Below are 137,144 nucleotides of genomic sequence, written 5' to 3' on the forward strand. Positions count from 1 at the left end.
AGATGAGGTGTTGAGACAAGGAATACGACTTTATTCGGAAAGCCGGCAGACGGAGGAGATCGTGGACTAAAGTCTCCAAATAACCATCTTATCCGGGGTCTGGATGCCAGTCTGTTTCACAGAACAGAGAGGGGGAGGAGGTGAGGAAGTAAAGTAAAAAGGCCACTTATCTTGCAAAACATCTCCCCTGGCCAGCATCAGGGAGGGGATGTGTTAATTTCTTCCTCTCTGCAGCCATTCACAGGTGGGCAGGGTCAGATTGTCTCCCTGTGAGCTGAACAGAGGCACTTTAGTTTAACATTCAGGCAGAGGGGCAGGGTTCCCCGAGGCAGGCCATTATGGACGATTGGAGTAATAAAAGCAACGAAAAGCAAAGGTTAAAGTAAAAGAAAGAGATCCAAAGAGAAGTCAGATTTTGCCCTTCCCTGTTACAAGTGGGCTCTAAAAAACAAGACAAACGAACAAACCAGAAACAGAGGCATAGATACAGAGAACAAACAGGTGGCAGCCAGAGGGGGTGGGGCGGGGCCGGGAGAGGAATAGGCGGGAGATTAAAAGGCACAAAATAAGTGAGTCGAGGGCAGGGCTTTGTCCCACCTGACAGCAAGTTCACCCTGAAACTGCAAAGGGAGATACCATGTAACAGGTATCTTTTATTTTTATCCAAAGCAGACACCACACACAGCTGGTGTCTTAATATCTGCTGGTTCTATTTGCTGTCTCCCCGACTAGAATGGAGTCGGCACTTTGTTTGAGTTTATTCACTGCTGAATCCCAGAGCCTCAGAGAGCTCACCTAGAAGATGCTGCCAAGTATCACCTTGAATGAGGCATCGTCCCAAACTCCGTTTCATATATGACCTTACTTTTTAATAGAGCTTCTAATACGTCATCCTTACACTCTTGCTTTAAACGTGAGTTGGTCAGGAAAATTTGTCACATGTTTTAGCATGTGATTTGCTAGCATGTTTATTTAGGATTTTTGCATTCAAATACGATTGGCCTGTAATTTCTTCTTCTCGACTGTCATCTGATTTAGGTATTGAAGTTACACTAGTCTCATAAAATAAACTTTAAAACCAACTTACTTTCATAGTCACATGTGTGTAAGGTTGGAACAGTTTGGTCTTTTATTCCCCACCTCTCACCTTCTTAGGGTTAAGTTATAACTTATTCTTTTTTTTTTTTTTTTTTTTTTTTGCGGTACGCGGGCCTCTCACTGCTGTGGCCTCTCCCGTTGCGGAGCACAGGCTCCGGACGCGCAGGCTCAGCGGCCATGGCTCACGGGCCCAGCCGCTCCGCGGCATGTGGGATCTTCCCGGACCGGGGCACAAACCCGCGTCCCCTGCATCGGCAGGCGGACTTTCAACCATTGCGCCACCAGGGAAGCCCATACGTTATAACTTCTGATTTAACTGCTTCAGTGCTGTCAAGACAGATTTTCTTCTTCTTCTTGAGTCAGATTTGAGGCAGGAGATAGATGGGCCCCAGGCTGGGCAGCTGGAGTTTGTCCCCTGTGGACAGATAATGCAAGATGAAGAGGAGGCGGAGCTGAGTCCTGCCCGGATAAGAGATAAAAGACCACATGTTCCTCATTCTCAAGGTCAAGGAGACCTTCCCGACTACACATGTGCAGAGAGGCTCCTCGGAGGTCAAAAAGAGAGTGATGTCAACCCACCCACAGGCCTCTGCGCCAGAATCGTCTTGGCCAGGAGATGTGCACGGACACGTGGGAGGACCCTGAGATAAACCAAATACGGACTCAGAACCAGACAAAGCAAGATGATTGGCCAGAGGAAACCCGGAAGAAATGGCCCATAAGCGTGATTCAAACCACCACAAGGGTGCGACTCTCTCTCTCTGAGCCTGCCCTTGTGTCTATCCACATGCACTCTTTTTAATCCTAATAAACACTTTACTTGTTTCACAACTTTCCGTCTCTCTGTGGAAATTCATTTCTACACCGCTGACGGGCCAGGGCCTTGTCACTGGCCGCTGGTCCCTGGTGGTCTAGTGGCCCGGATTCAGCGATCTCACTGCCGTGGCCTGACTTCAGTCTCTGGCCGGGAAACCGAAACCCTGCTTCAAGCCGCTGCAGGCCGAGGCCACCCGAGATGAGTTTGACGTGATCTTTTGCTATGAACTTGATCATTTCAAATACAATTTCAAATGACTTGGCCTGCAGTCGTTTGTAGCATTCTCACATTATTTCTGAAACTTCGGGTGCATTCGTATTTGTAATTGTAGATTTCATGACCGGTATTGTAGATCTATTCCCTCTTTCTGTCTTCCTCTCTCTGATCTTGTGAGCACTTCTAACACATCTTTGTTTTCAATTTCATTAATTTCTACGGTATTTTTAGAATTTCTTTTCCTTCAAATTTAGGGGAGGGTCACCATGCTCTTCCTCCTGACTTCATAAATTACACGATTACCTCCTGGATTTCAGTCTCGGTTCCTTTCCAATGTAGAGCTTTTGGTTTTCTTATAAGCACTGCTTTAGCAGCAATGCCATCCTCCAACTCTGGCCTGTGGTGTCTTCTGTTTTCATCATTCCTCAGTTCCAAATTCTATCTAATTTCTATTATGACTTATTCTCAGGTCTCCAGCTAGTTTAGAATGTCTTTTATCTTTTAGGCTTAAAAACGCATGTTAGGTTATCTTGGTGGTGTTGTGGTTTTTAACCTACTTGCAATATGGTCAGAGAATGGGGTCAGTATGACACAAATTCATCCTTTACGGACTTAAACGCAGTCAGGTGTCACAGACGTGAGCCTGAGGAAAAGGATGGTTCTCTGACTGTCAGATACAGGGAACTACGTCATTCTGTTGCATCAGACTTCCTAACCTGTCTTTAAATCATCTGCAGTTTGGGTTTCAGAAATTGCACGCAGCTCTCTGCCGAAAGCAATGATAATTCTGGACAAAATATTTAAAAAAAACTCTGTGGAGGGACTTGGGAACAGTCACAAGCAAGCAGAAGCGTGGTGGGGTTCGAGGTATGGGGCAGACACGGCGGCGGGGGGCTTGGTCCCGTGGGTCCGCCAGTCAGTGCCAAGCAGGGAAGCTGGGGTGCGAGGAGGAAGTTCAAATCTTGGTGGATTCAGGTGTCAAAGGCTGGTTTGGGGGTGAAGGGGGAGACCCCAGATAGGAGGGAGCCCCAGAGAGGGGACCCCAAAATTCACACAAAACTCACCCCGACCCCTAAACCGGGCATGTGCAGGAGACAATCCAGGTGACTGGTTGAAGCTGGAAGGTGAGAGTTGAGCAGAGCTTTCAAAGGTTGATCCCAAAGAGATGGCGGAGCTTAGACTTCGAATCTCACTGCAGGAGAGAAGCTAGATACCCCGTGGGGCTTCCATCAAAACCCCAGAAGGACCATGGCTTCAGAGCAGACTGTGCCCCCAGAATAGGGATCTGCCCTAAGATGGAGGCCCGGGATGAAATGAAGAGTTCTAACGAAGTGTGAGGTGAGTCTCTGCAAGTTCAAGGTGGCCACCTAGCAATTAACGGCCCTGCTAGCGGGAAAGTCAATGCCGGGCACGAAGGACACCTTTACACTCACAAATCTGACAAATTGAAAAAAGTGGGCCAGGGCTTCCCTGGTGGCACAGTGGTTAAGAATCCGCCTGCCAATGCAGGGGACGTGGGTTCGAGCCCTGGTCCGGGAAGATCCCACATGCCGCGGAGCAACTAAGCCCGTGCGCCACAACTGCTGAGCCTGTGCTCTAGAGCTTGCGTGCCACAACTACTGAGCCCACATGCTGCAACTACTGAAGCCCTCGCGCCTAGAGCCCGTGCTCCGCAACAAGAGAAGCCACCGCCATGAGAAGCCCGCGCACCACAACGAAGAGTAGCCCCTGCTCGCCACAACTAGAGAAAGCCCGCGCGCAGCAATGAAGACCCAACACAGCCAAAAATATAAATAAATAAATTTATTAAAAAAAAAACAAAAACGTTAAGAAGTGGACCAGCGCCTAAAAGCTAACTCAAACTCAACTGAGCTGACACAGGTCATCCGAAAACCCCCATAACTATTAAAGAAAATGAATTTGCAACTTAAAAGCTCCCAACAAAGAAACCTCCATGCCAGAAGGATTAGCCTCAATGTTACATAATCTCTTCCACAATATTGAAGAGGGCGGGACACTTCCCACTCATTTTGTGAAGCCAGCCCGTCCCAATACAAAAACCAAGGACAGTGCATGTAAGTCCCCAAACTCTCCAAAGATTTGTCTCACAGAGTATATCATCTGAACCCAGGGGAAATTAGAAATCAACTTTTAAAAGATATCCAGAGAAGCCCCCAAAATATTTGGCAAAAAAAAAAAAAAAAAAAAAAAGAAAGAAAGAAAAGAAAAGAAACCACAAGAGAAATTTGAAAACATTTGATCTGAATAAAGATGAAAACTCAGCGCACCAAAAATCTGTGGAAGGCAGTAAATGCTGTGCTTAGAAGGAGATGTGCAGCTTCAAAGGATTATATTAGTAAAGAAGAGCGACTTCCCTGGCGGTCCAGTGGTTAGGACTCCGTGCTTTCACTGCTGAGGGCCCAGGTTCGATCCCTAGTCGGGGAACTAAGATCCCACAAGCTGCACGGCCAAGTCGAAAAAAAAGGAAAAAAAAAAAGAGAGAAAGAAAGGTTTAATATTAGGCATTTAGGGTTCCACCTAACGAAGTTGAAAGAAAGAACCAATGAAGCTAAGTTTAGTAGAAGAACTAAAACTAAGGGCGGAAATCGATAAAATAAAAGGCAGAAAAATAAGAGGGAGTAATTGAGAAATGGATAAAACTGCAGCTAAATTAGTCAAGAAAAGAAAGAGAGAGTACACGTTACCAAGAGCTGGGATCTGGGAGGGGGCGTTGAGAGACCACTCTACATGGGTCTTCCCTCCTTGTGTTTTCCTTTTTCTCCTTCTTATCTTTTGGCTGCACAGCGAGAACGTGGAGTCCTGACCACTGGACCACCAGGGAATTCCCACAGGCCCTCCCTCCTCGGCACACTTGGTTCCAGACCATCTTTCTAAGAGCATCTGTAAAGCAAACAGCCTTGGAAGACAGTGCCTCCCTGTGGGGCAGGCGGCAGATCGTCCAGAATGACACAGATAACGTCTCCCTGGCCACAGCGGGGCTGGGCTTGGTAGCAGCCCCGTATAAAACACTGGGGTTTCCTAAGCTTAGGGGCCTCAGCTGGGACACACACCCTCTGGGTGTATGAAACAGTGGCAGGCAGGAAGGTGAAATCTGCCGGAGGAAATTAAAAACCTAAATGAGTGGAGAGAGAGACCATCTATCATGTTCAGTAGCTAAAAGTGTCGGTGTTGTTCAGATGTTCTCTTCAAACTCATCTACAGATTTAAGACAATTCCAATAAAAATAGCAGCAGGATTCCAAAACACGTGGAGAAAAACAGGAGTTAGAAGAGCCAAAATCACTTTGGAAAAGATCAGAGTCGGAGGAGTCTTACCACCCGGCGCCCAGACCCGCTCTGCGGCCCCAGCGATTGAGGCCATGTGGAGTTAGTTGGTGGACACGCCGGCTCCAGGGTCAGTGGGTTGGGAGGGTACGTCCAGAACAGACCTGCTCGGAGATGGTCGACTGAGTTCTGACAAAGACACAGAGTAAAGTCAGTGGAGAAAGGATCGTCTTTTCAACTAATGGTACTGGAAACACCAGACATCACCTTCTTTTTTTTGGCCACACGGCTTTCGGGATCTTAGATTCCTGACCAGGGATCGAACCCCGGGCCCCCTGAAGTGGAAGCACTGAGTCCTAACCACTGGACCACCAGGGACGTCCCCAGACATCACCTTCAGTCAAAGCAAATCAACAGCCTGGAGCCGCACCTCAACGTACACAACAATTAACTCAAAGTGATCATGGACCGAAATGTAAAATGTGGCAAATGAAACTTTTCAAAGACAGCACAGGAGGGAGACCCGCATGAACTGGAGTTAGGCGGGGCTCTTAGATCTGAGAGTCAAAGCGTACTTTGTAAATGAAAGAATGCTTGTGCTGGACGTCAGTACGATGAAAACTTTGCTCTTCAAAAGACAGGGTTAAGAAAAAGAACCAACCAGCTGTGGACTTGGAGAAACTTTGCAGATCACGTATCCGACAGCGGATTTGTATCTAGAGTCCCCGAAAGCGCTCACGACTAAATAAGAAAAAAACCCTGCTTCACCAAAGATACACGGGCCCGAGGACGCTCAACACCATTCCTGTCCTGAAGACCCAAGTTAAACCCCAGTGAGTTACCCCTGCACGCCTGTGAGAGCAGGTGGAATAAAGCAATTATAAAACAGACGATGCCAAGTGCACTGGGAGCTCTCACATGTTGCCAACGAGCCTGGACGCTCCGAGGCATCTGGAGTGAGATGAAAGCTCAGGTTCCCACAACAACCTGGACGGGAATGTTTACAGCAGCGTTTGTCATGTCATGGCCGTGAAATACTGTAAACCACCCAAATGTCCTTCAACATGTGAACGGATACTGAGATAAGCCCACAATGGGACCATCCACGGCACACAAGGAACCAGCTAGCGATCCGTAGATGAACCTCGGATGCATCGGGCTGAGTGAGCAAACAGACGCAAAAGCCTACATGTGCTGCACGATTCCATGAATAGAACATTCTGGAAGCGACAAACTCTGGGCCCGAAACCAGATCAGTGGTTGCCAGGGGTTAGGGGTGGAGGGTTGATGACACACAGGACGCTGGTGAGAGAGTTGTTCTGTCTCTTGATTTTGGTGGTGGTTAAATAACTCTTGGCAAAACTCATAGAACTGTACACAAAAAAGTGCAATTGGCTGTCTGTAAAGTGTTAAATGCATTAAAATATAATATGTGTTCTTTACAATGTTTCCTGTTAGTCGATCTCTCAACGGCCTTAAACCCCAATCTCTCTCTCCTACATGATGTGTTATCAGCAAATATTCTACTTCTACTTTGTTCATTTATCCCTACAGATTAGTTATTTATTATTTTGAGATTTGCTTAGTTGTACCCCAATGTTCACCAGTTAAGTCACTCACCGTTTCTTCTTGCGTTTCCTCATTCCCGTGCGTCTCCACTGCGTCGCCCTCGTCACCGCGTCCATCTCGCGTGGACATCTGTCTCATTCCTGATCTGGGACCGTTATGAACACTGCCTCAATGGCCATTCACGAACTCAGGTGGTGTGATGCATGTTTACGTGAACCACCCAGGCCCTTGTACTCAGGAGTGGAATTGCTAGATGGCCACGAGAAACATGGAAGTTCACTTTTCCCAGATAACGTCGAACTGGTTCTCAGGTGTCGTACCAGTTTCCATGGGAACAGCAGAGCAGGAGGGCTCTGATCTGCAGCCCCGACAAAGCTGGGTTCAGTCAGGCATCTAAATGCTAATAGCCTCTCCGGGACGTTGAAAGGGCAAGTCGGTGGGATTTTCTAACACAACTTGATCGAGGTATGATCCACATACCATACAATGCGCACTTCAGTGGTGCTTGATATATTGACAGAGTTGGGTGACTGTCACACGGCTCCAGGTACGTCCGGAATGCTGTCATCCCCCAGATCCCTTAGCTGTGACCCCCGTACCCCATCCCGCAGCCCCCGCCAAGCACTAATTTTGGACTCCATACCTTGGCCTATTCTGGACATTTCACATAAATGGACTCACACGAGACAAAGTCCTTGGTGACTGGTTCCTTTCACTGAGCGTGATGTTTCCAAGGTACATCCGCGTTGTTGTGTGTGGCAGTACTTAGTTATTTTGGTTACCATTGTCGGGATATGGCACGTCTTGTTTATACATTCATCAGTTGGTGGACACTTAGGTTGTTTTCACCCTGCGGTTATTACGAGTTACACCTGCTATGAACACTCGTGTGCGCTTTTTATGTGTGGACGCACGTTTTCATGTCTTGGGAATAGACCTAGGAGTAGAATTACTGGGTCATAAGGTCATTCTATGCTTAATCTTTTGAGGAATATTCCCACCAGCAGTCCACGAACATCCCGATTTCTTCACAGCCTCGCTAACGCTTGTTATTGTCTGACTTTTTGATTCTAGGCACCCTCGTAGGTGTGATGTCATATCTCTCTGTGGTTTGGGTTTGTGTTTGCCCGATGGCTGATGGGGTTGACCATCTTTTCATGTGCTTGTTGGCCATGTGTACGTCTTCTTTGGAGAACTGTCTACCCATCCCTGCAGTTTTAATTTGCATTCCTTGGTTATATATGAGGTAGAATATCTTTTTCACGCGTCTACTGGCCATTTGCACGTCCACGCTGGTGAAATGGCTGTTCAAATATTTCGCCAATTTTTCTGTTGCATTGTCTGTTTTATTTTCTCAGTGATTTGCGGGCATGGATCATTTATTCTGTATACAACACGTTGGTATTTCATATGTCTTCCCAACGTATTCTCCCAATTTGCGACTTTTCCTTGAACTTTTTTTGGTGTCTTTTGATGAACAGAACTTCGAGAGTTAACTATTGAACACATTTAAATGTAGTCAAATATGTTGATTCTATTTTCCTTTCAGATATGGTTTAAGATGCCTTTTCCTACCTTAGGTCATGAGAATATTCTCCTAGTGTTTCTTCTAAATGTCTTAGGATCGGTCCACATAACTAACATTGTGTGTTTCTTTTCGTCCACACGGGTGCCCTGTTGCTCCAACATCGAATTCTAAGGGACTGACCTTTGGTGCCAGCATTGCCACGTGCCAGTGGTCCAGACCCATCCGGATTGCTCCCTGGGGTTTGCATTCCATTCTATTCTTACTAGTTATCACTTAGCACACACAGTGAATACCATCCTCTCTCAATTGTTACAGTTCTGTGCTGCCCTGATGGCTGGTTGGGGAACTCTCCCGACTTCTTATTCTTCCAGAGTGTCTTACTCTTCTTGGCCCTTTGCATTTTTGTAACAAATGTTAGTGTCAGTTTATCAATTTCCACAAAACACCAGTGAAAATTTTGATCAAGATTGCATTTAATTTATAGACCATCTGGGGGATGATGGACATCTTTAGAATATTAAGGATGTAAAACAAATAGATGTACCTTCATTCAGTCATTCATTTATTATTGTGAAATATGCAGAAGAATGCATAAGCACATATCTACAGTTTAATAAATTACTGGAAAGCAAACATCCATGTAACCCCTGTGCAGGTCAAGAAACAGAATATTATTCCCTCTCCAGAGAGCTCTCACGTGTCCCTCCTCAATCCTAGTCTCTCCTGCTCACCTAGGAACCACTAGCTATGGATGTGTTATTGATGTCATTCCAACACTGTATTTGCCGAAATCTTGGCAAACATCCAAGTATCCCTCAATAGTAAAATGGATAAATAAATGTGGACATTCGTACAATGGATACAACATGGCAATGAAAATGGATGGATTACAGACGCAAACGGCATTATGGAAGATGCAAACAGGCATGCGTAGGTGCAGGACGTGTGATCTGTGTAGATGATGTATGTACATGCACACACATGTATGCATATGTGCGCATATGACGTGTGCACGCGCATGCCCACGGTTATCTATTCATTGTATACGTGGACCCAGATGTGCACGTGCACATATAGGCATTCATGTATTTTGTACACATGCATGTGCATGTACACACGGGTGTATGTGTGTATATCTGTGCGCAGAGAGGCACATGTGTCTCGTGTGCCTGCATGCACATGTATGTGTGCACGTACACACGCACGTGTGTGCATTCATGTGTGTACACGTGTGTATGTGCACTGCATTGTGTATGTGTCTCTATTGATGGACACGTATGCTTGTGTGAATGTACATGCGTGTATACATGCATGCATGCGTGTGTGCCTAATGCATGTCTGTGCATGCATAGTGTATGCATGTGTGTATTGAAGTATACATGTATGTACACACCCATAAATGCACGTATATATGAAATAATCAATACTTGACAAAGTCTGATGTACACAGATGGTAATTTTTTTAAAAAAAATTATCTGGCCCCAGCCTCCACCTTCTGCGAGTCCAATTACACACATTTTTTTTTAAATTTATTTATTTATTTTGGCTGCGCCGGCTCTTAGTTGTGGCGTGTGGGATGTAGTTTCCCGACCAGGGATTGAACTTGGGCCCCTGCATTGGGAGCGTGGAGTCTTACCCAACGGACCACCAGGGAAGTCCCCCCACAGATGGTAATTTAACAACGCCACCCGGCTTTCCCAAGTGGATGCACAAACTAACACACTCCCAGCCACGTGTGAGCATTTCTGAGGTTCCACATCCTTCCCAACACGTGGCATTTTCAGACTTAAATGATCGCCAGTCTGATGAGTGTGTAATAATTTATTACTGTAGTTGACATTTGCATTTCCCCCACTGTCGATGAGCACCTTTTCACGTGTTTTTTGGGAATCTGGATGTGCTATTTTGTGAAGTCAACAGTCTTTTTCAGAGTTACACGTGTGGAAAATACCTTCTCCAGCTGCATGCATTCTTTTTTCAGTGTCTATGGGAAATTATTGTATCAACTTCATTGAGATAGAATTAAAGACAATAAAATGAACATATTTTAAGTGTACAGTACAATTAGTTTTACAAATGTATACACTCGTTGAACCCTGACTGCATTAGGACATAAAACATTCCCATTTCTCTGTAAAATTCTTCATCTATTCATCTGTTGATGGACACCAAGGTTGCTTCTACGTCTTGGCTATCGTGGTTAGAGCTGCTGTCAACATGGGGTGCAGACGGCCTTTTGATGTCCCATTTTCATTTCCTTTGGATATATACTCAGAAGTGGACTTGCTGGGCCATATGGCCCTTTTATTCTTAATTTTTGGAGGGACATCCGTACTGTTTTTCCTAGTGGCTGCATCCATCTACATTCCCATATACATTGGGAATGTATAACGCTCTTATGTTCCTTTCTTTTAAATATTTGATCTTCCATTTTACTAATTCTCTTTTAAGCTGTGCCTAATGTATATTGCATCCATCTAACTACCACTGAGGTCTTTGTATTTCTAATTCTAGAATTTCCGTTCCATGCTTTTTTGCAATTTTTCTGCCAAATTCCTCTATCTGGTTGTTTGATTTCTTAAAAATCATAATCAAGTTTCTATTAAAGAGATGCCTGACAATTCCGGCATCTGAGTCTTCTGCTGGTCTGTTCCTCTTGTCTATTTTTCGCCCCGTTTTGGTTCTCATGCTTCTCTAGGCTTGCTTGGTCCTGATTTAGGACCAGACCTGTTATATAAAAATCCCAGGAGATGATCAGAAGCTCTGAAGGATGTTATCACCCTCCAGAGAGGGTTTCCTTCATCATCTATCAGGTGATGGGGCTAAGAGGATGGTTGTAATTCACTCTAGAATAGAGTTGACTTAAAGTGGGTCTCAGTCTACGAGGCAGGTGGCTTTCGGCTCCCCTTTCCCCATGCGTGTGGCGCTCCGGGGTCCCAGCTCTGACCCTCGTGGTGCACTCAGTCCCTCCAGCCGTGGGAGACACAAAACTCCCCTCCCTTCCTCCAGCTCTCAGCTGCTGAGATTGCTTTAGGAACGTGTAATCTCCCGAAGATTCTGGCCCCAGCACTCTTATCTTCTCTCTGAATCTTACACAAATAAATCCCGGCAGCCCTGTTAAACCTCCATTGTCTTCAAAAACTCTGTTTTGCTCTTTTGATGTTTTCTCTGGTTGTTGTCATCAGGAGAGGTCAAGCGGTGTAGTCCGTCATTCCCAGAAGCTGGATTCCTCCTCCCTTTTTTATGATCTGGGAACTACTGTTATTTTCTAGAAAGCTCAGCACTGTTTTAAAGGCTCATTGTTGAGCACGTCTGGCTGCTTTTACGGGGCAGATAGCGGGGCTTTCTATTCTCCGTGCTGCTGTAAATTACGTCTCCGCTTACTTTCTTAACCGCTTCCTGGAAGAATGTAGAAAAGATGTTTACACAGTGCCAGATCCTTCAGGAAAAGAGCAGTCACGGAGACGTGCCGTCGCGAGGGGTGTGGGTCTGTCTCGGTGAAGGATGGCATGTGTGCCAGGTGCCCCTGTGGCCATTAAAAGTAAAATTCTCCCTTTTCACGTTGACCAGACTGAGTCTGAACACAGCCCCGCCCTCTGCATGGGGTCTCCGAGAGGACACGTGTCCCCCACCTGGGGATCTTCTCCAGCCTGGAAACTGGGGGACACGAGCCTGCCGGCTGTGAGTGGCACCCGAGTGGGAGGGGCAGGGGTCCCGGGTGCGGAGTGAGGAACCCTGACAGCTGAGCTCAGGGCCTGCAGACCCTGTGGTGCTGACGTGTCAGCTAAGGGCAAACACACGACGTGGAGCTCGTGGGAAGCGTCAGTGGGGACTCACGAGGCAAGCTCCCGGGACCGTGGAGCGAGGCCGTGCTGCCTGCCGCCCAGAGCTACATGCCTTTGGGTCAACAGCTCCTGCACATACCTGGGCCCTGCCCGCCATCCGTGCCCACGATGAGCTCAGTTCTGTGCATAGCAACTTGGAGGTGGTACTCCGAGACCAAGCCCAAGCGGAACCAAGGTGCGCACATACGGTAAGTGACCAGCTAGTCCAGAGCCCCGAGTCCCCGGCCACAGGGCCCTCCCCCGCCGCGCCTATGGCCACAGGAGGGTCCCTTGGGACCAGGTGCAGGAAGGAAGAAGGCTCTGCGCTTAGTGTCCCGACAGGCTGTTCCACACGCGGGTGCGAGTCAAGAAGGATGGTGGCTGCGTCGCACCCGGTCTCAGGCGGCCTTGAAAGATGTCGGAGAAGGAAAGGCACCCCGATGGGTGGGGCTGAGCGCCGTGCACCTGACTGCCCACCTGTGTGGAAGGGGAAGTGGCCCAAGCTGAGAAAATACAGACTTCTGGGCAGGGACCAGTGGCTGGGCTCTCTGGTCGGGGGCCTGTAGGAAACGCACTGAAGGTGGGAGATGGGGAGAGTCTCACGTAGCAGAGCCTCCAGCCGGGGAGCCCCAAGGGGAGGATGCGGGGCAGGGCCCGTGAGCACGGGGTCCACCGGCCATGTCACACACCATGCCACACGGAGCACGGGGATGGTCCTCTGAAGGCATCACGGAAGCACCACATGGAGACGACGTGACGGAGGAAAGGGCTGTCATCCTTCGGCATTAGTGACGCACACCCAGTCCACCTCTACACTGCTCCCCGCAAAGAAGGACACTTGGGTCCAGGAGAAAGGGTGGGAGCGTGGCTTAGTCAGGGGCCTCTAGAGAAGCAGAACCAGTAACTATAGACAGACCCGAGGAGATTTATGATAGGCACTGACTCAGGCCATCGTGGAGCCCCATGTGCAGGATGGGGAGCTAGGGCAGCTGGTGGTGGCACTCGGTCCACGTCCGAAGGCCTGAGAATGAGAAGGGCCAGTGTCCTAGGGCAGAAGACGACGGAGGCTCTCACTCAAGCAAGGAGCACATTCCCTTGTCCTATTCAGGCTCTCCGTGGGCTGGATGATGACCTCCTGCTTCGAGAAGGGCATGTACGAGGCCACCCGTCAAACGCTAATCTGGGAACGCCCTCACAGACCCCCGAAACCCGTGTGGTACCAGCAATCTGGGCCTCCCTCGGCCAGTCGAGCTGACGTGTGAAGCTGACTGTCACAGAGCAGAGGCAGCCACTGGCCGTCACCCCCCAGGACACCCTGGGGGCCGTGTGCTTCCTGGCCCCACTGCCCTGGGCCCAGCACAGATGGAGTTTCCGGTCCCCGAAGGAGGCACGCTCTCCCGGGCACATCATTTGACCTCGCTGTATGACCTTCCCGTGCCGCCCGCCATGCCCAGCCCCACCTCCCACCCTCTGCAGCTGATGTGGTAAGGTGACTCAGTTCTGGCCAGCGGTTGCAAGCCCGTGTCCAGCAGCTTCTGGAACCTTCCCTGAGAGACAGCAGTTGTTTGGCCTTTGTCCTCTTCTTCCTTCCTCCATTCATCTGATGCTCCCTTCATCCAGAGCACGGCAACGGGCATCCTTGCCCACAATGTGAGGGCCACGGGCTGGGGACGATGGAGTGGTGAGCTGAGCGGATGCTGCCGTGTCTTAAGGAGAAACTCACTCCTAGTGCCAGCCAGAGACCCCCCCACTCACACCTGACCCTAACCTGTACCTGTGCCCTGGACTCAGGATGGGTGCCGCAGCCTGCCAGAGGCCCAGTGACATCGGCCAATGGAGCCCGTATCCCGCCTGAATGCTTTCACGCTTGCGTTGGTGAACTCAGGTGGCCAGAACAAAGTCCCACAGCCTGAAGCTTTAACCACATTCACTGTCACCCAGTCCTGGAGCAAAACCTCCTCTTCTTACAAGGACCCCAGTCACACTAGGTTAGGACCCACCCTGGTGACCTCACTTTTACCTTAATAACCTCTTTAAGGGCCCGACTCCAAAGGGTCACGATCTGGGAAGCTGGGGGCCAGGACTGCAGCGTGTGACTGTGGGGGACATAGACCAGCCCATCACATGGCGCGCAGCACACAGGCAGGTCCTCTACAGCCCGGGGCACGTGCAGAAGGACGCAGGGAAGGCTCGGCCAGGCCGGCCTACTGGAGGGCTGCAGCCGGCAGGAGGACGTCAGCGAGGGGTCCGACGCTAAGCCTCGGGCGGCCCCCGCCCCTGTCCACCCCCCAGCACTGGCCCGGCTGCGGGAAGAGGAGACCACAGAGCAGAAAAGGTGCTGCTGTTGAGTGCCGAGTGGAACCAGGGAGGCGTGGAGGTGGCCCGCGGGTGGCAACCATGCGAGGCGGCCAGGGGAGCCTCTGGGCACATGCACTAGCCCCCCGCCCCAGCTTCTGGGAACAGAGACCTCCTTTCCCTGCAAGAAACAACCCCTCCTCCTCCGCTGCAGCCATCTCGGTGGGCCTGCGGAGCTCCCCCTACACGGGCCTTGAAGGAAGGATGGCAGGAAGGCCCCGGCGGGAGTGTCCACTTGTCCCCTGGCCAGGAATCCGCGTCCCCCGTCCAGCCTGGGCCTGGTCCTTCGGCTCCTTCTTGGCTTCTGCCCGCTACCCCTGCTCCTCCCCTGAAAACTCCTCTCCTTTTTCTCGGCTCGGGGTGGCCAGGGACCACCTGTTATTTGTCACTGGAGAGCCTCACCCGATGCCTGGGTCCTGCGATGATTACGCTGGAATTTCCTGAGGGCAGTGGGGCAGGGAAGGCGCTGACGCCTGGGGCTGCGGGCCAGTGGCCAGGCTGGGAGGCGTGGGCACAGGTGGCCTGGGCCTCAGCGAGCCCTGTCACCTCCTGGACGGCCAGCGCTTGGGGCAGCCCAGGACAGCCTTCCTCGTCGTGCGCGGTGCGGTGTCCCAGGAGAGAGGCCCAAACCCCACCGCGTGCGCTGCCTTCGGCGGGAAGGGCCCCGCAGTCCGCAGCAGTGTCTCCATCCGCGAGCGGATCCGGAGTGTGTACCGTCCGGGCGCACTGAGGGCCCGGGGCCTTCCAGAGGATAAGCCATCATCTGAAACGGCTGAGCTGCCCAAGCCGCGAGCGTGTTACTCCGTTATCAGTGACCTTTGTGTGACGCGGCCCTTGTCCCCCTGGGTGGGGACCAGCCACTGATCTCCGGGTCCGGGCACCGAAAGGGAGCAGCTGCAGAGCCACGTGGGTGCTTCCAGGACAGAGCTGCCTGGACGGGAGTTTCAGGAGGCAGCGGAGGACAGCTCCAAACTGCCCGGACATGTACAAGGTGGCGTGTGTCAGCCCACGCTCGACGCCCTCCCTGTGGGAGCAGGAAACTGGAGGTGCCCCACGGGTCCCCAAGTGGGGTCTGGTGGGACAAACCCTGGGGTGGCCGCTGGATGGTACGGGGTCCTGCGCGGGGGAGGAGGGGGCCCACAGGGCGAGGCTGGTCTGCAGGACCGGAGTCGGGGGAAATGCAGGGGCAGACGGGGTGAGGACCTGGGTCGATTTTTTCAGAAAGGGTCTGGACGTGAATAAAGACATTTTAAACAGGTGGGAGAGTAAATCAAAGCTAACAAAAAAGGTAACCCAAGGGCACAGAGGAGACCACCCTGCGGGGCCTCCCGTGCCCTACAGCTGGGACTTCAAAATCACAGAAATGAGCCATGGAGTGTGAAACCCAGTGGGGTCAAAATGAAGGAACCAGCCGAAAGGGGAGAAGATAAAACAGAGAACTGACCGCATGTGCGGAGGCGGTGACTTAGGCACCCGGAGGACTTTATTTCAATCCACTTTAAAGGACAGTCACCTGAAGACAGCTGTCAGATGTGGTGGACTGTGTGTGTGGTTACATTTGTATGCTGTGTGTGTGTAATTGTGTAACATGCCCCTAGGAAACAGATTTTCAACTTGGCAGATATAAATATACAATTGAGGGAGTCAAGAAAAGGGCTTGAAATTCTGCACTGGAATTGGAAATATCGGTCAGGGTATTCTTTATTTTTAAAAATTCCTACTTCCTAAGTCAGACACAGAAGGACAAATCCTGCACCATTTCACCTGAATAAGGTTCCTAGTGTAATTCAATCCATAGAGACAGACAGTAACAGTCAGTAGGATGGTGGGGCCTGGAGCTGGGCGGGGAGGGGGATGAGAGTTTAAGGGGGACAGAGTGTCAGTTTGGGAAACGGAAAGTTCTGGAAGTGGGTGGTGTGATGGTTGCACAACAGTGGGAAGACACTTAATGCCACTGAACTGCGTACTTAAGGATGGCCAAGGCTCTGAATTTTCTATGTATTTTATTACAATAAAAATAATTGAAAAAATATGAATGTCCTCATTCTGTCCACTGAAAAGCCTGGAAGCAATGACCACACCAGCAGCAATGAGCACCCCAGAACCCAAAGTGGGACCCCTGAATACCCACTACAGTCCCTCCAGGAAGGAGCCCAGGATTCCTGGAGAAAAGGCTGGCACGGGGGCTCATATAAGGTGAATGGAGAGCCTCGGGTCCTGCTGAATGCATGGAAACGATCAAATCCTGCCGCATCGTCGCAAAATGACGCACTGGCGAACTTGGTCCAAGATTTGACCCCTTGGGCACTGGTCGGGATGGTAAGTGCAATGAGCTGAAATGCATCTCAGCCCGCACACCTGGTGTGACCCCATGAGTCCTGCTGTGACACAACCGACTCCCTCCCCTCAGCGTGGGTGGGGGTCTGTGACTAGCTTCTGACCTGCAGGCGAGGGCAAAGGTGCAGGGTTTTCGGAAGTGACGGGTCCTCTGAGTTAGTCAAGGGCAGCTTCTCCGGGTGGGTCTGACCTGATCAGGAAGGCCCTTTCTAAGAAGGTGGGGGCCTTCCCTGGAGTTAGAGGCTCAAGGGCGCAGACATGGGAGTGAACCCTGCTACGACCTGAGTGGGGCCTTCTCCAGCCTAGCCTCTGGATAAGCGCACGGCCCAGCACACGCCTCGGCCCGGTGAGGCCCCAGGCAGAGGACCTGGCCCAGTCACGAGTTACGCCAGGACTGCTGACCACAGAAATGCGAGGTCATAACGGCGTGCGATTTAAAACCTTGAAGCTTCTGGTGACTGTCACTCAGCGATAAAAACTACTACATGCGTGAAATGCATTTAAATATGTTCCAACTCATGGGTTCATAGGATATACATGCATGTGTGTATCTGTATGTGTCTGTATATACAATAATCAGTATCTCTGGACCTTTTCTGCCTTCCCTGCTTCAAATATGTGATGTGGGGAAATGTATCTTCATAGAAGAATTCTTACAAATAGTTGCTGGAGAAACGCTGGGCTTAGAAAACGGCCGCTTTGCAGCCCCTGATGAAAGAATGGATCCAGGCCTTCGATACTCAGGCTGGGGAGATTTTATCCTCCAGAGCACAGTTGGCAGCGCCTGGAGACAGTTTTGATCGAGGTGGAGGGGGTACCACTGGCATTTGGGGGGGCGGGGGTACTGATGGACGTCAAGGGAACAGCAAAGATGTGTCTGTGGTGGGCTGACCCTTCCTGCCCCTGCCCCCTGTTGTTCATGCCTTCATGCAACCCCACCACCTCACCTGAAGGGGACCCACGCCTTCTTCTTACGGAGAGTGGCTAAGGGGCGGGGTGTTACTCCTGGGACCGGGCCTCGCCACTGAAGATGCTGGGGTCACTCCCTCCTGCTGGCCTTGCAGAAGCACCATGTGGGAACAGCCCGTGGCGGGGCCCACGTGACGGGGACCCTGGGTGCCCAGAGGAGGTGAGGACCTTCTTCTATAACCACGGAGAAGTGAACTCTGCTCACCTGAGCGAGCTTGGAGGCGCACCCTCCCCAGTCGGATCTTCAGATGAGAGTGCGGAACCCACACCCAGGTCGAGCCGAACCACAGCTCCCGTGAGAGAATAACAACTGTGTGTTCTTTTCAGTCTGTGGTGACTCGTTTCAGCACAGAAAATGCACACACTGGCCCCAAAGGCCAGCACTGCCAAGGCTGAGCAGCTGATCTCAATTATTTTTTTCTGTAAAGGGCCAGGTAGTAAATATTTTTGGCTTTTCTATCATCACACAACAAATGACTATGGACTTAGCAGCCGAAACCATACCCATCGACCAGCTTGTGGTTCGGAAGGACTGAGGTTCGGTTGGGTTCTGCCAGGTTCTCTGCTTAGGGCCTCATAGGCTGAGCTCAAGGAGGGCTCCCTCCTGCGGGCTGTGGGGGTGAATCCACCTCAGGGCGCATCCCAGTGGTTGGCAGAGTTGTTCCTTGTGGCTGCAGGACTGAGGTCCCGTTTTCTGACCGAGTGTCAGCCAGGGGTCCTTTCAGCTTCTTCCACGGAGCCCCCTCTGTCTCAGCCATGGAGAAACCTCCTTCCCGTCAACCTCTTGCTTTGACTTTCTCCGAATTCCCCTCTGATACCAGCTGACACACGTGGGATTAAATTGGGCCCACTTGGGTCATCCCTCTATTTTAAAGTCAAATGATAAGACCCTTAATTACATCCTCAAAAGTCCTTTTTGCCGGTAACATTACACAAGCACAGGAGGGATCTCTTACGTTACTCACAGTTCCTGGAATTAGGGCAGAAAATCTGGCCAGGAGTGGGATTCCTTAGAATCAGGCCCACCATAGCCAACGTGAAAGAAGCCATGGACAGTCTGTGAACAAAGGGTCGTGGCTGTGTTTCAGTAAAACTTTATTTACAAAAACAGATGGCAGACTGGATTCCACCTGTGGCTACCGTTGTTTGCCAACCCCAGTCTAGCAAAGGTCACCAGTGGCTGCTAAGACCATGGGGACAGCTGACGGGGAGATGGACGGAGCTCTGGCTCACCACGCGCCGCCCTCCGATCAGTTTCACAGACGAGACACGCCGGCCACCGCACGCCTCCAGCACCGGTGCAGCAGGATGTCTACCTTCGAAGTGGCCTTGCCCATAGATTTGACCTCAAACGGATCAGGGCTAACAAGAAATACAGAGCGTGGAAAAACACTACGGTGTGATCCATGAAATCCGGAATATTGGAAATTCCCTAAAACAGACGGCCTTGCTCCTTCACAAATAACTGCAAGAATGGAGGGGATACTTCTGGATGAAAGGGGGGCTTTGGAGACACGGCCATAATGCCTGTGTGAGTTCTGTGTGGATTTTGACTTGAAGAAATCACCTGTGAAATCCATTTATGAGACTATTGGGAAAATTTGGACTTGTCCGCAGATTTGATGATATGAAAGAGTTATCGATGTATTTTTAAGTGTGATGACGCTATGGGGCCTTTTTTAGAAAAGAGTTCTTACCTTTCAGAGACATGAGAAGGGATGGGGCCCACAGACATTGAAGGATGAAGTGTTTATGGGTGAAATAAGAGGGTGTCTGAGGTTTGCTTAAAAGTATCTGGAGAGTGAGGTAGGTGGGCGTCAAAGACACAAGACTGGCCGTTGGTGGTCATTGTCAGGTCCGGGCAAGCGTTATAATGTTCTCTATGCTTTCGTACGTGTGTGGAATTCTCCCAACAAAGGCTTCTGATTGCAGCACAAGGTTTCCTAATGGACAGGCTGGTGGGTGGTGGGGAGCTCCTCGGAGCTGTGTGGGAGCCGGGACCCCTCTTGTCAAGGGACCCCAGGGGAAGGGGCCTTGATGCGGGGGTCAAGGGACCCCATGGACTTGCTGCGGGGGCCAGGCGCCAGGCGGCGGCCAGAGCTCCCCAGACACTTGCGGTGTAGCTGAGTGTTTACGAGTGTTTATGAGCGTGTGTCTCGGGACCATCGGTAGCCGTGACATCCTTCCCCTCCGTGTGACCCTGAGGGGCACTGTCCATGTTCCCAGAGGCCCAGTGGGCCTTGAAGCTTGCCACGGGACACGGGGGCTCAGAGCAGGGCTGAGAGCGAGACCATGCCTACACCAGGGGCAGCTTGAGGGAATGAGAGCAGACCGGGCAAGCCAGGACAAGAATTGGTGAGCAGTGCTTACCGTGGGGGCCTGCGGTCAGTGCCTACCTCCCTCACTGGCCTCCACCCGAGTACCATGTAGCAGGACCTGCCTCTGCTTCCGGTGGGGTCAGAGGCGGGGTCGCCCACCGACCACATCCCGGGTTGCAGGTGGCTCCGGCATCCTCTGCTCTCCCAGGGGCTTGCCCGCACACTCAAGAGATCTTGTCAGCTCCCAGCTGGGTCCCCTTTGGTGCAGAGCCCTCACCCAGCTCAGGTTGAGAGCCTGGACTGTGGGCAGAGCTGCCGTGGCCCGTAGATGCCAAGTCCCTCATCCCCTGTCTCGTGCTGTCCCCTCCAGGGACGGGGACTTGGTATTTCCTCTACCTTGTCCCTTGCTGAGCAGGCCAGGGTCCCAGGCTGGTCAGTGGTGCTCCCAAACCTCCTGGCTGGACCTCAGGGCCCCACATCCTGCATTCCCAGCCCTGCACACTCTCTGGAGGCTCTGCCTGCTCCAGCCTCAGTCCTCTAGAGGGACTTGGCGAGTCCTGCAGCTGTGGCTAGGTTGACCTCCGTGTTCCCCAGTGTTGGACACCTTCAGCTGATGAGGCCCAGATATCTTTACCCAACAAACTTGTGGGGGATCTGGGGCTTGAGGGGCCCCATTCCAGGTGTTGGAAGGCTTCTGGGAGAATTGCTTGTCAATGGTTACTTACATATGGACACCCCCACCCCAGACCATCAGAATCCTTGTGCACAAGCTCCCATGCCCCACTCTCAAGATGGACTCAGTGAGAAGGAAGGAGGGAGGGAAGGAGGAAAGGAGGAAAGGGAAGAATGGCAAAATGGATGGATGGATGGATGATGGACAGATGGATGACGGATGGAGGCTGGATGGATGGATGGATGGATAGATGGATGGATGATGGATGGATGGAGGATGGATGGAGGATGGATGGAGGATGGATGGTTGGAGGATGGATGGATGGATGGTTGGAGGATGGATGGATGGATGATGGATGGAGGATGGATGGATGATGGATGGATGGAGGATGGATGGATGGATGGATGGATGGATGGATGGAGGATGGATGGATGGATGGAGGATGGATGGATGGAGGATGGATGGTTGGAGGATGGATGGAAGATGGATGAAGGATGGATGGATGGAGGATGGATGGATGGATGGATGGATGATGGATGGATGGAGGATGGAGGATGGAGGATGGATGGAGGATGGATGAAGGATGGATGGATGGATGATGGATGGAGGATGGATGGATGATGGATGGATGGAGGATGGATGGAGGATGGATGGATGGAGGATGGATGGATGATGGATGGAAGATGGATGGATGGATGGATGATGGATGGATGGATGGATGGATGATGGATGGAGGATGGATGGAGGATGGATGGAAGATGGATGGATGGAGGATAGATGGATGTGTGGATGATGGATGGATGGAGGAATGGGTGAATGCATGGATGGATGGGTGAATGGCGGGATGGGTGGGTGGATGGATGAATAGATAGATGGGAAGGTGGGTAGGTGGGTGGGCGGGTGGATAGATGGAAGATGGTTGGAGGGATAGATACACACATGCATACAGAGAGTGTGGGGTGGGTGACTGATTGTTAAGGACCGACAGAGGATGGAGGAGATAACAGACATGAATACATAGGCAGACACAGCCCAGGGGTGTGGTGAATGTGCACCGGTAGGAACAGCCACTAAAGCTCCCACGACCATTCTCAGTTCTTCCCATGTGGTAACTCGTTCAATTCCCAGCAGCCCTCAGAGGGGGCCTCTGCTATTCTTCCCAGTTAAAGAGGAGGAAAGCGGGATGTGGAATGGCTACCCAGCTAGCTCAGGGTCACAGGCTATGGGGTGAGGAACCCGTACCAAGTGCTTCCAGGCACCGAGCTGAGACCCACAGAAGCACAGGGGTCACGCAGGCCCCCAGAGGTCAGATGGAGCCACAGACACGGGGATGGGGTCAGCCTGGGACAGACCCACAGTGCACAGAAGTAGCCCAACACACGTGGGAGCAGTCGGGGAGCCCACAGAGGGGCCCTCAAAATCAGGGCCCCCGGTGGGGGGCCCACACACGCAGACCATAGACCCCAGGTAGGTCAGTTCCCAGGATCCCAGGGCAGTGACTGAGCGGGTCTGTGGAGGTGCTCATTGGGGAACCTTTCCGGTCCCAGGCCCCTTGTCGTCTAGCTCTGCCCACACCTAGGCCAGTGGGAGGTGGCCGAGAATGACCAGGGCTTCTGGTCCCCAAGAGCCGACTGAGCTGACCAGCAGCAGGTAACAAGTCTCACCTGAAAACCTCTGAAGCTAGCAGCCCCCAGCCCCCACTCCCACCCTCCCAGGTCTAGGAGCCACAGCCCTGGGCCCCTGCAGGGCGGGCGGGGTCTGAGGTCGGCCCCAAGCCCTCTCCGAGGGTCGGGCCTGAGCCTCGGGGCGGGGCGGGGCGGGGCTGGGGGGGGCGCGCCTGTGTTCCTGTACTTAGGTACCCTGTTTCCCAAACCTGCAGCCTCACCAGGAACCATCCCTGCTCCAGCTAATGCCACACCACTCCGTCCTGGGGCCACAGCCCTGCTGGATGTGTACTTCCTGCCTCTGTGCTGAGCATGTGAGGGTCCTTCTGCCAGGAATGCCCACCCCCTTCCCTAGGATGCCCACCAACTCCACCCCCAACTCCTTTCCCCCGGCACAGGGTAGGCCTCTCCTCCCTCCCGTGGGCAATCGGCACCCCTAGCCCAGCGCCCCTGACCCCACCTCTATCTGCGCCCCCAGGAGAGGACAAGCTGCCCTGTGGGGTGGGTCTGCTTAGATCCTGGGAGGCCCTTTCCCCAAGGTCAGGGTCAGTGTGGAGGCCCTTTTCCCTGTCTGGGTCCAGTCTAGGAGAGGGCAGCGAGGAGGGAGAGGCCCAAGGGGCGGGCATGGAAGGCTGCCCTGGAGGGGGCAGCACCCCTCCCCAGGCCAGGGACGCTCCAGGCCCTCAGCCTTCAGTGCAGTGGGCACAGGCCCTGTGGTCACAGGCAGAGAGCTAGGCCGCTGGGCCGGGTGGGGCTGGGCAGAGGGTGCCCGGCGGAGGAGCGTGCCCAGCCTCTGCCCCGCGCTGCTGGGCAAGGCTGGCTCTGGACCAGGGCTGGCCGCATCGGGCCCCACGTGCCCTGCTTGGGGCCCAGGGCCGTGGCCCAGTGGCTGGTTAAGAGCAGAGAGGGAGGCAGCCAGCCCCCAGGCCCCAGCCTGAGCCCTGCAGGGAAATGCTGGGCAGCCCGGCCAGTGTCCACTCGTGCCCAGGGCTGGGGCAGCACCTGCGGAGGACCCTGCGTGTGACAGCCCAGCAGGGCAGTGAGGGTGCTTGGGAGCCAGTGGCCACTGTGGAGCAAGACTCCCTCCCCCATGGCAGGTGTGGCTGAGACAGTGCGGGGGCAGAGGGACACGCGGCCCCAGGCGTGCGGGGTCCCCAGGGGTGCTGACGTGGCCTCCTGAGAGCTCCTGGAGAGAGGGAGCGTGCATGTGTGTGCATGCGTGTGTTACGTGCATGCACGTGTGTACATGCATGTGCATGTGTGCCGGCGTGTGCACTCGCCCGCGCCCGCAGGTGCGGGGAGTCACCCTCGCAGCCCGCCGGGAACCTGCAGGCTCCGAGGGCCCCGCCTGGGTGCGTGACGGCAGCTTCATGACCGGGGGAAGGGGGACCGTTCCGCCCCCCCCAGGCCTGGTCCACAGGCAGCCCAAGGCCCACGCTCCCCTCCCACCTGGCCCCGCAGTTGCCCAGGCGCCCACCCGCACCTTTGTCCTCACAGCTCCTCCAGCCCCACCCATTGCTCTACCTCAGCCCTGACCCCGCGTCCCCAAGGCTGTGGGCTGATGGCCTTTGTACCCTGTTGGAAGGTCCTGGCTGCTCCCCAGCCTGTCCTGGGGCCCAGGTGCCGGGTGATGTCCTTGTGCATCCCCGGTTCCCTTCTCCTCTGTCCCGGCCACACAGCCACTCCACTGGTGGCCTTTGAGGCCTTGGTGTGACCCTCTGAGTGAGCGTCTGGGGTACGATCTGAGGTCAGGGAGCTAAAGCTCTTTCCCAGGTGATTGTGGGTCTCCCGGGGCCTCAGCAAGCCCTGGCCAGAGCTTGTCTGGGGAGGCGGGGGCCCCAGGGTGGAGAGCTGCTCGCAATGGGCCTCAGTTCGGGGGCTTCTGCGCAGACCAGGCCCTCAGGGTGGGGGGCCTTTTAGCCAGTAAGAGGGTCGCATCCTGGCGATTCTGTGGGGAGGGGCCCAGGATGGAGGGCCTTGAGCAGTTGGGGTCCCAGGACTGGCCTCTGGGAGAAGGGGGGTCAGACCTTGGACCGCGCGTGGAGGGGGCCCAACACGAGGCCTGTGTACGGAAGGGGGTGCCCAAACGCCTGTCAGGGCGGCTGGCAAGGGGCTGGGCAGGAGGCAGGCGGGTGGAGCCAGGCGGCGGGAGGGAGCCCGGGGTCCCCGGAGCAGGAGGTCAGGCCTCCTCCAGAAGCGGCCAGCGGACAGCAGGGGGAGCTTGGGACTAGCTGATCTTGGCTCTGCCGGACCACCCGGCCACCTCGGCCCGGGCCTGCCACTCTGGCCTCCCAGGCGAAGTCGCTGATGGGCCGTTCAGTCCTCTCAGGCCACTCGTGGCCCTGGGGGTGACCGCCTAGAAGGCCGAGAAAGGCCCACGAGAGGGCACCTGAAGGGAACGGATCCTAGGTGGTCCAGGGCGTAACTCAGTCACCTGTAGAAGGACAGGGGGCCTGGTCAGGGCCCTGCAGAGACCAGCTGCACTCGGGAAGAGAGGGCAGGGACCTCACAGCAGCCTCACGGGCCCCTCAAACCCAAGTGGGGACGGGAGGGGCGTGCAGCAGGCTTCCGGGTGGCCGCGAGCCCCCAGACCTGGATCGGATGGCCTCTCTGGAGCTGCGGGGGGACTGGGGTGGGAGCAGGGGACCGCTGGGCGGCCCAGCTGTGCCCTAATTCTCTGTTGTGAGTCATCATGACATGGTGGGGTCCCTACAGAGAGATGTCCAGTTACCTCAGGCTCGGGGTCCCCTAGCCGCCGTGCCCATGTGGCAGGTGCCTCCCAGCGGCCCAGGGACCCGAGACGTGACCAAGAAGAGGGCCACTGGCTACAGAGCTGTCCCTGGCAGTGACGCATCCGCACACCCTCCTGGGCCCCATCTGCACTCACAGACCATGGCCCAGGCCCTGGTGTCCGGGCCTGTGGTGCCCACCAGGCCGGGTTCAGTGTGGCCCACCCGCCAGCCAACATGCAGGGAAGCCTCGGATGCCCCCACCAACCCCCCAGGCCTGCTTGAAAGGGGCTCCCGTGCATCTTGCCAGAAAGCCCGGTGGGCCCAGGGCAGCCCTGGGGAGCCTGCGGAGGGGCGGGGTTGGAGGGCTGGCAGCTGGTCCCTGAGCTCCAAGTGAGCGGCCCCACGGAGAGCAGAACTGGCCTGGACTGCAGGGATCGGGGGAGCCAGGGGCCCTTCAACCCGGGGGGACGCCCGGACCTCTGGATCCTGAGAGAGGGGACCCTGCCCGGAAGGCCCTCCCAGAGAATACACCAGCCCCCCACCTGGAGAGCCTGGACAGCCCCCCTCACAGGCGGAGAGCCTGCATGCCTTCCATCCCACCCTCGAGAGCCTGGACTGGGCCCCTCGCACGGGGCCCTAGAGGGCAGGGCTCAGGTCCTGGCACCCACAGGGACTTCTGGGAAGCTGTGGTGCTCCCTGACCCCCAGGAACCCCCTGGGCAGGAAGTGGTCACATTCGCACAACCTCACATCCTGATACGAGGTGGGGGACAGTGGAGCCAGCCCCAGTCAGAGTCTGACGGGGAAGGGGCGCTGGAGCCAGGGGCCCTTCCCCCGGGGCTTTCATAGAACCGAGGTGGCGAGGTAGTCAGCCAGCCCCCGGCGGGGGTCATGGCAGGGGGACAGGGGTCTGCAGCCACCAGAGGTGGCATTCCCCTCTGCCCGCCTCTGCTCCCCACTCTGGCCTGGGACCCTGGGACCCTGCCCCAAGCTGATGTGGACTGTCTCGCAGCCAGGATGCCCCCACCCTTCCTGGCCGGGCAGCCGGCGGGTGGGCTGCAGGGCCGCCTGGGCAGGATCCGCCAGGCGCGGTGGAGGGGTCTGGAATGTGCACTCCGCCGTTGGCAGCCTGTCCGGGACACGCACCGTGTAGGGAAGGCTTTGATCGCCGGCTCCCAAACCGAGGGTCCCCAGTCTCCCCTCTACATGTGCGACCCCACCCCGGGTCATTCCCCAGCCCTGCCCCCACTTGCCGCTAGTGCCAGCAATCCCGGGGTTTGCGTTGGCTTTCAGCCAAACCCCGGAATGTGCCTCCTGGCTGCACGGCAGCTGTTCCTGGAACTGGGGTGACAAAGCGCAGACTGTCTTGGAGACGTGGGCGGACAGGGTTCAGCCTGCACAGAGCCACGCATGAATAGGGCACAGAGACGCCGGGGCGAGGATGGATGGGCTCGCAGAGGCCCAGACACCCGTGAACGGGCACCGGGAGTCCAAAGACGCAGTGGAACTTGGAACTGGCCACGGGGGGCCCGAGACCTGGGCCGCGGGCCTACGTGAGGTGTGGGATGTAAACCACCAAGGGTCTCTGCTGCTAAGATCCCCAATGAATGGAGAACAGAGCCCCAAAACTCAGACTCGAGGGCACACATGACTCAGGCACTCAGGAGTGGGGTGCAGGCTGCAAGGCCCAGAAAACCAGGTGAGCGCTGACATTCACAGTCAAAGGGCATCCCGGGGACTTGGAAGCGGGGGGCACGAGGCATCGGCTGTCCATCGTCACAGGTGTGCAAGGACCCAGAGCCTTCCACGAACGGGGTTCACATCCTTCAGAGGCTCCAGGGATCGGGGAGACTTCAGACGCCCAAGGAAGGGGTCTAGGACCCTTGGAACTTGCATGGCAAGGAGCAGCCTGCCTGGAGTCCCACGTGAGCCCAGTGGAGACGCCGGGGCGAGGACGGAGAGACTCACAGAGGCCCAGACACCCATGAACGGGCACCGCGCATCCAAAGATGCGGTGGAACTGGGAACCGGCCACCAGGGGCCCGAGACCTGCGATGTGGGCCTACGTGAGAGGCAGGCGGTGGGGTTCAGGCAGCTCAAGACCGTGATGAATGGGATTCAGGCCACTAGAGAAGAGAACGTGGGAACCGGAGGGTGCCCGTAGCCCGACACTCTGAAGGGTGGGGTACGCCGATGCCTGGAGGATGGGGGGTGGACCGCACAGAGGCCCTGGAAACTGGGGGGCAGGGTACCCGTCAGGTTGACAGCTGGAGTCCTTGTTACCGTGGTGACCAGAGGAGTGGGGTACAGGCTGCCCAGATACTCAGAAAACCGTGGGCCAGGACCTTACAACGGAGCCACGGGTTCCTGGGGCCTGAGGCTTTACGGGGAAAGGGTACAGACTGCAGCTAGACCCAGAGGGTGGGGGGCGAGCGGTCTGGACTCAAAACAGACGAAAGCGGGGACTCCAGAGCTGAGGGTGGTGGGTGCCTGGCCCCGTCTATTCAGATGAATGAGGTTAGAGTCGTCGGCCTCAGGGGAGCTGGGTGCAGAGACAGGGAGTTACCAGCCCCCCTGAGGATCTGCATACACAGAATTCGGGGGGTGGGGTACCAGCGGCACCAGCTGAGATTCCGAGACTGGGCTCCCAGACCCTCACGTGGAGGAGTGGGACTCAGCTCGTCTCATGGGGCTGGGCTGTCTCGGCCAGGGTTCCAGTGCCTGGGACCCCTGGCCCCCAGAAACTCAGATGCTGTGTCCACGTTGCCCTGACGCCCAGACAAGTGGGGGGCCAGGCCCCCAGTTTCTCAGTCAGATGGGCATAGATCATCAGGGTGACAGAAGGCAAAGACTGGATGACGAGGAAGCCACCCTCATTCTCCAGGGAATGGGGTACACGCCCCAGGGCCCCACGAGCAGAGCCTGCAAGGACTCGATCACTGAGGTGCCCCTAGGCATCTTAAGGGGTTGTGGACTGGGCAATTCAACCCCCGAGCAGAGTGGGGTATGGGGCCTCAGACACTCCACTAGTGGGTCAGAGGACCCCGACACTCCAAATATTGGGGTCCAGGATCCAGACATTCACACTAATGGGTACAGAACCCAGACACTCCAACTATTGGGGTACTGGACCCAGGCACTTAGACTAATGGGGGTACAGGACACAGTCCAATTATTGGGGTATAGGACCCAGACACTTAGACTAATGGGAGGTATAGGACCTAGACACACTAATGGGTATAGGACCCAGACATTGCAATTAATGGGGTACAGGACTCAGACACTCCAACTATTGGGGTACAGGACCCTGACACTCAAACTACTGGGGTACAGGACCCAGACACTCACACTAATGGGTACAGGACCCAGATACTCCAACAATTGGGGTGCTGGACCCAGACACTCCAACTATTGGGGTACAGGACCCAGATACTCCACTAGTGGGGTACAGGACCCACACACCCAGACTCATCGGGTAGGACCCAGACATGTGTTGGGTGGGGGTCCAGCTCTTGGGAAGCATAGGTACAGCCCCAGACACCTGGCCGTAGGGCTGCAGGCGCCCAGCTTGGGAATGAATAGCACATAGAGCCAGAGACAAGGATGAACGGGACACACACGGGGGTGGGGGGGGCCGGGAGGGGTGGATGGGGCACAGGACCTCCAAAACCACAGCAGCGAGGCCGCGGGCCCTGACCTGGCACTCAGGCCTATGTGAGACGTGTCGGGAGGCATTCAGCACCCAGGAGCCCCACAAATGGGTACAGACTTTCCAGGAACCAGGTGACCACAGAACAGAGTCCTGGTGTCCAGACTAGCGGGGAGCATGCCCCCGGCACCTGGGGTACGAGGCGAGAGGCTGCCGGAAGTTCAGATGGTCAGGTGTGTCTCCAGGTATCCGCAGGAGTGGGGAAGAGATGCTCTGACAGCAGGGGTGCCCCGATGAATAGATACCCCAAGAGAAGGTGAATGGGGCCCCAAAGGTGCAGAGGAACCAGGTCCCGGCCAGCAGGGTCCCAGAGGCCCTTGGGAGAGGCAGTCAAAGCGGGGAGGGTGCAAGCGGCCCCAGGAGGGACCCTGAGGCCTGGGTCACGGAGAACCCCAGGTCTCTGACGTGAGTGCTGGTGAATGGATTACACACTACACGTGCAGCCAGACGATGGGGAATGTGTTCCCCCAGTCTCCAGGCGAATGGGGTATAATTCACGCAGATACTCCGAGAAGAGGGAATTGCATCCCATGGAGATCCAGACTCACAGCCGCCAGGCAGACCTTCGGAAGATGGAGAGAAGCTCAGGGAACCAGCACTGCGATGCCGACACTCGGAGGAGGGTGCTCACGCGGGTGACAGGGCGCAGGCTCCTCAGAGGTTCACATGATGCGTACAGGTCCCCCAGCACGCCAACGATGGGGCACAGGTGCTCGGATGAAGAGGGTACGGTGAGCCTGAACCAAGGATGACTGGGGCACGCACAGGCTGGGACCCGGTGAGCGGGCATGGGGTGCCCCAGTCCTCGGAGACTGTGGCAAGCCGAGCGCCCGCTCCCGTCCTTGGCCCGGGCCCCGCTGCACGGGGCACCCCAGCTGAGCGGGATGCAGCAGCCGGGTCAGCGCGGGTAGGGTGCACGCGTGCCGTCCCAGCACGTCTCACGGTTCCTTGCCAGCAGCTCCCGGCTCCCCCAAGCCGGCGACTGCCATGAGTTCCAACCTCAAACATTCCCCAAGCAACCTCAAAGGAAGCATCCCTGTCCAGGAGCCCCGCCAGGGTCTCCATGTGACTCTTGGCTGCCAAGCCGCCGTCTCGGGGGCCGCAGGGCTGGCCTGGGGCTGCCAGCTCTGTTTGGTTTTCCCCTTCCTGCCCTGGAACCTCAGACGCCCGTCTCGCCACGGAGGCGCCCGGATCTGGGGAAAGGCACAAAGGCCCTACACAGTCAGGCTGGGGAGAGCCGCATGCAGGGCAAACGGGCTGCGGGCTGGATCCCGCCACCCGTGCGCCCCCATCACGCCCACCCACGCACCTCGCTCCCGCAGCACGGGAGCCTGCATGCCCGCTGCCCTGCCACAGGCCTCCTCTGCGCCCCAGAACTGTTTAGCTGTCTCTTCTAAACCCCCACCTCTGGGTGGGATGAGCAGAGGGACCCAGGCCCTTTTTAGGGGAACACGTGTCCCCAGAGCCACGCGTGACCAGCATGCACACACGTCCCACCTGTCACGTCCCCAAAGCAGCCTCAACCTGGGCTGAGTCTCCCGGAGTCCTGCCCGACGAGCCCTGCGGGCTGGGTAAGCGTTAACCCTCTCCTCGGCGGGCCGTCCGTTGATAGTGGGTTTGGAGAGACACCCTGACCTGGGTGGGCCACTCAGAGCTGGGCCCCTCCAAACCCAGATGTCCCTGTGGCTCGGAACACCCCGCCTTGGGGTGTAGAACCTTCACGAACCGAGTCCAGCCCCACCTCCCTCCCTCTGCTTCACCCAAAGGTCAGCTCAGATGGGCCGGTACCTCCTCTGCTAAGGCCTCTAGGAGGGCTCCAGACGCCCCAGTCCCAGGGGACCCCTGCAGGGGGCCCCGGGCCGAGACGCCGGGGGCTTCGGTCTCGGGAGGGGCCCTCCTCCCAAGGGAGTTCCCCGACTCCTGATGCCGAAGCCCTGCCCCCCCACCCCCACCAAGGAGAGTTTCTCGGGTCACTAGAGGCCAAGCTCCGAGCACGGGATCCAGTGCCCAGTGTCCGAGAGGAAGGCCTGGAGGCCAGGGTGGGGGCACAGGAAGTGCAGGCATCAGGTGAGAGTGTGTGACACCTGCGGGGGGCTGCCACCCCCAACACTTGGGGGCATCTTGCTCTTTCAGAGGGAGGCCCCAAGAAACTTGGTCCTATCAAAGCATAAAAAATTCCAGTTAGACCAAAGGGGGAAGGGGTCAGTCAGCACAGCTTTGATAGGTGCCCAGCTGACAGGGAAGGCCCTCCCCCTGGGAGAGCTGGCATTCCTGACTCGGGGAGGGTGCAGGGTGGAATCCAGCATAACCCCGGCAGGTCGGTCGGAGGGCCAGGGCCCGGAGTGAGCAGGGAGGGCTTCCTGGAGAGGTGGAGCTCACTCAGGTCTCCAAGGCCAAGTAGGATGGGCAGGGGGTGGGAGGGGGTGAGAAGGAGGCCGTCCTGCCCAAAGCAGAGAGTGGAGCAGCTGGGAGGGAGCCCCGGAGGAGGTGGCTGGGGACTGGGGCTCCATTTAGGAAGGTTGCCTGTCCCCCTTTCCTGGGAAAAGCAGCCTTAGCACCTGGAGGTTTTTCCCCAGCTGGCCCACAGAAAGTAGACCCCAGGAGGGACCTCCTGCCTTCTGAGGGGTGGCCCAGGCCAGGAGAGCTTCCAGAGGCATGGCACGGGGACAGGGAGAACCGGTCAGCCCTCACAGGACCTGGAGGGCTGCCCCTGGGGCACCTGCCTGCCGGGGGCGGGGGCAGGGTGGGGGGCTCCTGCAAGTTTCCCCCCGGAGCCGGGGCCTGGAGGCTGGACGGTATCGTAGCTGGGGCCAGTGGAGCAGACGGCGCCACCTGGTGGCTGTGTGCCTGCTGGAACCCTCACCACCATGGGGACAGGGCAGTCCTGAGGGACCCCGCACCTCCCCAGGCTTCAGGGCCCCCCACTGCTTGTGGCTGGTGTGCCTAGGGATCCAGGGTCCTCTCGGGTCAGCTCCCAGGCACCCCGTGTTTCTGGGGCTCAACCTTCACCAGGCTGGCCTGGGAATCCCGCCAAGCCAGCAGCACCAAATTCCTGTGACCCGATGCCCACCGCACCCCGGCCAAGGCCAAGAACAGGACACTAACCGAGCAGGGGTGCGGGGAGAGGCACACACATGCCCACAGAGGCGTGCGCACGCAGCCGCACGCAGGTGCAGGTGTGCACACGTGCGTGCACACACAGATGGAAGTTCTGTGAAGACAAACGACAACTGACCCCACATTCTCAACCGTAAGAACCTCGACTGAAGCTGTTTTCATTCCAGAGCACACCTAGACTGACATTGCAACAAATGAAGATGGGCTTCCAATCCCACAAGGGCAGCCGGGCCTCTCTGCCCTGACCACTGGGCTGCTCCAGGGACCCCTGCGCACCGTCGGTTCTCAGGCCAGCCCATGCCACCAGCCACCACCAGGGGCGCTCTACCCGCTGACCTGGGAGTGTCCTTGGGAGGAGGGTGGGCAGTGGCCAGAGGGGCGGCTGAGACACCTGTGAGTCCCCTGAGTGCACCCCACCGCACCACAGGGGCCTCGCCCGGTGGCCCCCCAGGCAGAACCCGCTCCATAACTTGTGGGGCCCCGGCAGGAAACGTACAGCCTCTAGTTCCAAATGGTTAGAACTGTAAGTCGGCTGCAGCAGGCAGTAGAGCAGGCCGGGCCCTCCTTCTGAGCCAGGGCCGGTGCACAGGCCGCCTGCCGTCCCTTCACTGCGTGTGTGGACGCCCCCGGCCTGGCCTCTGCCCTGCTGCGAGCCTCAGATGGCTTTTCCTCCAAAGACCTCACGGGGACAAGACACGCGCGTTTGCGAGGGAAGGGGAGGCCAAGCTGGGGCCTGGGCTCCCCGCTTTGAGCTGTGGTCCCTCCTGCAGACAGGTTGGCTTGGTGCTGGCAGTGGGGCATTGATGCTGTGCGCATGGGGGCTGGGGTGGGGTCTCTGAGATCACGGTCCCTCCCCACGCTGGCATGCGGGTGGGCAGGGAGCGCAGAGGGGCAGGAATCGGGCTCCGGTGCCTGGTTATTCCTGGACTGGGGCCCGGGCTTGGTCCTTGTGACCTGGCTGCCCGCGCTCCTGGGAGGAAGGGCGGCTGGGGGAGGCTGAGTCACGGAGACTAGCCGTGGGCCCGGGGTCCCAGCATGCAGGCCGAGCGGGTCCTTGCCAGGCGCGCTCCTCCGGGGGCCCCGGGGTGCAGCGGAGCCGGCCCACCCTCCTTCCCACCCTGAGCAGGCAGGCGGAGCTCTGAAGGGCAGCAGGGCAGGTAGTAGGCAGGAATGTTCTGGCCGCTCCCAGCTACACCCGGCCCTGCCTGCCCCCACCTCACCGTCCTCCCCTGGCGCCAGTAATGCACCTTCAGCCCGGACTGGCTTGCACGGAGTTCCCGCAGGCAGCCGACCCCCACTCCCCAACCCTCCCGTCCCCCATGACCCTAGCAGAGCCCCTACCCCTCAGGGCCTCCATCCCCAGGCTCCCAGTTGCTCCAGGGCCGGGACCCCACATGTAAACACTCTCCACCTATGTCAGTGGCAAACCATGGGGGGCCCGAGGTCGGGGTGGGGGTGCCGGGATGGGACCCCAGCAGCGACCCCCAGGAGGGCCCGGGGCCCAGGGAGAGAGGTCAGGAGGGAGGGGGCTTCCTGGAGGGAGAGGCCCTGCGGGAAGGAGTCGGAGGTCTCCTCCACGAGGCCTGGCCCGCCTGGCTGGGCGCTAGGGGACGTGGTAGGAGGCCAGGCCTGCAGCAGCTCAGCCCGCACCTTGGCCAAGGCCCAGCGCCCCCCTACCGTCGGTGCCGTTCGGAGCCCTCGCCCCGGCCGCCCCGGGCTGCCTCCTTGCCCAGGCAGACTGAGCTGGCCTCTGCTGGGCAGATGGGACGGTAGGCAGGGGCCCAAGGGGCCACCCTCACAAGTGACCTGGCTGCCCCGGCCGTTTGCTCCAGGCCAGCAGTGAGAGGAGATGAGTCGCCCCCCAGGCCCCCACAGCGCCCGGGCCCCAGCGGGCTCCACGGCTCTCCCCGGGCGCATTCCGGACCTGGTCGCCCAGATCCCCTGTGAGTTTTGGGACCTCTGGAAGGGGAGTGGGGATGGCCTGGCTGGGCAGGGGGCAGCCGCTGTCCATGGATGCCCCTCAGGCCCATCTCTGTGCTCCCCCCCCCCCGCCCCCAGGGCTCCGCTGGGCGCTCATAGCCGCTGCGGTCGTGGCTGGCGTCCTCGTTGTTTCCTGCCTGCTCTGTGCCATCTGCTGCTGCTGTCGCGGCCGCCACAGGAAGGAGCCCAGAGACGAGGAGGCCGTGGGCCTGGGCAGTGCCCGCAGCACCATCAACACGCACCTGGTGAGAAGCGGGCACCCAGCTGGGCCAGTGCCGGCAGGCAGCCCAAGGTCCAGGCTCGGGGGCGAGCTCAGCCCCCAGCATGGTCTGGTCTGCCCAGAGCGGAGGCGGGGGGGGGGGGGGGGGGCGCCTGGCTGGCGAGGCGATGCACAAGGTGAGGGAGGGCGTGGGCTGCGAGAGCCACAGCAGTTCTGGAGGAGGGCAGTGGCAGAGAGGTGGACTCGGGGCAGTTTCGGCCGGTCCCGCGGAGCTGAGCTGGGATGTGAGCCCTTCTGGTGCCCTGGCCTGGAAGTTTGACCCTTCATGGACCCGCTGCCTGGGACGCCGGGGCTCTGATGGCGGCGCGGTCCCAGAGCACCTGTTGCCAGCCCTGTGATACCACCCGGGTGCAGCCAGATGTGGATAAGGAGGAGCCTGGCCCTGGGGGGCCCCAGCAGTGGGAGTGCCTGCAGCTGTCCGTGGAGTACGACTTTGGAAGCCAGGAGGTGAGGGGCCCCGAGGACGTGCGGGATTTTGGAGGGGCGATGGGGGAAGGGTTGGCACTGGGTGCTGGGTGGTGCGGGGCTGACCAGGAAGGGGGCCCTGGCTGAAACACCCCCTGGCTCCTAGATCAAGGTGGGCCTCAGGCAGGCAGCGGACCTGAGGCCCCGGGGCCCAGGCGGCACGGCGGACCCCTACGCCCGCGTCAGCCTGTCCCCTGAGGCCGGGTGCAGGCACGAGACGAAGGTGCACCGTGGTACCCTCTGCCCCACGTTCGAAGAGACCTGCTCCTTCCACGTGAGTCGGGGCTGGGTGGCCAGGGGCCTGGGCCGGGCAGTGGGGGCCGCTCACACCCCTCCCCGCAGGTCGCCCCCGTGGAGCTGCCCCGGACCGCCCTGCGGGTGCAGGTTCTAGACTACAAGCTCTTCTCCCAGCACGGGCTGCTGGGCGCGCTCAGCCTGCCGCTGGGCACCGTGGATCCGCAGCCCGTCCTGGAGCTCTGGCACCCTCTGGGCCCGCCCAGCACTGCCGAGGTGAGCCTGCTGACCCCCGGGCTCCAGTCCCGCCCTGCCCGGTGTGCCCGGCAGGGAAGCTGAGGCCCTTCTTGCTGCCCGCAGCCCGAGCAGTTGGGGGAGGTGTGCTTCTCGCTCCAGTACGTGCCCGGCTCGGGCCGGCTGACCGTGGTCGTGCTGGAGGCCCGAGGCCTGAGCCCGGTTCTGGCAGGCAAGAGCCGGACCTGCCCCTCCACATGGATGGAGGGAACCCTGTGCTCAGCCCTCAGACCTGGGACGCCCTATGACTCCTTTCACTTGCCCAGAGCCCTACGTGAAGGTCCAGCTTGTGCTGAGCCAGAGGAAGTGGAAGAAGAGAAAGACATCTGCCAGGAAGGGCATGGCCACCCCTTACTTCAACAAGACTTTCACCTTCCTTGTGCCTTTCAGCCAGATCCAGGTGGGCTGCCTGGAGGAGGGGGCGGGTGGAACCTCGCTCAGGGCCAAACTGACGTCTATCTTTCTCCCCCTCCCACTGCACCTCTGCCTGCCTCTACCCAGAGCATGGCTCTGGTGCTGGCCGTCTGGACCTGGGGCCCTCAGTTCCAGGCCAAGCCCGTGAGCAAGGTTCTGCTGGGCGCCCGGGCCTCTGGTCAACCCCCACAGCACTGGGCAGACATGCTGGCCCATGCCCGTCGTCCCAGCACCGCCTGCAGCCGGCCAGGGAGGTGGACCAGGCCCTGGCCTTGCAGCCCCACCTGCGCCTGCCCTTGCCTGGCTCCTGAAAGCAGCCCCGGCCCTCGGTCTCCCTGGGCTGGGCCACGGGCCCCGTGCAGGCTGCCCTGGGGACCCACCATAATAAACGCCTTCTCCCCCATGGCTGTGCGTCCTTCCCGAGCCCCGTGGACACAGCAGGGTCAGGGGCTCCACCGACATCGCCAAGGACAAGGAGAGGGTCTCCTCTCCAGGCTCAGCCAGGCCCTGAGGGCTCTGACCCATGCCTGACCCCTGAGTGAGGGTGAAGGGGCCCTTCCTGGCCCAAGGGGGACAATACTGGGAGATGCGAAGCCCTCCCCATCGGTAGCAGCTGGAGAGTGAGGGATGGGCCCCTGGGGACACAGTGGGCAAGTGGGAGATATCTGGGGGACGGTGACAGTGGACAGAGGGGAACCCAATCCCAGGGACCGCCCCAGCACCCGAGGGGCCCCAAACCCTCCAGATGGTGACTGCAGGGCGTCCCCTTCGCGAGCAGCAGGGGGCAGTAGATGCCTTCAGAAGCCGCCCCAGGCCTTTGGGGGCTCAGCCTGGCCCGGAAAGCAGCTCTAATCCCCGCACATCTGGATGGCTTTAGCTCTCCCTGACCCTCCCCATGGCCCGAGAAGCCGGTAGGGCTGGGGCCATGCACCCCCAGCTCAGAGGGTGCCAAGTCATGGTTATCCGGATGCCTCTGCTGGGTGGGGGCCCGGGCAGGGGGCGCAGGCCTGGACTGGGGTGAGAAGGGCAGTGCCGGGCCTGCCTGGGGCAGCCAGGCGGGCCCCAGGCCCCCTCGGGTCAGGGAGAGGTTCCCAGGTGGGTGGCGCCGAAATCCTGGGTTTGAAGGATGTGTTCCGAGCTGTGCAGGGAGCTGGCCCGCAGGCAGGGCGGCCCAGGCAAGGCTGCACGTCCGTCCAGGCACCCCCCCATCCTGCTCCTGGGTGGGAAGCTGGGATCACGCCCATGGAGGGAAGCCCTGCCCCAGAGACCCTGGCCACTGCCGCAGGCCCCAGAGGCCGTGTTTGGGGGTCCGGCCTTGCCCCGGGCCAGCTTGGGGACAGGAGGACATGGCCAGCTCATGCCCGAGACGCCTGCTGGGTTGGGGGGGGCAATAAGGAGCAGAGTGCGAGGCTGCTGCTGTTCCCCGGGGGGCCCGGAGCCCTGGGGAAGCCGAGGAAAGCAGTGTGGATCCGGACTCAGAACAGGTGGGGCTGGGCCGGAGTGACGCCTTGGCTGACCCCTGAGCTGTGCGCCACGGCTGGCGAGGCCGTCGTCCTGTCCTCAGCCTCCTTGTAAGATACAAGGGAGGCATCTCGAAGTCATCACTGAGCCCTAAATAGACCAACCCAACCTCAGCACCGCCCCCCCACCCCCAACCAAGACTTCTTGGCCTGGATGGCAGCACGAGGCTGGGCTGGGCCAGGCAGCCTGGGCAGGTGGGGAGGTCCCTGTGCCCCCATTGGTCTGAGGAGGGCTCCATGCCCTTTCTGAGCAGGGGCCCAGCCTGGGGGAGGCCATTTATACCCCTCCCCCTGGGCCCACCAGCCCAACTCGCCGCTGCCGGCCTGACCCCACTCCCAGCGCTGCTGTCCGGACGTGAGGTGAGGCCGGCCGGAGGCCGGGACAGGCACTGCTGGAGCTCGCTTGCAGGAAGACTTCCCGGGGCGGGGGCCTGGGGGCCAGGGCCGCCGCCAGCAGCCTCTCTGGGGGTCTTCCACGGAGCAGGGGGCGAGAGGGAGATGCCTCCGGAGGCAGGCTGGGGTGGCGAAGGGGCCCCGGGCAGCACCCCGACGGCCAGGCCTCACTGCTGGGACACGGGAAGGGGTTTTACGGATTGAGGGACCCCAGGCCCAACTGGCGGGTCGTTTCTTATATGCACTTGGGGCAGAAGCTGAAAGAGCAGAGCTAAAAATAACTGGTCGCTCCCGGGGCACCTGCGATGGCCGGACCGCCCCTCCCTCGGGGACAGCTGCAGCGACTCCAGGCCCGCCTGGGACATTTTGGGAACACTTTCCTCTTACTCCTCCCCTCCCCTGGGGAATTCCAAGAAGCGTCCCCCAAGGAGGTGGGGGTTGGGCGGGGCTGCGGGGGGGTTAGTGTGTGGGGCGAGGCGCTGCACCCCCAGAGCTGGGGTCCTGGGCCGGGGCCCTAACACCCCTCCCCTTTCCCTCCCACAGGCTCTAAGCCCAGGACCTCAAGATGGGCGAGTAAGTGTAGCCCCCAAGCCCAGTGCCCCTGCTGCCCACCCCACTCCCCACTGGGCGAGGGTCTCTGCATCTCTCCGCCAGGCCACCTCCCGCCCGCCCCCATCACACAGCCCCATGGCAGGGCCCTAACCTCTCTTCTCTCTCCCTCCCCCCACCTGCCCCCCTGGGACAGTGAAGAGGTGAGTACCTGCTTGGGGGTGAAACACGGAGGGGGTGGGACCCCCCAACTCAGGAGAGGGCAGAGGTCGGAGTTCCAAGGCCCAGGGAGGCCGCCCAGCCCTCCCCCTTCTGTGAAAATGCCTCACCGCACACCCACCTCCCCCAACTGACAAATAGAGGAAGTGGCTGCCTGGTGCCCCAATGCTCCCCGAGCAGGGGAAGTGCGGCTGTGGCCTGCTCACCGGGGACTCGCTTCTTCTTTCTGATGGCTGCATCCCCTCCCCCGCCTCCTGGGCCCCGCCAGCATCCCCCTGCCTCAGAAGCACAGCCCCTTCTCCCGACCCCAGTCCTCCCAACCCGAAGGGCCACCGGGGCAAAGGGTCACCGTGCAGCGCCGTGTCCTGGGCCCAGCCTCCCCACCAGGCCCAGGCCCAGCCGCCCCTCGGGCAGGACCCCCTGGCTGGACGGCTGAGCCCCGCCGACCCTGACTCTCCCTCCTGCATCTTCTCCCTGCCCTGCAGAAGCGCAACAGAGCCATCACGGCCCGCAGACAGCACCTGAAGGTAGGTGCGGGCCTGGGGAGGGCCGCCCCGGCGTCTGCAGGCTGGCGTGCCGCAGCCCCTCACCACCGCCTACCCCCCGCCCCTCCAAACCCCCCAGAGCATCATGCTCCAGATCGCGGCCACGGAGCTGGAGAAGGAGGAGAGCCGCCGGGAGACGGAGAAGCAGAGCTACCTGACCGAGCACTGCCCGCCGCTGCACATTCCCGGCTCCATGGCCGAGGTGCAGGTACCCAGCCCCCACCCCGCCCACCCGCCCGCCCAGCAGCCCCTGCCCACCGCCCCGTCTCCCCCTCGGTCCAGAGGGCAAGCAGGGTGGTCAGGGCGGGCGGAGGCCACCCACCCACCCACGGCGCCCCCCCCCCCCCCAGGAGCTCTGCCAACAGCTGCACGCCAAGATCAACGTGGCTGAGGAGGAGAAGTACGACATGGAGGTGAAGGTGCAGAAGAGCACCAAGGAGGTGAGAGGCCAGGGAGGCGGGCACGGTGCGGGGGGCGCCCCGACCGCGAGGTCTCGGCCCCCGCCGCCTCCCGCCCAGCCTTGCTGCCCGCCCCGCAGCTGGAGGACATGAACCAGAAGCTGTTCGACCTGCGAGGCAAGTTCAAGCGGCCCCCGCTGAGAAGGGTGCGCATGTCGGCCGACGCCATGCTCAAGGCGCTGCTGGGCTCCAAGCACAAGGTGTGCATGGACCTCAGGGCCAACCTCAAGCAGGTCAAGAAGGAGGAAACCGAGAAGGTAGGAGGGTCCCCACCGCGCGCCCCGCCTGCCGGGCCGGCTCAGACCCCGGACGGGTCTGCCAGGAGGGGACTGGGAGGGGAAGTGAGGCTGGAGGCGGTGGGCCTGAGCCCTCTCCCGGTGCCCCCGCAGGAGCGGGACCTGCGTGACGTGGGAGACTGGAGGAAGAACATCGAGGAAAAGTCGGGCATGGAGGGCCGCAAGAAGATGTTCGAGTCCGAGTCCTAGGCCGCCGCCGCCCGCTCCCTCCCGAGGCCCTCCGAGCCGGGCTCAGCTCCTGTCAATAAAGGATTCCAATCCCCCGACTGCTCTGCTGTGCTCGGGTCCGGCCCTGCCCCAGCCTCTCTGCCCACGGGCCGCCGTGCGAAGGCCTCTGAGACCGGGGAGCCTGGGCTGGGGGTGGAGGAGCCGCACACGGGCTTCGGGGGACTTCGGCTGGACTGGGAGGGCCACTGCCGGGGCAGGGACCCCACCCGCCCGCCTGCCGCCTGCGGCTGCTTGGTGATGTTGGTGTCAGACCCTGTAAGCTTGGACACAGGTGCCCGGGGCCATGGCAGAGCCAGTTCCCTAGATGACCATTGGTCCATTGTCACTGTCACCATGAAGGTCCCCACAGGGCCCAGAGACCCGGTCCCTGTGGCACAAGTCCAGGCAGGGGCCTCGTGGGCCTGTGTCCCGTGCCCTGTGGGCAGCCCCTTCCTCCCAGGCTGCTCCTCCCCAGACCCCCGCCCCCGCCACCAGGGGGCACGTGGGGCAGTCCTGGATCAGCTGGCCCTCCGGGGAGTCTTGAGCTCATGGGGCAGGGGTACGCCGGGTAGGGTCCGTGCTCCCACTGGAGACTGATGACAGGCCCAGCTGGCCTGACACCGGACCCAGTGAGAGGGCTAGCTTCTCCCTTCTGCACAGCCCCCGGCCCTGGCCCACGCCACACATCAAGGGATGATGTGGCCGACAGGCCCAGACACAAATGTCACAGCAAGGCCGCCGTCAGCCTCCTCTGTGAGGGATGGTGCCGTGGCCCGCCAAGGTCCTGCGCTCAGATCCTTGGTGGGGAGCCCGGGGAGGCCAGGCTGCCGCCACTGATGGAGCGGCCGTCCACCCTGCCCTTGCCCTCAGAGGCCCCAGCGATTGATGTGCCGGGGCCGGAGCCTTGAGCCTCAAGGGACAGACGTCAGCCTGCCCCGCCGGCCTTGGCCAGTGTACTGTTCCCCGGCCCCACGGCAGCCCAGGGCTCAGCTCCGTCCTGCGAGCAGCTCCCCACAGGCCCTGGCTGGGCTCGTCAGGCCCTCGGGCCCAGGCCTGGTGCCTTGGCTGCCTTTCCCGCTCGTGGATGCGGGGTAGAGGGGACCCCTCGACGTTCCAGGCTGAGGCTCAGCCCGTGCGGAGTCCAGAGCAGGCAGGGCAGCCAGTGAATTCAAGGAGCGAGTGGGTTTTGGCAGCGAGAGCTGCCGGTGATAGAGGCAGTACCTGCCTCGGACCCGGCAAAGTGAACCGGGCAGCTGCGCAGGGGCCGCGCCCGCTGGGAAAGGGAGCGCGAATCTATGCCCAGGGCCACGGCGGGTGCAGAGATCCCAGGGATGCGGTTCCCACAGGCAGGACCCAACTCGGTCAGATGTGGAAAATGGTCTTCTTTTCAAAAGGCAAGGGAATGTCAAACACAGAAGTCCAGACAGTGATCCCCCGGGGTGGGGGCCAAGCCGGGGACAGGTGGGGTGGAAACACGGAAGCAGAAGTAGGTTTGGGGGATGATGTTGTAATTCTTGGGCAGAACAGTGGATTTATGGGTGCTTGTTCCATTTTCCAATGAATGAGTGAAGTGAAAGAGGGCCGTGAAGAATGAGTGAATGAGTGAAGTGAAAGAGGGCCGTGCAGAGCAAACCAAGGCAGTAAGCACCTGGCCAGCGCCGCTCGGCCTGGCTCCACGCCCCTCTGCGCCCCTCTGCCACTGCCCTTGCTGGGTGACCTCGGTGTCCCTGCAGCCGTGTGGACGTGGGGCTGAATGGAGCAATTCTGGGCAAGTGCATAGTCCAGCACCTTCTAGAAAGATCTCTGCAGGGTGGAGAACGGTGGAGGCTGGCGGTGGGAGAGGGGAGAGGGGCCACTGTCACCTCCTGGGGTGGGTGGAAGGTGGTGGTCGATGGAGAGAGATTCGAGAGGCGGAGCCCCCAGGACTTGGTGGACGAGGGAGAAGGGGCACCCAGGCCTGTGCTGAAGGGGAGAGGGCGGAGGGCTGTTCTCCAGGACAGGAGCCTGGGGCAGGTGAGGGGCTGGCTTTGGGCTGAGACTTTGGGGGGCTGGGGAATGTGGCAGTTCCCAGGCACAAACAGCTGGGTGCAGGGGTCCGGGCTGGAGATGGGGTCTGGGCGTCCTCAGACGTGAGTACTGGGTGACATCCCTGACAATGGACGGAGCGAGACAGCAACCCCTGGAGGGCGCGAGCTGGACGCAGGGCAGCAGAAGGAGGGCAGCAAAGGTGCAGGGGACACGGCCCGCTCCGTGGGTGATGCTGGAGGTCAGGGAGGGAACGCAGACACAGGAAGCCCCGGGGCACGTGGCTCGGCTGGACAGCGGTGGCAGGCGACGCTGGCGGGCATGCTCCTGCGTGGTGCGGGGCATATGCGGGACTGTGCCCTCAGCTCTCCCCCCGGCCTGCCCCTGCGAGTGCGCCCGGGCCCCCGGGCCTTGGTCCCTACACTGTCCTCCAGGAAGGGACCAGGTCTCCGGGAGGAATGGCTGACCACAGGGACAGCCGGTGCACAGAGAGCCTGCACCCTCTCGGTGAGCCAGAAAGGAAGTGGGCAGAACAAACAAAAAACAAAGTCACCGAGGGGAGCCGGTCACAAGGACACAGACTGGCCGGTGAGACGACCGTGGTGTTTCACATCTGCTAGACTGAGGTTGGTGTCTGCACTGTGGTCAGGGGAGAGGGCGGCTCCAGTTTCAGAAAACAGGCCACGAGGGCCTTAGGAGTAGAGGAGGGGAGAGAGTGAGAGGCAGCGACAGCAGGTGACGGAGTTAAAGATGCTCTTTGCGTTCATCTTGAAACTTTTCTGTCAGTTTGAAATCATTTCCCCAGATTAAACTTTTCTTTAAACGTCAAAACAAGAACACTTTTTTAAAAAAATTAATTAAATTTTGGCTGCGTTGGGTCTTTGTTGCTGTGCACGGGCTTTCTCTAGTTGTTTTGAGCGGGGGCTACTCTTCGATGCGGAGCACGGGCTCTAGGCGCACGGGCTTCAGTAGTTGTGGCTCGCGGGCTCTAGAGCGCAGGCTCAGTAGTTGTGGCGCACAGGCTTAGTTGCTCCGCGGCATGTGGGATCTTCCTGGACCAGGCTCGAACCCGTGTCCCCTGCATTGGCAGGCGGATTCTTAACCACTGCGCCACTAGGGAAGCCCCTAAACAAGAACACTCTTAAGCAACCGCAAAATAGATGAAGCAAAATCAACAAAGATGAATCGCCCAGACTTCTGAAGATGGAGATGTGGGCGGACGAGCCCAGAGAGCTTGGGAGACCGGGCGGGGCCCGTGGGCTGATGACAGGGCAGCGGGCTTGATGGACGTGGGAGACCCAGACAGGGGTCTCGGGAGGGCTCTGCACACGCCCTTCTTCAGCAGGTTGGGTGAGTGCAGTGGGTCAGAGAGACGGGGCAGGGTGGGCGGTGCCAGCCTGGGGGGGGGGTTGGGCGGAGCCGAGGGTCCACTTGGAAGTGGGTGGAGCCGTAAGGACTAGTATGGGTTGCGGTCCCCCTGGGTTTCCTGCACCTGTGGGACAGGCCTCCCCTCCCCCTCACCTGTACCCCCACCTGGCCAGGGGGAAGCCAGCGTGGCCTGGAGGACACAGAGCTTCTCCGTGGGCATCCACCTGCAGGGCTTCATGGCGCCCCACCCTCTCTCCAGCTTCGCCCGTGACCACCTGTCCACACCTGTCCCCTTTGGTCCCCAAGCACCAGCTCCATCCAGGCCCAGATCTGCTCCCCCTGCCCCTTAACCAGCAAGCCACAGGCCTCGCTGTCACCATCCTCCTCACAGCAGCTGGACCTCGGTTTACCTGACAATAAAATGGGTGTGCATGTGAGTATACCCGGCTCACAGGATGGACAGGTGAGGAGGGAGCTCTGGCCCCTTCTGGGAGTCCTCCAGCTGCCCCCAACCTCTCTGCCATGCCACACCCGCCTCAGCGCCAGTTCTGGAAGCGTCTCCTGGGCTCTCCCTCGGCTGCCCCCTCCCCACCTCCTCAAAGAAGCCTTCTGTGAGCCCTCAGCCCCGAGAGTCTGGCACATGGTCCAGGCCATGGTAACCCTGTGTAGAGGGCAGGTAGCCCTCAGGCGGGGCAGGAGTTTGCGTGCCCACTGTCCACGTTGGGTCCCAGGGCTCCTCTCACATCTGGCCCTACCTCCTGACCACCCCCATCACCAAAGTCCTTGCTGGACTCCCAGCTTTCATCCTCTGTCGTCCTTGGTGGGGGGGGTGCCCGTAGGAAGACCTTCTGGACAGCTTCTCCCTGCTGTGCCCACGGGGTCATCGTGGACCCTCCACCTGGGCCCCCTCCTCATGGTTTCTCCTGCTTCCGGAGCCCACTCCCTGACTCCCTGGGGAATTTCTGGCAATTCCAGGCTCACTGCAGCTGCCCGCTTCCAGGGAGACCCGGCCCGTGCGGGGGGTCTCAGCCGCGCCCCTCTGCCTGACCCCCAGACCCCATCAGGTGACACGAGTGTGCACAGACACCTTTATCTGCTCCCCTGTCTCTTCCGCTGTCCCCTGTCCCCGGTGGCTCCTGTAACCCACCTGCCGCCCCGGACTCTCACCTTACCTCGTCTCAGTGAATCTGCTCAGCACAGCCACTCCTGGCTGCCTGTCATCGTCCTCCCGGGCCTCCCTCCGACCTGTCTGTCCCCTGCCCACCCCGCAGACTCCCTGCCCTGCCCCTGTCTGTCCCCAGGCACCTCCGGCCCCAGGACCCAGCTTGCCTGATGGGGAGCGTGGAGGGAGCTGCATCAGCAGACCCTGCAGCTCCCCCCCAGGGCACACACGCAGCGTGTGTGCACACGCGCACTGGCTGACCGGCCTGGGAAGCCTGAGCGCAGGAATGAGGGCCAAGCCCCAGCGGGAGACCCTGGGCCTCCCTGCAGCCTGCGGACCCGCTGGCCGTCTCCCTCCCCGCGTCTCTGCTCTCTGCCCACACCCACACGAACGGCCCTGGCCACCTCTGCTTGGGTTTCCACAGCACCTCAGCCCTGGACGTCCGTGTCCACACCCTCTCGTGCCCCTGACCTTCTTCTGCTTCGCACTTGTGCTTAATGATGGCGCCCCGGCTGGACCCCTAGCTCATCTGGGCACCCCATCTTCTCGCTCCCTGGCCTCTGTACCTCGTGGTGGCAGGAGCTGGCTGGCTGCCCACCACACTGCCCACCTTTTCCTACTGGGCACACACTTTGAGGACAGATGAGGCCATAGACCCACCCCCCCAGCCTCCCTCATGGTCTCCCCGCCCCTCCCCTGCCAGCTGGGACTCTGAGGTCCTCGGAGGGAGGAGCCTGGGGTCACAGCACGAATGTGGACCACCTTCCCGCCCACCGTGGCCTGGACTGGGCTGGTGCTAAGCCCCCGAGGTGTAGGATTGTTTGTTACAGCAGCTTCTTCCTTCCCTGACTAGCACATCCCTGTATCAGTGTCCAGGGCACCCATAAAACAGCACCGCAGCCGGGGCGGCTCTAACAGCAGCGTTCACTGTCCCCAGTCCTGGAGGCTGGAATCCCAGACCCAGGTGTGGGCAGGGCTGGTCCTCCTGAGGCCTCTCTCCTCGACGTGTAGACAGCCGTCTTCTCCCTGTGTCCTGTGTCTGTGTCCTGACCTCATCTTCCTATAAGGACCCCAGTCCTATGGGACTAGGGCCCCACCCTGGTGACCTCATGTAACCTGATCATCTGCAAAGTCCTTATTTTGTGATAAGCTCACGGGTCCTGGGGGTCAGGACCGGAACATGTGAAATTTTGGGGGCCACAATTCAGCTCACAGACCTCCCAGGCCCCCTCTCTCTCCAGCCGCACCCCCCACCCTGTTGTCTTCAGAGCCTCAACATTTCTCTCCTGGATCAAGACGCCCTTCTCCTCATCCATCCTGCTTCTCCCACTGTCCCCCCTCCAACCCACGGAGCCCCCAGTGGGCTCCTAAACGGTGCTCCTGTGGCCTCTGCCACCCCTCGGCCCTGGAAGGCCGCTTTCCGACCCTCGGCGACATGCCCTCCTCCCACTGGCAGCCTGCCTCAGACCCGTGCTGGCCGACTTGTGCCTGCAGCGCTCCAGATAGACCAGACTGACCACTTCTCCCATCCCCTCCCAGCATCTAGTCACCCAGTGTCACTTTGTCACTTGAGCGTGTGGTCCTGACACTGGTCTCCCTGGGGACCCGTCCCACCTGGGCCTTGGAGGCCACCTGGTCCATGGACCCAGCCGCCCCTGGACGTTCCTCCTTGATGTCCCACAGGCAAGGCAGAGTCAGTGCGTCCCATGTCTCTCTGTCCCCGTCTGCTTCGCCCAGACCTCCTCGGGGTCTGGGCTCAGCGTCTCCGGGGCCAGAAGCCTGCCTGGCGCCCACCCCACCCTCCTGCAGAGCCTGTTGCGTCCGGGCTTCGGAATAGCTCGCTGTTTGCCTCGGTCATTCACTGTGTCACTGGACACTGCACCGGGCTTGGGAGAGAGAGGGGGGACTACAAGGGGTCTCTGCCCTCCCAACAGCCCCCTAGTTTGAGTGAACGATGCCAATGGAACAGATGATGGCATGTCTGCTTCTTGGGTGGACTCTTAGTTCTTCTGAGGAAGTCCAGCTCTGCTTAACCTGCCAGCAGGGCACAAAGGCCCCCAAACCTGGACACTGGGTCCCCAGGGATGCCTCTTGCTGACCTTGGAGGGAGGAGTGAGAAGGGCGGGTCCAGGGCGCTTTTGTTTGAAGGTGTGAGAGCTTCTAGATACACACACACAAATGGGATCAGTGGGGGCGCAGAGGCTGGAGGGATGGGAAGAGGCCCTGGGATCTGGAGAGGAGCTGAGTGCTGGGGAGAGCAGAGTCTCAGAGCAGGAGCTGGAGCTTGAGAGGGGAGGGGACGGGGCCCAGATGGCAAGACGGGAGATGAGGGCAAGGGGGGGAGGCCTGGATGACCATGGAGGGCCCCCAGATCCCCAGAGCATCCTCGGGCATGGCCGCCATGCGCTCCCACCTCCCACGCGTGGAGAACGGGGTGTCTCCCGCTCTTAGGCCCCAGGAAGTGTCAGATGGGGCGGCTCCAACGTCTCCCAGTCTTGGAGGTGCCACGGGAGCTCCTTTTGGGCTCTGAGGGAGAACCTGCTCTGGGCCCCTCCCCCAGCCTCTGGTGGTTTCCTGGGGACCTTTGGTTTGTAGACGCGCCACCCCCATCTCGCTTTCGTCTTCACATGGCGTCTCCCGGCGGGCAAGCCTGCCTGCAAATTTCCCCTTTTTATAAGGACGCCAGTCACCTTGGATGAGGACCCACCCTAATGACCTCATCCTAACTGATTATATCTGCAATGACCCTATTTCCAAATAAAGTCCCATTCTGAGGTGCTGGCCATGAGGACTCCAACCTATGAATTTGGCGGACACAGTTCAGCCCTTAACAGGAGGGATGAGTCGTTTCTGGGCCTTCGAGGGTGGGGATGGGCAGAGCGGAGAGAGGGCATGTTTTGGAGGACCCCGGGGTCTGGTGAATGCTTGGCAGGCGAGGGCCAGTTCCGAGCCCCCTGAGCGCGGGAGGTGGCAGAGTCCAGGGGCAGCAGAGACACTGGGGACCCCAACAGTTCAGGAAAGTAAAGAAAACGGCAAGAGAAGACGTGGGGCCTGCAGACGGGGCAGCTCATGCTGGGCCCCAGAAATCGCCTGGAGAGCACAGACCAGTGAGGGGTGAGCCAGGCGATGGCCCGAGGCTCTGGGGTAAGTGTCCGAGCTCTGGGCACACACCCAGAGCATCTCCCTCCAGAGAGGTCACCATGCCTAACGTGGAGGCTCGGGGACCAGGACGGCGCCCTGTGCTTGGGGCCACCAGCCACGCACAGGCGGGCTTCGGGGCCAGGGCTGCCGGGGGCCCAGGGAGTCCCAGCCCCTGCACCCCTGCACCCACGTCTGCCTCCACCCGGTCCCTCTGTGCCCTCCAGGCCCCTGCAACTTGCTTAACGTTTCCTGACGGCTGTTTTTTTTTTCTCATCTCCTCTTACAGCAACAGATTAAAAAACAACACCCCAACCCAAGCTCCGATATGCTCCAAACCTCAACCTGCCGCCAGAAGGGGGAAGTGAAACCCGGCTGGGGGTGAGGGGAGGCTCCGGGGCAGCCGCCCCAGGAAGCGCTGAGAGCTGCAGCACACACGCACAGCAGGGACCAGCCAGAAGCCAGCCCCAGCCCATGGCCATGGCGGAAGCTCCCAGCCACCCTGGCTCCGAGGAGCTGCTGGTGGAGGAAGGCACAGGGTAAGGCCCGGGCCGGGCCGCGTGAGCGCTGTGGGCCCAAGAAACCTTGGCCGGTACACGTTGCCGGTGGGGGGGGGGGGGGGATGCTTAACTCGGAGGTCAATGGCACCCTTGGGGCTCAGGGGAGGCACACAGGCTGCAGGGGACCCCATCTCACCCAGGGCAGGAAGACGCCTCTTCTGTCTGCCTCTGCAGCTGGGCCTCACTGGGAGAGTCCGGGTTCCCCACCAGCTAGTGGGATGCTGACCCAGGACCAGGAAGCCTGGACGCCTGGTACAGGTCCAGGATGCGGCCTGGACACCCGGGGAAGAAACCAGGCCGTGGGCGGGCAGTGCCGAAGCCGTGTGGGCAGGAGGTGGGGAGGCCCCAGGCCCGGAAGCCTGGCCTCGGGATCCTCAAAGCCTGTGCCGGAGGCCTGGCCGGGCCCCCTCCCCCAGGCTGCCCCCTCCCGGTTCTGTTGGAGGCCGAGGTTGCCGCAGGTTCTGAGCGCCAGGCAGGCGCCGTTGGTCGGTGGTGGGATGTGAGGGGACACGAGCCGAGGCTGTGCGGCTTGCCAGCGAGAAGGCCCAGACGTGTGGCCGCAGCCAGAGCTGGGCAGAGGAGCTATGTGACACAGGCTCCCTCAGGAGGCGCACTCCCCGCGGCCCCCCACCCCCCCCCGGGCCTGTGCAGGGGCAGAGGAGGAGGGTCCCTGGCTGGGGGAGGGCTGCTGAGGGCAGGCATCCACGCTGAGCCACACCGTGGGGGTCCCACTGCCCCAGGGGGCAGGTGCCAGAGAGATGGAGTGGTCAGGGCTTCGGGAGGGACACGTGTTCTGACAGTCAGGGGTGGGAGCTGTGTGGAGAGAGACCACCAGCCCAGGAGGAAGGGGGCAGGGGCTGCGGCTTCTGCCCCCGCAAGCCGAAGGGAAGGAGCAGGGGCTCCAGGCTGGGGGACACGAGCAGCCACAGCACGGGGCTGGAGCCGCCCAGGGCCGGCCCCCGCTTGCCCCAGAGCTGCTGCTGGCGGAGGGGGTCCCACTAGGACCCCCGCTGAGCCCCCGAAGGCAGGGCTCCCCACAGCCTCAGGGTTGACTTGCAAAGTGGATCCAAGCCCAGCTCTTCTGCGTGATTCTGTGATGCTGCCTCTATCGATAACGAGAGGACAGAAGTGTGTGCAGGGCGTGCGTGCGTGCGTGCGTGTGTGCGTGTGTGCGTGTGTGCGTGTGTGTGGAGGAAGATTGTCTTCTCCATGCTGAATACCACGGGGACCTGGTGTGGGGGCTTCAGGGGGCCGAGCCCTGGGGGAGTGGAGAGGCTGGGCAGCTGGGATCCGGCGGGGGGCTGTTGTTGTGGGGGAAGGGCATGCTAGACGGGACCCATTGCTCGCTTGCCGCCAAGGAGGGGAGGGGGGCACGGCCCAGGCTCTGTGCCCTGAAGACAGCCCCATCCTTCTAGGGAGGCAGGTCGCTCCACACACAGCAGGTGACTGGGGAACAGCTGTGTCCCCGCTCAGAAACGGCTCCGTACGTCAGCGCTGTCCGGCCCTGGGCGCCTCCAGCCACCTCATGCCCATAGAAGGGCAAGGCTTGAGCGGCCTGGCAGGGCCTGGCCCTCCTTGGCCCCCTCCTTGACCCCCTTCCCAGCTGTCGTGCATGCCGAGGAGAGGGAGGCGGCGGTGGAGGGCACGGCCGCCAGCCCAGGTCGCGGCAGCGCGCTGATGCCTGTCCCCGGGCCTCGGGCTGCACCTGTGCGGGGTCCATCGGGGGCTCGGTTGGAGAACCGGCTGGACGCACCCCCAGGCCCTTGGAGCCTGGGCGCCCCAGCGACATCACCCCCACGGGGGTGGGTGTGCCGCTGACATTTCAGAGTGAAACTGAGACCCAGGGTGGGTGGGGTTCTCGTTTCACAAGGTGACTAAGGGAAGCAGGGATTTTCCTGTCCGAGGTGAGGGAGAAAGTCCCCGACGCCTAGGCAGGGGACTGAGGCTGGGAAGCCCCGCCCAGGGGCCCCCAGGACAGCCAGGGTCTGCTGGGGTCGGAGCCGAGCAGGTGAGACCTGCCCCCCTGCCCCCCTGCCCCCCATGTGCTGCCCATGGGGGCTTTCAGGTCTGTGGATCCAGGGCAGGCCGTGCCCCTCCAACTGGCCAACTTGGGCCATCCCCTCAGACTGCCCCAGACCCCTCGGGGGCCCCATGTGCACCCCAACCCTCCCCAAGGCCGGACGGAACCACGCTGGGCCCTTCCCCTGTCTGCACCCAGGCAGGACTCCTGCTGCCGCCTGGAGATAGGCTTGTAAGCCCCCTGGGCCGCCCCCTGCCGCAGCCCAGCCCCTCCCTGGTTGGCCCGGATGACAGGGTGGTCTCCAGGCCCCTGCCCCTGCCACGTGCTCTTTCTCTGAAAAGCCATCAGGCCACGTTTTCCCATGCGTGGAACCACTCACCATGGAGCGCTGAGAATCCGTGCCCCAGGGCGGTCACTGCAGCGCCCGGCCTCGCCTCCCCTCCCCCGCCACCCGGCCTCCCCTCCCCTGCCACCTGGCCTCCCCGCCACCTGGCCTCCCCGCCACCTGGCCTCCCCCGCCACCTGGCCTCCCCACCACCTGGCCTCCCCGCCACCTGGCCTCGCCTCCCCCGCCACCTGGCCTTGCCTCCCCCGCCACCTGGCCTCCCCGCCACCTGGCCTCCCCCGCCACCTGGCCTTCCCAGCTCGACCCAGCTCGACCCAGCTCTGGAAGGTGCCGGCATCATCGCAGACTTTGCACAGGCCCTTCCTCAACCTACCTGGCCGCCCCACCCCCTCTGCAGACTTCCCTCCCCTCCCCCGGGTGGTCGCTACCCCAGGCTCCCTTCGCATCTGCCACTGCCCGTGGTGGGGGCCGGCGTGGAGCATGGTCTGTCCTCTCCAGCACCCGCCCCGGGTAGGCTGGGCTGCTCTGGCCCTGGATGACCCTGAGTGGGGCGGGATGGGGGGAGCAGGTGTCTCCCTGCCCCAATCGCTGCCTGTCGCTGCCTCAATCACTCCTCTGCGTGCTGAACTAAGGGGGCAGGCAGGGTGGGGACAACTTGCAGGGCCACCCTGGGCAGGGTCCCTTTCCCGGCCATCTGTCCCTGCAGACCCTCTCGGCCTTGCCCTCTGGGCTGCAGGGTCTTCAGGAGAGAGGCCACAGGTCCCCACGGGGCTGCGGGCAGCTGGCAGCTGGAGGGAGGGGCTGAGCCAGCCGGGAGGCCTTGCTTGCCTCGGTCCCCCTGAGGGAGCTGGCGGTGGGAGGAGCCTGTGGCATGTGAGGGGCAGAAACCCACGGGTGGGAACCCCCCCACTCAGCCAGGTACCTGGTGGCCCTCCCTCCCTCTTGCCCTCTCCGCAGGACCGGCACCACCTGGTACAGCCGGGCACACGGCCCTGGAGGAGCGGGCAGTGCCAAAAGCCACTCAGGAGGATGGTGGAGCCGGGCGGCGTGAGGCCCCGGCCCCGGCAGCGGGCTGATGGGGTGGAGGGATTGGGGGCCGCACGCTGGGGCTCCTTCCCCAGCCCTGCCCAGGGCCCAGACCCAGAGGCAGCAGTCAGAGCTTGGTCAGGCCTTGGGACCCCTGGGTGGACCTGGTCTCCTCCGCCCCACGTCAGGGGTCTCGGGCGCCTGGAAATTTCCCAGGACGGGGGGAGGCCTAGGTCAGCCCAGATGATGGATGTCTTCCTCCTGCGCCCACCTCCTGCCTCCATCTGGACACTTCCCATTCCCTCCTTGGGTGGGGAAGAGGGAGAGGACCTTGACACACATTTGGGGAAGTCGCTGCACGGCCCACCCTGCTGATCTGGGAAGCCGGAAACCCTTCCCTGCATGCCCGCCCCCTTCCTGGTCCCCAGTTCTCTCCTCATAAACAACCCCGGAGCCACCGGGGCAGAGCCAGGAGGGTCTCCGGTCCAGAACGGGCGGGCCCCCCAGGGTGGCACTGTGGGTTTGGGCATTGCTGCCCTCCCTCCGCGACCCCCCCTCCCCCGCCTGCCTCTGCCTCAGTATCCCTCAGAGGGTGCCAGAGCAATGGGCCAGCCCTCAGTGGGGAAGATGAGGGTCCTGACAGCAGCAAGAGGCCCCTGGAGCTGGCAGGCGTGGGGCCGTGAGTGTTGCCTTTGCTCTCCTGGGCTCTGAGTTCCAGGTGCAGGCGGTAGGAGGCGGGTGGGCACAGAGCCCCAGGGCACACGGCACCGGCTGCTGCACCTGGCCTAGTACTTTCTGGGGCGACTGCGCCTTGGCCCTTAGGCCTCAGTTTCCCCATGTACACGGTCAGAGTCACAGTACTCAGCAGTCACTCAGCCACGCCAGCCTCGCCAAGCTCTGCAAGCCGAGGTCCTCGCTGTACAGCCAGGGAGGCAGGTGCCAGGGCCTCCCTTTCCAGGGGCAGAAGCTGAGGCTTAAGGGTTGAGCCTGCTGCCAGCATATGTTTCCTAACGTGGCTTCCCTGCAGCGGCTCCTTGGGGAGCCCAGGCCCCCTGCGACCCGGCTAGGACTCAGGGTGACCCAGGGGTGTCTGGGCTGCCCCTCGTAGGTGCTCAATAACCCCACCACTGCTGGTCCCTGAGGTTCCCGTGAAGACGAGGGCCACCCCGAATAGGGCACAGCTCAGAAGACACCCCTAGGGACCTCCTCCAAAGCAGAAAGGGGACTTAGCTTGGCCATAATGAGCTGGTCCTCTCCAGAGCCACCTGGAAAGGAGCCCTCAGCTTCTCTCTCAGGCCCCAGCCCTGAGCCCTTTGCATCTGGGGATCCTCTTTCTAGGGGTGCCCTGGGCCATAAGACAACCAGTGAGGGGAGTCCCCAAAACTCCCCAAACCCTGAGTGCAACCGAGGCAGACAGAGTCAGACCCTCTCTGCCGATGATGAATTGAGACTTAGAGGGGAAAGCACAGGCTGGGGGTGCAGGGCCAGGGGATGTTCAGCCAAACGGGAATCCAGGCCCGTGGTTGGGAAGCCAGCCCAGCCCCTGCCCCTTCCCCCATACCCATGAGCCTGAAGGGAGGGGGCTGGGGCCTGTGCGGGTGTGGAGTTTATAGGAGATAAGAGGATTGAGAAAATCAGGCCTCCTAACACTGCCCAGCCAGCACAGCCCTGCAGTGCCAGACACAGGCAGATAAGGGGGGGTGGGGGTGAGCGGTGTCGGTGGCGGGAGAGGAAAGCCCCGGCCCTTTCCCGGGGTCAGGCCAGTCTGTCCAAACTCCATCAGCTAACTGTCTCCAAGCCGGGAACGTGGGAGTTGGTGGGTTAGCAGGGGGAGCACTGTCTGGTCTCACTGGCTGGCAGGGAGGGGCTGTCTGGGAACCTAGGAACTGAGTCCACCTCACCCCGTAGGAGTGGGAGGACCTCGGGGCTCTGGCCTCAGAGCCTGGAGCAGGGCCAGCTCTGGGGGTGGGCATTTGCAGAGGTCAGCAAGGACAGCCGGCAGAGGGTGGGGGTGACAGTAACTGGGGGGTAGTAGTGGTGGGTACAGCCTCGGCTTCCCCACTACCCCAGGAGCTGTTGGTGAGGACAAGAGGCTCACTGCCCTGCTCTATGCCTGGCAGGTGGCATCACAGATGCTGTTCCTTCCTGCTCCCAGGGAAAAGCACAAACCCCTCACTCTGAAGGTGTCTGTACCCCCTCCTCCCTAGGGAGAGGAAACTGCTTTGTTGATGGTTTCCCTTCTGAGGTCCCAAGGCTGCCAGCTCACCCTCTCCTCCTCTCTCAGTTGCCTCCCTTCGAAAGATAAATGGGACATGGGACAGATGCACCTAGCTAGTTGATTCTAGAGGAATCTGGAAAGAAACCTTCAGCCCTTCCCCAAATCCCAGCTTCATCTCTATACCCACCACTACACCACCCTGGCTCCTCTCCCTTTGCTGGACCTAGGCACATATAAGACAGATGAGTACTCAGAAACACCACTCTACTTGGAGTCACCCAGGAGCCACTGAAACCACCAGCCCTGACCCCTCTTCTGCACCCCACCCCCCATGGGCTCTCACTGCTTAATGCACCTTTCTTTGGGATACAGCTCTATAAGCGTGGACTTGTGTGTGTGTGTGTGTGTGTGTGTGTGTGTGTGTGTGTTGAGAACATCTGAACAAGAGGGCAGATCCCTCCCTCTCCAGCCTCTATTTAAGTTCTATTGTGGTACTCAGCCTACTGGGGAGAGGGTATGCTCTCTTATGTTCTTCAGCCACAAGCTTATGAGCCATGTCTTAGTCACAGAAGAAAGAAAAAAGGCTCGACAAGAGAGAAAAGTGTGAATGAAAGAAAAGGTAGATGAAGAAAGGTAGGAAGCAGGAACAACTGGATGATGGATGGATGAATGGATGGATAATAGGTGGATGGAGGGATGGATGGATGGGTGGATTGATGAGTGAGTAGATGGATGGATGATGGGTAGAGGGACAGATGGGTGGATGAATGGGTGGACGGATGGATGGTTGGATAGATGGGTGAATGGATGGGTGGATGGACGGATGGATGGTTGGACAGACTAATAATGGCTGAATTGATGAGTGATTGCATAGATAAATTGTTAGTAGATGGATGGGTGGATGGATGAGTGGGTGGATGGATGAGTGACTGGATGGATAGATGGAAGAGGGAATAGATGCATGGAAGGATGAAGGGTAGAGGGATAGGTGGATGGATGGAGAGGTGGATGGATGGAGAGGTGGATGGGTGGATGAATGGATGAGTGGATGGATGGAAGGATGAAGCGTGGATGGATAGGTAGATGGATGGATGGAGGGATTGATGGATGAGTAAATGGGTGAATGAGTGAATGGATGGAGGGACGGATGGGTGAGTGAATGGATGGGTAGATGGATGGATGAATGAATGGTGGGAAGATGGATGCATGGGTGGGAGGGTGGATGTTTGAACAGATGGGTGGATGGATGGATAGGTGGATGGATGAGTAGATGGAGGGAAGGATGGATGGATGCATGGTGGGCAAATGGATGAATAGGTGGGTGGATAGATGAGTGGATGGATGAATAGGTGGATGGATGAGTGAATGGATGGATGGATGGATGGATGGGTGATGGGACAGATGAGTGGTGGGTAGATGGATGGGTGGATGAATGGATATAGGTTGGTGGATGGATGGATGGATGATGGACGGATGGATAGGTAGATGGATGAGTGAATTAATGGATGGAAGGATGAAGGGTGGATGAATAGATGGATGATGGGTAGATGGTTGGATGAATGAATGGATGGATGGAAGGATGGACGGACAGATGGATGGATGGATGGATGAGTGAATGAACGGGTGAATGGATGGGTGGGTGGATGAGTGGATAGATGAGTGTATAGATGAATGTTGGGTAGAATAATGGGTACAGAATGAAGGGATGGTTGGATGGATAGATGATGGGTGGATGGATGAGAAGACAGGTGAATGGATGGATGAATGAATGGATGGATGGATGGATTATGGATGAATGAATGTGTGGATGGACGGGTGAATATATGGATGATGGATGGATGGATGGATGAGGGGTGGATTAGTGGATGGCTGAATGGGTGGATGAATGGATGAGTGAATGGTTGGATGGATGGATGGGTGGATGGATGGGTGATTGGATAGATGAATTTTGGGTAAATGGATGGGTGGATGGATAGGTGAGTGGATGGATGGATGTATAACGGGCAGATGGATGGATAGACGGATGGGTGATGTATGCATGGATGAGTGAATGAATGGATTGATAAATGTATGAATGGAGGGATGTTTGGATGGATAATGTGTGAATTGATTGGTGGATGGGTTGATGGACGGATGGATGGATTGGTGGTTGGATGGATGAGTGAATGGATGAGTGGATGGATGGGTGGATGGATGGATAATGGGTAGATAGAAGGGTGGATGGGTGGATGGATGGGTAGATGGATGGATGGATGTGTAATGGGTGGATGGATGGATTGATGGATGGATGGGTGGATGAATGAAGGGATGGGTAGATGGAGAATTATGGGTGGATGGATGGGTAGATGAGTGGATAGATGGATGGACGAGTGAACGGTTGGATGGGTGGATGGATGGATAGATGGAGGGATGAGTGAATAGATGGACTGATGAATGATGGGTGGATGAATGGGTGGATCGATGAGTGGATGGATGACTGTATGGGTGGGTGGATGCATGAATGAGTGAATAAAGGAATGAATGGATGGATGGATGATGGATGAGTGGATGAGTGGATGGCTGGATGGGTGGATGGATGGATGGGTGGATGGATGGTTGGGTGGATGGACGGGTGATTGGATAGATGAATTTTGGGTAAATGGATGGGTTGATGGATAGGTGAATGGATGGATGGATGTGTAATGGGCAGATGGGTGGGTGATGTATGTGTGTATGTATGTATGTATGGGTGAATGAATGGATTGATAAATGTATGAATGGAGAGATGTTTGGATGGATAATGTGTGAATTGATTGGTGGATGGGTGGATGGATGGATGGATGGATGGATGGATTGGTGGTTGGATGGACAGATGGATGAGTGAATGGATGGATGGATGGATGGATGGATGGATAATGAGTGGATAGATGGGGGGATGGGTGGTTGGATGGGTGGGTGGGTGGATGGATGGATGGATATGTAGTGGGTGGATGGATGGATGGGTGGATGGATGGATGCATGAATAGTTGGATAGATGGAGGTTGAGTGAATGAACAGATGGATGATGGGTGGATAAATGGGTGGATATATGGGTAGATGAGTGAATAGATGGATAGATGGATGGGTAGATGAATGATGGGCGGATGAATGGGTGGATGGATGCGTGAATGCATGAACGGGTGGATGGATGGATGGGTGGATGAATGGGTGGATGGACACACGGAGTGGAATTATGAATTGGTGGATGGGTAGATGAATGTAATGTTACAGACAAACGACTGGACAGATGAATATAGATGCAATTGGATAATGGGCAGAGTTTTAGATGAACAGATAGGCAAATATAGAAGGAGACAGAAGAATAAGAAGACAGACACTGAGTAAATAGATGTATGGCTTGGTGCTGGATGAACTATTGAAGAGATAAATTGGTGAAGAGTCAGACCTAAATCAGGGGTTTTTCACTCACTGTTCTCTTTTCCTAGAACACTTTCTTCCATCGATGTGTGGAGCTACTCCACTCAAGTGTCTTTACAAGTAAGGAAAGGCTTATTCCTCCCCATGAGGCTTTCTTTGACTCTCATGTATAAAATGTCACCCCCCCTCCATAACTCCATATCCTCTTACCCTGAATTCCATCTTCTATAGCATTTACCGCCATCTGATACATTGCAATATATATTTCCTTGTTTATTTATTTTTTATTCCCACTAAATGTCATTTTGTGAGAACAGGAACTTTGCTAATTCTAAACAACTCCAGCACCTAAAAAGTGAATACAGTCAGCATTCAATAAGTTTGTGGAAAAATATATGGATAAGTGGAAAAATATATAAAGATAAATTTAGAGATGAATGACTAGGTGGTTGTTTGGATGAGATGTGGATGAATGAATAGATGAATGAAAATAACAGTAACTAACATTTATTGGCAATTTACTATGTTCCAACTACTGTTTTAAGTATTAACTCATTTGGATGGCCTTATGGGCAAAATAATGGACAACTATGTATATGGCAGGACAAACATATACGTATTCATGCACAATTGGATGTCTGACTTGCTAGGTGGCAAGACGGTTAGACATATGGATGGATGAATAGGCAGATATACGAATGGATCTATGAAAGGGAAGGATAAATAGTAAAATATTTAGATAAATGGGAGGACAGTAGAATATTTGGAGAGATAGAAGAATGTATTAAAGAATGAACAAATAGTTCACCAGTTGCATATATGGGCAGATAGATATACAAATTGATGAATACATAGATAATAGTAATTAACATATTGAGTAGATATTATGTTCAGGATAGGTGGATGACTAGCTAAATGCTTCTTTTAAGTGTTTTACATGTTTTACATGTATTAAGGCATTTAAATAAATGGATGGATGGATGGGTATGTACATGGATGGATGAATGGAGGGATAGATGAGTGGGTGGGTGGGTGGACACTTGCTCCATGAAGAAATGTAAAGAAATAGGGATGGACGTGAGTTTACACGCATTGGATGGATTGAATGAATTGATGGAAGAATGTATTGCTTACATGGACAATTGAATGGATAGATATATTGAGAAATTGATGGATTCATAGACGATACAAGGAAAAACAGATAGCTGTATAGAGAGGACAGATGGAGAGCATGGATGGATGGATGGATGGAGGATGGATGGACAGATGGAGGATGGACAGATGATGGATGGAGGATGGATGGATGGGTGGATGGATGGATGGATGGACTTACGGAGTATGGATGGATGGACGATGGATAGAGGATGGATCAATAGATGATGGGTGGAGGATGGATGGATGGAGGATGGATGGAGGATGGGTGGATGGTGGATAAATGGATGGATGGACAAATAATGGTACAGTTGACATCAAATACTCTGCCCTATTGTTCGCGTTGGGACATGCCCTAATTGGGAAACTGAGTCCTGACCACCGCATTTAAAGATCTTTTCTTGCTACCTCCCACCCATCAGTCTGATGAATAATCGTGCAACACTATTTAAGTTCTAGTGACAGGAAACCCCTGCCACCCCAAGGCAGCCCTCTACCCTGTGGAAATATTTTTCCTTCTTTTGAACCAAAATATAATTTGGCACATTTCATGCCTGGCTGCCTGTGACTGGGATTCCAGCAGTAAGAGCAGGAGGCAGGGGGAGACGGGCAGGTTGAGATGGAAGGGAAACACACGCTTACTTTCCCTGGGTGATCTGGCTCCGCTCGAGGCCTGGCCCCGTCGCCCTCCCTCCTCCCACCAGAATCCTGAGGTCTCCGCAGCTCCGGCTGGAGGCTGGGGATGGGCAATGGGCACAGCTGTTCTCTGCGGCACACCCCACATTCTCTGGCTCCTCTGGGTTGTGCGGGGGGAGGGGCAGGCTGTGGGCCACGGGACACGGCCTGTTACGTGGGGGGGCGTCTGAGCCGGACGTCCCGACCTCCACAAAGTCTTCACCAGACAGCCACCACCTGAGCCCCTGGGACCTATGTGCCATGTGGAATTCTTCTGACGCCGCTGCCCCCTCCAACACCCAGGGATTCACCCACGTGTCCACCTGCTTGCCGGTCCGAGCCTAACCTGACCCTTTGTCCACTCACACATATGCAGGTGCTCACTGGCCCTGACCGCCTGGCACAGCCAGAGGGCAGACTAGCTGGGGAAGCAAGAGGGCCATTGCTCTGCGTGCGGCCGTGGGGTGGAGGGAGGTGGCCGGGCCAGTGCTGTGGTGGCCAGCTGTCGGTAGACGGGCTTGGTTCCGGCTGTGCCGGGCCCCTGCTCTCCGACCTCGGGTACTAGTCTGAGCCTCGGTTTCCCCATCTGGGACACAGGTACGGTGGTGTCTGCCTGTCAGGGTGGTCGTGGGCGTTGGCGAGCCTGGTGAGCTCCTGGATGTGAGATGGCTCGGCCCGGAGCTGGCCCTCGGCGAGTCCCGGCGAGTCCCAGCGAGCGAGCCCGAGTCTGGTCCCTCCCTGGTCCGGCCACTCGCCTCGCGTGTGCTCCAGTGAGTCACGGCGACTCAGCCCAACCGGAGAAACAGTGGGCTGGGCTGCTCCTCCTGGGGCCTTGGCCAGAGCCCGGGGGCAAGGGGGGCCGCTGGCCAGGCCACCACACCGACCTCGTGCCACTGGCCACTTCTGGGGAGCATGGCTCTCCCATCCCGACGGGAGAGGCTGTGTTGGCCTCTGCCTTGTGGGGTGTCGCTGCTCCGACCTTCCAGTACCGTCTGGCAGGGGACGGGGGAGGGCAGCAGCCTCCCCACTGGGGAGCAGACAGGATTCCTGGGGTGCCCCGGCCTCCCCCGTGAGGTGATAACAGGAGCAGAGGGCTGGAAAGAAACAAAGGGAAAATGGAGAACGGGAGGGAGGGGAGAGGAGGGAGGGGGAGGAGGGAGAAGAGGAAGGGAGGGGAGAGGAAGGGAGGGGGAGGGAAGGAGGGAGACAGAGATAGAGACAGAGAGACACCAGAGGGAAAAGAAAGGAGAGAGGGGCTGAGTGTGGGACCAGGGAGGCCGGGGGGCAACGGAGGAAGGAGCACGGGCCCCGGGCCGGGCTGGGCAGGGCCGTGGAGAGGGCCAGAGGGCAGCTAGGCCAGGGCTGGGCAAGGGGAGAGGCGGGCAGGGATGGGGAAGCAGATGTGGGGGACCAGGCACCAGTGAGCGATGGAGATGGGATGCAGGAGGGAGGAGCCTGCAAGGCAGGGAGCGGCCGCCAAGGTGGCCAGGGCAGGGGAGGGGGGAGGCGGGAGAGGAGGAGGGAGGGAGGCTGCCGCCTGCCCATCACAGGCCTCTGAGGTCCTGCTAAGCCCCCAGGCTGCTGGGCTGCGAGGGTTTTCTCTCTGACATTTTTACTAGTCTCAGAAGGAGGGGGAGGTGGAGGTGGAGAAGACCGAGGGGGGCGGGGGAGGGGGCTGGGGGGAACCAACGGGAAGCAGCTGCTAGGCGTCCTGGAGCGGGAGAGGGGCCGCGAGACCCAGAGTCCGCGAGGCCGCAGAGGCAGGGACAGAGGGGCACTCGGACAGCCCGGGGGCAGCCAGTGGGGAGCTGGCCCAGGGGACCCCCGGGGGCCAGAGGGGCCAGGACAGACAGGCGGAGGGTCACAGACCAACAGACACAGAGAGGAGGCAGGGGAGGGGGTGTCAGAGCCAGAGACCAGCCAGCCAGCCAGAGGGAGAGACAGAGCAAGAAGGAGGGAAAGGGGGAAGGAGAGAGAGAGGGGGGAGAGGGTACCAGTGGCAGGGGGAGTGGAGGGGGCAGGGCAGCCGCAGAGGGCCGCAGGCAGGAGCCTTTGAAGAAGCAGCCGCAGCGTCCAGTCCCCAGGGCTGGGGTCAGGCCAGGTCGCCGGCCAGGCGGGCGGCCGCATCATGAGCAGCTCTGCGCTCCTGAGAAGGAATTCTAGCAAACAGGGCCTGGAGAGCCTCCTGAGGTAGGTCCCTCCGCCCAGGCTGGGGCGCGGAGGGCAGGGCAGGGTGCCCGCGCTGGTGCCACCCACGGAGGACTGGCACCGCGGAGCCTGGGCCGCCTGGGCGTGGGGCTCCCCAGCCTACCCCAGGAGCCTGGCCCCAGCCCGGCAGCTCTGCGGCCCCTGTGCCGCGGGCAGGGTGTGGGGTGCACCAGGCTGTGGGCCTGGCGTGCGCACGTGCGTGTGGGTGCGTGCGCGCGGGCCCGTCCCTTCCTCTGCGCCCCCAACATCGCGTCCTCTTCTCCCAACTGCACCGCCGGGCCTCAGGCAGTGGCCACTCTCTGCTCGAAGACCCTTCCCCGGGCCCTGGGTCTCCGCGCAGGCTGCACTCCCCGGCTGAAGAGCGTGGCCCCAGCGTGGCCTCCGAGGCCTCCTCTGGTCCTGCAGGCCCTCGGGGACTGTCCAGTCACCCCTTACTTTACAGATGATGAAACTGGACTTAGTACCACATTCACCACCCCGGCCCTTCGGGCACCGGCCCAGCGCGGAAGGGGCCGCGGGCCACGTGAGTTCTTGGGCCTCAGAGCCGGATCTTCCCGAGCTGGAATCCTGGCTCCTGCATCCTCGGGCCATGGGCCAGTGCCCAGTCCTCTCTGGGCCTCAGTTTCCTCCTCTGTAAGGTCGGGGTGTGGTGGCCCTGCCTCGCAGAGTCCTGGAAAGAGAGCAGAAGCAAAGTGCCGCAGGTGGGCTCAGAGCCGCTGCGCACTGTGGGCGGCTCCCTGCCTCCCTCTGAGCCGCCTGCAATGCCCTTCCTCCTCCTCCACCCTTCCAGGCATCTAAGGCCCAGCGGAAATGCTGCCTCCTGCGTGCAGCCCGCCTCGGCTTCTCCTGAGCTTGGAGGACTGCCCTCTTCCGCCAGGCCTGCGGGCCTGCTCCCTGCCCCCTTGGACGGCATGGCACAGGCTGGGCAGGCTGCCAGCTCCTGGAGGGCACCGGCATCCCTCAGCATTCCCAGTCCACCCCAGCTCTGACTCTGGGATGAGGGGGTCAAGGTGTGCAGGTGGGCTTAGCAGCCTCTGAGGGGAGTTGAGAACAGCCCCGGGCCCCGTCAGCAGGGTCTCTGCAGTCACGGAGGGATGGCTCTCTCCCTGCCCCACCCTGGCCTGGCCTTAGGGCTGCGACCCCAGGGTGGGGCCCAGAGAGAGGGTTGGAGGGGGCCCTGCTGGGCGTGCTCCCTTGGGGCCCCGCTCTGCCCGTGGAGAAGGCAGGCCCCCCTGGGTCTCCTGGGCTTCACACCTGCCCAATCCACGTGTCTCAGGCGGGACCTCCCGTTCCTGTCAGTTGGGATGTGTCCTCCCAGGAGTCACTGCTGTCCCCCTGTCCCCAGTCTGTGGTCCAGGAACAGAGGAGTGCCTGCTGGGTCAGTCCCCGGGGCTCCCCAGCGCCACGTAACAAATGGGGAAACTGAAGCCATGGGAGCGTGTTGCCCAGCCCACTGTGGGGGGTGGTGGTGCAGGGAGAGCCCCAGGGCCTGGCTGTGTGCACAAGCATCTGTTGTCACAAGCATCCGTCCAGGTATGGCTTTGGCTCAGCTCCCAGACCTGGTGCCAGGTTGCTGACCTGGGTGAGCGGGGGGCGAGCTGGAGGCGCCAGCGGGGCTCAGAGGGTGCAGCTGGACTGAGGGTGGGGGCAGGTGGGCACGAGCCCCGAGGACCCAGGCAGGTGGCCAGCCAGGGCAGGGACGGGAGGAAACCTCCCTCTGAGCTCCCCGGGGACTCCCGCTGTGGAGGGTGGGGCGGGGGGGGGGAGCACGCAAGGGTCCCTCGTGAAGAGTCGTGGAGTGCGTCTGTCCGTCCGGCCACGCTGAGCAAGCCCCCTGCACGTGGTCATGCTCCCGACGACGTGCACAGACCCGCACACGCTCCAGGCCCCTGACCCAGCGGCCGGCGGGGCTACACATCACACACCACACACAGATGTGACTTCCTGCCACCCTCTCTCCCGAATCTAATGGGCCTGCCGGCCGACAGGCCCCTTGTCCCCGATGGGCAACAGAAAACAAGACTCGGAGAGGCTATGAGTCGCCCCGGGTCCCCTTGGGAGTGGGGAAGCTGTCCCCCTCGCCCCCTGCCTCACCCCAGTCCCTTACCTCGAACGCCTGGGCGCAGGGGAAGGGGGCCAGCAGAGGGGGCGCCGTCCCCTCCGTGACAAGCGCCGCGAGGGTTTGCTGACACCAGCAGTGGCTGGGGTGTAGACTGAATCCAGTTTAAGTGGATTAAAAGCGACCCTATGGGCCCGTAGGGAAATCGCCTCCCTGCCCCGCCCGCACCCCTCACCCAAGCGGCTCACGCTGGGCTGCGGCGTGTGGCCACCGGGTGCTGAGCGGAGCCGGTAGGCGGGCAGGGTCGGAGCCCAGGGCTGACCCCTCCCCAGCCCCCGTGCCCCCAAGCCCAGCTCTGGCTGGGAATCACTCCCGGACCCCTCCAGCCACCCTGGGGGATCCAAGCCTCTCCCCAGGCCCCCCCCCAGTGTTAGGGGCCGTCGGAGGGCAGCGAGGGGACCCTGGGTCCATTCACTCCCAGAGGACGCTGGACTCGGGGCCACCTGCCGGGTCACACGGTCCTCAAGGGCCTGGCTTTTTAAGGTAGGGGCTGAGCTGGCACAGTGCAAGGGGCTCCTGGTCCCCCAGGGGAAGCTCTGGGCGCCAGAGGAGCCCCCAGCCCCCGGCTCCCAGCACACATCCACCTCGGACACGTTGGTGATCTCCATGCCTGGCTCTCCCACCCTGGCCAGCCTGTCCCAGGAGGCCTCTAGGGAGCCCAAGTGGCAAGAGGGCGAGGGATGGGGCCGGCTGCGTTCTGGGCTGGCCCACGGGGACTGGGGGAAGCCAGGCCAGAAACTACGGTGTCAGAGGGGCGTGGCTGCTTTGGGCCCACCCAAGGGCCCGCATCCGGGGGTGGGGTGGCTCCTGCCCTGGTCAGGCCGGGCGCCCGGTGGGCGGTGCTGCCACGGGTCCGGGTGGTCTGTCGTTCAGAGCGGGTACTGCCCTGGGAGCCCGGGCGAGCCAGCAGCAGGGGGTACAGGGACCAAGTGGCCCAGCCCCTTGGGCAGGGTGTCAGGGCCGGAGCCCAGAGCGCTGAGGTTCAGGCCAGGCTCCAGCCCCGACCCGCAAACCAGAGTGGGAGAGAGCGGCAAGTGAGTGGCGGCCAGCGCGCACCGGGCACCTGGGGGCTGGCGCCCCTGTCCCTGCCAGAGCCTCGAGACGGCGCCCCACGGCTCCTGGGCCCTGAGGGACAGCTGGACAGGGTGTGGGCCCCAGGAGCGGCTCAGCACAGGTGGGTGGCCAGGGGCTGACCCACTGCAGGTGGGCGCTGGGTGGCACCAGACCCCGGCCCACCCCAGGAGGCGAGGGTGCCGGGCACATGAGGGACGGCTGCTGCCCATGACGGGCGGGGAGGTCCTGAGGCTTGTGGAGGTGAGGCTGCGGCTGGGGTGTGCCCTGTGGACCCTGAGGCTCTCCCGCCGGGATGTGTCCTTCCCGGTGGTGGGTGGAAGAAGTGGGGGGAAGACAGAGTGGAGAGGGCAAGGGGCAGCGGGGCCCCTGTGAAGACAGAAAGGGGACGTGTGGGGACAGGACGGGATGAGGGCAGGGGACAGGACAGTGGTCAAAAGGAGGGAGAGGCAGCAAAGGAGGGGCTGGATGAGGCAGGAGATGGGGATGCTCGAGGGGTCCTGGGATGAAGGAAGGGGCCCCCGGGGGCCGGGTGGAGTGGGCACCCAGTACGGGGGGATGGGGAGGGCAGCAGTGACCACCGCCTGCGGTGACCCTCCCGGGAAGGTGGGTGAGGGCAGGCAGGTGAGAGAAGGGAAGGCGGGGAGAAAAGGGAAGAGAAGGAGAGGAAAACCCAGTGAGGAGAGGGGAGGAGGCAGGGGGGCCCGGAGGCGGCACCCCATTCCTGGGCTGGGCCCTCCTGGATGGTGACCCAGGGGCTGCGGGGTTGGGACCCTGCCTGTGCCTCCTTGGGGTGGGGGGCCCCCAGTGAGACGCTGCATCTCTGAGCCTCAGTTTCCTTGCCCGTGGAGGGTCACTTTGTCCCTTTAATGGGGTCGTTCCGGCCGAGCCCCTAGCTCTTGGCCAAGACTTTGGGGACAGAGGACCGGGGTCTGGTGGGACATCCAGAAGCGTGGCGCCCCACAGAGCCGCTGAGGCTGAGCCCACGCCCCCACCTGTGCGGGCGGGGAGGCCGGGGTGTTGGCCCCGCCCTGGGGGACAGGCAACAGGGTCTGCAGAATCACAAGACACACAGCCAGGGGTGGCATGACAGAGTGAATTAGGGCCGGTCCAATGGCAAAGCCCCTGTACCCCCAGAATGATCGCTCCCAAGGGGTCAGGGATGAAGGAGCACCTTGAAGGAAGGGCTGGGGGCTGCGTGTTGGGGGCTCCGGTGGCACAAATGGTGTGGAGGCATCAGGGAGAGGGTCCCGCTGCTCCGTGCACGTGGGGACCCAGGGATCTCGGGGAGGGCGGAGCCAGGAGCAGACGGACAGGTGGTCAGATGCCAGGCTGCACCTCCTGCCCAGGTGGGCAGACAGGTTTGGACGACGTGCAGACCCCGGGACTCGGCGGAGGAAGAGAACCCCTTTGGTGCCGACCGCGGGGAGAGCCACGTGTGGGGCCTTGGGGAGTGGGAGGTGGACCCGGGGCTCCGCACAGGAGGAGGGGGAGGGGGTGGCAGAGGCTCCAGCCAGTGCCAGCCACCGGTCGCGTGTCCTGGAGCGTGCCAGGGCCTGGCCCCGTGAGCGCTCTGAGGGCTGTGCCAGGCAGTCCCAGCTGGGCTCGGCAGCGTCCGGCTCTCCTGGAGGGCCGTCCGGCGCCAGGAGGAGACTGGGCCGGGCCCGGGGATGCGGCTGGAGCTGGTGCTGTGCGGTCAGCCCCCAGGTCCCATCCCCCGGAGGTCGGCCCGGGTGATGCAGTGTGTAGGCGTAGGGGTGGGCAGGGCGACTCACTGGTGTGAGGATGGGGCGGGGGTGCCTAGGGAGGTCTCCTGGGCTGCCGCGGCATTTGGCCCAGGCCCCCGCGGCGCTGTGGTCAGTGACTCGGAGGGGAAAGGAAAGACCCGTGTGCGTGGGGCACAGGGCAGAGGGGGGAGCGGCAAGCGCAGGGCCAGCGCCGGCCACAGGCATGCCGGCCACCCCCAGCCCAGATGGGCAGGCTGGTCTGAGCAAATGGGGGCAGAGATGTAGAAGAGCCAATGCCAGGAGGCCGACCATGGAGCCCATCACTAGAGGTAGGCCATCCAGGCAGAGGGAGGTGACAGGCTGGGCAGCGGGACATTCAGCTCTGCTGTGGACCCCACGCTGGGGACCGAGCCTTGACGACCCGGGGGAAGCCTGAGGTAGAGGGGCTCAGGGGCCGCGTGCCCACTTTCCAGGCTCGGCGGGGTCTTCGGGGCCCAAGGCGTGGGGCTCTGTAGGGCTGAGCTGTGAGAGGGGGTAAAGCCCCACGAGGAGGGTCACAGACTCCTTAGGCAGGGCCGTTTGCCAGTGCGTGGGCGCCTGGGTGGCAGTGAACTCCGGCTGGGCACCTTTCCCATCTGGCTGTTTGCGGGGGGGGGGTGCTGGGGGGTCCACCCGACCAGCCTGGACGACTTTGGGGCCAGTGGTGTGACGGGCAGGCCTGCCCTGCTGTCGCCCCCACCAGCATCAGAGCCTGGTCCCCCGGGGGCCGCGTGGGTCCCGAGGCGGCCGCTGCGTCCCAGGTCTGGGGAGGAGGCAGCAAGAACCCAGGCGTCCGGCACTGCACAGTGGGCAGCAGCGAATGAAGCAGGGATGGGGGCCCAGCCAGAGGGCAGGGTGGGGTCTTGCATGGGGCGTGCAGCGAGTGGGCCGCACCGGGGAACGGGGCTGGCACAGGTCTGGGACCGGGCAGGTCTGCGGCAGGATGTAGAGCCGGAGTCCATGGGAACAGAGGCCCCTCCCACACCACCCTGTCCTGCAGGTGGGGAGGCAGGAGACGGGCACACCCGTCTGGGAGGTACCGGGACTGTGGGTCACACAGTAGAGGGTGGGCTTCACTTCTGGACCCCGGGGGAGGATGGGAAGAGAGAGGCGGGGCTGTGGTGGGGGTCCCGGCTCTGTGTGCTGTGCCCCGTCCATGCCCGCCTCCCTTGGCCGCGATGCCCCTCGTCGTGTCTTCTAGCGGCCACCTTCCTCTCTCCCAGGGCCTCCTCCCACTGTGGCCCCTTGTCCCTCCAGGCTGGATGCAGGCACAGGGGCCCCCTCACCTGAGAGGGCCTCTTGCCAGTGACTGCCCCCAAAATAAAGCTTGCTATAGGGGTCCTCTTCTGGGGCCCTTGAGCCACAGTGTGGGGTCAGCACTGGTTTTCCTGGCGGCCTCTAAGATCTGTAAGGGCAGAGGAAATGGCACCCATCTCTGGGTCCCTAGCACCTGGCAAAGCAAAGTGCTGGCAAAGAAAGGGAGGGGGAGGGAACGGGGGTGGGGAGAGGGAAGGGCATGGGGAGACAGAGGCCCTGGGGATGGAGGAACGCGAGAACACAGGTCATCCCAGGCAGGCTGAGGGGAGCTGTCTGCGCTGGCTGGGAGGCTGTGGAGCAGGTGTCGGGTGTCGGGGTGTCGTCCGGGGTAGCCCGGCCCAGGGAGGGAGGCTGGGGCGGTGACGGTGGGGGGCTGTGGTCCCCCGTCTCCCCTTACCAGGGGAGACCTCAGGCCCTGCAGCATCATCTCCCGCTTTCTTGTCAGCTCTAAGGTGGGGTGCCAGCCGGCCGAGAACTGGGCGGTGGAACTGCCCCAGCTGAGTGGGGTCTGGAGCCGGCAGACGTGGCCCCCAGGGGCCAGTGGGGTGAAGGCCCAGAGGAGACGGGAACGGGGGCTTGGCCCGAGGGTCCCTGGTGGCTGGAGGGCCGAGGCAGAGGCAGCCTCCCCAGTTTGCCCCGGGGCTGGCTGGAAAGTCGTGCAGGAGGGGGTCGTCGCCTTTGGGGGCTCTGGGCAGGGCAGTTGGGGTTCCCCCGAATGAGACGCCCCCCAAGAATTGCCCCACTGGGAGAAGACGAAGGGGTGTTGGGCACGGAGGCCACACTGTGATGCGCAGATTCGGCCCGTCTGCTGTGAGACGGGGCGGTGCCCCCTAGGGGCGGGAGGCAGTGCCGGCGGCGGGGTGGGGTCTGGGCTGACGCACTGCTGATGAACAGGCCCCACCCACAGGCTGCTCTGGCCGCTGCCCCAGGGCTACCGGCCCAGGTCCCAGAGCCCTCCCCTCCCTCGGGGCTGGGGAGCAGCTGCGGTCCTGGGGGGGCAGGACGCTCTGCCCTTCATCTCTGGGCCGCCCTAGGGTGCTGTAGCCTCGGGGCGCGTGAGCCCCTGTAGGGCTGGCCTCTCTCCTGCTAGCTTCCGGCTCCCAGAGGCCGTGGCGGTGCCACCTCCCCCGAGCTCCGCCCGGTGCCCTGGAGACACAGCCGCCCTGGCCCACGCCCTTCGGGGTGCCGTCCTCTCTGCGGTTGTGGGGAAAGCCAGCTTTGCAGGTAGATGTCCCCTCATCCAGGGAGGCTTCCCGCACGTGACCTGCTCACGTGGCCAAGAGGGACATGGGGCGGGGTGCGGGCCGGGCCTCCCCTGCTGGGACTGCAGCCTCCTTCTTGGGGACACAGGTCTGCCGGCAGTGCCAGCCGTGGGGAAGCGGGAGCTGGGCCCGCCTCGGGGGGTGGTCTCAGTTTTACTCCCTGCCCAGTGGGTCAGCACCCCTTTTAACGGCTGGGGAGCTTGAGGCTGGGCCTGAGGTCTCCCCCTGCAGAGGAGGGTCAGGGAGACAGTACAGAGCCACAGCCTGGCTCGCCCGGCCTCTCCTCCCTGGAGCGCCTGGACTGCTTCCCAGGCCCAGCAGCGGCCCCTCCTCGGGCAGCCTGGGCCCTCCCTCCTGCCGGGGTGACTGACAGCCATCCCTCCTGCCCCTCCACGCCCCGTCCCTGCGGGCCTCATCGGGTCACCCCGAGGATGGCAACGGGCTCCCCACCTCAGGTCCCCTCCAATCACCCTCCCCCCTGCTCGGAAACTTTGGTCTCCCCCAGACCCACAGCTTAGCCTCTGCACCCCATCTTCCCGGGTCCTTCTCTGCCCCTGAGTCCTGCCCCACAGGACTCTGGAAGAGCTGGCACTCCCACACCCCCAGCAGAGGGGGACCCCGAGGCCCCCAGTGGAGGCTGACCCTGTGACCGCACCCCTGGACAGCAGGCCCTGGGGGTGCCCTGCAGGGCGGGGAGGGGCCGGAGCAAGGGAAACCAGAGGGAACCTCTGGCCTAGAGCCCCTAGGGGCTTGGTGCCCCCCAGCCTTTCCCTCTCGGGGTCCCCATGGCTCCCTTAGAGGTTATTCATCCCCAGGTGAGCCGGGCCCCTCCCCACCTGCCGTTCCTTCCTACTGACTATCTCCCCGAGGTCTCCACGCACCCCGCACGTCCAAGCTCAACTCAGTGACCGCCCCCCCACAAGGCGGACCCCTCCCAGGTTCCCACCTCTCCCCTCCTGTCCCTTTGCCCCTGCAGCACCCAGGCTGCAGCTTCCCCCCCTAACTGCCCCCCGCCCCCAGCCGGCATCTCCCCCTTCTCCACGTCCCAGCTGGGCCTCCCTCCCAAATGCTGATCTGACGGCACCTGTGCTGGCATGGGCTCGCCCGGGGACACCCCACGGAGGAGGCGGGGCACCACTGGGAGCTCTCCCGCCCGCTGGCCCTGCCTCTGCTCTTGCCCTCAGCCTCTGAGGCTCATCTTTCAGACTCAAGTTCAAGTTCGATTCCTGAGCTTCCCTGGACAGTGGGGTGGGGCTTGCCCTGTGGGGTGTCTCCCTGGCATAAGACACCCAGTGGGGTACAGACACGCCCAGGAAGGCACTGCTGAAGGGGGGTGGGCCGGGAGGGGGGCTGGACCAGTGCCAGGGCAGTCGGGAGGGCAGGGGGGCGGTGGCCAGGTTCCCAGCAGCCGCGGCTCCCGTGCCCACACCCTCTGCCACCCCGCCCGCTGCCCACCTGCTTGCTCGGGGCCATCTCTGTGCCTGGCTCACCCCTCACAGCTGCCTCACTGCACAGATGAGTGACAGCCAGCATCCCGGTGCCCGCCGTGGACCCTCCCCCGGGCTGCCTGGGCGGGACCCACGCTGCCCACCAGTGAGGGGCACCCCTTGAGTTGTGGGGTGCGGGTGCTGCCCAGGCACCACTGCCCTCTCCTGAGCTCCCGGCGGGGCCCAGTCTCTGCGCTCGGGGGCTGCTCTAAGCTGAGGTGGTGGGGGGTGCGTGCTGTCCCCCAGCCCCGGCAGCCAGGCTGGGTGGCCTCTCTGGGGCTCGGGTCCCCCCACACCCCGTCCCTTCATGCGTGGGCTCTGTGGTCACTTGAGGCGCCGGTTGCTCTGCAGTTGTCCACCTTGGCGTACAAGACCCCAGGGCGGGGGCACGGGAGGGGACTGGACACCTTGATGGTCACAAGGAGACAGGGGCCCCCTGCTCCGGCTGGGTGACCAGCCCAGCTCCCCAGGCCTCCCAGCCAGCTCCTGCCCGTGGTATCCAGGGGACAATGGCCAGGAGGGTGCCCTGCAGGTCTCAAGGGGAAGTTCCCCACTTCTGGCCTGGCCCGCAGGCCGGTCCTCCCTTGGGCTCCGGCCCCCCAGCTGAGCCCCGAAGCTCTTTCCAGAAGGCTGAAAAGCTTTCAGCGTCGAGAAGCAGGTGGGGTGGCCGTGAGCTGCCTGCAGGGGGCAGAGTCGAGACGGGACCGAGGCCTGATGCCCCCTCTGGAACCGCCACAGGGCAGGGGAGGAAGGAGGTTGGGACCGCGGGGAGGGCCAGACCGGGCCCAGGACTGGCACCATCGAAGCCTTGGTGGAGACTGGGGGGCTGCGGAGGAAGGAGAGGAGGGGCCCAGTAGGCGGTAGACGCGTTCAGCAGGGCTAGCCCCTGAGCTTGGGGAGCCCAACTGAGGACAGGGGGCCATAGCCGGCCCGTTGGGGTCTGTGCGCACTCGTGTACCTGGTGGGGCGAGGCGCCACGCTGGAGCGTGACGGGGGGGGGCTGCAGAGCCCATTCAGCAGCCCCTGGGGCTGAACCCTGGGCGCGCCCGGAGCCAGAGCAGACGCAGGAAAGAGATAATTGCATTTGTGCAGGAACACCAAATCCCTCGCAGCTGCGCACGGGCTGAGCCAGGGCCACGGGCGGGCCGGCCAGCCGACGCCAGCATCCTGACAGCTCCACCGAGCGTGCCAAGGGGTCTGGGCCGCCGGCCGGGGGCGCCTTTCCCAGGCCAGAGGCCCCCACCCCACCCCAGGAGAGCCGCCCCCCTCTCAGTTCCCAGAACGAAACCCAGCTGTGGAACAGTGAGGGGGTGAGGTCATGGGAGGGGCCAGGAGGGGCCGCATTACTCACATCCTGGGGCAGGCGGGCGGGAAGGGAGGAGGCCCAGAGGAAAGGGGCTGAGCCGGCTCCGTCCTTGGGCCGCCGGGTCAGGGGCTGGGGGCCAGCGCAGCCTCTCCCAGTGTGGGGCTGTGGCGAGACCCCTACCCTGCTCCCTGCTCCGGCCCCCCTGAGCTCCCTGCCCCGAGGGCTCGGGGGTCACATGCAGACGGCGGGGAGCAGGGGTGGCCCTCGGAGGGGCCAGCTCCTCAGGAGCAATGTTCTCAGAAGACATGCCTTGGCCTCTGGCCAGGCGCGTTGTCAGGACGACGGCAGGAAAACACTAAACAGTGCTGGGGCCCCCTGGACGGCCCGGGGCCTGGGCTGCCACCTTGCCCTCACCTTGCTCCCCTGCCCGACTCTGTCAGCACATGGACGTCCGTGTGCACACGTGTGTGCACACGTGTGCCTGGTGGGGGGCATTGGGACCCGTGCGTGGAGTGTGGGTGTGTGCGCCCACGTGGGCCTGCGTGGGGCTCAGGAGAAAGTGCGTACGTACACGTGTGCATTCCTGCCACGTGTGCGTGTGTGTGTGTGTTGGTGTGTGTGTGCGTGTGTGTGTGTGCCAGGCCCACTGTGCATTGCGCGGTTGAGTGCAGGCCTGCGTGGGGCTTTGCTGGCCGGGACACATCGCCCTACCGGTGGGCTGACCAGGCCGTGTGGCCTCTGCACTCAGCTGTGCCAGGGAAGGGTCCCCGGGGCTTGGGGGAGGGGCCTGGGGGGCAGGAGCTATCGTCCTGAGAGAGGCCCCAACTGGCCCACCACACATCCCACTGGGGCCCGTGTACACACCCCCACATGTTGGCTAAAAAAATCCCAAATGCCCAACACAGCCATCGGCGTGTGCAGCTTGGACATGGCAGTGAAAGGGGTGCAGTGCTGGTCTCACCCCTTGGAGGAATCCCCCCGGGCGCCCCCAGGAGAGGCTGTGGGCACCTTCTGTCCCCCCACTGCCCTGCTAGGCTTCTGCCCTCCGTCTGGAGGGGCTGTTGGTGCTCATGTGGGGAGGAGCCCTGGACCCTAGGTCCCCAACATCCCCGAGATCACCCCAGCCTCTTCCTCCCCAGACAGGACGTGGCCCCCAGCCCCCAGCCGAGGGCCTGGAGCAGGACGCTGATGGGAGCCAGGTGTGGGGGATTAAGTGGCTCCCTGGGGCCCGGGTGGGGAGGGGGTGGGAGTCAAAGTCGCTTCTGAGGAGCGGCACGGGGCGGGGGGCGGACTGGGGGTGCCGAGGGCTGAGCAGGCGGTTCGGTTTGCGTGGCTGGGGTCCCGTGTGGCTGCCGCGGGGGGAGTGGGCCTCGAGCTGGGGCTATGGAGGGGCCTGGCTTTTGTCTGGGAGGCTCCGAGGAGACCTAGGAGAGATTAGATCATGTGCTGGCACGGCTGCCGAGACCACAGAGCCGGCCCACCCTGGCCAGGGGACGGGGGCCCTGAAGGAGCGGGCTGCGGGGTCAGGCGGGGGACACGGCAGGAAGGGGCTGAGACCCCAGCTCGGGGCAGTGAGCGCTGTGGAACGGAGACCCAGGACCCCGCTCCCGGGCTCTGGGGGAGCTGAGGTGGCAGGCCGTGCCAGCTGGCCGAGGCCTGCGGTGCCCACCAGGTGCCAACAGCCTGAGATCTGCTGGGCCGGGGATAGGGTCGTCTGGCCCCGGACCCCCAGTCTCAGGCCGACCTTGTGTGGACCCGAGGGAGGAACCCCAGGAAGTGTGGGAGTGAGGTCCCCTGCGCCTGCCTCTGCGTGGGCCTGTTTCCCCATTGACAGCACAGCCCGGAGAGACGCTGCACGGGGGCCGGGGGCGGGGGCGGTGTTGGGTGAGCTGAGAGCCCTTTTCGGGTCCTCCAGCAGGGCCGCCGTCTCCCACAGCACGGTGCTCCTGTGGGGCAGGAAGGATCGCCCCTGCTGGGATGGTCACGTTAGGGGCGTGGCTGCCTAGCTGGGCCGCCTGGGCCTGACCTCAGCCCAGGCCACCAGCGCCCAAGTGGCCGAGGCTACAGCCGCTTGACTCAGGTAGAACAAACGAGTGACCCCAGCTGTCCAGCGGCCACAGCCAGCTCTCCGCACCTCAGCCGGCTCTTCCTGTAGCCTCCGGGCCCTGCCTGGGGCCAAAGCTACACTAGCCAGTGTCCTGGCTCCCATGAGGTCCAGGGATCCAGCCTGCTGGAAGGGGATGGAGGGTCTGGTCCCATCCTTGGGGTTTCCCCAGGCCTGTCTGACCCAGGGGCCCCCACATCACCGGGAGGCACGTGGGCGCCCAGAGACCAACAGCACCCTGGGACCTCCCCCAACCCGAGCACCCCTTCCCAACCACCCTTCAAGATCTCTGTTCTAAAGATGGGGAAACTGAGGCCTAGAGAGGCCTTGCTGGGGCCTGCTCGGACGGGGGAAGTGGGGTACGGGCCCCGGTGTTGACTCTTTCTCCGTGTCCCTCAGGCTCGCCACTCAGTGGAGCGTGGAAGGAGAGGAGGGTGCCGCCCGGGGGCAGCGCGAGCAGGAGAGGGCCTGGCAGCTTCGGGCCCAGGATGAGGGCGAAGGAGGCCAGTCCCTGGAGCAGCTAGAGCAGGAGAAGCTGTAAGCCGACACTGCCAGCTCACTTGTCCTGCACCCCTGGGCAGAGGGCTGCCGCGGGGTCAGGCCCTGGGCTGGAGGCCCCAGAGCAGCTGAGACAAGGAGGGAGGGGCCCAGCCCTGGAACCTGGGCCGGGGGTGGGGGTGCCCTTAGGGTGTCGGTCGTCACAGCCCCAGGTGCCAGCGGAGTCTGCCGGACACCTGGCCGGAGACGTGTGGAGCCGCCCCCTACCGGCCAGCCTCCCGGGGTCCCGACTCCGGCCCTGGTCACCCTGCGTGGTCCCCCTTGCTTGGACCGACTCCGAGCGCAGCTGTGGGGCCCTGGCCCCCGAGCCCCTTGCCCTAGTCCTTGCCGTCTGTGACTCACTGAGGCCACATCCAACTTGGCGGGCCGAGGGCCGGCTTGTTCCCTCGCGGGGCCCGGGAGGCCTCTGTAGCTGGGCTGGGCTGTTTTTCCAATAACGCTCCCCCTCCCCCAGGCCCTGTTTTGTTCCATTTTCTCCGAGTCAGCAGCTCTGGGTGGAGTGGGGTGCTGTAGCGGTCAAGGCCCCTCGGGCCAGGTCCCCAGCCTAGCAGGCAGGGACTGGGGGCAGGCAGGGACCACCGGAGCACAGGCCCGCCGTGGGGGACAGGGTGCAGGGCTCAGGCGGGACAGCAGAGGGAAACTCGGCACCCACCCGCGGGGGCCGTAGGTAGCAGGGGAGACACAGCCCAGCATTCGGGGAGCCCCAGGCTGAGCGGGGAGACGTGGCCCTGTTCTTGGGGAGCCCTGGCTTAATAGGGCGTGGCCCAGTCTTGGCCTCAGGTAGCTGCAGTCTGTGGGGGAGGCACAGTCCTGCCCTCAGGGATTCTCTGACAATGGGGGGGCCTCGGCCCGGCCGTGGGGTGCTGCCCCTGGGGCAGATGGGGTCTCCCGCACTTGGAGCCCAGGGTGTGAGAGAGGGAGGCGCTGTGGACGGGGTGGGGGTGGGGGGTCGGCCCCCTGCCCCGCATCTGGCCCAGCCCTGAGAACGTGCCTGCTCTTCCAGCCTCAGCCCGAAGCCCTCGGAGGGCCCTGAACTGGACGAGGACGAGGGTTTCGGCGACTGGTCCCAGAAGCCGGAGGAGCGGCGGCAGCACCGCGGGGCTGGGGAGACCGTGGACGGTGGGGCCCCCCCTCAGGGCGAGAGTCCGGAGGGGGGGCAGGAGGAGGACAGGCAAGTGGGGGTCAGAGCGTGGAGGAGGGGTGCTCTGTCCAAGCCCCCAACGTGTGTCCGAGCGACTCCCTCCGCTCCCGCCACCCCAGTGGCCCCCCAAAATGCCCCCGTGGCCGTAGGGGGGGAAGGAGGAAGAGAACGAGACAGGAGGGCGGCGGTGGGGGTGCTGGTGCCGCGGGTGGGACGGGAGGAATCTCGTTGCTGGGCTCCCCAGGGCCCCGGCCCGTCCAGACCAGCTGCGGCCGCCGGGCGGTTACTCCATCAGCACATCTGCAGCCCACTGACGTCAGGGAGGCCCTGCGCCCCCGCCGCCGCCCCTTCCTCCCCCGGGGCAGCGAGCTCCATTCCCACGGAGGGGAGCAGGTATTTCCAGATGTGCGGCCGCCAGTCGGCCTGGGGGGACAAGCTTTCCAGATGTGCAGGCGCTCTGAACCAGGGCAGGCAGGGGGAGGGGCCCTGGGCTGGGGTCTGCTCTGGGGCCTCACCCGCCCCCACCCCGGGGGTCTGAGCCGCTCTCAGCACCCCACAGGCCGGGGTCAGGGGCCCAGCTCCGCTCGGGAGCTCCAGGCTTGGGGCCCTGTGGCTTCGAGGGTCGCCGGAGCCCCTCTTGGCCACCTCCCGTCCCCTCCAAGGCCCCTGAAGCAGCCCCGAGCTCTCGCTAAGACCCCTCCCGTCACTCCACCACCTCTTCCCATCCGCGCTCAGAGCCAGCTGCCTGGCCGGGGCCCTGCTCCTGGCGTGGCCCTCTGCCCACGGCCGCCCTCCAGGCCTCAGTTTCCCCCATTTGTCTCTGGGGGTCAGAGCACACTCTGCGTTTCTGAGCTGGGGGCGGGGGGCGGGGGCAGCAGGGTGGCCCGTCCACTGGCACTGGGATGGCTGCAGCCCTGCCGGTCCTGTTCCCTTTGTCCCCAACTGGCCGCCCAACAGCAGGGGGCACTCTAGCTCTTCTGTGGACCCTCCTGCTCTCGCCAGGCCTCCCTGCCCCCCGCACCTGCCTGGCCTCCTGTAGCCCAGCTGAACGGGCCCTCTGTGAGCCTGCCGCTGGCTCGGACCCCGGCCCACCTTGGGCGGTGGTCTGCGTCTTGGCTGGCACGAACACCGAGGGGCCTGAAATCATGGAAAATGCGAGAATTTCCCATCTTCTTCTCCAGGGTCAGTCCCGCTCCAATGCAGAGTCGCGCAGGCTGCCAGCGGCTGGCCTCCCCCGCCCCGCACAGCCAGACTGGTCTGCCCTGCTCCTCGCGGCTGCGGCCCTCTCTGTGACCCCAGCCCTTGCCTTGTCCCTCAGTTGACCAGCCCCCAGACAAGCCTCAGACCCCACCTAGCTCCCACCTGCCGCCCAGGCCCGCTCGCCCCAACCCGGAGCAGGCCGGGAGCAGGGGGCCCAGGCGGCCCCGGCCCCAGGAGGCCAGCCAGCAGGGACACCAACAGGCGAGACACGGGCCAGGGCTGGTCCTGAGGGCCTGGAGCCCGGGCCTAGCCTCAGTGGGCACTGGTCGCATGGCCCTGGCGACAGAGGGCAGGCTCTGAGGCCTTGGGCTCACCTCCCCAAAGAGGCCGGGGTCTTGAGATTCCTGGGCGCTTAACTGGTCTGACTGCCCATCTTACAGATGGGGAAACTGAGGCTTGGAAACGGGAAGGGACTCGAAGTGATCAAGTGACCTTCGACCTGTTGGATTGCCTCCCCCTCCCCGCCACAGGCCCCGCCAGCACGCCTTTGGGAGCCAGGGTGGCGACGAGCTGACCCCAGCCGGGGTCTGTCTGGAGGAGCTGCGTCTGAGCCCCGACTCAGAGCCCCAGGAGGGGCCGGGAACAGAGGACACAGAGCCCAGCGGCCCCGAGGGAGCCGTCCAGGGAAGCCCAGGGCTGGCAGAGACCGAGGAGGCAGAGGATGAGCAGGTGCCGGTGGCTTCCCAAAGGGTCTGGGCACACCCCGGCCCCCGGGCTGCATCTGTCTCTGCTACCTGCATGCTCTACGGGCTTCGTGGGATGGGCCCGGAGGGAGCCAGCACCCCTGCAGTCTCAGAGGGCGGTGGGGTTGGTAACCCTGCCTGATGGAACGCCAGCTCCTGCTGCCGAGAACTCCAGAACCAGAGAATGGCAGGGCGGGAAAGGACCTGAGGCCCAGGGAGGGGAAGGTGTTTCCTTCAACCAGTCCTGGGTGGGGCAGGAGGGGTGCAAAGGGGGCGATCATTCAGACCCCGTAACCGCAGACGTTCTGTTCCCAGCACAAGAGATGCCAGCAGCGCAGGACGCCCAGCCCCTTGGTCTTGGAGGGGACGGACCCGGGCTCGCCTCCCCTGAGCCCCAGCACCAAAGTAGGTTAAGCCCCAAAGCCTAGTCCTCTGTCCCGGACTCATGACCAATGACAGTCCCAGAGAGGCAGCCACAGGGCAGCTCCAGGACAGGAGCACGGCCTCCTTCTCTGCCAGGCTGGCTCTCAGCAGAGCCTTGTGAAACGCATAAACTGGGCAATGGGACTGGTGGGTGGGAGCAGCTGGGAGGGGTGGGCTGGGGGCCTTGCTCTGGCTTCGGAGGCTCAGTCTCCTCCCGCCCTCCACAGCTCAGCGACAGAACTGAGTCCCTGCACCGCTCCATTCAGAAGAGGTACGTCTGGTTGCTTCCCAGGCAGGACTCGGGGATCTCCAAGGGAGGGTTGAAGAGGGGACCCAGCAGGTGGAGATCTGGGGGCCCGAGAAAGCTCTGGCAGGAGCTCAGGGTGGGCTAGAAGCCGACTGAGGGGGCCTGGGCCATGACCCTTCTCCTCTCCTCCAGTAACAGCATGAAGAAGTCCCAGCCAGCCCTGCCCATCTCCACGATTGAAGAGAGGCTGGAGCAGTACACGCAGGCCATCGAGGTGCGCACAGGCCCCTCCGCTTCTGCAGGGCCTCCTCCATTCATGCACCCATTTCTCCAGCCAACCAGTGTCTCTCCATCCAACCAACTCCTGTCCTTTCACCTGCACTCTTCCATCCAGCCAACACCCCTTTATCCAACCAACCCACTCCATCCAACCAGGGTCCCTCCATTGATCCTACACGCCCCCACATCCAACAACTAACACCCTTTTATTCAACTAACACTCTTCCATCCAATCTACACCCCTCCATCCAGTCAACACTACTCCATCCAACCAACACCCCTCCATCCTAGCAATGTTTTTCCATTCAGTCAATGTCCTTTCATCCAACCACTATTTTTTGTTTGACCAATGTTCCTCTACACAACCAACACCACTCCCTCCAACCAACACCCCTCCATCCACTTTCATCCAATTAGCTCCCCTCCATCCAGCCATCATTCCATCCAACCAACACCCTTCCGTTCAACCCCTGCTCCTCCGACCCTGTGCCAGGGGCAGCACGAGGACAGCCCCACATTTGTCTCGTATCTCACCCATCACCTGTGCTCTGCAGAGCAAGGGCGGTGTTTCACAAGTACACCGAGGGGAGGAAGACACGTTTTTCCAGAGCGCCTTCTTCCAGCCCTGCGTTGGATAAGCAGTCCTGGGGGAATGCAGCCATACAGAGGACGTCATCTGTGTGCCGGAGCGGCTCACACAGGCCTCTCTGATGTGTTCCATGTGGCTGTCCAGTAAAGTGGTCCTGGGCTCTGTCTCCTCTGCAGACCTCTGGCCGGACCCCAAAGCTAGCCCGCCAGCCGTCCATCGAGCTGCCCAGCATGGCCGTGGCGAGCACCAAGAGTCGCTGGGAGACGGGAGAGGTGCAGGCTCAGTCCTCTGCCAAGTCCCCCACCTGTAAGGTAGGCTCCTGTCCTGGGGCACGGCTGGGCTCCCTCTGGAAGGCTAGCGTGAGACTGTCCAGGCTGAAGTGTGGGCAGAGGGCACTGTGGTGCATGGGGGACGGGGTCTCCGCCAGGCTGGCTCCTGTGGAGGGCTGGGTGGGAAGGCTGCTGGGCCAGGTGAAGATGGACCATGTCACCTTCCCTTCCCGGCCTCTTCCCCTGGGCTGTCACCCAAGGAGGCAGGCGTGCGGGCCCCGGGGCCTTGGCCCTGCGAGGCCAGGCAGGAGAAGTGACCTGGGCTCCAAGCCCCCAAGTCAGGGCTCTGCCCCTGTGACGTGGCTGCCTTCTGCCCGCAGGATATTGTCGCTGGAGACCTGAGCAAGAGGAACCTCTGGGAGCAGAAAGGAGGCCCCAAGGCTTCGCCGATGCTCAAGGTAGAGTCGGAATGTGACTGATGCGGGAGGGCGGGTCCAGCGGGCGAGGGGAAGGGGAGCTGCCCTCAGCGCACCTGGGGAGGCTTCCAAGAGGCAGCGCCACCTCCCCCTGTGCCTCTCACCTTCGCTCTCCACCTCCTTCCCCGACAGAGCACCCCGTCTGCCAAGAGGTACAAGTTTGTGGCCACTGGACACGGGAAGTACGAGAAAGTGCTCGTGGACGAGGGCTCGGTGCCCTAGGCCGTCCTTCTCGGTGAGTCGGGGGCGGCGGCCAGAGCGCGACGTGTCGTGGGCAGAATTCGCCGCTCTGGGTGCGCGGTGGCAGGGACTGCGAGGTGACATGTGAGGGCTGAATGCCCGACCTCAGAGCTGGCCACAGCCCGTCTCTGCTGGTCCTCCAGTCCACAGACCCGTGCCCCCTCCCACCCCACCATCCCCTGGCTCCTGCCCTGCTCCTGTAGCCCACAGGGAAGCGCAGGCTCCCTGCTGGGAGGAGGCCCCCATCTCCCAGCCGGGCTCCTCGGGCAGGTGAGCCCGGCCCGGCCACCACAGGGTGAGCGTGGCAGGAGGGGGTTGACACGGATCCCCGGGAGCTCAGGTTCCCACCGGGCAGTGGGCTGTGAGGGTTTCAAAGGAGCCAGAACCTCGTCCTTGCCCTCCTGCCCCAGTGAGGAGCCGCTCCCACCCTGGCACCTGGTGAGGAGTCAGAAAGGTGACCCGCTGCCATGGTTACGGTTACGCACACTTTTATTAGCGGCCTGGGTCCCGGGATCCGTTTACAACATCCATCATGTCCCCTCCTGACGGCTTCCTCCCTTCTGAGTCCTGCTCCGGGGGCTGCGGCTGGAGCTTCCCCCCAGCACCTCCGTGTCTGCCTCGTAGCACGGCTGCCCCGTCTGGGCCCCAGTGCTTGTCCCGAGTCAGACCCCAGCTGAGTGCAGACTGGGGGTCCCCATCGCTGCCCCCTCCGGGCCACCCCCGCCCCTGCCACTTGGCCAGGCTGACTTCGGACCTCCCTCCTCATCCAGCATCTAGGCTGAGACCCCAGCCCTCTGTCTCCCATCAGCGAGTCCCCCTCAAGCTCTGCACCCAGGCGGGGGGAGCAGAGGTGACAGTGAAGGGGCAGGGGTGTGGGGCCAGCTCCCGCCCAGGCCTGGACCTGGCTCCCCGCACCCGTCGGGCCTCTGTCCTTGGGAGGCGCGGCTGCCAAGCCGCCGATGCAGCTAACGGAGCCCACGGTGCCTGCGACTGAGTCACCCCGACCACTCCCACTCTGCACGACAGCATAGCTCGTCCCCCCAACCTTTCTCGGCAGAAGGGCCGGGGCCCCAGAATCCTGCTCATCCTGTCAATCATCAGGGCTCGTCACCCAGAGCATGTGGGGCTCCGCTGGGCCCTGATCCCCGCCTGCAGCTTCCCTGGACCCAGGCAGGGTCTCGCTGGTGACCACCTCCTGCACTCCTGCCCCAAGCCCTGTGCGCACACTCAGGCCGGCCCTGCCCCGCAGGGTCACGCATGCAGCCCCAGCCTCAGAGCAGACTTGTGTACGGTCTGTCTCCCCAGAAGTTCACCCCAGAAGTCCCCACCCCCCACCCCAGTGCAGAGCCCTCCCTGCCCCTCCACACCGTCCAAACCCGCCGCCTCCCTAATCCCAGCTGCTCCCGGCCGCGTCCACCTCCCACCACGGTCCTTTGTGGCTGTGGCTTTCCAGCTGGACCCTCAGCCCCTCTTCTGTCCCCCCACGGTCCTGGGGTCCCCCCCGGCCATTCACTGGGGCCTCCAGCCAGCTGCCGAACGATTGAAGTTCTGGGGCTGGGGGCTCAGGGCCGGGATGGGGTAGCGCATGGGAGGGGGCTGGGCGGCCACCTCCTGCAGTTTCCGGGCGTTGAAGTGAGGCCAGCAAAGGAAGGGCAGGCGGCTGAGGCCAGGCGGGGCGCGCACCCCATCCCGGGGCCCCACCTGGCCGCCACGGGACTCTGCCACTGACATGCGGCACAGCACTGCGTCCCACATCCTGGAGGACCGTGAGGCGGGGGCCGGCCGGGGCGCCGAGTCAGTGGGGGCTGCCCCTCCCAGCCCCGCGTGCCCCGGGCTCGGCTCTGGCCCCGGGAAGGGGGCCTCTTCCAGCAGCTGCTTCTTGAGGCGTGTCCAGCCACTGAGCTGGGGCTTGGGCGCGACTTTGGGGACAGGGCACGGGTGGGTGCCTGACGGTGGGGCAGGGGATGAGGCCTCTCGGGGGCTGGAGACCTGCTCAGCCTCAGCGGCAGGGCCGGCCGGGGCGGGGTCCTCCCGGTGCCCGGCTTCGGGGGCCACAGAGGCCGGCCTGTAAGGCGAGGGTCCTGGTGAGCGGTAGGTGGGGGCAATGGACACCACCACCCGGCTGCTGGCCTCTCTGGGCCCTGAGGCCTGGAAGCCGGGGGCCGGCCTGAGCACAGAGGGCTCGCCGTGCCGAGGGCTGGCAGCCTGGGCCCTGGCGGGCAGTGAGTGGATGCGGACCACAGGCAGCAGGGGCTGAGCCCTGGGAGGGCGGATGGCTGTGCCCTGGGCCCGGTCGCCAGGCCCACCATCTGGGGCCACTGGGGAGGGCGCAGGGGTCCCGGCCTGCGGGGACGGTGCCCGGCGGAAGTGCACCTGGCTGTTGTGGGTGCCCCTCACGGTGGGGCCTGAGACCTGGGCAAAGCCGCAGGGGGACTGGGCGGGTTCTGGCACCGGGGCTGCGAGCCAGGGCCCCGTGGGCTTGGAGCGTGAAGCCAGGCTCCTGAGCTGGGTGAGGCTGATGGAGAACGTGGACCTCTGCAGGGGGGACGCCACGTGGCGGATGACGCGGGTGTGGGGGGAGCAGGGCAGGGTGGCCACCGCCCGCGGCGCCTCCGCGGGCCGCGGGGCCGGGGTCTCCTGGTCATGGCCGGCCTCGCTCACGGGGGATAAGGACGTGCGGAAAGGCCCAGGCGGGGCAGGCGGCCCGGCCCTGCTCGTCCTCTTCCGGGCTGCCTTCCTCAGGAGCTTCTGCAGACGCAGGTTGTCCTTCCCGGGCTTGGGCAGCAGCGGTGGGGGGCGTCCCGGGGGCCCCGGGGGGCGCCGGCCAGCCATCTCAGGGGCCACGGAGGCAGCCGAGGTGAGCATCGCTGCACCCTAGGGCGGGCGGGAGGGACAGCCGTGGGCCCAACCCTCCTCCCCACAGGCCGCCTCCCTGCGGGAGGGCACACAGCCCCTAGTCACGCAGAGGACCCAGGCCCAGAGGGCCTGCAGCCTGACCGTCAGAAGCTCTGCTGCCTCAGCACGTGGCCCCTGCCACGCGCGCTCCAGGCATGAGCGTTTGCACGCCCATGGGGCGGCCCCACCATCATTCCGCTTTAGAAACGAGCCCACGGAGGCCCGAGGTGCTCTGTGGGTGACGGAGGAGGGCTGGGACCTGGCTCCGGGTGCCGCCCGTGTGCACAGTGGGGGCCGGGAGACGCACAGGCGGGCGCCAAGCGGGAGGCACGTGCTGGGCCAGCCGCCTGCGAGGGCAGGAAGAGTGCCCGCCCGCAAGCGTGAGGGCCGCCTTGCTGTCGCCGGCCTGACCACAGGCGCGTCCGCTGCGAGCCAGCGGAGAGGCGGCGGCCAGAGGCTCGGGAGGGCTGCGGCTGCATCATCAGAGGTAGACGGGGTGGGAGGTGGGAGCGGTTTTCGCTGAGCTGCGCTAAACGGGATGTTCCCGCAGACGTCCCGGCGGGGTGGTCCTGGCCAAGCCGCCCGCCCTGGTTTCTGGGCGCCACGTGCTCCCGAGGACGCTGACAAATGGCGGCTGGGCCGAGCCAGGGCCGCCGGCCTGGGGGAGGAGGGAGGCCTGGGGGCCGCTGCCATGAGGCCGGCTCTGTCAGGCAGGAGTGCGTCGTCTGCTCAGGGAGGGGCCCGAGGGGTCTGCTGGGGCTCGCTCTGGGCTGCTGCCCACCTCAGTGAGGGGGGCCGGGACCCCAGGGTTAGCCTGGGGGCTGTCAGGCCAGCTGGCAAACAGGCAGTAGGTAGCGTCCCTCCACCCTGAATCCCGGCAGGGCCCAGGGCACCAGAGCGTGGTATCAGGAAGCAGGCTTCCAGGCCGGAGGTGGACACAGGGTCTCGGGGGCTGTCGCAGGGAGGCTGCTCCTCCAGGGCTGGGGGGAGCGAGGTGGGATGGGCAGGCCAGGGACCCCCAGAGAGAGGCTGCAGGCCCGGACAGGCAGAGCCACGGCCCCTCCTCGGACTGCAGCCTGATGCTCCCCCGACCTGTGTTTCAGCTTTCCCAAGACTGCAGCACCACCGGCGGCACCTCCTGGCTCCCGACCCACGTGCCCAGGGGAGAGGCCGGCCAGATGAACGCCCCCCCGCCCCCCACTGGCCCCGCCAAAGAAGCTGCTTCTCATGGTCTGCCTGGCCCGCGAGCACCCCCGACATCCGTCACCTCTTGCTCCTGGACCCTCCAACCTTTCCCTCTGACCCCCAGCTCTGCCCCTCACAGTTCTGGGAGGAAAGGAACTCTGGCTGTTGGTTGGCAAAAGGACCACCTCCAGAGAAGCTGCGAGCTCCCAGGGAAGGCGCAGCCGGTGCAGAGAGAGGCCACGTGCTGGGGCCTCCGTGTCCAAAGCCACCAACACCCACAACAGCACTGGGCCCCCCCGCCCCGCCCCGCTTGCAGCCCTCCACTTTGTGCAGTAAACTCCCTTTGGTGTCTCCACGTGCTGGCTCTCTGGGGCTCACTGACGGGGGAGGGGCCGGGAGCAGGGCCCATTGGAAAGGCCATCCGCCCTGCACAGTGGTAGGGCCCAGGCCTCTGGCCTTCAGATTTGGACACTGTCCTGTCCAGTGGCCTTCTGCGTGCTAGGCTCTGGGGTCTCTGAGGGTAGTCAGGGTGAATGTGATGGGTGGGGGCTCAGTCGTCCTCTTCCACTGTGGTACTTGCCCTTGACTGGCCCCTTATAAACTCTGCAGCCCCTGAAACACCGTGCACTTCTGGTCTGTGCCCCTAGACTGTGCACCCTTTGAGTACAAGCCCCACCTTGGGGTCATCCCTTCCCAGCACCCAGGAGGTGCTCAGTGAAGACCTGGTGGATGGACGGATGAGTGGATGATGGAGGATGGCTGGATGCAGGGATGGAGGAAAGGATGGATGGGAAGGTGATTGGATGGCTGGCTGGATGGGTGGATGGTCAGGTGGTTGGATAGATGGATGGAAAGATGGATGGATGACGGGATGGAGGCATGGATGGATGGATGGATGGGTGGGTGGATGGTGGGATGGGTGGAAGGATGGATTGGTGTATAAATAGAAAGAGAGGTGTTGAATCCTTGGGTGATGGGTGGATAGTTAAAGAACAGGTGGATGGGTGGGTCTGCAGAAGGGATGAGAGGTCAATGGGCAGAAAAGTAGTTGTGCAGAGAGTAGATAGGAGAAGAGATGGAGAGGCAGTCAGATCAACGCCTGCTTCACGGAACGGTGGGTGGATGGCTGGTGGGCGGGTGGACACTTGGTGGGGGTGGATGGATGGGCGATGGACGGGGGGAAGGCAGGAGGGAAGGAGGGAGGGAGGGAAACAGACAGTGACGGCGAGGATGTACCTGTGAAAATGGAGGTGCAGTGGGTGGATGGACACGCGTGTGAAGGCGGGGACAGGGTGGGGCTCTCTTCCCGAGCCCACCCCCACGCCCGGCCTGTGAACAGGGCTAACATGAGGCCCTGCTGCCCTCGGAGTCAGGGGAGCCCCTTCGAAGAGCTGCCCTCTAGACCTTCGGCATTCGAGGCCTGGGTCTGCTCAGAACCTGTTCTCCAAAGTCTTCGTGGTCAAACTCCTGCTGCCTCCCAAGGGGAGCGTGAACATGGGCAGCCCGGAGGTGTTAGAAATCAGCTATGTCACACCTTTGCTGCCTGTGGCCCACTTCTGAGGGTGCCTCAGGGCTGTGCTCTGCCAGCTGGGGAGCTTCTCCCAGGGGACGCGCCCCTCCTGTCCACCTGGCTGGGTGGGACGTTAGCCGAGGGCAGCAGGCAGAGGCAGCCACGTGGCCCACTGGACGGCCAGAGGGGACCAGAGTGGACGGCACTGAGGGGCGAGTGGCGGGTAGGGTGGGCAGTGCCAGGAGAGCAGCCAGCCACTCAGCCCCTCTCGGGCTCCTTGGCACTCGGCCCCGCCTCGGGGACAAGGACCCAGGGTCTGTCTCCTCTGCGGTGGTGACGACCGGCCCCTGCCTTGCAGAACCTGGGGGTCAGGGCCTGCCCACCACAGAGGCGGAGAGGCTCAGGGGAGCCATTGCCCGGGTGCTGGCCCTCTGCCCTCCGTTCTGACTGCCTGAGAGGCCCCGCCAGGCACCCTTCTGCTCCCCTGCTGCAGGCACTGGGTGCCAGCCCCGCGCAGAGCAAAGCTATTACAACTCCCGCAGAAGCCCCCAGGGCGTGTGGGCGGCAGCAGCGCAGGCTGGGAAAGGGTCATCCCCGAAGTGGTGTGTCAGCGGCTTCTATCTGGGGCCTGGCAGCGCCCGAGCCCGTGGGCCGGGCTTACCGGGAGCTTGGCTGGCACTGGCGCAGGCACCCAGGTCAGCTCAGGGCTACCAGGCGAGGTTCGAGGTTCAGGGTCCCTGGGCCTCGCCACCCTCAACCATGCACACTGCGGGCCAGGACCAAGACTGAGGGACCCCTGCGCTTCCCCACCACCCTGAGGGTGGTTGAGGTGACCCCTGCAGAAACCTAGAGGCAAATCTTTGGGGGGGCCGGGCCCCCACGGCCTCCCCACTGCTCCCTGGCTCAGCTCGGCTTTGCAGAATTGAGAAGCCCACCCCACTCCTACCGTCCCCGGACGGAGGCTCTGCCCCAGGAGCCCTCAAATCCTTCCTGGGGTTGAGACCAGTCCCGTGCCTCCACCCCAGGTCTCCAGCCCCCTCCAGCCCCTCGGGGCGGCCCTGCCCTGCCTTGCCCCCTCTCCTCCCACCCTAGCCCGGCCTGGCCAGGTGGACCGGGGTGTGGATTACCTGTCGCAGGCCCTCGGCGGCCGGCAGCCCGTCCAGCAGTGCCCGCTCAAGGCTGTCCTGCGGCACCACGGGCCTGGCACCCCGAGGGGTACGTTGCCGATACCCGAAATAAGATCTGCCCCATCCCTCTGACCTCAGCGCCCTCGCTCTGGCTCAGCTCGCTCATGGGACAGCGCCGGCCAGAGCCCGAGGCCACTGAGCAGACAGCCACCTTCCTCTGCTGGCCGAGTGGGGCCACTGCAGGGCCATGGAGCGCCCACCTGTGGGTGCAGCCCCCAAGAGCACCCCAGGCCCGTGGGAGGTGTGGCCGGCAGCTCCCAGGAGCGAGACACCCACCGTCGGCGGGGCCGGGTGCACACGGGGCTCCCCAGACTCAGTGCTGCCTGCTGTGCCTTCCCCACGCGCGCACCTGCCCCTCGGGGGGCGGGGGTGGTGTGTGACTCCAGCAGAGTGAGGGGCCCCAGCCTGAGAAGGGCTGTCAGCTCCCACCGTGAGGACGAGCTGGGCCGGGGCGGCCCCAGCAGCCGCTCGGGGGCCTTTTGCAGAAGTGGCTCTACTGCTGACCCCACTGGACAGAAAGTTGGTCAGAGTCAGCTGAGGGCCGGGCACGCGTGTGGCCCGTCAAACGCTCTCCCATCCGAGGACCTGGACAGGAGGAGGAATTCAGAGTTCCGACAGGGGAGGCGGGAGCGGCCCCAGCAGCTCTGGCCTTGGGGGGCTTCCCACCCCCAGGAGCTCTGGGGAGGGGCTCTGTCCTGCCCACTGGGGGCCCAGGGCTCTGGCTCCCCTTGCTGTGGCCGGTGGGCTCACCCTGCCTATCTCGGGTTCCCGTAGCCTTGTCTCCAATGTGTAGAAATTGGATGAGGTGCTGAGAGAAACCTTCCAGAAGGCTCTGGGGACCCAGAGTGGGGTGCAGAGCCAGGGGAAGCCCGGGCTGGGCTGCGAGAGCCAGTCGTCCAGACGCCCCCAAGCCTCCAGAAGGCAGGTGCTTCATCTGAGTCTCCTTGGGGCCAAGCCCTGTCCCGCCCTCCAGCCCACCAGCCATTGCTCCGGATCAGGCCAGCATCCGTGGCCCCCGCCATCCGTGACCGACCAGCCCCTCGCCTGGAGCCTTCCACGTCCGGAAGGAGGCTTGGGGCTGCTCTTTCCTACTCTGTGTCTCAGTTTCCCTGATTCGGCGGGGGGGGCGTGCGTAGGAGCTCGTGGCCTCACTGGCCAGCGTGGGGACCATGGAAAGCCCTGGGTGAGGTGTCTGCCGGTTGGATGGTGCCACCTGGAGTCCCAAGCAAAGAAAGACTGGACTCCACGGGCGAACGGTGGAGCCCGCTGTGGGCAGCACCCTGAGCCTGGCCCGTGGCGAGAGAGAGGCCTGCAGGGTCAGGACCCCCACACGGTGAGCTCCCGGGCAGACCTCAGAGGTGTGGCCCCTAGCGTTGGGAGGCACCAGCCACTGGGGAGATGCCAGACCCTCCAGTCAGACTTGAGTTAGTATTTCTGTTGCCCATTTATGCTGTATGTCCTAACGCCATCACGCAGAGAACCACTCGGTGGGGCTCGGACCTGCCGAGGGCCTGGCCGAAGGCTCACAGGGTCTTCTATCCTTGGGGGTCTCGGGGACCTCCTGCCGCTGCCTCTGATGGGGAGGCGGAGGGGCCTGGGGCCTGCGTAATGCAGCCTGGCCGGGCAGATGCCTTTCCTGGGCAGACACCTCGGAGGGAGGGGCAGCTCCCCCGGGGAAGATGGGGCCCCAGCTCTGGGGACCCCACACCAGCCTGGCCCAAGGAGAGCCCTCAGCTTCCTCCCTAGGGCCACCCAATGCCCTCCTTCACCCTCCTCCGCCCGTGAAGAATGTGCCCACTGTCAGAGAGTAAAAATAGAAGCTGACACTTCCTGGGGGAGGGGGGCGGCCCTCGTCTCCTTCCCCCCCATCCTCGCCTCCTTGCGCCCCCTCCTCTGTTCTTGCTATACTTGGTAAGGGGCCTCAAGGCACAGCCCCTTCCCGCCCGTCCCACGCACCCGGGCCACACAGCCCCTGGCCAATGGGCTGCCGGGAAAGATCGAATGTCACTATAACATGAGAGCATGCGGCGAGCGGGCAGTGCCTGAGCCGGTCCTGTCCGCAGGGAGCTCCTGCCCATCTCTCCAGACCCAGCCGCAGGTCAGTATGTCTGAGAGCAGCCCCGGGACCGGGCCGGCCTGCTGTGTGCCGGTGGGCCTGGGTGCGTCCTGGGGCCCCGGGTGCAGGACGCTGTGCCGCCCTAGCCTTTTGCCACTTTAAGCATGGCGTCCTGGAGACCCAGGAAGCCACCGCAGGGTCCCAACGGCCTGGCGTGCTGGCATCGCGGGGTGACGTTCTCTGAACATCAGAGGCAGAGGAAGCCCTTCCAGACCAGAGTACAGGGGCAGGGGAGGCCCAAGAAGGAGGACGGAGGGGGCTCCCCGGAAGGCCTGGGGGTGAGCGGGTGGTCCCAAGGCAGATGGCTAGACAACGGTGACGATTCGAGGTGAAGAAGCCGGGAAGGGGCGCTGCCCAGGGCTTCGAGGCCACCTGCTGCGGTGCGGCCGCCCTCCCCGCCCTGGCGTTTCCACGGGGCTCTGCTAAGCTGAGGGGCGCCTCGGCCAGCTTCTCCCAGGAGGCTGGAGCCCTCGGCCCAGCGGCCACCGCCTCTAACGCTGCCGTCTGTAAAGACGACAGCTACGACGGTGGCTGGTGGGGTTCACCGCAGGAGTGGGTCTGGGGGAGGGGTGGCGGGGACCCCAGCAGCCCAGAGGCCAAGGCCTGGAGTGGATGGGGCCTGGGCTGGGGGGGGACAGAGGGAGGGGTGGGGAGCTGGGCGTCTGTCCTGTCTGCCCAAGGAAGACGTGTCCCACCTCAGCCTGGACGCGAGGAGCACGAACTCCCAGGAGGCCCCTCCTGTCCTTCCTGTGCCCCCTCGAACCAGGGCTCAGCTGACCCTCCTGACGTCATGGGATGGGGCGCCTTCACCGGGCAGCAGCCTCTCTGGTGCCCTCAATCATTCTGAGAGGAGATGGGATGTCGGGGGGGGGGGGCAAGGGTCAGGGAACAGGGTCAGGGCCCACAGCAAGCAAGCGGCAGGGCCTCCTGCCTCCCCGCCCCCATCTTGTCACTTGGGAAGGAAGGAAGGAGAGGGTGTCCCCAAGGAGCGGTGACCTCAGAGGCTGTTTTCACAATGGCCCCTCTGGGGGCAGGACATTAAATGGACAACTGGTTTCCTTCTCAGCTGTCGAAATGCCACCCTGCCCCCAAGCACACCGCACCCTGGGCCCCTCTCAGGGGGAGGGCGGGTGGGACAGAGCAGCCCGTGGTGTCAGCCCCAGGGCTTTGCTGGGAAGAAAAGGAGCCCAGAGCGGCCTCAGTTTCCCTCTTTAGAGGGTAGGACACCCTGCCTGGGTATGCGGGAGCCCGCCTGCATGGCCCCTGGGACTCTGGCCCAGAAGACAAGAGGCCCAGCCCCGGGGACAGGCGGGGGGTTGGCGGGGGCGGGGACGCAGGCCGAGACCTGAGCGGGGGCTGCCTTCCCAGTCCCCCCTCCCATCGTCTTGGGTTTCTGGGCAGAGGTGTCTTGGCTAATTCGGGTACCTATTTCTGGATGTCTCAGCTGCCACTGGCTCCTTAAAAATAACCCACCCCTGGACTCAGGCCACGACCACCCCTTGTCAAGGCGGCTGACAGGTGTCGGGCCCTGCCAGGGGGAGAGGTGGGCACAGTAGGGCGAGGACAGTGGGCTGGGCGGGGCGGGGGCCCGACACCCAGGGGCAGGGCCCACCAGGAGGGTTTGGGCCGAGGGACCGTGAGACCCCAGCTGTAGACCGAGCGAGAGGCTGTAACCTGAGGGGGCAGCAGAGCCCCGGGAAGGGACCTCAGGATGCGAGAAAACGCCTCGGCTTCCTGGAGGGCTTAGCAGAGACCCATCCGTTGGTTAATTTTGCATGGAGCTTAAATTGCTCTGGGAAAATTAACATTCTTGACAGAGGCTTCGGAAAACTGTTCCCACCTTAGCAATGCGATGTAAACGCATTTTTAGATGATGAACTTGTGTTTTTCTTATACAAATCTCCCGGGGCGGGGGGCCATAACTATTGTCTTCAAGCTGTAGCAAGTTGTCATGAACTCTGTTTTTCGAAACCCGGGGCCAACATTCTGATGCAGCTGCTCCGAGCGTTCCCAGGCCCGGCTGCCTCAGGTCTGTGTGGTGGCCAGCTCACGGATAGACGGTCCCCGAGAGCGCTGGCCCGGCGCCGCCCACACCTGGACACATGCAGCCAGGCCCGGGTACAGGCTTCCCCGCAGACGTTGACACGTTCAAGGGCATCCACAGGGCCTGGGAAAGCAGGCTGAGGGAGGGACGGGGCCGTCCACTCAGTTCTTGGAGGCCATGTGCGCCTGGCACGGGCACCAGGCTGAGGGGCCCCCACAGAGAAATAGCCCAGACCCCGTCCTCACGAGCCGGGGCTCAGTCTGCTGTCTGCTGGGGCAAGGGGGAGACGGGGGTGCATGTGGGGGAACAGAATGTCTCGTGCACGCTTGTGATTCTGGAAGAGGGCTCTGCAGAGGGCCACGGGAGACCCCAGGGGATCCCTGGGCACCCCCATAAGAGGACACGGGGTCCTAACGGGAAAGCGTCAGTCAGAGAAGGGAGCCTGGGCTCACACCTGAGGAGGGGGCCTTGTGGGGATGGCGGGCGGAAAGGCCAGGGAAGGTCCAAGGTTCCCACTCGGAGGTGCCAAGCTCTGTAATTTGGGGGCTCCCTGGGAGCCCCCCCCATCTAGGCCCGAGAGCAGAGACCACCAAGAGGGAGGTTTTGAGGCCGCAGCAGCAGCACGGCTCCGTGGTGCAGAGCAGCCCGCGGGCCCCCGCCCCCGCCCCCCGCCGGCCTGGACGAGCTGCGTGCATCCTGGATGACCCTCCTCAGGGAATGCTATAGAGAGGATGTCTGCCCTGCCACGACCTTCCAGCATCCCGTCCAGCTCCGGGAGTCCAAGCTCCAGGCTGGAGCCAGGGCAGGAAGGGGGGCGGAATGGGATCAGATCAGGGGCGAAGAGGGCTGGGGGGCCTGGAGCCCTGGAGGAAGCCAGGCGGCCTGCTGGGGAGGCCCCGAGCGCAGGAGCCGCCCGCCCAAGGCCGGAGAGTTGGCCCAAGACCCCTGTTGATGGGCGTCCCCTTGCAGCCCCACTCCAAGGGCCCATCCCCCACCCATTCCAGCCCCTCTAGGTCAAGGCAATTCGTAATCCTCACCCCGGTCTCCCTCCACCCCTGCAGAAACCACCCACCCACCATGTCTGACGAGGAAGTGTGAGTACCCGCCCTGCCTCGGGACCCCTGGACCTCGGCTGTGCTCAGAGGTCAGAGGACCCCCCGCCGAGAGCTCCCACCCCCCTCACCCCCCTCCCCCTCTCTCCCCCACAGTGAACACGTCGAGGGTAAGTGTGGAAGCCAGACTGTCTCTGCATCAGCCTCTAGACAGAAAGTCCAGGTGGGGAGGGCCAGCCGCTGCTGGAGCCTCTCCCAGGGAGCCCCCGTTGGAAGCCGCGTTCGATCGCCCCCTCTGTGAATGGGCTCCCACTCCTGCCCCTGCACCTCTTCTCAAAGGCCAGGGCCCGAGGCCCAGTCCCTGCACTGCAGGCTCGTCTGGGCAGCGGGGCTGCCCTCCCAGGATAGGACCTGGGCCTCCGCAGCCCAGACCCCTCCCCGGGAGCCACAGTCACCGCCAGAGCCTCCTCCTCCTCCCGGGCCCCTCTCTGGCCGGCCAGAGTGGCGTGGCAGTGGGCGACGGGGCAGGCGGGCGCCACCCTCCTCGCCTCCCAGGCTGGTCCCCGGCGCGCCCTCTAGCTGGCCCCTCTCCTTTGCTCTACCCCTGACAGAGGAGTAGAGAGGGACGGTAACCGAGGTAGCCCCGGAAGTCCCCCCGCCCCACATGTCCACTCTCGTCCCCAGGGGGCCTCCAGTCCCCCCCCACAGACTCACCAAGTAACTGTCCACCTTCCTCATCCTTAATCCCCACTTGCCATCACCCCTAACTGCCCACCTCGTTACTCGATTAACAGGAAGCACTCACTGATCCCTCATTAATACTTTTTGCATTGTTATGTGTTACTTATACATAATAACCTCATCCACGGTGTCCATGGTGTGTGAAGCTACCTGGGATTTGGTTGTGAAGACACTCACCCCGTTAATAGCAAGTCTGGGTGTGTGGGCCCTGCCTGCCTCTCCACAGCTCTGCCTCTCTCTGTCTCTGCCTTTGTCTCTGTCTCTGTGTCTCTCTCTGTTTCTCCCAGCATCCTCCCCTCCCCCCTCCCTCTGGGAGCAGGAACCTCCAGGCGGATCTGGAGACCCCTCCCTAGCCCAAGTCTGTGGGAGCCTCCTGGTGGGCCGTGCCCAGGCAGGCGTGGGAGCGGAGCCACGGCCCCTGGGAAGGGCGCGCACGGGTGGTTCTCAGGCCCGACGGGCGCTCGTGCGCGGCCGCTGGCACCCGCTCAACCGCGGGAAGGCTTTCCCGAACTCCACCAGGCAGGCTTCTCCTGTGGGGCGTTCTGGGCGCTAGGTTTTGAAAATATTTTGAAAACACTTGGCTGCCCTAACAACGTGAGCAAAACATTTCTTTTTCGGCTGAAAAGGTAGAAAGACTCCTTCTGAGAGGGAGCCGTGGCCCCGGGAGCCGCCCTTCGCCAGGGAAGGCGACGGGGCCGGGGGCACAGGTCCCCCGAGCTGGGTCCTCTAAGACCTGCCTTGGCCGCCCACGTTCAGGCCCACGTCTCCTGGGCTTGTCCCATGACACCTTCAGAGTCAGACTTAGCGAGACCCTCCGGTGCACAGGCACCGCAGTCCAGAGCAGGCTCCCCGCGGATGCGGAAGGGGCTCGGAGACCCCCAGGGCCGGGAGGAGGTCACACTGCAGAGGCGAGGCCGAGGCCTGAGCTCTCTGAGGTCCTGCAGGCCCTTGAAGCAGGGCCAGCCTCCCCCGGTCCCTGGAGCGCCTGCTGCCCACCACCCTCCCCTGCACCTGGGACTGCCTCCCTTCCTCGCCCCCACCACGTGGCCCCTAACAGCTGTCCTGTTCCCTCTCTCCCTCCTGCACCCTCTGGCTCCCTCCTCAGAAGAGGCCCAGGAGGAAGGTAAGTGGGGTCCAGGACCCCAGCCCCTCGCCCACCCTCCAGCCCTCTGCCCCCCGACCTCAGTGACCCTGCGTGCCTCCCCCGCCTAAGGACGTGCAGTGTGCTCCTGGCCTAACCTCTCCTCTCTCCTCCTGCCACCGCACACCCAGCGCCCCCCTCGCCTGCAGAAGCCCATGAGGTCCACGAGGAAGGTATGAGGACACAGGGCTTCTGGCCACATGGGGCGCCCGGGGCTGGCTGGGACACGCAGCGGGGGGCGGGGGGGAACAGTCAGGCGCCAGCCAGCCAAGGGGCCCCCACATGTGGCCCCAGCGTAACCCATTAACCACGGCCAGTGCTTGACCAGATAGGGGGCCCCGAGGGCCCGCACCCCCAAACATGGGCAGGGTGGCAGACGGGGTCCTCCACCCCCTGGCCCAGGGAGGGCTGGTCAGTGGGGGGACTGCTGGACCAGATGTAGACCTAGCTGCCCCGGAGACAGCCCTGAAGCCAGCCTTCCACCCCAGGGTGGGTACCTCAGAGCCCCGCAGCGCCTGACCCCTCGGCAGGGCCGGGGACCCGGGCTGGATCTCGGTGAGCACAGGGCGATGGCGGGGCAGGCCCCGCGGTCAGCGCCCTGAGCCGGGCCCGTCAGCCCCCCGCCGGAGCCCTTGTCACTCCCCAGCCGTGCTTGGGTCCTTGGTCAGAGCAGCTGAGGGCTGGCGCCTGCTGCCCGAGCACCCTGGCAGGCGTGTCTCCCACTCTTGGGCTGGTAGGAAGCTTCCTGGGCTACAGGCCCCCAGCCCCTTGTCCCACCCCGCCGGGTCACAGCCCTGCCCCTGCACGGAAGTCTTCTGGGGGCCTGAAGAAGGCGGGAAGAGGGGAGGCGGCAGAGGCAGGCAGGGTCCCGACAGCCCCGTGCCCAGCAGCGAAGTCCTGACAGGAGCAGAGAGCGGGGCGGGAAACTCCGAGGAGAGGCAGGGACGGGACCTGGGGGGACGCTGCCCCGGGCCAGCACTGCCCTTGTCTCGCTCACTCCTCGCACCCTCCCCACCCCTCGGCCTCGGCCACTGACCCTCCCATGGCCACCGGCTGTCTCCATTAACCTTGGATCCTTTCTCCTTTGACCCCTGACCCACGCATGGCCTCCTTAGTCCATGAAGTTCATGAACCAGGTAGGTGCCATGACTTCAGTCTCGTGTGGGCGCATGTGCACACGTGGCCGTGTGCGGGTGTGAGCTGCCTCCCGGCCGCGAAGAACGAGAGGGGCCGCGTAACCTACTCACCGTGTGTTCCGCTCTCCCGCGGCTCCCCTCCCCTCAGCCTCTGCCCCAAGGTTCACAGCTGGTTCTCTCTCTTCCCCCCCTTTCCCCCCACGGTGCCGCTTTTGCAGAGGAAGTCCAGGAAGGTAGGTTCGCCCCCGACCCCAGTCCCCGTACCGGGGCCTGAGCCCCCACCACTTCTTCCTCCTTCCCTGCATGACTCTCGCTGCCATTCCTGCTGGGGACAGGGTGGGGACAGTCAGGCCTGGGGCGCTGGCTCAGGCGGGACTGGCTGCCGGGAAGCAGGCAGAGGGCCTTCAGGGCTGGGGGCACGAGACCGTTCCCGGGTCGCCGGCAGGCAGATGGAGGTGGTCAGCCCGAGGTCAAGAGCAGAGCCGAGTGTAGGGCCTGAGACGGGTGTGGGCCTCGAGAGGGTTGTGCTGGGGTCCACTGGGACCCTCGGGATCCACCAGGGCTGGGTGGGGAAGAGCAGAGGAGGAGAGGCAGGGCAGGTGGCCTCCGCCCTGCCCCAGATAGCAGGGCAGAGAGGGGAAGTAAGGCGGGGGCTAAAGGAAGGGTGGAGAGGCAAGTGGGGTGAAGCAGAAAGTCAGGCTGAGGCTGAGGTGGGGATGTCGGGGACCCGGAACAGCTGGGGGCCTTGCGTGCAAACGAGCAATCAGTCAGGTCCCAGCATCCCACCCATCGCCTGGGCTGGAGCCAGACACACCCAGGCGCGAGGAGGCCCCCTGGGTGGGCCTGCCCTACCCGGGGTGGAGGTGACGGCGGTGCGGGCTCAAGTCAGCGCCCTAGTCGGGCAGCCCCTGCCTTCACACAATGTCTCAGGGGGCCACAGGGGGCCTCCCGGCTGGGCCAGAACCTGGAGCACAGCCCCCGAAGCGAGGCCACCTGTAAGAGAAAGGGATGTGCCGGCCCTGAGGGTCGGGCAGCGAATGCTGAGCCTTGCAGGAGCCGGGGTGCAAGCAAGGGCTGTGGTGGTCACAAGGTCACCAGGTCACCCTGGAACCGGCCCTGAGGCCAACAGACAGACAGACAGACAGGGCTGGCGATGCCGGGCCGCTGCCCGCCTGCCTGCTGCCTGGGGAGCTTTGCTGCGTGGTACCTGGCCTCCCCCCACACCCTCCCCTGGCGTCTGCTCCCAAAGCGCCGTCTCCCTCAGTCTCCCCAAGCTCATAGCCCCCCACCAGGTGCGGGGGGAAGTGACGTCAGGCCCGCCTGAAAACTGAGTCGTGCCAGGGGGCTGGGGGCGCTCTTTGTGGGAGTGGGGTTGGGTGCTAAGGAACCGTGCGATCTGTGAGCCGAGGGGGATGTGAGGGGAGACCCTGCCCAAGGCCCTCCCACCCCCAACAGGCCTGGGGCCAGACCAAGTGCAGGGGGCGTTGGCGGTTCAGACATGCTGACGGCCAGGCGTCATTGCCACCAAAGGGCCCAGGGCAGGGACTGAAGGATGGGGCTAGGGTGCTGCCAGGCCCCCTGCAGATCCCGGGCTGCATCCAGGCCGGCCAGGACCTCCCCAGGGCCCGGGGAGGCAGGGAGGGTCAAATGAAGCAGCCCCCACGTGAGGGCGGCTGGGTTAGCCCAGCCAGGTGGGGTCTCAGGTCTGAGGGCTGCAGCCCGGACAGGCCACCTGTCGTAAGCCCAGTCCTGTGAGATGGCCCAGCCAGGCTCTGCAAGAGAAGCCTCTTAAGGGGCTGGGACAGGCTCCCTTGGGAGTCAGGAGCCCCCGCCTTGGGGCCGAGCGGACGCAGGGCCCTTCGGGGCTCTGCGTGAGCACCCTCGTCTCCTTGGGCTGGGACTGACCAGGTCTGAGGCCCCAAGAAGCTTTATTAACCGAGTTGTTCCAGACCCCCTCGGGCTTCAGCCCAACCAAACCCAGGCGTTCGGTCCCCAGAACCGCTCACCCCCGGTGGAAAGACTCAAAGAAGCCGGCAGCCAGCACCCACAGGCCGTCAGCGGCCTCTCCAGCCACCGCCTCCTGGGGTGGGGCCGGGTCTCTCCTGGGGCATCCTGGCCGCACAGCTCCTCCAGCCCCTACCCAGATGCAAGTTCTCTGGCCTTCAGCTGGGGTCACAAACAGGGTCCAGGCCAACGCACACCCAGGGGAAGAGGGGTCGGGGTGTGCCCCCTGGCTGGCGTCTGCCCTGGGCCCTCACCCGTGCCCCTGCTCGCACCCCGACTCACCCCTGCTGCCCTGCCGCTTCCTCTTGCGTGTGCACTTTCCTGAAGATGCCGAGGAAGGGTGGGAGGGTGAGGCAGGTAAGGCCCCTGGCCGCACGCAGCTCGTCCGCACAGACCCGCAGACGCGCCTGCCCGCCTGTCTGTCCTCTTCTCCCAGCACCGGGGCCTCCGAAGGCCAGGTCTTGCAGCTTCGCTCTGCGTTTGCCTCGGGACTTAGCACTGCCTGACGCCACGATGGGGCGGTCAGTGGGGAACGGCCAGCAGACCGGAGCCTGGGCAGGGGAATGCTCCCCCCACCCCCGGTCTTTGCCCCCCCTCCGCCCCCCCCACCGCCATCTCTGGTCTTTCTCTCCTGCCTCTGCCCCCGAGGATGCTCTATGTCTGGGCTCCGTTTTCGCTTCTCCCGCCGGTGTCCTGGGCCCCGCACCCGAGCTCCTCTCCTCAGACCCCACAGGGACCTCCGTGGGCCCAGAGTGGGGGCAAGACCCCCTTTGCCCCTGGTGGGGTCTTTGCCCCCAGCCTGAGCCCCCAGGGACCCGGTGGCCGGAGTGCGCTGTCCATCTCACTTGGTCTCTCTCCCCTCTCCCCTCTCCCCACGCCGGTGCCCTGCTGACCAGAGGAGAAGCCAAGACTCAAGTGAGTGTGGGGTGGGCAGGGATGGACGTCGGGCGGGTGGGGCGGGCAGGGTGAGGCCTGGAGCCCAGGCTTGGAGGAGAAGCCCGGGCGGGCAGGCTGGACGGGGCCCGAGGCCACCTGCGGAACCAGGTGCCCCAGGGCTGGGCTCCAGGCCCCCGAGGAAGCAGCAAAGTGCATCAGGCTCTGGAAACCCCACCCCCTGAGAGCAGCAGCTGCTTCTTTGCTCCTTGGTTTGGTGTTGAAGGTTCCAGATTTCTGCTGAGGCATCATGGGAATGGGGTCACTGGGGACAGCCCCCCCCACACACACAGGTGGGGGTCAGACCTCCCAGAGACGGGCAGAGACAGACTCTGGAAGTCCAGTCGGGCGTGGTTCTGCCCCGGATCATCCAGTGTTGGCAAGGAGGGCTTCCTGCAGGAGGAGACAATGGACGGAGGGAGGAAGGGGTGCAGGAAGTTGGGGAAGACAGGGCAGAGAGAGGGAGGCCCCACGCAGCTCCCTGTGCCCTCTCCGGCCCCCCTGTACCGGCCTGCTGCCCTCCATCTCCCAGGGCCCTAGATGTGAAATAGGCGTGAAAGTGGGGCGGTGGGAAGGAGGGTCTCACCCCTGAAATCCACTTGGGAACAAAACCTTGACCGCAGCCACGATCCTTCCCTTCACGGGGGCCTCGACCCTCTCTGGGGAACCATCTTCCTTGCTCGAAGGGACTTTCTTTCTCTCGTTTTGCCCACATGTCAGTGAGTGGTTCAGAGATGTTTTGTTTTAATCCGACTTTCCTGACTTTTCTGTTTCTGATAAGTACGTACGAAGCCACGGCACTTTGCACATGCTTCACCCCCCCATCCTTCAGAGGATCCATGCCTGCCTTTGCTCTGCACAGGATGGAATGTCAGCGCGTATGAGCGCACGCCAAGTGTTCGCTCCCACTTAGGGGAGCCTTACGGACTCTCCAAAGAAGACTGGAAATATGTGAACGTATAGCCAGCACATTTCCGTCCGTTACACTTTATTTTTCAGCAGTTTTAAAGAAAGCTGCCGGGTCACAAGATATTTTCTAGTTTTAAAAAAATGTTTGTGTTTTCATTATGAAAATAAAACACCTCATTAAAGAAAATTTGGAAAATACGTAAAAGTCCAATGAAAAAAAATCATCTATAACTCTCCCACCCCGCCTGCCAGACTGCGGAAAAGAGTAGAAAGGAATAAAAAGGCCTTATTTCTTCCTACTCTTTTTCCATGCATCGGGCTCGGAAAAAAAGACTGAAACTGAGCTGTTTTTCAAACATCGTCCTGTCTATACAGCCTTGAATTCTGCTTTTTTTTAAAATGCAGCGCTGTTTCTAAGTATTTTTCCATGTTTTTACATAGTCTTCTTAAATATTTTGAATGGCCACATAATATTCCATCAATTGGACAAACCATAATTTTCCTAACCATTCCTCTATTGCAGGATATTAAGGCTTTCCCCAATATTTTACTATCATAAATAACGCTGGGTGGAAAGCATTTTCTGTCTTTCGGGTTATTTCCCTAGGCCTCATTCCCAGAATGGAATTACTGGGTCAAAGAGTAGGAACGTTCTTAAGGCTTTTGATATCGTCTGCCAAACGGCTTCCACGAGGGCCGCCAGCGCGGTCTCCACGCCGCATGCCCGGGGACCGCGACGTGCCTGCACACGGAGCCTCTGACGGATGGATGAGAAACGGCCTCTCTGGGTTGTTTTCCTTCACATTCCTTTGATGGCCTTTCCCTCGTGTGTTGACTGGTGGTCTTTCTTCTTGGGGAGCTGCTAGCTTACGCTCTCTGCCCATTTATCTAACGGCGGGGGTGTCTCTGTGTTTTCTTAATCATCAGTTTGCATAAGGATATAAGTCTTCTCTGTATTTGCTGAAAAGATTTTTCTAGTCTGGTTTTTCTTTCCCCCCTTTTGCGCTGTGTCTTTTTCCATGTCCATAAGTTTTTCATTTGCATGGAGTTCCCGAGCAGGACCTTCCGAGCTTAGAAAATCCTTTCCTGCGCCAGCATCCCGGTCCATATTCAGTTCCACTTTCTTCTTTTTTGAAGAAATTGTTGTTGTTCTTGTTGATTTAACTCTTTGCTCCATCTGAAATGTATTCAGGGGAGGGTGGAGAGCATGGCTGTTACAGCCGGCCGGATTCAGGGAGAGGTCTCATTTCTTCTTCGCACTGCTTTCTGCCCGGCCCCCCTTCCTCTGGGTCCCCAGAAAGAAAGATCAAAGAGAGGCCAGAGAAACGCAAAGGGTCATCCGAGACAGCCGTTCCTGACCGCAGAGGCCAAAGGCCCTGGGAGGGTGTGCGGTGACCACCCTGCCCTCTGGTCTGACCTCGCCACATTTGTTTATTTGTTTGAGAAAGAAAGCTAGGCTACCCTTCCTGGACAGAGGGGGGCGAGACAGCTCTTGCGAGGTCCAGAAGTTGGCAAAACAGAGGGATGCTTGAAACCTCCTCGAAGGGTCAAGCCATTCTGGGGACAGTAGGTTATATGTGTGATAAGAGCAAAGGTCAGGCAGTGCATCCTCAGCCAGGTGCCAGGCTGAAGGCGGGAGGGCCAGGCCGGGTCGGGTCAGGCCAGCTGTCCCGGTGGGGTCCCCACTCGTCTCCACTCACGAGCCTCTCTCTCTTCTTCAGACTCACGGCTCCTAAGATCCCGGAAGGGGAGAAAGTAGACTTCGATGTAAGTTTCGGGGACCCAGAGCAACACACCCTCCCCGCAGCCCCCAGCTTCCAGGCTGCAGGCTAAGCCTGAGGAGGCCACCTCCTCTAGAGCAGCCAGAGCTCAGGCTCCCTGGTTCCACGCAATTCTGCTTTAATTCATTCCTGGACCGGAAGAAACTCCTCCAGTAATAGATACTTTTCTTCCCTCCTCCCCCCACCCATCCATCCATCTGTGCGTCCATCCATCTGTCCTTTTCTCCATCCATCTGTATCCTTCATCCCTCCATTCATCAGTCCGTCCATCCGTCACCCACCCAACCATCTATCCACCCATCATCCATCCACTCAACCAGATACTCACCCACCGATCTACACATCCATGCTTTCCTCCACCCACCCGCCCACCCACCTATCCATCCATCCTCTGCCCACCCAACCATCTATCCATCCATCCAGCCAGCCAGCCACTCAACCAGATACTCACCCACCGATCTACACATCCATGCTTTCCTCCACCCACCCGCCCACCTACCTATCCATCCATCCTCCACCCACCCAACCATCTATCCACCCATCCATCCATCCACTCAACCAGATACTCACCCACCGATCTATACATCCATGCTTTCCTCCACCCACCCACCCACCCACCCACCTATCCATCCATCCTCCGCCCACCCACCCACCTATCCATCCATCCTCCACCCACCCAACCATCTATCCACCCATCCATCCATCCATCCACTCAACCAGATATTCACCCACCGATCTACACATCGATGCTTTCCTCCACCCACCCACCCACCCACCTATCCATCCATCCTCCGCCCACCCACCCACCTATCCATCCATCCTCCGCCCACCCACCCACCTATCCATCCATCCTCCGCCCACCCAACCATCTATCCACCCATCCATCCATCCATCCACTCAACCAGATACTCACCCACCGATCTACACATCCATGCTTTCCTCCACCCACCCGCCCACCTACCTATCCATCCATCCTCCGCCCACCCAACCATCTATCCACCCATCCATCCATCCACTCAACCAGATACTCACCCACCGATCTATACATCCATGCTTTCCTCCACCCACCCACCCACCCACCCACCTATCCATCCATCCTCCGCCCACCCACCCACCTATCCATCCATCCTCCGCCCACCCAACCATCTATCCACCCATCCATCCGTCTGTGCATCCACCCATCTGTCCTTTCCTCCAACCACCTATAGCCTTCATCCATCCATTCATCTATCCGTCCATCCACTCATCTACCCATCGTCCATCCACTCATCTACCCACTCATCCACGTACCCACCCACCCACCCATCCACTCACCCATCCATTCCCCCACCCATCCATCTGTGTATCCAACAGGCTACCTCACTCCCCAATTTCCTCCCTGCCCGATCCACGTAGGGCACCTCTGGGCACGACAATGGGGCCATGTCAGGGCCAGTCCGTCCCAGGGGGGCTGACTGACCTCAGGGCCGCGCCTGGCCTGGACTCACCACGGGGAGGGCACCGCTCCTACCCTGTGGCTAAGGGAGCAGGCAGCCGCCAGCCCCCAGGAGGGCCAGGGAGCCCGGCGTTCCGGAGGAGGGCTGGGGGTGACAGGCCTGTTCCACACAGGACATCCAGAAGAAGCGGCAGAACAAAGACCTCATGGAGTTGCAGGCTCTCATCGACAGCCACTTCGAGGCCCGGAAGAAGGAGGAAGAGGAGCTGGTCGCGCTCAAGGAGAGAATCGTGAGTGCCGGCAGCCGTGGGCGGGCGTGGGCCCGGGGTGGCCAGGCCGCAGTGACCCGGCCCTCGTCCGGCTGCAGGAGAAGCGCCGTGCGGAGAGAGCTGAACAGCAGAGGATCCGGGCCGAGAAGGAGAGGGAGCGTCAGAACAGGCTGGCGGTGAGGCACCCCCCCAGCCCCCGGCCCCAGAAACACCGGGCTCCCAGACCCCCCTTCTCCCGACGTTCCCCTTGACACCGGCCAAGGACCCGGGCCGGTGGCTAAGGTCCCCACGCCCTGCAGGACCCCCGCGAGAGGGCTGACCCGACCAGGACCTGGACCTTCCAGAAGGTTCCAAGCCCAGGCAGTCCTCGATGCCTGCCCTGAGGTCTTGGGGTGGGGTCTCCGCAGGAGGAGAAAGCCCGGCGGGAGGAAGAGGACGCCAAGAGGAAGGCCGAGGACGACCTGAAGAAGAAGAAGGCCCTGTCCTCCATGGGCGTCAACTACAGCAGCTACCTGGCCAAGGTGAGCACGGGGCCTGTGGCCCGGGGGTCCCCGCCACGCCCTCAGGCCGGCCGTGCTACGTCCCCACTGTCGTGTCCCCTCAGGCTGACCAGAAGAGAGGCAAGAAGCAGACGGCCCGGGAGATGAAGAAGAAAGTCCTGGCCGAGCGGCGGAAGCCCCTCAACATCGACCACCTCAGCGAGGAGAAGCTCACGTGAGGACGCCCCTCGGGGTGTGGGGGGGCCCGGCCCCAGCCTCCCGGGGCTGACCTGCCAACCTCCCTCTCTGTCGCTCCCTCCCCAGGGACAAGGCCAAGGAGCTCTGGGAAACCCTGTACCAGCTGGAGACCAACAAGTTTGAGTACGCGGAGAAGCTGAAGCGGCAGAAATACGAAGTGAGCTAAGCTCCTGTGCCCTCGTCTGCCGGCGGGCACCCCTGGGCACCCCGAGTCCCCCCGGACCCCGCCGAGGCCCCTGTCCTGCGGGGGCCCTGCCTGGGTGTCCTCCAGGCCAGTCTCCCCACATCGTTCTGGCTCCCAGGGCTGGCGGGAGGGAGCATTGGGGCAGAGTGCCCTCGGGGGGCTGGGGGGAGACCGTGGAAAGCCAGCAGTGTCCCAAGCCCACCAGGTTGGCACCAAGCTCCTCTGTGGTGGGGGTCCTCCCCAGTCCCCTCCCAGGCCCCCAAGCTCAGAGCTGGGGAGGGGGCTGGGACAGTGCCCCTCCCCCGGGGGCTGGGCGCCAGGAGTTGCCTGAGAGGGGCTCACGACTCAGGACGGCAGCCCTGGGTGGACACCATCCCTCGGAGTCTGGGCCTGGGGGTGGGGCTGGGGGCACCAGTCCTGGGGAAGGACCCGCTGCGTGAAGCACAGACCCTTCTGGCCTCCAGGGTCCCGGGGAAAGGACCTTCCACTCTCAGGGCACCTCTCCCAGCTTCCTCTACTGGCCCCTGAGATGGAGGGTGTGGGAGACCAGTACTGACAGACAGGCAAGTCCTGCCTCCTTCTCAGGATCCCGGTGCCCTTGGGCGAGTTGCCTGGTCTTCCTGCGCCTCGATTTCCCCACCTCTAACTGGAGCAGGACCACGCCCCTCCCAGGCCACCCCCAGGGGCCTGTGTATCGCTGCCGGCCTGCAGGCAGGACCAGGCGCGGGGGCATCACGGCTCTCTGCTGATACTCCCCTGGGAGGGCCGGCCTCGGAAATGGGCTTCAGAGAGAGCCCAGAGCGGCCCTACTCCTGTCCAGGAGGCTGAGCCAGGGCCGAACTGCTGCCTGATAGACTGTGCATGGCCCACGATGGGTCCCCGGGCGCTAAAAGAAACACACGAGCCCTGGCCCAGAATAGCCCAGCGCACGGTGGGTGCCGGAGCCTCAACTGCCCACCCAGCCCCCTAACCGTCTCGGTCTTTCTAGATCATGAACGTCCGGGCCAGAGTGGAGATGCTGGCCAAGTTGTAAGTAGCCGGGGTCCACCCTGGGCCGGGCTCTGAGTGTTCATGCACGGTGGGCCTCTCGCATGGCGAAAACCTGGGTCGTTGCAGGTGTCGGCGGCAGGGGGCACGGAGACCCCGGAGGCCTTCCTCTTCTCCTCCCGCCTTCCTCCTCCCCCCTGCCTGCCACCTGGGGGCTGCTGAGGCTGACCTGCTGTCTCGGCTGGCAGCGGGGGCCGGGCCTTGCCTTCCCCCAGCCTCCCCCCGGGCAGTCGGCAGGAGAGAGCAGCTGGGCGGAGGACTGAGAGGCTGCAGGGCTCTGAGCTCGGGCCCACCAGGTAGGGGCTCTGCTTGCAAGCCTCGCCTCCGCCCCGTGCCCCCTGCCCCACATCCCGCAGAGTCTGGAAGGTAAGTGGCAGCTCCTGGGCTGCTGTGTGTCATAGCCCAGGTCTCCAGCTCGGGCCATCAAGAGTAGGTCGGAGGCACAAGCCCAAGGGTCCTCCAACCAAAGGAGCCGGGACGCAGTAAGAGCGCCGAGACCTGCCAGGGCCGCCGAGGGGCCCACAGGGCAGGAGGCCACTCCCCGGCCTGGCCCTGCTTGGACGTGGCAGGTAAGTCGCCTGTGTTGTTTGCAGATTACCAACCTCAGGAGCCGCATCGACCAGGCCCAGAAGCAGTGAGTAGCTCTACCTGTCCCTTGCTCTGCACGGGACACACGGCCCCACGGGTCAGCTGCCACGGGCGCGCCAGGGCCCTGGCGATTTCAGCCTGTGTCGGTGGCAGCTGGCCTTCAGCAGGGTAGTAACAGGACTAGCCAGACGGCCACCTAGGCCAGCATGTCGGGACCCTGCACCCCTGGACCCACAGCCTCCTCTCAGCCCTAACCCCAGAGCCCAGAAGGATGGCAGCTTGGGGGAGGGCTGGCAGGAGCCCCCTGGGCAGCCTTCAGAGTGGCCTGGTGAAGCCAGACTGGGCTCCTGGACGTACCAGCAGCGTGTCACTTCAAAGGTGGCCTGGGACCAGGAATCAGGGGCCTGGGCTTTGTCACCAGCCCCTCCGTGGCCCTGGGTGAAATCACTGGTTCCTCAGGACGGTGAACCCTCGGGGTCCACAGGACCCTTTACAATAACTGCTGGGTAAGGCCCGGAGAGGGATTTTGTCCCGGAGCCTGGTGGCCCGGATGGGGCGCGCCCCAAGGTGGGCAGTGGGGCTGGTGAAGGAGACGCGCCCTCCTCCCTGCCTCCGTGCAGGGCAGGGGTTTTTGCAGGTCCCTTTGAGAGGGGGCCGTTTGGCCAGGTATGTGCATGAGCACGTGTGTGTGCGTGCGTGTGCATGGCTGGGAGGGTTCTCAGGCTGTGGGCACAGCCCCAGCGCCGGGCCTTCTCCTGAAGCCTTGGGAGCTGCAGGGCCCATTCCAGCCCGAAGCCCAAAAAAGAGCTCTGATCACCAGCCCATCCTAACTCGCCCCCAGCTCGCTCCCGGCTCACTGGCGTGCAGAGGGCTCAGCCAGATGCAGCGGGTTCCTAGGACCACCATCCCTTGGGGTGGGACATCCCGACCCCAGGGTCCAGTTCTAGCCAGTGGCTGATTCTGGAACAAGACCCTCCCTGCTGCCGAGTCCACCAGGCTGGGACTGCTGGCCTGGAGTGCAGGACCAGAATAGCCCACTGCCCCAGGAGGCTGTGACTCAGGGCGCAGAGACTCTTTTCAGGACAAAGTAGCTGGGAAGGTGGCAGCTTCCCACGCGGTCTGCTTGACGTAGGGCCCCAGAGTCTCCCTGCCGCCTGTGTCTCGAGCCCCTCGGGTGGGGGAGGGAGGGAGGGGGAGGGGGACCAGGCTCTCGCCAGCCCCCACTTAGCCTCACAGACTCCCTCTGCGCAAAGCCGCCCGAGCCTGGCTAGGCAGGTACAGGTGAGTCACTGCTGCTGGATTGGAGCTGGGGGACGCGCTGGGGCTTCCAGAGCCGGGCCGGGCAGAGCTGCCAGGGGCCAGGGGAGGGGTTGGCCAGGGTCCCGGATACCCTCATGCTCAAGACCACCTTGCTTCCCATTTGTAGCAGCAAGAAGGCCGGGACCACGGCCAAGGGCAAAGTCGGCGGGCGCTGGAAGTAAAGCAGCCGAAGAAGTTCCCAGAGGCAGAGACCCTCAGCCTGTGGGGCCCACGTGGAGGCATCCAGCTCCCGGGCACCTCCTGTGTCTCTGTCCGCGCTGCCCCCAACCTCTGGGGTCTGTAAATAAAGCTAGCAGACTCCCCTCGGACAGGTGTGCCCTGGCTCATGGATGGGGCCCTGGGGGGCGGTGGCCATTCTGCAGCTAGGGTGCCCGCAGGACCCTGGGCAGTCATCTTAGGGGGTCAGCTCAGGAGACCGCGGGGCCATGGCTCTACTCTGCCGTGAACGCTATGCCCCGGACACCCACCGGCTCTGCCAGTGGCTTCCACTTCTGTCAACGGGTTTTCACCCCTAGAACCTTCTGTCTCCATTCCGAGAGCCCACACACTGCTCAGTTCTCCACCCCAGCGCCCAGCCCCCCAGGTCAGCTCTGAAGCTGGTTTGGGGCGGTAGAGCTTGGCTTTTGCAGGGGGTCTGGGAGGCAGGCCCAGGGCACAGTGGGACACTTCACAAACGTCCCCCAGAGATGGGGCGGAAGGAGAGTCCAGAGCACGAGAGGTGCACACAGCCCCAGGAAAGGAGTGGAAAAGCACATTTCAGGGAGCAGACACAGCAAACACAGACCGTTCTTTCTATATTATCTGAGAATACAGTGCTCACTGTGTAATAAGTCTGAAAGTCCTGACCAAATAGAATTACGGAAAATATAAATCACAAAAATTGGATCAAGACATAGGAGCTCGCACAGCCAAGTATCCACAGAGGAAGTTGCCGGAGTCTGGACCCGCCCCCTAGGAAGGCTCTGCAGAGCGGTGGAAAGTAGGGAGCATCTCCGATCAGCCCGCCGTGGGGGCCGGGACCCCGACAACAAGGTCGCCCGCCCAGATGGCACATGGCACGCAACCCAACGCACACATCCGTGCCCCCTCACGTGCCCTCCCCCGCATATACATCCATAGATATGCGTGGACTGCGCCCCTCCCCACCCCCATGACAGGGCAGTTTGCAGTCGGTGTAAATACCCTGAGCACAGCCACTGTGCTTTCCTGCAGGGATTCAAAGATGAACACCTTCATGTAGTAAATGGTGGGGTCCGTTGACCCCCAGCACTGTCCCTCCACTCACACAGAACTAACGGGACTCAAGCTGCCCTGGGGAGAGGTGGTCAGCACATGCGAGAAGCAGATTCAGCTCACCGAGATTGTACAGATTCAGAACAACGTGCGCTGAGTCACACATGGCGGAAGCCCAGGGAATGAACAAGTCCGGGATCTGAGTGGGAGATTTTCAAGCACGTCTCATAGTCACAGAGAGGTCAGGAGGATCTAAGTTGAGGGGGCAGGCATGTGAGGTTCAAAGAAAACAGTTAGACTCGACCGATGGAGGTTGATGGACCACGGTTCCTCCAATCTAGAGCGGCGTGTGAAACATTTCAGAAGCAGATTATAGAGGAGGATTCAGAGCAAGTCTCAGGCTCTAATGGGAATGTCCCAGCCAACGATCTGCGGCCCAGTCAGAACCAAGGGCAGGTAGCTTATTAGCGGACGTTTAGAAATGCAAAAACACACTGAATAGATGAGGAGTCACAGAGGAAATTGGGATGGGACTTGGGAAGCACCTTGGAGCTGAGCGATAATGCGGGACCAGAGCAGAACCTGGTGCTGCTGACTCCAGACCTGCAGGGAAATGTCAGGGCCTGAAGGTTGGGGTTGGGGGAGACCCATATTTTTAATAAGTTACACATCACATTCAAGAAGTTAGAAAAGGAACAAAAAACTAAAACAGTAAGAGAAGCATGGAAATGAGTAAGGAAAAGAGAAGAAGACAGTAAAATAAAGAAACAAAATTGGCAGGGAAGGTCAACAGAGAAAAAAATTGGCTCTTCAAAAGGACTGATAAAACAGTCCAACATCTGGCATGAAAATCAGGTAGGAAGGGGAGAAGACATAAAGCACGTTGAAATGAAGAGAGAGCATGTGACAAAGGTGGCAGAGACTGAATTAGCAGTAAGAGCAGAGCATAGACAACTCTGTGACCATATATATGAAACCTAGATAAAGTGGCCAGTTTCCAGGGGAAACAGACTTTACCGCATTGAAGCATGAAACTCGAATACACTGACTTCATCTTAAAGATGTTGAACCAACAATTAAACAACTCCCCACCAAAAAATACGAAGATTTTGAAAATTACATCATGACCAAGGGGGTCCTCTCTAGTGCAAAAAGAGTTTTATATTAGACAACTGAATAATATGACTATTTATGACACATAAAGAGTTTAAAGGCTGGGGAAAAAAATTGGATGACACAGAACACAGTTTACGAATTCTTAGTCAATTAGGAATAAAAGGCAATTTCCACAACCTGAGGAAGACATCTTCCAAAATCCTGCAGCAAATCATCTTAATAGTAAAAGGTTAGAAGGTTTTCTTGCCTACTAGTCCCTTAAAAGAAACTACCATTATTCACAATCAAATAACTGTCTATAAGGAAACCCAGGAAAATCTGCGATTCTAAGTTTTTAGAATTAAGACGAGTGAGGATGTGTGCATGTGAGCACAAGAGAGAAAAATTGAAAGGTAGGAGGCAATGTTCAAAGATGTCATTTACAAGAGAAACGTAAAAAAACAGGATAAGAACAAATCTAACAAAAGATGTGAAAGATAGTTAGAGTGATAATAAAATCCCTTTATTGAAAAGTATTACAGAAGAGCTACGTCACTGGAGATGTCACCATGTTCCACAAGATCTTTAAAATGTTTTTTCTCCCTAAATTAATCTGTGAATTCAGGGCAACTCACCCACATTCCAATATGGATTCCCATGTAAATTGACACTGATTCTAAAATTCCTGTGGAAGGAAATGGGGTCTGAATATCAGAAGACTGAGGTTGGGGAATCTGACCTACCAGCCACCCTCCCATGTGAAGCTGGGTTCCCTAAGCCGCTGGAATGTCTGCTCCCAGATGGACACAGAAAAGAGAGTGAAGCCTCCCACACAGGGGAACTTGATGGTGGGGGGGGGGGGGGCGGGCAGACATGGTGCCAGGAATAACCGGGGAAAGGATGGGATATGTTGACTGAAATAAAAATGTACAATGGGAGAGCTGTGAGTTTCAGTTTCATTTGGGGTCTTACTAAAGACTATAGCCTGGGAAACAGCATCGCAGTAGCTCTGAGGAACTGTTCCAAAGATGTAGGAGAGGGCAATCAGTATATACGTGATTTTGGTAAAGGGGTACGTACCATCAAGAGCACATCTTGGTAGAAGGTTGCTGCTGGTCACAAGGAACAGGTATCTCAGTTAATGATTTTAGTGTTTTTCTAAGTATGAGAAGATGCAAGAATCTGGGTTCATAAATTTTCTCCTGAAAATATCAAACTACCTGAGGGCCTGTTCTGCCTGTTTTCCCAGAGCACAGAGTGTCTCATTCCTGATCTTTGCCTTGAATTCCTTTCAGGGTGTGTTGTAGGTGGAACTGGGTGGTGGGCAACATTCTTTTACAGCTGAAACAGCTGCATATCCACTGAGAACAAAATAAAATAAGTGCTGTCCTCCTTCATACCATCCACCAAAAATCCACTCCTGGTCATCGAAAGACCTAAGTCTGAAAATGAAAACCTTCAAAATTTTAAGAAAAAACTATAGGAGAGTAATCAGAAAGCTCTCCTACCAGGGAAAATTTCTTAAATAAGGCATAAACCCCCCCAAATCATAAAACATAAGACTGATAAATTCAACAAGAATAAAGTTTCAAAAATAAACTTCTCTGCATCGGAAGACACCATGAGTGAAAATGCAAGGCATCTCTCGGGAGGAGATATTTGTAACACACATCAGTGATGAAGAATTAGTATTCAGTGTATACTGTAGGCCCTATGCATCATGGAGTCAACCAACCTCGGACTGAAAGTGCTCAAAAAGGAAAATTCCAGGAAGTTCTCAAAAGCAAAACTAGCATCTGCCGCATGCCAGCAACTATTTATGTAGTATTTACAACTAGTTACACAGCGTTTATATTGTATTAGATATTATAGATAATGTAGAGATGGTTTGAAGTACACAGGAGGATGTGCTTAGGTTGCAAACACATCACTGTTTTATATAAGGGACTTAACCATCCCTGGATTTTGGTATCTGTGGAGTCCTGGGACCAATCCCCCTCAGACACGGAGGATGGATGTATAAGGAACTTTAGGATACCATTAGAAAGGCAAGCAATTGTGTAGAAAAATGGGCCAAGTTGGGAGTAATCAGCTCACAGAAAAGAGAACCTGAGTGATCATAGCAAATGGGAAATCAAATGTAAACTACCACTGTTGCCAGTTCAGACCAACTAGGTGAACAGAACACAGATGTCAGTGAGGGGAAGGAAAGAATGCAGCTAATAAATGCAGAAGGAGGGAGAGAACGAGAAAATCTTCATTAATGTAATGCTTGACTCAGGCAAGGGTCATCACTGACATGACCAGATGAAAAATTAATGGAGTACAGAATTATTCAGTAACACCCCTCTGATGACTTATGTTGACAGAAATACTCAAACAGTCTACAATAGGAATAGAAAAGAATTTTATGTGAGCCAAACTGAGGACTATAGCCCAGAAGATAGCCTTTCAGATAACGCTGAGGGACTGCTCCCAAGAAGCACGGTTTTCAGCACAGTTTTATGTATTTTTGGAACAAAGAACATCAAACAAGTCAGGGGTACATTCCTTCAAGTTTTCGAGAAAAAACAGATCAGCACGTACACAGTGAGTCAGCATGGCCTGGGCGCCTGGGAAGGGAGTCTTATCATCAAAGGAGGGCTAGCATTGGCATCCCAGGAAGGGAGGCATTTATCTTTATTTTTAACGTGGACATTCTTTACTTCTGGTCAATACGCTCTTTCCTTTAATGATTAAAGCAAACGTACAATGCATGTGTGCTAGGCTGTTTTTCTTAGCATAAAATTCAAGTTAAATCATGTATAAGCCAGAATGATGTCCCCAAACCTGAATATGCGAAAATTTCTTTCATTATTTCTCCCCTTTGATCATAAAGTCTCAATAGAAAGCATTGACGATCAACATATTTGTCCCTTGATGCCAGGGTGGTTGCTATCCGCCCTGGGTCCATCATGCCCTTTGGTGTTAGGCCTCCTCTGTTTGTTTATATGTGTGTAGAGATTTAGTTATCCACGTTGGGGGGAAACTAATCAGACACGGTAAACAAGCACAGAAGTACGCTAATGGGGACACAATTTATAGGCTATGCATTTGATCAGTTATGCTGAATGGTCACACAAACACTGTACATGTGCTTTTAGCAGTAGACTTAAAGCAGGCAGTGGTACATGTCACAAGTAGGTTGATAGTTAGGAAAAGAGCGATGAATACATGTTGTGAAAATAATAATCATCTGTAAAGCAGAGTGAAAAAATTACTAATGCCTGAAGAGAGCAACTAAACAGCTCATTTAAAGCGTCAGTTCTTCTTACATCTTGTAACCCACTTGCCTTTTGGGAAAGTCTTTCTAGACGAGTCTCAGCTTCTCCGGAGGTAAACACAACAAGTAGTGTGAGCAATAGCGCAAATCCCCCCCTGTTTAGCCAGCAGAACATCTAAGGCAGCCCTGTTATCTAATACGACTTGGGCTAAGGAGTTTGGGGATGTGTGTTGTGCCTCAGTGAGTTTTGCAGTCTCCTCAGCTATTTGACCAAGAGTGGCTGATAGATTTCCGATCACCTCTCTGTTTACATACATTCCTGCATTAGGAATTAGGTTTTCTGAGAGAATTGCCACCAGGTGTCTTGGTATCCTGCTAACATGGATCTGTTGACTCTGTAACGGGGAGAGAAAGGAGGTTCATTTATTTCCTTGTGTATTGACAATGGGGTAACCTAATGACACAGTACACATAAATCTATTTGCCAGCTGTTAAGTCATTTATGTGCCCATCCTTGGGAAGGTGGATCAGTTCCAATATCACACATGAAGACAAAACCTGGGGGAGTGAAAGTGATCCTCCCAGAGAGCTCTCATTGATAGCCTCATTAATTGGAAGTTTTGTTAACATGGTGTTAAACCATGGGTCATTTCTCTTGCACTCTTTCCAAAAGCCATCTGTACGGTATTTGACATAAGGGAGTTGCTGGCATAATTCACTTGTGCTTTCCTCTTTACGACATTTGTTAATTAAGTAAGGGACAGAGTGGGGGTGGGGGTGTCCTAGCATAAGTTGTGCTTGGTCTCTAAGGACAGGGGGTAGTACCAGACAAGAGACGGACACATTCGTATGTTGAAGAATTTGAACCTGAAAGGTTAGGTTTGGTGTAGGTAAGTGGTTACATTAGGAACGTCTGAGAAGTCGGTGACAGGTATTCTGAGGAGCCTGTATCAGTCTTGTATTGACCGAGGAATTTGATGACAGATCTAACAATGGGTTAGATCGCTGCCGGTAGCTATACCTTTTGTGACAACTTGACCAAAGAATTTTTTTTCCATCCTAAACAATGGGGAAAAAGTATAGTCAAAACAGTAACTTTCTATTTTGATAGGGAGACAAACATTTGAATAACAGTTCAATTGAACTAGTAGGATGGGTCTTACAGGCCTGGCCTGGATTCTTGGGTCGGCTGTGTCTCCACTGTTGTAATCGTCTTCCTGTTCTGTCTTGATGGTTGTTTTAAGGTTACTTTGAGGTCAGCAGTCCTCTCTATAGACGAGTCTGATGCAGAGGCCTTTTTTGAGTGGAAATATGAATTCCAGAGCCAATTCCCTTCAGTTTCACTGTGCATGAGCTAGTTAAGAGCACCTGATAAGGGTCCTTCCATCTAGGTTGGGATAGTCCTTTAAATGATGTCTTTTCCAGTCTGCACAGTCTCCTGGGTGCAGGTCATGCAGCATCTGATCTTCACCCAAAGATAATTTACTATGATCAGCTTCAGAAACAAGCTTAGAATATCCTCTTAATAATTCAATTGAACTCTACAATACTGTAACACAGTAACAAGGAGTCATCTAGGAAGTGAGTTTTAGGCAGAAAATACCAAACCTCAAAGACAATAGCACTAGAACTTAATATCCACAAAGGTATATTGTCTGAAACATAATTTTTCTCTCTACAATTATCCTTCTTTGCCTCAAATATAGCCAACTTGCAAAGTCTTGTTTGCAAAAATAAGTCTAGTTTCAATAAATTTGGCCTGATTTGTTACATAAGTGTAATTGAACATATAGGCTCTTTTATTTATTTTTTATTGAGGTATAGTTGATTTACAATATTATATTAGTTTCAGGTATATAACATAGTGATTCATCATTTTTATAGATTATACTCCATTTACAGTTATTACAAAACAGCGGCTGTATTTCCCTGTGCTGTGCAATATACCCTCGCCGCTCATCTACTTTATACATAGTATTTCGTACTTCTGAATCCCATGCCCCTATCTTGCCCCTCCCCCTCCTTTCTCCCCACCTGTAACCACTAGTTTGTTCTCTAGCTCTCTAAGTCTGTTTTTGTTTTGTTATATACAGTCATTTGTTTTATTGTTTACCTTCCACATTATAAATGATAACATAGAATACTTGTCTTTCTCTGCCTGACTTATTTCACTAACCGTAATGTTCTGTAGGTTCATTCACATGTTGCAAATGGCAGAATTTCATTTTTTTAGGGCTGTAATATAATGGAGTAATAGTCCATTGTATATATATGCACCACATCTTCTTTATCCATTCATCCATTGGCGAGCACTTGGGTTGTTCCCATGTTGTGGCTTTTGTAAATAATGCTGCTATGAACGTTGAGGTGCATGTATCTTTTCAAATTAGTGTTTTTGTTTTCTTTGGATATATACCCAGAAGTGGAATTGCTGGATCATATGGTAGTTCTATTTTTAGTTTTTTGAGGAACCTCCATACTGTTCTCCATAGTGGCTGCACCAATTTACATTCCCACCAACGGTGTAGGAAGGTTCCCTTTTCTCCACATCCTTGCCCACATTTGTTATGGGCAAATGTTATGCCCACATTTGTTATGGCCTTTTTGGTGACAACCATTGTGGCGGGAGTGAGGTGACATCTCACTGTGGGTTTGACTTGCATCTCTCTGTTGATTAACGACGTTGAGCATCTTTTCATGTGCCTGTTGGGCATCAGTATGTCTTCTTTGGAGTTACAGGCTCTTTTAAATTTGGCTGTGCTGTAACTATTCATAAAGAATCTCAAACTGGACTTTTAAAAGTCCTCTCATGGCCAGGAAAGCTATGCCAAGGACTTGCCATCAGATTCTGCCAGCAACGCCTAGAGACTTAGGTGGATTCCTCCCTTCGCAAGGTCCAAACATCTTGAGGTTCCTGCACCTGCCAGGAAGTGGCCTTCCTTATTCACCTGGAAAGGCTGCTGGGAACGTAAGAGTTTCCAAATTCTGGAGGGATCAGGTAGAGAGAAAAGATAAATGCTTCAATTCTGTTTACAAAGGTGTAATTTACTACATTGTTATAAGTCATAATAAGCCTAAGGGGAAAGGTTCCCTTACATCTGAAAAACAAAGATTAAAAGCTGATAATATGTCAGACAAAAAGTCATAAAAATTAAAATCATACTTATCAGTTCATTCAACGCCATATTGTTTATTTTTGTTCTGTTTAAGTCCAGGTTTTCCATTAGTTTGGGTGACCTTGCCTGATGATTGAGGACGTTAGTGACAGTGATAATTCCAAGAAGTTTGTGAGATGTTTTTGTTAAGACTCATGTGATTTGCCCAGTGAAGTGGGTGCCTTGATTATTGGAGATTGTGGAAGGTAAATCTCAAGTGGAAAACACACTTTTTTAACCATTTCTTTGTCACCATGAGGGCATAAGCCTTGCAGCAAGGGAAGGCTTTGATCCATCCCATAAAAAATGTGGTTTGCCAGGGAGATGGGAAGAACCAAGTGGCCTTCTCGGGTTTCCCACAGCCCTGACTGTTCATTTAATTTACAGCCATTGTTTACCCATCTTAATTTTTCCCACAGCCCTGGCTGTTCATTTAATTTACAGCCATTGTTTACCCATCTTAATTTCTCTGATTCAGGAGCAGACTGTTGCCATGTTACTAGGACATCAGGATGGGAAAATCTGACGCCGAGGGATTAATTTTGTAGAAGCACAATGGACTTTATCTACATGTGCCATAAACTTTACAGATTCTGTTGTTCCCTTTGCAGGAAAGGGCATTTCCCTAATACTCGGGCTCAGCCTCTAGTGTGAGGCTCAGTTTTGATGTCAGCTAACACTTTATGTCAGGACATATAAGACTTCCAGGAATTTCATAGAATTTCTGGAACACATAATATATATTTATATAGACATAACATAAAGAAGGCTTAATGTTATCTTTTATTTGATAACACTTCCCATGTAACTTAATGTACCAGATAAGCCTAATTAGTTTAATATCTCTCTCAAATGCTTCACTTCCTTTTCCTGTAACAAAATGTATTTCCATTTTTCATACTTTTTTTTTTTTTACTGAAAACATACATCTTATTTTTTTCCTTCTTACTTTCATTGTCTGCTGAAATGTTTCCCTTTTTAAAGTCTCTTTAATTACATATATACTATAATTTTTAACCCTTAAAAAAACCTGAATCTCTAGCAAAAACAGAGAGGCAGCTCTGAACTGTCTGTCATACCAGCATTTCCTGATTGGCAAACTCATGAACATATTCTATAACCTCTAGAAACATACATTTTCTCACAGCATTATTTCCACCCTCACTGTGGTACAAGACACGTCACCAGTAAACCCAAACATCTTTAGTTTTTCTCTAATAAGAAGACAAAGTAGGTAAACTTAGACTTGCTTAGCAATTAAGGTCTTAGTATTTTTACCTTAATTGGAAATGATCTAGATATTCAATGAGTTCCCATCACTTAACTTAATTTAGCAAACGTAAAGTTTCAAGATACCAAAATGTGGAGAAACTGTTTTTAAGTAGACATACCATAAAGCATAATTATTCTTTTTTGTTCAATTAAAAACATTGAAGTAGAGTTGATTTACAGTGTTGTGCCGTTCTCTGCTGTACAACAAAGCGACTCAGTTATACACATGTAGACAGTCTTTTTAAAATATTCTTTTCTATTATGGCTAATGACAGGATACTGAATATAGTTCCCTGTGCTATGCAGTAGGACCTTGTTGTTTATCCATCCTATACATAGTATATAATCTGCTAATCCCAAATTCCCAATCCATCCCTCCCTCACCCCCTCCCCCTTGGCAACCACAAGTCTGTCCTCTATGTCTGTGAGTGTTTCTGTTTTGTAGATAAGTTCATTTGTGTCATATTTTAGATTCCACATAGAGGTGATATCGTAGGGTATTCGTCTTTCTCTGTCTGACTTACTTCACTTAGTACGATCATCTCTAGGTCCATCCATGTTGCTGCGAATGGCATTATTTCACTCTTTTTTATGGCTGAGTAGTATTCCATTGTATATAAAAACATAATTAGTCTTGAAGAGTTTACCTAAAAACATCTGTCCCATTGATCTCTATTTCATTACTTATGAAAATATCATCATACAGAGTTAGATTTCTTGTTGACAAATTCTGTAACTGAGATAAAAAAAATGTGTACCATTGGCTTGTAGTAAGCCTGGATACAATAAAAGTATTATACTTAATGTTGATGGCTCTAAAGACATGTCTGTGTTAATCAAACCAACGATTTAAACTTATTTTTATTTATTAAAGATTAATCCTAGATCACGATTCCTTTTTTAAAAATTAGGTTAGCTTTTTGCTGTATTTAAAAATAGTTGATTTGTAAGCACTTACATGTAAGTCAACTAAATAGAGCTCTTTTACAAATTAATTTTGATAATATTATCCACAGGGAGAGACAGATCATATTTATAAATACACAAAGATGTACCTACATCCAGATAGACACAGACAGAGATCTCATAGTTTTCCTGCTTGAGTTTTAAAAGTTTCCCCTTTATTTTTTTCAGTTTTCGTTTCTACTAATTGAGCCCAGGCTGTTGTCTCAGGCAATGTGTGTTGTGCTTGCGTTTCAAGGACGTGATAAGTGTCATAACATCAAGCGTTCTCCTAGGAGTACTTTTGTTCTCTCAGGGTCTGAATTTTGAAAAGATGTTTTACCAAGCTAGCTTTCTTTACCTGAATGTGCAAAGAATCAGCTTTGGAATGTCAAAAGAGTCCCGCCCAGGCCATTTTAGGGCCAGAGACATACTTGCAAGTACTGGATCCATGCCAGTTATAGGAGCCAGCCGGGGCTCCAGTGGGTCGCTGCCCATCTGGGAGCCGATAGACTTTAGAAGCACAATTTCTCACTTTTAAAAATATTTATTTATTTATTTCACTTATTTATTTTTGGCTGCGTTGGGTCTCCGTCGCTGCGCGTGGGCTTTCTCTAGTTGCGGCCAGCGGGGGCTACTCTTCCTTGCGGTGCGCGGGCTTCTCATTGCGGTGGCTTCTCTTGTTACGGGGCACGGGCTCTAGAGCGCAGGCTTCAGTAGTTGTGGCATGCAGGCTCAGTAGTTGTGGCACGCGGGCTTAGTTGCTCCGTGGCATGTGGGATCTTCCCGGACCAGGGCTTGAACCAGTGTCCCCTGCATTGGCAGGTGGATTCTTAACCACTACACCACCGGGGAAGTTCCTCCCACTTTTTAAAAGTTTCAATTTACTATAAAGTACAAATCTTTCTAATAATTTTAAGCCACATTTTAAAAAATGGTCAGCCAGCCCCATTCACTTCAAAGTCCCTCCTAGGCCTTTCCTGACTAGAAATGCCCCCCTAGGTTCCTTTGACCTAGGAAGTGTACTGGTACCCCCTTAAGACTCCACGTCTTAAGATAACAGCTAAAATAAAAGTCGTGGACAATCAACTAGTACAAGGAGATCCGGATGTGAGGAAGAGCTCACCGGAGCATCTGGGGGTGCTGGGAAGCTGGGGAGGGGGCTGGGGGGCGGCGTTCGAGGAGCCTGGGCTTGGTCCCGAGCACTGGTCCAAAGTAGATTCCAGGTGACCTCCGGTGGGTTCTTCTAATGTCCTGCCAACTACACCAAGCAATGAGAACAGAAATAATCAGTGAACAATCTATATAATAGGGAGAGAGAAGCGTTTTACTTGAGCCAAACCGAGGACTACAGCCTGGAAGCCCGTTTCCCAGATGTCTCTGAGAAACTGCTCCAGAGAAGCAGGGTTTTCAGCACAGGTTTATATCTTGTCAGAACAAAGATCGTCAAGCAAGTCAGGGAGACATTCCTTCAAGGTTTCAGGAAAAAACAAAAAACAAGAGATCGGCACATACACAGAGAGTCAGCACAGTCTTGGCCCCTGGGAAAGGAGTCTTATCTAAGGGGCACCAGCATTGACCTCCCAGGAAGAGAGGCATTTTTCATCTTTTATTTTAACATGTGCACCCTTTTCTCTAATGATTAAAACAGATGATAATGTATGTCTGATAGGTCACAAACAGTCTGTTTTATTTAGCATAAAATTCCAGTTAAATCAGAATGAGTTCCCCACGTTTCTTCCGTTATTTCCCAAGCTAAAAGGGTACCATGAAAACAGAGAAAACTGGTGGGTCCCACCTTAACCTGGTGATCAATCCTAGTATCGCCAACAGAGAGACAAATAGGCACTAGGCACCTGGCAGTGAGCAGCACTGAGGACCCAGCACCACTGAAGCCATATTCTGACCCAAAAGTTCAACCTGGGTCTAATCGTCAAGAAACTGTCCAACAAATCTGATTGAGGGAACTTCTTCCAGACAACTGGCCTAGAATCCTTTTTTTTTTTTTTTAAGTCTTTATTGAATTTGTTACAATATCGCTTCTGTCGTATGTTTTGGTTTTTTGGCCGCAAGGCATGTGAGAGCTTAGCTCCCTGACCAGGGATTAAACCCATACCCACTGCAATGGAAGGTGAAGTCTTAACCACTGGACCGCCAGGGAAGTTCCTAGCCTAGACTCTTCAAAGCCGTTGCTGACCCTGAAAGCCAAGAAAAAGAAAACAAGTGGTGCCTGTTCCAGATGAAGAGAGATAAAGGGGCAGGACACCTAAGTAGGATGTGTTGCTTGGATTGTGTACTGGACACTCAGAGGCCCTGTAGCCGTGGTGTGATCCTGCAGCGTGGTCCAGGACGGACACTTGTTCTCAGAGGCCTCCTGTGCGCGTCTTCTTCGCAAAGCTCTGAGAGGGAGGAATCTGTCTGCGAGGGTGGCTCTGAAGCGTGCTCTTTTTCTCAGGAGAAGGCACACGGGGTCGAGGGCTGGGAGAGCGATTGGGCCACATCTGGGCAGCTTGGAGAGGCCCATCAGTTTCTGCTGAGTGCAGATCCCTGTCGGTAATTACTGAAAATTAGAGCAGCTCTGAACCTCCACTGAGAAGAGGCATGTTGAGGTATATTTGTGTGTGGAATCGACACGGTTAAAACAATGACCTACAGCTACATGCATCCCCTGGCAAAGTTTCCCAGACACAGCGCTGGGAGTGGTGAGAAAGTCGCCAAAGGAAAAGCACAGGTTGATGGGACTTCCACAGCAAGGTTCAATATATGGAAATAAGTTACATACGCCTGGATGCGAGGAGCACACATCGCAGAGGAATGGTCCCCTCCAGCGGGGGAGGGGTTCTATTGTGAGGGGTCCCCCAGAGCCCTGGGACCCGTCCTCATGCTGTGTTTCTTAAGCCAAGGGGTGGGTGGGTCGATGCAGGTTCTTCCTATTTTTATTTATGTTTCTGGTGTGTCTTAAATAGCTCATGATTGTTAAACGTGGGGGGAAGGAGCTTTGCTGAAAGTCAATCCTTATTTCTGAGAACAAAACAAAAGCTCAATAAACTATAGAAAATTATAACTAAGCACTTCCTTTATCTACCCTGGATGGTGGAACACAGAAGCGTTTGCAGCCCAAGACAGGAACCAAAGAAGGATGCCTGCTTTTACCATTACTGTTCAGCCCTGGTCTATAAACTGAAGACAATACAAAAGATGTTAAACGGAAATAAGATGTACAACTTCTGGAAAGGAGGAGACCAAAATACCACATTCCTAGGAGCCCCAGGAGAGTCAGCGGAAGAACTTTCAGAATGAATGAGAGAATTCAGGAAAGTAGCCAGACGCAAGATACATATTTTAGATCAATATTTTTATTATTTTCGAGCAAAACCACCAGTTAGAAAATAAAGTAGAATTTTTAAAGATTTCATTCTCAAACGAAAGGGGGAAAAAAACACAAAGAACATAAAAATACTTAGCAAAAACCCTCTTCAGAAATGTTCAGGGTCTGTAGGAAGAAAATGACAAACTTTAATGAGAAATATAAACATGAAATTTGAAAAAGAAAGAAAGAAAAAACACATCATGTTCTTGGGTAGGAAGTTTACACACATCAGGTCTTCCCAAATTCATGTAAGGGTTCACCAGATTTTCAACCAAAATTCTGATAGGATTTATTTGGGGGTGAGGGGTGAGTCAGGGGTGGGGAGGTAGTTGGCAAGATGAATCTAAAATTCATATACAAGAAAAAATAGGCAGGAATAGCCAAGAAAATTTTGAAAATTAAGAGCAGATTTCAAAAGTGAAGGCAACATATCTGACGCATGTGGAGAGCTCCCTGCAGACTAGCAGTCAGGCAGAGCTGCTTTGCCTTTGTCTCCTGAAATCTTCACAGTGGCCCCAGGAGGTAAACACTCTCATCCCTTGCATTTTCCAGAAGAGCAAACTGAAGTTCAGAGAGGGTTAAGCAGAGTCCCAAGGTCACACAGCTACTAAGAAGTGGACCCACATATAGACAATAAATCATAACCCCACATCGTCCACTTTTATAGGTTGTACAAGTTATTTCAATTCTACAATGTTTATCATCTTGATACCATGAAAACGTAAGGATCTGGGATTAACTCCGTCAAAGGTGGCAGGGTATTTAATCAGGAGGTTGAGAAAATCAGACATGTATAGGGGAGGAGAAAAAGGCAATGAGATTTTCACTCAAAGCAAATACCAAACTACATGCCAGGAGAGTTAGAGAGGTCAGTATGTTAAAAAAAAAAATGTTTACAATAAAACTAGAGAGAAATGTACGTGCACATTTACCTGCCTTCATGCTAGGGAACAGTTTTCTAAGCTTACAAACAATTAAAGTGTCATGGAAGAAAAGGAAAGGCTCAGTAAACTTCATTACTTAAAATGTTTAAGTTTCTATGTACCAAAAAATGTTCATCAAAATTAAAAGGCAGACATTTGCTCTGGCCAAGATGCAGAAACAGGGACCAGATTTATCCTCCTGCCTGAAACAACCCCCAAAACAAAACAACAACAACAACCATAAAAGTACATGAAACAATGTATTTTTCGAGACAGTAGACCTCAGGCCGTGAACAGCAGCGGTCCTTAGGAGACGAGAAACAATCAGCTTGAGGCTTATAATTGCTCAGCTTGCTTTCTCGAGAGAGGAAGGAGGAAGTGAGGGGGAGCCAGACAGAATCCCTGAGCTGATGAGAAAGAGCTGAGGGTCTAGGGAGAGCAAAGCAACAAAAGTTCATAGGACAGATGATCAGAAAGCAAAGCATGCACAGGGAGGGAGCCCTGGAGCCCTGCAGAGGGGACCACTCACGTATTCAGTCAAGTAAAGATAAGCACATGCCTGGGAGGAAATTATTCAAGGCTCAGAAAAGAAGCCCTGGGAGGACTGGAGGGACCAATGCGCACTGCTCATGCAGGGCTAGGAATAGGGTCTGTTCCCACCAAGCAGACTAGGAAAATGGACACTTCCCGGGGTCTCGGGTACTCAGAAAGGTCCTGCCTCAGTCCTGGGAACAGTTCACCCTGAATGGGGCACGGTGCCAGACGCCCTGTTACAAATCAGAAAAACAAGACCAGAAAGGATCAAACCATGACCAGGTAACTTCACTGCACCCCAGAACAAAGCTCCAGAATATTTGTAGAAATACAAAAATAGCCTCTGTACCAACGGAGGGAAAAGCTCCTCACAATGTCTGGCATCTGATCAAAAATTATCAAACAGGCAAAGAAGCAGGAAACAGTGAGCCATAAGGAGGAGAAAAATCAATCAATCAAAGCCAACCCTGCAAAGTTAACACTGTAAACTAAAACCCCTAAGGAACCCACCACAAAGTAACAGCCCAGAGTTATAGCTAAAGAGCCACAAAGAAGATAAAGTGGAAAACATGAAACTCTTGATTGTGCAGAAGAAGACAGAAGAAGAGGAAAGATGGAGAAAAAAAAGACGGGACAGATAGAACGTGCGTGAGAGATGATGCACTCACACCTGTGGGTGAGCACGTTAAGTGTAAGTGGTCTAAACACCCCAATAAGAGGCAGATATGGTCAGACTGGGTTAAAAAGGCAGAGCCCTCCCAGGTACTGCCTACAAGAAACACACTTTAAGTATAAAGACACACACAGGTTAAAAGGAATTACAGACCTTTGGAATACACATAAAGCCAAACATGATATAAATGAAAGGAGAAATAGACAAACCCACAATTACAGTCAGAGATTTCAGTATCCCTCTCTCAATCATTAGACAAGTAGGCAGAAAATCAGCAAGAAGGTGGGCAACTTGGGCATTACTGCCAACCAACTTGACTGACATTTATAGAACAAGCCACTCAAATACACGTTCTTTCCAAGTGCACATGGAACATTTACCAATACAGACCATGTTCTGGGCCATAAAACAAGACTTAATAAGTTGAGAAGGATTCAAGTTACATAAATTATATTCTTTGACCATAATGGAATTAACTTTTAAATCAATAACACAAAAATCCTTGGGAAATTCTCAAATATTTGGAATTTAAATAACACACTTCCAAATAACCCTTGAGTCAAGGAAAAATCAAAAAGGAAATTAGGAAGCATTCTCAACAGAATGAAAATAAAAACACAACACATGGGAACTTATGCAAAACTGCTACAGCAGGACTCAGGGTGAAATTTCTACCATGAAATGCCTATATTGGACAACAAGAAAGCTCTCAAATCAATGACCTCAGCTCCCATCCTAAGAAAAACAGAAAAAGAAATGCAAATTAAACCTGAAGTAAGCATGAGAGAGGAAACAATAAAGATCAAGTAGAAGTTGATGAAATAGAAAACAGAAGAACAATAGAAAAAAACAGGAAAATCAAACCAAAACTTTGTTCTTTGAGAATGTCGATAAAAACGGATAACCCATGAACCAATCTGACCAGGAAAGGAGACAGATAAAGAGATAGAACTGAAATGACCAATGTCAGGAATGAGGGAGGTGACATCACTACAGATTGTACAGCTATTAAAGGAGTAATAAAGGAATATTATGAACAACTCTATGACAATAAATTTGACAGGTTAGATGAAGGTGTCTTTAAAAACGCAAAATACCAAAGCCCACTCAAAGAAAAATAGATAACCCTTTATCTATTAAAGAACTGAAAGTGTAGTTGAAAACCTTCTCACAAAGAAAACTCCAGGCCCAGACGGCTTCACTGGTGGATTTTACCAAACAGTTAAAGAAAAACTAATAACGATTATATACAAATTCTATTAAAAAATTGACTCGTTCTACAAGGTCAGCATTACCTTGATACCCAAACCAAAGATAATATAAGAAAAGAAAACCACAGACCACTATTCCTCATAAACATAGACACAAAAATCCTATACAAAATTTTGCAGATAGAACTCAACAATGTATAATATGGATAACACATCACGACCAAGTGTGTTTTATCCTAGGAATGTAGGGTTGGTACCACATTTAAAAATTAATCAGAGTAATTCACCATATCAACAAACTCAAAAGGAAGAGCTATATAATCACCTCCATAGGTGCAGAAAAAGCGTTTGACAAAATTCAACACTCATTCCTGATTAAAAAACAAAGCCCGGACTCTCAGCAAACTTAGGAGTAGAGGGAAACTTCGTCAGCCAACAAGGGGCATCTAAGACTGAATGTTTTCTCACTTAAATCAGGAACAAGACAAGAATGTCTGCTCTGACCACTTCCATCCAACATTGCACTGGAGGTTCTTGCAATCTGGCAGGAAAATGTCATACAGATTGAAGAGAAGGAAGGAAAACTCCTTTATTCATAGACACCCTGGTCATCCAGAGGTGCAGGGGCAATTCAGTGCATAAGTGATAGCATTTCCAATAAATCACGCTGGAACAAATCGGATATCCACAAGCAGAAAAAAGAGAGCGAGAGAAGGAGAGGAGGAACTTGGATTTATATCTCATACTACATCCAAAAATTAACTCAAAGTGGATCATAGAACTAAATGTAAAACTAGAACTATTAAAAACATAAGGGAAAATCTCTGTGAATTCGAACAAAGCAAAGATTTCCTACATTCAACATGGAAAGCATGGTCCTTAAAAAAACAAACTGGTGAGTTGAAATTCATCAAAATATTTAAAAAATTGCTCTTCCAAAAACAGTGTACAGAGAAAGAAAAGATAAGCCACTGAGAGGGAGAAAAGTTTGGCAAAGCATATATTTCATAAAGGGCTGATCCAGAATATATAAAGAACTCTAAAACTCAACAATAAACCCAGTTTTTGAAAACGGGTAAAAGATTCTTCACTTTGCTAAACAGACACTTTACTAAACAAGATAAATGGATGGCAAATCAGCACGTGAAAAGATGCACGACACCATTAGCTATTGGGGAAAAGCAAAATAAAATTGCAGGACAGCACTCTGTAAGAATAGCTAAAATGAAAAAGACTAACCATCCCAAATGGCCATGATGTGGAGAAGCCCCACATCTCTGTTGGAAATGTAACGTGATACAGTTTGGCAGTGTCTTTTTTCTTTAAAATTTAAGCATAGATGTGACCTCATAATCCTACTTCTAGGCATATCCCCACGAGAAAAGGAAATGTTTGTCCTCACAAAGACTTTCACATGAATGTAAAAAGCAGCTTTATTTTTAATTGACAAAAACTGGAAACAACCCAAATGTCCATCAACAGATGAATGGATAAACAAATTTTTGTGTATCCATACTACGGCAATCAGAAGGAATGTTCCACTGATACACAGAAAGGCATGGATGAATCTCAAAATAGTTATGTTGAGAGAAAGAGTCAGACAAAAAAGAGTACATGTTATATGCTTCCATTCATAGAAAACTGTAGAAAATGCAAACTAACCAATTCATTGGTTGCTTGAGAACTGGGGGGGGGGGGGGGGGTATGGCATGAAGGATGGGAGGAGGGATCGCAGGGGCCAGAGGACACTTTTAGGGATGATGGATGTGCTCACCATCTTGATGGTGGTGATAGTTTCATGGGTGTCTACACAGGTCAGAACTTGTCATATTGTGTGCTTAGTGTCTTGTGTGTCAAGAATCCATCAATAGAGCTGTTTTTAAAAAATTAAAAGGCAAATGACAAAAGTGGGAAAATATTTTGAGTCAAATATGACAGACAAGGGGGTAACATAATTAATACATAAGGAAAACATGAACACCCTAATTAGTTTGCTAGGTGACCATAACAAAGGCCCACAGCCGGGGCAGCTTAAACAGCAGACATTCACTGTCCCCTGTCCTGGAGGCTGGAATCCCAGATCCAGGTGTGGGCAGGGCTGGGTCCTCCTGAGGCCTCTCTCCTCGGCCTGTAGACGGCCATCTTCTCCCTGTGTCCTCACGGGGTCATCCCTCTGTGTGTGTCTGTGTCCTTTTCTCCTCTTCTCATAAGGACATCAGTCCTATGGGATTAGGACCCACCCTAGTGACCTCATTTTACCTTAATCACCTCTTTAAAGGCTCAGCTCCAAACACAGCCACATTCTGAGGTGTTGGGGGTTAAGACTTCCACATATGAACGTTCGGAGGGACACAAGGCAGCCCATAACACAGCCTTATAGAAAAAAAATGAGCAAAAGGCATAGAAAAGTTACAGAATCAGAAATGCAAATGACTGATAAATACATCAAAACGGCGTGAAACTAAAGTATCAATGAAAACAAATGAGACGCCGTCTCCCCCCTCCCCACTTCTCCCTGCTCCAGTTTGCGAAGGTCCCCCCCAGTGCTGAGGACCCTTGGTTATTGTGTGCCAGACCCCAGCTAGAGGTGGGTCTCATGAAGATGCCGAGAACCCCTGGGGAAAGACCCGCAGGGCTCAGGGGACGTCCTCCAGACAGGCCACGGTGGTGGGGGGCACCCCACAGAGCTCGTTCTGAACATGGACGGCAAACACCTGATGGAAAGGAATTCAAGTTCTAAGGCAGGACAAGAGAAATGTCAACGTGAAGTTTCTCCTCTGCCCTTTGGCCTCTCCCCTCCCCTCTGGTGGGCATCATGCATCTGCATTAGGCATTAACCAGACCTCCCCAAGGAAAGAAGTACCTGCTCAACCATAAAAATCTATTTTTCTTCTTTTGACGTCAGCCATGTAACTCTTTAGAAGATAACATTCCTTTCTCAGTCCTGCAAGAGGTCACGATGACCCACCACTGGCCTCGTACGTGCAGACATCTTTGGTGGACTTTATGAGACACAGCAATATATCATTTCCCTTAAAGATAGCAACTGGTACAGAACAGACTGGCCAGATGACCGGGGGAGATACCGGGCCACACCTAACAGAAGTTCTTAGCTTAAATGCTTGCTCGTGACCTTACTAACGTCCTTAGCTATATGACGTGCATCCCGCCTATTTTACAAGACGATTGTTTCTTGCACTCCCACATGTGTGATCGACCCTCAGATAACATTAATGATGATTAGGAGACGTGAAATGATTGATCTAAGATACAGTTCTATAAGATCAGTGATTGTAATAGTGTAACTCTAGATGTAGGAAGAAGTACAGACAGGGACCCGTTTCCTGGGACCATAACAGACTAGCAGGACAGGGGGTCCAGAGGCTTTGGGTGACTGCTAATAGGGCCTAGTCCAGTAACAGCACCTTGCGTGACCCGTCACGGAAATCCTCGTCTGACTCGGGAATGAGCACTCCTAGCGCCATGGAACAAACTGGTCACGCAATGCCTCCCGAAGCTTGGTTGAAATGAAGACGGAAAGGGAGGGATTGTAAAGTAAAGAATGTTGCCCACCATCCAGTTCTACAAGAATGAAGTCATCAGCCACCACAGTCGCTGACCTACAACACACCCTAAAAGAAGTCCAGGACAAAGGGCAGGATGAGGCACTCTGGGAAAACTGGCACAACTGTGGCCCTCAGATCGTTTTTCAGGAGAAAATGTTATGAACCCAGTTTCCTGCATCTTCCCATTCTTAGAAAAGCACTAAAACCGTTAAAAACATCTTCTACAAGACGTGTGCTTGACTGCACGTACCCCGTTATCAGGATCACGTATTTGCTGGTCTGCCCCCTTCCCTCTTTGGAATTGTCCTCAGAGCTTTCTGAAACATTTGGAGTCTCCCCGGTTACAAAAACAGGCTGTAATGCCGAGATTTATAAGTAATATATGTCTGGTCTTTGCCCCCGCTCCCTGGCTGCCAGCTTCCTCCCAAGACCCTTGGAATTTCCTGAGCATCATTTATTATAATATTTGGAGTTTTGTCCTCGGTTCCTTAAACCGCTGAGAGCCATGAAGGTGAAATGGGTGTCTCGTTATTCATACTCACAGCAAGTCCCTTTGCAGCGCTACTGGGTTTCTGTTCATGAGGAAGTTTTGGGAAAAGACCCGAGGAAGGGGGCTGATGTCAGGAGAGCCAACCCTGAGCAGGGGAGTAGAGACGGGCTGGAGGTGGAATCCACAATCAGTGGCCAATGATTTAATCAATTGTTTTCTATAGTGAAGCCTCCGCAGACCCAGGAAGATGGGGTTTGGGCCGCTCCTGGGCCTGTGAACCCGGGGAGATCTGGGGGAGATCCCAGCCCCCTCCCCACACCTCGCCCTCTGCATCCCTCCCATCTGGCTGGGGGCCTTTGCACAAGCTGTCTGCGTGCCCTGGAAATGCTGTCTCCTCTGTGGGGCCTCTCTGACAGCCTCGTTTAAGCCCCCTCCAACCTCTGTTACCTTTCCCCACCCCACGTTTACAAGGGAGTCCAGTGCATCTCACACTTTTATTTTATTCAGGTGCCCCCATCCTCAGCTGCAGCCCCAAGGCACTTCCAAGCTCATCTTGTCCCTCCCTTGGAGCACTACAGGGATGCCCACTGCTCTCTGAAAGAAGCCCCAGCTCCCCAGTCTCACTTGCAAAGCGCAGCGGGGAAGCTGTCCTCCCAGGAAGGTTCCTGCTCACCACCACCGCCCCCCTCACCTGCCCGTGGGGGGTCCTCCTCCCCTGGGCCACTTCTGGGCCTCTCCAGCACCAACGCGTGGTGGGGCCCCAGGTAGGGATGTCAGATCTAGCAAATGAAAATGTATGTTAAAAAAATAAAAGAATTAGGGGTTTCCCTGGTGGCTCAGTGGTTGAGAGTCCGCCTGCCGATGCAGGGGACACGGGTTCGTGCCCCGGTCCGGGAAGATCCCACGTGCCGCGGAGCGGCTGGGCCCGTGAGCCGTGGCCGCTGAGCCTGCGCGTCCGGAGCCTGTGCTCCGCAACGGGAGAGACCACGGCAGTGAGAGGCCCGCGTACCGCAAAAATAAAAAATAATAAAAATTAAAAAAAAAATAAAATAAACGAATTATATCCCTACATGCCTGTTAGGCCCACATCCAAAACACTGACACCAACAAATGCTAGGGAGAATGCGGAGCAGCAGAATCCACATTGCTGCTGGTGGGGACGCAAAACGGCTCAGCCACTCTGCAAGACAAGCTTGGTGGATTCCTACAAAACTACACACGCTCTGACCGTAAGAGCCAGGCATCACGCCCCTTGGTACTTACCCAAAGGAGCTGGAACCTTACGTCCACGTAAAAACCTGCACCTGGAGGTTTACAGCAGCTGACTCATAATTGCCAAAATGTGGAAGCAACCAAGATGCCCGTCGGTGGGTGAGCGGATACGTTTCTGCGGTACCTCAGACAGTGGAATATTATTCAGTGCTAAAGAGAAAGGAGCTATCGAGCCACGAAAAGACACAGAGGAAAACATAAGTGCATACGACCAAGAGAAAGAAGCCAGTCTGAAAAGGCCACATACTGTATGATCCTAACCACAGGACATTCTGGAAAAGGCAAAACCGTGGAGACAGTCAAATGGCCTATGGTGGCCAGGGGCTGGGAGGAGGGGCGAAAAGGAGCACAGACGGGTTTCAGGCAGTGCAGCCACCCTGCAGGACATACTGTCATGGTGGGCACAGGTCATTACACATCCGTCACAACCTCTAGAACGTGCAACGCCAAGAGTGAACCTTAATGTGAGCTAAGGCCTTCAGCTAATATTAATGTATAGGCATCGGTCCATCAGTTGTAACAACTGTATCACATGAGTGCAAGTGTTAATAATACGGGAGAATGGGGGGCAGGAGAGACAGAGTATAGGGAATCCTTCGTACCTTCTCAGCAATTTTTCTGTACGCCGAAAATCATTCTTAAAAGAGTCTATTAAAAAACAAATAACAAAAAATGTTGTTTATCTGAGCTTCAGATTTAACTGGGCCTCCTCTCCTTTACTTGACAAACTTAGCCGCGTGAAGCCATGAAAAGCAGTGAGGGGAGAGAGGCGATGACACAGGGGAAGAGGAAGAGAGAAGGGCCACACGTGGGCTCCCCAGGCTGGGGGGGTTGAGACCCACCTTACACTCACAGGTCCCAGGCCTTGAGGGGAGGAACCCAGTTGGCAGGTAATCAGAAAAGCACGGGCTGAGTGTTGGGGGCCGGCACCATTGAGACCCCATCCCTGCCCCATCCTCCTCGAGGACCTCAGCTCTCTCAGTCCCACTGATCAGAGCAACGTCCACTGAAATCCAGCGCTGCGCCTCACGCGGGCCCCTCCCATCAGGCCCGCACGGCTCTGAGCTCCGGTCCCGGCCACACCTCTGAGCAGCACCATGACCTTTGGGTTGGAATATGGCCGCTGCATTAAAGCTTTACAGAAAGAAGAAGAAAGCCTCCTGGCCTCCAAGTCCGGGGACCCCCATTTTCCAGCTCCAGCCATCTCCCCACCTCCTTGGGCCCTGCCAAGGTCACCTGTCAGCCTCACGGGGCCCTGGCACAGCAGGCCCTGCAGCTCAGGCCCCCTCCAGCATGGTGTGTCCCCCTGCAAACGAGCCTGGACCCCCTCCATCCCACAAGGGCCGGACATTTCTCTGCCCTCCTCTGGTCCTCCCCAGCAGGCCGTTGTCCCCCCCAGTCACAGCTGACCCCGCCCCAGCTCCCGCTCCCCAATGTCAGTTTCTTCATCCTAGACGAATCCACTTAAGGTCTCCACCACCAAACACTCCAGTAAGGAGGGCGCTCCAGCCCCCTGCCCAGCACCCAGCGCCTCACAGGAGCGTGATGCCTGCCCCTCCTCAGGGTCTTTCTACTCATGCCTCCTTGCCGTTCCATCCCCACCCTGGAGGCCTAGACCTTCCCCTGCTTCCTGGGGTTCCTTCTCTCCCTGCAGGCTGTGGAATGCCCTCCCTGCCCTGAAGAGCACTTAGGGTGGGGTGCTGTGGGGTGCACAGGGGAACCAGACAGTCTGGTTGGGGGAGGCTAGAAGCAGGGAGCAGAGGGGACCGGGGAAGAGCAGGGCCTGGGGACCGGCACCGGCAGGAGGGGGGCTGCGGCCCTCGCCTCCCCACAGGTCTGCCTGCTGTGTGTGTGTCTGCGGGGGTGGGGGGGGCAGTGGGCCCCGGGTTTGGCCCTATGGAGGGGTCCCCCGTGAGGGCTGTGCTGTGGGGAGGCTGGAAGTGGGGTGCCCAGCAGAGGCCTGAAGCAGCCAGCAGCCTCACGGAGGAGGCGTGGCTGGGGCACCTGGTTGGGGGGGTCTCAGGGGACGGGGAGAGGGGCCCAGGGCAGGGCCCAGCTGGGCCGGCCAGAAGGACTGGGATGGGGGCCAGGGAGGGAGGGAGGAGACCACCTCCGCCAGGTGGAGAGAGGGCCCTCCGACACACCCTCCCCTCCCCAACTCCCCCAGCCTTCCACCTTGGCCAGCAGCTGGAAGGGTGGAAGGCTCTGGGCGGCATGACCTGCAGTTATCCTGGGCACGGGCGGGTGCGTGGGGGCCATGCGTGGTGGTCCACTGGTGTGCTGGGCCCAGGGTGGAGGGGGGACATGTGGGACTGGGGTGTGCTGCCGGGCATGAGCGGGGCGTGAGGGGTGGGGAGTGGATACTGGGTGTGCGGAGCTTCGGGAGTCAGGTGAGGCTCAGGTGAGCGGGTCGGTGGGGCTGGTGGGGGGGCCGCCAGGTGCGCCCCAGGTGCGTGGGCTGCGCGCGTCCTCCCGGGCGCCAGGAGGCGCTGCGGCGGCGTGGGTCCGGGCCGGGCGCGCCCCTCCTTCCGCCCGCGGCCCCGGAAGCCGGCGATGGCGCGGAATGTGCTGTGAGTGGGGGTCCCGGGGTGCGGGGTCGGGGGCGTGGCCGCGCCCGGGACTTTGCTGCGGGGGCCGGGCCGGGCCGCGGGGACGTGACTCAGAGACCCGCGCGGAACGCGCGGCGTCGAGGCGCCCGTGGGGGCGGGGCGGGGCGGGCTTGGGGCGGGGGTGGTCGTTCCGGAGCCGGAGGGGCCCGGGCCGCCCCTTGGGGGTCGGGCCTGACGCTTGGCGCGGGCGGGTGGGAGAGAAGGTTGGCTGGTCTGGGGTCCGCCGACCTCGGGCTTCGGTCCCCCCCGCCCCCCCGGCCGACTGCTCCCCCACCCCCCGCAGCTCCTCAGGGGACCCAGACTGCGCCCCTTGCAGTGCTCGCCGCTGGTCACCAGGGGGAAGGTGTGAGCCTGGGTGGCCGCCCGCCGGCCTGGACCCCCACGAGGGCAGAGCGAGGCTCGGTCCTGGACGAGCAGCCCTGCGCTTCCAGAACCTGCCCCTCCCGCCTCGCCGGCACAGCGGAGGAGGCTGTGCCACAGGGTTCTAATGGGGCAGCTGCCACGTGGGACTGGGTCGCCAGGAGACCCCGGGAGACGTTACCTAGCGCTCAGCCCAGCAGTCGTTCTAATGCGGGTGCCCCGGCCCGTGCCAGGGTGCCTGAGCCCTGCCCCCTCAGAGTGCCACACCCTGGACCTCGGCTCCTGACCCCCTCACGCTCCCCAGATTTGTGAGGCCCAGAGGCAGCATGAGATTTGGCTTCACTGAGCCCCCTTCCCTGGTGCTGGGTGCTCCCCAAGATCAGGGGCCACGTGCTGTGCTGCAGATTGGTCACCAGGGACCCTAGATGGCATCCTCAGCCCCTGCTCCCACCCTCCACCAAGACCCGTCCCCTGGGCTCCCAGTAGACCCCTGGCCCCGCCTTGCAGCCCCTGTGTACCTTGGGCCCCCTCCTCACCCCAGCCCCGAGGCCCAGTTGGCAGTGTGGCCCTCCTGGCCCACCAGACCCCACCGGGGGCATGGGTCCAGCTGGCAGGGGCAGTTGGGTGGGAGCCGCAGGTGGTAGCTTCCTGCACCTTCTAGATGCCTCTGCTCAGTTGGGGGGTTTTGGGGGTGGGGCAGGCAGGTGGTCAGCTTGTAGCTGGTGATCTGCACACACCATCTCTCCCCAGCCACTTATCTTCTGATCTTCACGCTTGTCAAGGATGAGCTGGTGTTCCCAGCACAGGGGGTGTGGAGGTGGCCCCATCCCTTTCCCCACCGCGGGGGTGGGGCCAGTGCAGAATAAGCTGGTTCTGACCGATCCCACCTCACCTGAGCTGAAGGGAGCTAGAGGGCGTGCCCTGTGTGGGGCCCACTCCTGGAGGGTGACAGCCATGCGGGGGCCGCGTGCCTTTGGGACCGGCACTTTGAACAAACACATGACTCTGAGCCTGTTTACGGGGTGGGGTGGGCATGTCCTCTGGCCTCTGTTCATGAATCATTCACTGGTCCTTTCCAAAGGCTGACCTTGGGGGTCAACAGGCCACACCGCCCCGGGGCCTGGGGACTGGCTGCCCACGCCGGCTGAGCAAAGGGGGTGGCCTGTGGGTGACTGCCCCCTTGGCTCCCCGGCCCCATGGGCGTGATGACCTGTGGACCCTGCTGGGGTGTCCCGGGAGCCTCGTGTTCTGAGCGTTTGACACGACCCCTCTCCCCCTTGCAGGTACCCTCTGTACCAGCTGGGCAACCCCCAGCTCCGGGTCTTCCGCACCAACTTCTTCATCCAGTTGGTGCGGCCCGGCATGGCCCAGCCCGAGGACACCGTGCAGTTCCGGATCCCCATGGAGTAAGCCCCCCCTCCCCGACCCCAGAGGAATTCAGGCTGGGGAGTGCCCCGAGGGGCCCACAGCCCTAGAGGTGCCGCCGAACCCCACTCACAAGCAAGGTTCTTCCTGCCGTGAAAATTATGCAGGCAGCTCCACACTGCCCGAGGTCTGGTGTGTGCAGGGCCCGGGGGTGTTGTGCTCCCCGCCGCCCCCTGGGAAGCCTGGCCTGAGACCTGACTTCTCTTCTTGCCTTGGTCCTAGCTGCGCTTTCCAGGAGGCTGGGCTGTGACTCCTGCACCCGCTCACCATGGCTTCCAAAGCCTTCGTCCTCAAATGGGGCCTTCACGGAGGCCCCAGTTGCCGAAGGGACACAGCCTCCCCGTGTCCCATGCTGAAGTCTGAGCGGTTCCGGGGTTGGCTTGAGCTTCCGTGTGAGGCCCATGCAGGGTGAAGAGGCAGTGGGACCTAGCCCACCATCCCCTTGACCGTCATTTCTGGGAAGCGCCTGCTGGGAGGGTGCTGCGGGCGGGGCAGCAGCTGCAGAGCGGGCGGCCGGGCGCTGCGGGCAGCTCCTGGCAGCCAGGGGGCACTCGCAGACCGTCCCGTCCCTCCCCTTGAAGCTGGGCCCCCAGGGAGTGTGGCCAGTGGGAGGGAGAAGAGAACTGGGTCCTGGGGGCTGGTCCCCCGTCACCCCCTCACTGCTGCGTCCGGATGCAAGTGTGCTGGGTGGGGACCAGGGGCTGCATCTCCGGAGTCAGCGGGGCCCGGCCTCAGCCCTGGCCTCCCCCGAGCCCGCTCCCACCCGGGGCCTGCGGTCGCAGCTCAGCCCGTCGGGCGCGCTGCCTCGTGCCTCGGCCCTGCTCAGGCTGCCTTTCTTTCTCCTTTGCCCCAGGATGACCAGAGTGGACCTCAGGAATTACCTCGGGCGCATTTACAACGTGCCCGTGGCTGCTGTGCGGACAAGGGTGCAGCACGGTGGGTGCCCAGGGCGGGGGCTGCCCCCTCTGGTGTGGGCTCCTGCCCGCGTCGCTGGCCTGGTCCCCCCTCGCGGCCACTCTGCCACGTGGTCCTTTGCACATGAGGAAACTGAGGGGGGACCGCAGCGGGGAGGTGGCCTCCAGCGCTAGAACTTGGGTGGCCCGGCCCTGCCGGCTGCTCAGAGCAGGGCCCCACACTCAACCCACCCACCCACTCCCCCGCCTGCCCCTGGGTCGGTCAGCAAAGCACTGTTTTATTCCCCTGGGCTTTCTCGTTCCTTCCTGTTGACCCCTGCCCGCCAGCCCCCGGTTGCCCAGTTGTAAATATGGCGGCCCTCCGTCGAGGGGAGGCCAGACAGCGAGAGCCTCTGTGCTGACAGGGCAGAAAGCGTTGCTTGAGTTATTTCAGGCACGTTTGGGTTCTCGCGAGCGGAGGTTGGCGGTGGTGGCGCCTGCCTGTGCGAGCCCGGCCTAGTGGCCCAGGGCGTGGCGCCCGCGGCCTGTAGCCCAAGGTGCCTGCGTGTTTGCCTGTTTCTAGAGTGGGTTCCCGGATTAGTGGGACTGAAAGCTTCATGCTGGGAGTGAAGGTTTTTGTCTTCCCCCGCTTCCGACAGGTTCCAACAGGAGGAGGGACTACAGGAACGTCAGGATAAAGAAACCAGATTACAAGGTGGCGCACGTGCAGCTGGTGAGCGCTCGCCCCGACCGCGGCCTGGAGCGGGGGGTGGGCGTGATCGTGGGGCCCCAGGCTGGCACCCAGTTCTAATCCACATGGAGCCCCGGGAGGAGCTGGGCGTGCAGTGGGCGGGTGTGGGCCCGCTGGGCTTGAGGGTGGGTTCAGACAGAAACCAGGGCTGGCAAGCATCAAAGCAAGGAAGTAGTTAATGCCATGGGGGTGGAGGTTCCTGCTGGGGCCTCAGTGTCAAGCCAGACCACTTGGGGTGTGCTGGGGTCCTGGCTGACCCCCTCTCCTCTGGACTGGACTGCGGGGTGTGGCACACTCCCCCAGGTTCTCTTCGCTGTGTCCCCTGCCTAGCGAGGGGCTCCGGAAAGAGGGTTCAGCACCCCATCTGAGCCTTTGCTGACCGAAACCCAGAGCTGGCTGGAGGAAGACGCGTTTTCCAAGCCCCTTTCCGGGCTCTTCCTTTCCAGCCTGAGCTGCCCCAAGACGTACTTTCCCAGATATGCTCTTGACTCAGAATGGACAGCCTTGGCCACCCAGCACCAAGGCCCCGTGGGCTGCAGGCAGGATTCCTCTGTCGGGGCAGGTGACCTTGGACCTGCCCACAGAGTCTGTTAACTGCCCTGCGTTTGAAACCCTGGGCGGCGGGGGAGGGGGTGGGGGTCTTCCAGTTTCTTTAGTTTCCTCGTAAACAGCCTGGGTCGGAGCGGGGAGCCTGCGGGCCCCGGGGCCGCTAGATGGCAGTAGCGCTATTATGAAAACACCCTCTGGCCCCAGGGCCTGTTTCGGGCCTTAGGAGGTAGTTTGTTGAAAGACCACGTTAGCATGGCAGCTTTGCTGAAAAACGGTCACAGTTGCTCTAAACAGGGGCCCCCGTAATTATTTGGCCTAATATTTGCTGTGCATAAAATCAGCCAGTCCAGGCAGGGAGAGTGGCCGTTGGCCTCATAAAGGCGCCTGTGTCCTCTGTGTTCAGTCGGGCCATCTGTCTTTGTCACGGCACGCCGGTCGACACCCCATATGTCGGCATTCGCCACGAGGCCCTTCAGCGAGAGCTATAGTTACAAGTGGCTTTTGAGTCATCCGAGCCCTTGCGTTTCCCGGGCCCCACCTCGCTCTGGAAGCTGAGCTGCGCGGCCTGGGATCTGGTATCTGCAGCTGCCACCCGGCCTCCTTTCTTCCCCTGTGAAATCAGGGCAGCACAAGTGGGAGCACAGGGCGTCCCCGCCGGGCACGCTTCCCTCCGTTGCAAAATTAAATTTGTAACGGATCCCCCCCACCTCCACCCCGCCCGGCTCCGGCAGATCTGTGCCTGGAAACCGGCCGGGGGGTTGGACACTCGCCCCCTGAAGGGGTCCCCTCTCTGTCCTCCGTCTACGGAGACGTCCTCCCCGTGTGTCCCTTGGGGCCTCGTTTCTGGGCTTCTCATCACCGAGCTGATCGCAGAGCGCACAGAGGTCCATCAGAAAGACAAGTGAAATTTCCGGATTTGTTCAGAGTTGGCTGCTTCGGCAAAGCCGGTCCCCCGTAGTGGGGGTCCCGGGTTTCCTCCCACGAGCTGATAACCGTCTCTTTGGCCCAGAGTCGGGGAGCTAGCGAACCTGGGTCACCCCACAGCGAGGAGCCTCGGCCCCCAGGCTGACGCTGACGCCTGCTGGTGACGGAGCGCCTGCTCCCCCGACCCCGCCTGCCCCTCACCATCCCAGGCCGGCGTCTTCGCTTTTCACTGCGACACTTTCCTCCCCTCCTGCTCTTTTCCGCTGATCAGCTTTGGAAGGATGGAGTATTTTATTTCTGAAAGTACAAGGTGAATTTCTCCAGGAAGGGAACTCCCGGGAGCCGCAGTCGGCCCCCACACCCGGCGCTTGTCTCGGTGAGAAACGAGGAATTTCTCCCGGCGGCGCCCTCTGTTTTTTCCCAAGCTATTGCGGATTGCCATCTTTGTATTTATATCTTAAAATGT

General features: G+C 58.9%; 7 protein-coding genes across 18 annotated transcripts in view; 5 read left to right on the forward strand and 2 right to left on the reverse strand.

The window, feature by feature from the left end:
• The first annotated feature begins 34,059 nt into the window (after positions 1-34,059).
• Positions 34,060-36,280, forward strand: SYT8 (synaptotagmin 8). Its single transcript, XM_067750639.1, is given in 9 exon segments — positions 34,060-34,153; positions 34,269-34,435; positions 34,801-34,917; positions 35,042-35,209; positions 35,278-35,445; positions 35,530-35,635; positions 35,730-35,863; positions 35,965-36,103; positions 36,106-36,280. Coding segments are annotated over 9 exon segments (1,176 nt in total). The 3' UTR covers positions 36,189-36,280.
• Positions 36,281-38,932: 2,652 nt separating this feature from the next.
• Positions 38,933-40,123, forward strand: TNNI2 (troponin I2, fast skeletal type). Its single transcript, XM_067747904.1, has 5 exons — positions 38,933-39,085; positions 39,183-39,311; positions 39,454-39,543; positions 39,642-39,818; positions 39,951-40,123. The coding sequence occupies exons 2-5, from the start codon at positions 39,189-39,191 to the stop codon at positions 40,044-40,046; spliced, it is 486 nt and encodes a 161-aa protein (XP_067604005.1). The 5' UTR covers positions 38,933-39,085; positions 39,183-39,188; the 3' UTR covers positions 40,047-40,123.
• Positions 40,124-48,156: 8,033 nt separating this feature from the next.
• LSP1 (lymphocyte specific protein 1) lies at positions 48,157-84,390 on the forward strand. 8 transcript variants are annotated; one of them, XM_067747898.1, is made up of 11 exons: positions 48,157-48,296; positions 74,190-74,327; positions 75,352-75,519; positions 77,220-77,418; positions 77,748-77,837; positions 78,083-78,126; positions 78,295-78,376; positions 79,147-79,281; positions 79,620-79,697; positions 79,848-79,950; positions 83,954-84,390. In XM_067747898.1, exons 1-10 carry the CDS (start codon positions 48,232-48,234, stop codon positions 79,935-79,937), a joined length of 1,089 nt encoding a protein of 362 aa, XP_067603999.1. In that variant the 5' UTR covers positions 48,157-48,231; the 3' UTR covers positions 79,938-79,950; positions 83,954-84,390. The 8 variants fall into 8 exon arrangements, with proteins under 8 accessions (XP_067603999.1, XP_067604000.1, XP_067603996.1 ...); XM_067747899.1 differs by lacking the exon at positions 48,157-48,296 and adding an exon at positions 61,159-61,340; XM_067747895.1 differs by lacking the exon at positions 48,157-48,296 and adding an exon at positions 64,069-64,511.
• Positions 54,810-56,505, reverse strand: LOC137230418 (dynein heavy chain-like; the record flags this gene model as incomplete). Its single annotated transcript, XM_067749761.1, is given in 2 exon segments — positions 54,810-55,358; positions 55,360-56,505. Coding segments are annotated over 2 exon segments (1,695 nt in total), but the record flags the coding sequence as incomplete, so codon positions are not given.
• PRR33 (proline rich 33) lies at positions 80,427-86,765 on the reverse strand. Its single transcript, XM_067747903.1, has 2 exons — positions 86,673-86,765; positions 80,427-82,829 (listed from the first exon to the last, which is right to left on the reverse strand). The coding sequence occupies exon 2, from the start codon at positions 82,818-82,820 to the stop codon at positions 81,465-81,467; it is 1,356 nt and encodes a 451-aa protein (XP_067604004.1). The 5' UTR covers positions 82,821-82,829; positions 86,673-86,765; the 3' UTR covers positions 80,427-81,464.
• A 1,930-nt stretch (positions 86,766-88,695) lies between these two features.
• On the forward strand, positions 88,696-106,477 carry TNNT3 (troponin T3, fast skeletal type). Of its 5 annotated transcripts, none has more exons than XM_067747906.1 (16): positions 88,696-88,830; positions 91,954-91,986; positions 92,101-92,114; positions 93,791-93,808; positions 93,958-93,999; positions 94,942-94,962; positions 95,181-95,195; positions 97,863-97,881; positions 100,530-100,575; positions 102,198-102,314; positions 102,392-102,469; positions 102,701-102,814; positions 102,898-103,007; positions 103,097-103,187; positions 104,203-104,243; positions 106,276-106,477. In XM_067747906.1, the coding sequence occupies exons 2-16, from the start codon at positions 91,970-91,972 to the stop codon at positions 106,328-106,330; spliced, it is 798 nt and encodes a 265-aa protein (XP_067604007.1). In that variant the 5' UTR covers positions 88,696-88,830; positions 91,954-91,969; the 3' UTR covers positions 106,331-106,477. The 5 variants fall into 5 exon arrangements, with proteins under 5 accessions (XP_067604007.1, XP_067604009.1, XP_067604006.1 ...); XM_067747905.1 differs by lacking the exon at positions 104,203-104,243 and adding an exon at positions 104,855-104,895 and having other exon boundaries at positions 88,703-88,830; XM_067747908.1 differs by lacking the exon at positions 95,181-95,195.
• Positions 106,478-131,666: 25,189 nt separating this feature from the next.
• MRPL23 (mitochondrial ribosomal protein L23) overlaps positions 131,667-137,144 on the forward strand; it is a 6,777-nt gene continuing 1,299 nt past the window's right edge. Inside the window, exons 1-4 of the mRNA XM_067747910.1 lie at positions 131,667-131,737; positions 133,420-133,542; positions 134,415-134,497; positions 135,114-135,187. Of these exons, the coding sequence (XP_067604011.1) occupies positions 131,721-131,737; positions 133,420-133,542; positions 134,415-134,497; positions 135,114-135,187 (297 nt within the window). The 5' untranslated portion in view covers positions 131,667-131,720. The remainder of the gene's footprint in view (positions 131,738-133,419; positions 133,543-134,414; positions 134,498-135,113; positions 135,188-137,144) is intronic.

This window comes from Pseudorca crassidens, chromosome 9 (genome assembly GCF_039906515.1).
Source record: "Pseudorca crassidens isolate mPseCra1 chromosome 9, mPseCra1.hap1, whole genome shotgun sequence".
NCBI lineage: Eukaryota > Metazoa > Chordata > Mammalia > Artiodactyla > Delphinidae > Pseudorca > Pseudorca crassidens.

What these genes read in the sequence shown, in the direction of transcription:
- LSP1 (XM_067747894.1), top strand. Translation starts at nt 64,158, where the DNA reads ATGGGGCCGGCTGCGTTCTGGGCTGGCCCACGGGGACTGGGGGAAGCC. An exon ending in CCCTGAGCCCCAGCACCAAA is followed by an intron (nt 77,838 to 78,082) that starts GTAGGTTAAGCC and finishes CGCCCTCCACAG; the next exon opens with CTCAGCGACAGAACTGAGTC. An exon ending in AGGCTTCGCCGATGCTCAAG is followed by an intron (nt 79,698 to 79,847) that starts GTAGAGTCGGAA and finishes CTTCCCCGACAG; the next exon opens with AGCACCCCGTCTGCCAAGAG.
- TNNT3 (XM_067747906.1), top strand. An exon ending in ACAGCAGCTACCTGGCCAAG is followed by an intron (nt 102,815 to 102,897) that starts GTGAGCACGGGG and finishes GTGTCCCCTCAG; the next exon opens with GCTGACCAGAAGAGAGGCAA. An exon ending in CTCAGCGAGGAGAAGCTCAC is followed by an intron (nt 103,008 to 103,096) that starts GTGAGGACGCCC and finishes CTCCCTCCCCAG; the next exon opens with GGACAAGGCCAAGGAGCTCT.
- PRR33 (XM_067747903.1), bottom strand. Translation starts at nt 82,820, where the DNA reads ATGCTCACCTCGGCTGCCTCCGTGGCCCCTGAGATGGCTGGCCGGCGC.
- TNNI2 (XM_067747904.1), top strand. Translation starts at nt 39,189, where the DNA reads ATGCTCCAGATCGCGGCCACGGAGCTGGAGAAGGAGGAGAGCCGCCGG. An exon ending in GCTCCATGGCCGAGGTGCAG is followed by an intron (nt 39,312 to 39,453) that starts GTACCCAGCCCC and finishes CCCCCCCCCCAG; the next exon opens with GAGCTCTGCCAACAGCTGCA. An exon ending in AGAAGGAGGAAACCGAGAAG is followed by an intron (nt 39,819 to 39,950) that starts GTAGGAGGGTCC and finishes GTGCCCCCGCAG; the next exon opens with GAGCGGGACCTGCGTGACGT.